This window comes from Vipera berus (assembly GCF_964194415.1).
Source record: "Vipera berus genome assembly, contig: HAP1_SCAFFOLD_28, whole genome shotgun sequence".
NCBI classification, from domain to species: domain Eukaryota; kingdom Metazoa; phylum Chordata; class Lepidosauria; order Squamata; family Viperidae; genus Vipera; species Vipera berus.
In genome coordinates this window covers 470455-614633 of record NW_027673655.1, presented here as the reverse complement: position 1 = coordinate 614633, position 144179 = coordinate 470455, and the positions used below count along the sequence as shown (strand labels likewise).

Genomic DNA, 144179 nt, shown 5'->3' with positions numbered 1-144179 from the left:
ATGGGTGCTGAGAGCCTCACTCACGCCAACATCACGGGTGCTCTCAGCCCCACTCCCGTGAGCAAAGGGTGCTCTTTTTTTATTGAAAAGTTTTACAATACATTTTATCTTTAACAATTCCTCCCCCCCTCCCTCCACCCAACCCTTCCTAACCCTCCCTAACCCTCCCCCCTTCCCCCCTCCCCCCTCCCCAACTTCCCAGAGCTAAATACAAGGTATAAAAGCAAAAAACAATCATAAGCAACCATATGTTAACAACAATAAATTATTAAGTCTATCGCATTCTAGCTCATATGAAATGACTACAAGCAATACTAATATCACATAAAAAAGAAAGACTTATTCAAATGCTAGGTGAAACTTTTTGGTCCCATATTTGTTCTGGATATAATCAATCCACTTTTTCCACTCCATAATATAACGTTGTTGCGAATGGTCTTTCAAATAAGCCGAATGGTCTTTCAAATAAGCCATTTCCGCCAGGTCAGAAACTTTTACAGTCCATTCTTCTATAGTCGGCAGTTCCTCCTTCTTCCAATATTGACCTACTAAAAGTCTTGCTGCTGTAATTAAGTTCAACATCAACTTGGTGTCCACAACAGTAGTGTCTGTAATTATGCCCAATAAGAACAATTGCAGACAAAACTTTATCCTTTGCTTAAAAATCTTCTGCATATTCCACCAGATTTTAATCCAAAAAGCTTTAACCTTTTTACAGGTCCACCATATATGAAAATACGTTGCATCTTCGCCACCACATCTCCAACATTTAGGTTGATAGTTCGGATACATACTTGCAAGCTTTTTAGGATCTAAATGCCACCTATAAAACATTTTGTAAAAGTTCTCTCTTAAATTTTGAGCTTGCGTAAATTTTACGTTCCTCACCCAGATCTTTTCCCAGGTGTCCATTGTGATAACTTCTTGAATATTCTGAGCCCACTTTATCATACAATCTTTAACAAGTTCTGTTTCTGAGTCAATTTCTATCAATGCAAGATATATCCGTTTGATATGTGCTGGACCCTGATTTCTAATTTGCTTTACCAAATTTTCGTCAGTCATTGAGAAACCAATTTTCTGGTCTTCTTTCCACCTGGCCCGTAATTGACCATATTGAAACCAAGTTTGAACAATCTTCTCATCTCGTAAAAGATTATACGGCTTCAAACACCATACATTCCTCTCCAAACTTAAGATCTCCTTATATGTAGTCACATCATGTTTGAACGCAACATTTATGTTTTCTATTGCGTGTTTCGGTATTGCCCATAAAGGTGTCTTATAATTTAACTTATGTCTATACTGCTCTTGCATGCCCACTCACGTGCACACAGGCATGCCCCTTCCACAAAACTACCCTTTGATGTAGGCAAACCGGGAGGAAAAAATTCTCATGTCCACGAAAACTGAGTGAGGAATATCCATGTCTGAGACACGGTGCAAAGTCCTACTAGCTTCTACTTTGAGAGGACAGCGGGGTGTAGATAGAGAACAAGGAGACAACAAGGAGCATAAGTGAGACAGAAGTGGGGAGAAAGAAGTGGGTAATCTGAAGTCCCTCTTTTTGCCTTCATTCCTAAGTGGGCTCTTGACTCCCCAGCTTTTATGTTACTCATTTATTTATTTATTTGTGGGGTCCTTGGTGCAGTCTGAGTGTCTTTTTTGTTGTTGTTGTTGCAGATGGGTGAAGATCTTCTGATGGGTCTTGTGATGGTCACGTGCTGGTTGGGGGAAGTTGCGGTGGGTTGGTTGAGGGTCGGTGTCATCACTGGTTGTGTCAGGACCCACCTCAATCCACATCTTAGGAAATAAGAACTCTTGGATGCAAGTTTAGTCCAAAAGGAAAATGTTTACTAGGATGGAATCGATTGTGGCAATACAAGACGGAATCTAACAAAGTTACATTTCAATCCTATATAAAGCATTCCCATTTCAGCCCCTCCCCTCATCCATTTGGTCAGGCTCTCATCATTTGCTTAGGTCTCAGGCCCTTCCGTGGGAAAGGGAACTCTCCTTGGTTTTATGGTTATTGCTTTCCTTTTTAGTTGTAAATGAAGATGCAATCCAGATCTGTCTCTCCCCTTCCCTCCCCCAGTTCAAATGTTCCCTGTTGTTTGAAGATCGCCTAAAGTCTATCCTCCCCCCCCTTCGGAGAGATGGCAGAATCCCCAGAATAAGCACATTGTTCTACCTATACGTTTATGAAATGTGATATAAATGGATTCTGACATTCGGCTCTCCTTTCAGAAAAAAGATGAGTCCATCTGTGGGGAAAGGAAACATATAAATGTTAGCCTGGTTTGTTCGGATATTCTGTATGAAACCTCTTAAGCAACTTAGGTGCTTTAACATGGAGTTTGTTAACCCACTTATTTTCTGAGGAGGGGAGGTGTTTCCATGCCACTAAATATTGTATCGTTCCATGGTGTTTTCTGGAATCTAAGATTTCTTTCACTTCAAAATGTTGTTCTCCTTCCACCATGATGGGGGGTGGTGGTGGGATTTTTGCTCGTAGTGGTGATTGTTGTTCTCTCTTTAATAGACTGCAGTGGAAGGTTGGGTGTATTCGTCTAAGATTTTTGGGTAGTTCTAATTCAACTGTTACTGGGTTTATGATTCTTTTAATTGGAAAGGGTCCAATATATTTTGGTCCTAGTTTTTTACAGGGTTGGAGTGATTTCAGGTATTTTGTGGATAAATATACCATCTCTCCTACCCTAAATGGTGTGGGATCGGTTCTTTTTTTGTCTGCCTGTGTCTTGTATGCTTTTCTGGCTTCTTCCAACGCTTTCCTAACGATTGGCCATGTATTTTGTAATTGAGCAATCCATTCCTTCAGATCAGGGATAACCGGTTCTTTTGGGGTTAGTTCTGGTATTGGGTTGAAACTCTGGCCTGTAGCGACTTGAAAAGGAGTGTAACCTGTGCTTGAGTGGACTGCATTATTATATGCTACTTCTGCAAAAGGCAGTAGGTCTGCCCAGTCGGACTGCTGAAAATTAATAAAGCATCTCAGATATTGTTCAAGTATATTATTAAGTCTTTCAGAAGCTCCGTCTGTCTGAGGATGGTGACTAGATGACAGTCCTTGGGTGGTTCCTAAGAGGGATAAAAATTCTTTCCAAAATGCCGACGTAAATTGCACCCCTCTGTCAGATATGATGCGTTGTGGTACCCCGTGCAATCTGTAAATATGCTGTACAAAAAGTTTTGCTAATACTTTTGCGGTCGGGATTTTTTGGCAAGGTATGAAATGTACTTGCTTAGAGAACAGATCTGTGACAGTCCAGACTACGGTGTTTCCATTACTTTCTGGCAGTTCTACGATAAAATCCATGGCTATTTCTTTCCATGGGGCTGAGGGGTTTGCCACCGGTTGTAACAGACCTGGCGGTTTCCCTTGCAGTCTTTTGGCCATCGCGCAAATTTGACAGCTACCCACATAGCTTTCTATGTCCTTTTTCATAGATGGCCACCAAAATTGCCTTTTAGTTAAGTGTAGGGTTTTTACAAAGCCAAAGTGTCCTGCTGATTTTGTATCATGGCACAGTTGCATGAAATTGATTCTCTGTGTGGCAGGTATATATAGCTTCTCCCCCACCCATGTCAGTCCGTCTTTAATTGTGCACACATGTCTATTTTTCTGGAACCATTCATCACTTTCCAAAGACTTCCTGAATCCTATTCCAGTTTGGCTATCTACCTTCGGCTTCATTTTTTCTTGTGCCCTGGTGGTGACTGGTGCTGCCAGTTGTTGTTCCGGTACAAGTGGTTTAAAGTCAGTAACTCTTGTGCTGTTATATTGGGGCATGCGGGATAATGCATCTGCCAGGAAGTGCTTCCCCCCTGGTAAGTGTTTGAGAGTGAAATTGAATTGGTGAAAATGTTGGGACCAGCGGGCTTGCTTAGGAGTAAGCTTCCTGGGTGTTTTTAGTGCTTCCAAATTTTTGTGGTCTGTCCAGACCTGGAAAGGTATTTTATTTCCTTCTAAAAATTGGTGCCATGTTAGCAATGCCCACCTCAACAAGAATACCTCGTTTTCCCATATTGGCCAGCGTTGTTCTGTTTCTGTGAGTTTTCTGGATGTGTATGCGCATGGTTGCAACGTCCCCCCATCATTTTCTTGTAATAGTACGGCTCCTACCGCTACATCACTCGCATCTGCCTGTATTACAAAAGGTTTGTCGGGATCTGGGTGTTTTAGGACAGGTTCAGCAGAAAAAAGTCTCTTTAGCCTCTCAAATGCTGCTTGACATTCCATTGACCATTTCAGAGGCTGGCTGGGTTTCATGGGTGACCCCCCCCTTCGTTTTCAACAAATTTGTGAGGGGCATGGCTATTTGGCCAAATGCGGGGTTGAATTGGCTGTAGAAATTTGCAAACCCCAGGAAACTTTGTAATTGCTTCCATGTGCGGGGGGGGGGGGTGCCCAATCTAGTACTGCCCTGACCTTCTCAGGGTCCATTTCGATGCCCTCTGGAGATATGCAATACCCCAGGTAGTCGATTTTTTCCTGATGGAATTCACACTTCGATAATTTAGCATATAAATGGGCAGCTCGTAACTTCTTCAGGACTGCTCTGACTAGTTTTATATGTTCCTCTTTGGTTTCTGTGAAGATAAGGATGTCATCGAGGTAAACCAGGACCCCCTTATATAGGTGCTCTCTCAGCACGTCATTAATTAATTGCATAAAGACTGCGGGAGCCCCTTGCAGTCCGAATGGCAATACTTTGAATTGATAGCACCCCATTGGGCAGTTGAATGCAGTCTTCCATTCATCTCCTTCCTTAATCCTAATACGGTAGTATGCTTCCCTCAGGTCTAGTTTGGTAAAAATCTTTCCTTTCGATAGGTGGGATAGCATATCCTTCATTAGGGGAAGGGTGTACAGATTACATTCACTAATTGTGTTCAAATTTCTATAGTCCACAACCAAGCGAAAAGACCCATCCTTCTTCTCCCTGAACAGAACGAGGGCGGCCACTTTGGGTTTGGCAGGCTCAATAAATCCTCTTTCTAAGTTTTTCTTTATGAATCTTTCCATTTCTGCCATTTCCCTTGGGCTCATGGCATACATCCTGGGTTTTGGGAGTTTTGCCCCAGGTTTGAATTCTATGGTGCAGTCTGTGGGGCGGTGGGGGGGAAGCTCATCTGCTCTTTCCTCACTGAAAACCTCAGCCAGGTCCCTGTATTCTTCTGGTATCTCTGGTAACCCCTTCTCTTTCCCCACCGCTGCTGTCTCCTCCCTCTGGGTTGGGGGGTGCTTTTGGAGTCTAAGTTCTTCTGCCCCCACTTTGGGAAATTGAGTTCTGCTGTCCTCCAGTTTATCCCGGGGTTCCATTTCTTCAGCCATTCCAGTCCTAGAATCATTGGGCATTCCATGCCTGGGGCCACTATAAACGTTATGTCCTCCTCGTGGGGCCCCAGTGATAGGTGGATTGGTAAAGTGGCTAAGGTGGCTGGTCCTCCCCCTGCTATTGTCCCATCTAATTGACTTAAAGAGATTGGTTGTTTTAGCTTCCTCACTGGGATGCTCAATCTCTCCACCAGCGTTGGGCTGATAAGGCAGCAGATGCACCCAGAGTCTATCAGAGCTTTTATTTTGGCTGCTTCAGGCATAGGAGAAGCTAATATAGTCACTGTCTTAAGTATGGGTGGAAGGGGTCAACTTACCAATGGTTCTCCCTCTGAGCTGTCTTCCGAGTTGTCCATCGTCCCTGCGGTGCAGGCCGGAGTCCAATCCCAGTTCCTGGCAGGAATTGTGGACTCTACAGCCTCTGTCCCCTTCATGGAAGATTCTTTTGTGTTGCCTTGGGGCTTCCCCGGCTTCTTGGAGGATGATGCCTCTGTTTTTTGTGGGGGGGCTTTTGAACGACATTCTGCAGCATGGTGGCCCTCTCTCCCGCAGTTGAAGCAACCTGTTGATTTTTTGGCTGTGGCTGGTGGTTTTTCCCCCTCGCGTGTTTGCTCGGGTGGCAGGCGGCCCCATGGTTTTCCTCTGCGGTGTCTCTTCAGTAGGTCTATTTCCACTTCCTCCGCCAGGATGTACCAGTCGTCGAGATGGGGTGGGTCTCCTCGAGGCAGGCAAGCGTCATACAGGTCATAGTTTAGACCGTCTTTGAAGTGGCTGAGGAGGATGTCTTCTGGCCAGTTCAGCTTGCTGGCAATGGCTCGGAATTCTTGGGTATAATCAGCCACTGCTCGCCTTCCCTGCCTCACCGTTTTGATTCTCTCCCGGGCCTTATGGTCAGCCAAAGGATCCTCGAACCGCCGCCTCAAAGATGACATGAATCAGTTGAAGTCGTTGAGTTCTGGGGCGTTGGAGTCATGCAAGTTCACCACCCAGTCTGCAGCCGTCCCGTCCAGGGCAGATTGCACAATTCGGATGCGTGCTTTGTCACTGGGGATGTCCCGTCCATACTCTTCTATGTAGCTGAGGACTTGGGTTAGGAAAAATCCCAGTCGTGATGGCTCCCCCTTGAATTTGACTTCCAGGCCGCGGGAGTCTTTGGCTGGAGCGTTGTCTGCGCCGGGGCCGGTATCGCTCCTCATCCTGGTCCCCGTCTGTGGTTCTGGGGTGGGTGGGTACTGCTGAGGCAGAAATTCCTGTTCCATTGGATGGCCCCGGGGTTTCAGGTGTTGGATCCCTTCCGTTACCTTTCCAGTTACGTCCCCAGGCGCTGCCTCGGTTGCGATTTTCAGCTATCTCCTCCCTCAGTGAGCTCAGGGTTGCTTTCATCAGATCAATGGCCTTTTCCAGGATCCGCTCCTCCTCACTGGCGTGCAGGGAACTCTCCATCTCTTGCCTCCATTCCGGTTGGTGGTTACTCCGCCTCAGGGTCGCTTCTCCCAAAGCCTTTTCCCACTCACTTTTCCTTCCAACGCCCATTGACCACCGGGGTTTTCGGTCGTACTGCTCCACCGCTTCTTCCCCGGGGGAATATGCTGCTTCAGCTTCCCATTGCCTCTGGGATTCCATTTGGGGGGAAGACTCCCCCTCCATGGGGCTTCCCTCCTCTCTTGCTTCGTCGCCAGACATTGTATTTGTTGCAAAGTCCCCCGGTAAGGTTTTCCCTTCCAGGTTGACTCTTAAACCAGATTCCGTCTACTGTCAAGACCCACCTCAATCCACATCTTGGGAAATAAGAACTCTTGGATGCAGGTTTAGTCCAAAAGGAAAATGTTTACTAGGATGGAATTGATTGTGGCAATACAAGACGGAATCTAACAAACTTACATTTCAATCCTATATAAAGCATTCCCATTTCAGCTCCTCCCCTCATCCATTTGGTCAGGCTCTCATCATTTGCTTAGGTGTCAGGCCCTTCCGTGGGAAAGGGAACTCTCCTTGGTTTTATGGTTATTGCTTCCTTTTGTTGTAAATGAAGATGCAATCCAGATCTGTCTCTCCCCCTCCCTCCCCCAGTTCAAATGTTCCCTGTTGTTTGAAGATGCCTAAAGTCTATCCTCTCCCCCCCCCCCCTTTGGAGAGATGGCAGAATCCCCAGAATAAGCACATTGTTCTACCTATACATTTATGAAATGTGATATAAATGGATTCTGACACATTGTATAATTCTCTGACCCAGAAAACTGAACTAATGAAACATTTCTTTGATCCAGAGAAAAGCCCTTCCTGATATCAAATGTATTGAGGGAGAATTTGAAATAAAAGCTACTTACTTTTGTCCTTTGTCTTGTAAGAGGGCTCTTCAATGTTTCAGTGCCATTGTTTATCTTGATACTTCAGTCTCTCTGGGTGAAAAGGAGGTTTCAAATTTAAGTAATAATAAATGTGGGTCTCTCTTTCCATGACAGTTGGTGTCACCTAGTTGTAGTTCTTCAAAGAAAGGACCATCTCATTTGATTACAATTCCAGAAATTAAAGAGTCCGTTTTATTCTTGTTTCATCAGTATGGCAGCCGTATGGATTCAACAAACAAATATACAACCGAAGAACATTCTCTTTGAAGTTGACAGTCCTAGTGTGAAAGGAATTTCTTCTTTCTACCTTAACTGGGAGACTGTTTTGGAGTACTTTCAAAGAGAAAATTTAATATGAATTGATCATCATACTTTAAAACCATGGGTATATGAAGAATGGAGAAATAGGGCCATGAGTGAATGAAGAATAGGGCCACGAAGAAGAATCGTCTGATTGTCACTTAATGCTTAAAACTTTTTTCAAATCCATCCCTCCAGACTTTATTATGCAGAAAAGTGTTGTTGTTTTCTTGCAATGTTACATGCCAAAAGAAAAAGGGAGGAACTAAATGAAGAATCTGCCACTAGTTATAACTTCTACATCTGTTTTGAAGGAGTCAGAGATGTCCATGTCTACCTCCATTTTCCATGAATGGTGAGTCCTAACATATTTTCTTCGTCAATCTTTGTTTCTCTGCTTAGTCCCTGCCTCAGTCCAAATGTGTGGCAAGTTGTCGTCCTGGATTTGTCAAGAGGGCTCGAGAAGGAGAGCCGGTCTGCTGCTACGACTGCATTCCTTGTCCGGACGGGACCTTCTCCACTCAGGAAGGTGGGTGACACCGAAGAAAAGGGCTGGTCTTGTGGAAATTGGATTTATCCAGAGTTTGGCTTTGGCGGGGGGAGTGGGGCCTTTTTGTCTTGAAGAATAGAAACTAACCCAGAGCTTCTGTTCAAACTCCCTTTTTCTATGTCTGAATGGAGAAATTGCCTGAGCTGATCCTAGGCTGGGAGGAAAGTGAATAATGGTGCTCAGGCAGACTCTGGTTGGAGAAAGAATCTTTCCCAAAGAAATAGATAAATCATTGTGGCCCAGGGTTTGAAGTATCTCCGATACCCTCACTGGTGCTTGAGCAGTTTTCTTTTTATGAATGAATTTGCTGTAATCTGAAGCCATGAAGGCTAATGAACTGAACAAATACCATCATGCCATTACAAATAGAACATTATTTTTTATTGATCTGCCTCCCCGTCAACTGGATCCCACACAAACCGTTCCTTTCCTCCAGCTGAGAAGTAATGAGGATGAAATCCTGTGTCTCTACAGGGTCCAAACAGAAGCAGGGAGTTGTTTCTGTTGCTTTGTTTAATGTAAAGGCATGGTGGGTTTTACTTGTTTATATGCCTATATAAAGTTGTGTGTGCATGTACACAAACCTATGCAGCTGGAAACCTGTTGACTTCTACAGAAACAGTTTGAAAACTATACATTTGTCCCCTTAAAAAGCTCAATTTCTTTTGGTGGTGAGTGCAAAGGCTGACGATGCCCACATCCACCATTTATCCTGGTCTGTGTGAGTTTTTTGTGAATGTTGTGATAAGTCAAGAAAGTGGAGATGTTTATTTTCTGTTATTTGTTTTTCATTTTTATACATATTTTTGTTTTTATTTCTCTTTTCTATTTGCTTTAGCCTTCCCCAAGCTCCAAGCCCCCTCTCTAGATTTTATAAGATTTCCTATTACAGGTAGTCCTTGCTTTACAACCATAAGTGTCCAAAATTTATGTTGCTAAGTGAAACAGTCGTTAAGCACACAGAGCCTTGGTGGAGCAGTGGGCTAATGCCTCCTTAAGTAATACCAGCTGCCTGCAATTTGTGCAGGTTCGCATCCCACCAGGCTCAAGGTTGACTCAGCCTTCCATCCTTCCGAGGTAGGTAAAATGAGGACCCAGATTGTTGAGGGCAATAAGCTGACTTTGTAATAATGCCACTTGGGGGGGGACGAAAGCCCTAATAAGCAGGCATATACATAGGCTATTGCTAAGCACATTGATTTGTGCTTTAAATTGTAAGCCGCCCTGAGTCTTCGGAGAAGGGCGGGATATAAATGGGATTAAAAAAAGTGAACTTTGCCCCATTTTATGACCCCATTTTATAAATACTTGAACATATCGAGAGTTTTAACATGTGACATGCTTCACCAAGAGAATTTATAGCAACCTCAGGATCCATGTGCATCAGATAGAAGAGCCAGAAAAACAGGCTATCAGACTGATTAGATTTATTTGTTGCTATAGAAATGGCAAGTTTATACTATTATGGAAAAGTAAGAAGTTGAGGTTTGATGTTAATGACTTATTCTACTTCAACACAGATGTGAAACTGGATGGGGGAGAGAGAGCAAGTCTCCCAACCATCCATAGCGGCTGTGTGGCAAACCGGAAGTCTTAATTGACAACCTTACTGACATTAGTTAAAGACATAAATAGGCTTGAATGTGTCCCATGAACAATTGTTTTCTTCTACCTCTTTTAGGAGCCTTTTCAGGGAGTCTTGTTCTCCCAAGGAAATTGCCTGCCTTCACCAAATAGTGACGACTGTCAGCTAGAAGACAAAGTAATAGCAGTGACATTTTATTTGAAAAACCAGAATATAGGTTTTGAGAGACAATATCCGGAACAGCACATAATGTTCTAAATGTATCTGACTTTTTTTTAATCTCAGTGATCCTTTAGGACAATTGTTGAACAGCCAGGGCAAATTATAGTTTAAAGGAATAGAGGAATAGTGACAATAATGGGGAATGCAATTGGTCAATTAATATCCAAACAACAAGGCTCAAGGTTGACTCAGCCTTCCATCCTTCCGAGGTAGGTAAAATGAGGACCCAGACTGTTGGGGGCAATAAGCTGACTTTGTAAAAATGCCGCTTGGAGTGTGTGTGAAAGCCCTAATAAGCAGGCATATACAAAGAATGAAGGCTACTGCTAAGCTTGTAAGCCGCCCTGAGTCTTCGGAGAAGGGCGAGATATAAATGGAATTAAAATAAAATAAATAAATAAAAACCTATTGCTATTCCCAGCTTTTTCCCCACAGAGTTTGGTCAGAACAGAAGTCTTTAAGGTGGGGATTGGCAACCGGAGTTTGACAGACATCCACCAAGGTCTCTGCCACCCTGTTTGGGTGTAATCAGGGAAAGTAAAAATGTAACCAAGACTTGGGGTGCTGCAAAGCAGAGGGCCAGACTCTGTCAAACTCTATTTCCATGAAGGCTTTTATGGCCTATAGGAGCATTCATTTTTAGAAAATCCAGGGCGGGTGAGGACATCTCAGAGCTTTCTCTAGGAGTGAGTCTTCTTCCTTCCCTCCATCTTTTCTCTCCCCCCCCATAAAAACAGCAAAGGGCCAAAGGTGGTGGAGGAGGAGACCTTCTGGGCAAGGAAGGAGGGACTGGGATCTCTGCTGTTGTTCCTCTTAACTTTAAATGCCTAGTAGGCGACCTGTGATCTGCTGAATGATCCTTTTAGAGGTATTTTCCTTGCCAGGATCCTCCTCAGCGCCTTCCACATGGCGGGGGCTCCCAAAAGCGGAGCAGACCCTCAGAGGGAGCCCTGATGGGCGATCCCATGGAGCCCAATCCACAAAGCTTTCCTGACATTTTGTGTTATGTCACAATCTTTGATCTGGCTGTGGGGAGGCGCTGGGGGTGCATCTCTCATAGACCCCTCAGGAATATAAATGGAGGGCCACAAGGGAAAAGGGAGATCCTGAGAGGTCTCAGGCAAAGTCTGTTGAATAAAAAGAAGGAAAAAATGGGGGAGGGGATGTGAAAGATAGAGGGAAGCCCCACCCCAAGGCTCCCAGGAGAGCTGAGCACACAGAATGTCCTCAAAGTGCTAAATGACCTGGGGAGGGGGAAGGAGGGAGGGAAGGAGAGACAGGAAGGAAGGAGGGAAAAAGGAGAAAACCAATGGAAGGGAAGGGATGCTTAACTGGCTTCCTATCCTTGAACTGTGAAGAATGCAGTAGATTCTTTCAGCACTAGAGATGATCTTTGAATATATCTCTCCACGTTTAAAAAGATTAAACAGATCACTCATCTTCCTCTCAATCCACCATCTCCCCTCCCTTTGTTCTCTATTCTTTTCTTTTAGAGAACTGACTGGCTTCACTTAATTTCCTTTGAGGTTTATTTTGTGAGGTGGGACATTGGATGCAGACGGGGCACCTGGGAAGGAGAGGCATTGTTTGGGACATAATTGAAGGAAAGATGAGAGGCCAAGTTCTTTTTGGTCCAGAGGCAGAAAAGCTCTTTTACCAAAAGTGCCCAGCTGATGGGGAGAAGGAATGAAGATGGAAAGCAAGCCATCATTTGAAAGAATAATAATGCTTAAAATCTATTTATTCACTGGTTAGGAATAGAATAGAATAGAATAGAATAGAATAGAATAGAATAGAATAGAATAGAATAGAATAGAATAGAATAGAATAGAATAGAATAGAATAGAATAGAATAGAATGGAATGGAATGGAATGGAATGGAATGGAATGGAATGGAATGGAATGGAATGGAATGGAATAGAATGAAGAGAGATGGAATGGAATGGAACGGAACAGAACAGAACAGAACAGAATAGAATGGAAGGGACCTTGGACATCTTCAAGACCAACCCCCTGCTCAAGCTGGAGACGCTAAACCATTTCAGACTAATTGTTGTCCAATCTCTTCTTGAAAACCTCCATCAATGGAGCATCCACAACTTCTGGGATGCAAGCTCTTCCACTGATTAATACTTTCACACTGTCATAAAATGTCTCCTTGCTTCTAGATTGGATCTCTCCTCACTGGGCTTCCATCCGTTGCTTCTTGTCCTGCCTTCATGTGCTTTGGAAAATGAACCAACGCCCTCTTCTCCGCGAGAGTTGCTCAAGTATTGGACAGTGCTGTCAGATCCCCCGCAGTCCTTCTCTTTCTTAGACCAGAGCTGTCCAGTCACTTAATTCAGGGGTCCCCAACCACCAGTCTGTAGACCGATACCGGCCCGCAGCATGCCAGCAACCGGTCCACACAAACAAGCAAAACCCCATCCGTGGGATGCAGGCAGCACACAAAACTCTCCTGTCCATGGAAAAACCTTTATTCATGGAACCGGTCCCTGGTGCCCAAAAGGTTGGGGACCTCTGGTTTAGCCTCTGGACCCCTCATCCCTTTTTGTTAAACTTCTCTGGCCACTGAGGGAGTCACCCTTGGTGATTGAGCCCAAAGGGTTGATGGGTTGGCGTAGCCTACAGCAGACCCCCACAAAGCTGCTTTGACAGTCCTCTAAAGCCAATTCGGAATGCCAATTTGTTCTTTCAGTGGTAAAGAAAGATTTGCCAAGCAGAGTTATGGAATGGACTCAGGTTGAATCAGAGTTCTTGGCAGATGGCCAGCTCAGGGACTGGGGCACCCCAGACTTTGGCAATTGCAAATGGACCACAGTTCACAACAGGGACACAGTGTTTAGCAGCGTCCCTTCTTTACTGCAAGGGCAGAAGCAAAGAAAGGAAAGGAGAACAGAATAAAACAAGCTTAAAAACAAGGGCAGGAGCCTCATTGTCAAAAGCTGCTATTAGGATAACAGGAAGTCCCCAGCTTACAATGATTTGCTTAGTGACTGGAGTTACAACAGCACTGAGAAACGTGACTTATGACCAGTTTTCACCCTTACGACCATCGCAGCAGCCCATGGCATTCAGGCACTTGGGAAATGGCATGTATTTATGACACTTGCAGTAGTCTGGGGTCATGGGATCACCATAAGGTTTGCTTAATGACTGCATGATGTACTTAACAACTGCACTCATTTGCTAAACTGTGGCAAAAAAGGTTGTAAAAGGAAACAGAACTCACTGAACAACTGTCTTGCATAGCAACAGAAATTGTGGTCATAAGTGGAGGACTACCGTTATTACCTCATAGTCTATTGGAATTTATCTTCAGAGATGTTCAGGGTCTCCTAATCAGAACAATCACCTTTCTTCTACTCACATCCTGGGAGCCTGGAGCAAAGTCCTTATTTCTGGGGCTTCTGGGGCTGGAACAAGCCTGAGATGACAGAGGTGAACCCACCAGGTCAAGCCTTCAAGCATTGCACTGCTGGTCTTTCCACCTTGGAGAGGGACCCTCTTTCCTCTAATGGTGTTTGCAACACACCCAATCTCCTGCTTGCAACTATTCACATGGTGCAACCACAAGTAGCCCAATCTCATCAGGATGTAGTATGACTCTCCCTTGGGGTTTCTTCACCCACATCTTCTGGACTCCAGCCACAACCTAGCCCAGGTATTTGGGGAAAAGAACCTGCTTTAATAAGGGGATGGAGACAGGATGGTGGATATCATGGGGAAGCTTCTTTCACAGAGCAGGAGCAACTATGGGAAAGGTGTGCTAACTAGGTCTCCTTGGATGAGAACCTCTAAGCAAGAGGACCTGGAGGCCCCCGCCTTCTCTGGCTTGGTGGGATGGCCAATGGTTCTCATGGAGATTATCAAACAACATAGCTGGAGCTTGGCTTCAAGAGAATCCATCTTACCACTTTTCCAATTTGTTCTCTCTCACATTTAGACACTTTAGCCACTGTCAGTAGGAATAATTGCTGAAATTATTTCTTAAAAGGTGTCAAATTCATTGCAATTGCTGAACAACAAATTCTTTGCATGATTTTCAGAGTTCTCTTTAACAAGATTTATTGAGATGAAAGGCAAGAGATAAGAATTACAATCATTCAACCATTTCACATTTGGAAATATGCAGATATGATTTTCTTTGACTCCTGACTATTATATCTCAGTAGAAATAATTAATGTTTTCTTTCAAATAAAAGGAAATTTTACCATTGATATCATGGTCTTATATCTTATATTTTTACATTTAGTCTACCTGTTAGATGCTCCTTTGTGTTCAGATCTGACCTTAGAATGATAATGTAGCACTTGGGAATGAAGATGCAGCCCAGCAGCCCAGCACTGGAGACCAGGATGGAGAAGACCTGCACAGCCACCATGTATTTCCCTTTGGTGCTCAGGTAGGCGGGCACAAATGTCACCCAGACACTGCAGAAGACCAGCATGCTGAAGGTGATCAGCTTGGCTTCGTTGAAGGCCCCGGGAAGATTCCTGGCCAGGAAAGCCACCGTGAAGCAGATGGCAGACAGGAAGCCCATGTAGCTGAGGGTGAGGTAGAACATAAAAACAGACCCTTCGTTGCATTCCAGGATGATCTCTCCAGGCTGGGAGTGGAGGTCAGAGTCAGGGAATGGGGGAGAAACTCCCAGCCAGATGGAACAGATGATCATTTGGAAAGCAGAACAAGAAAGGATGATGGAGTTCGCCAAGCTCTTCCCCAACCATCTCTTTGCTCCGTTTCCTGGTTTTACGGCCAGGAAAGCCAGCACCACTGTAATGGTTTTGGCCAAGAGAGAAGAAATGGCAACTGAGAAGATGAGGCTGAAAACTGTTTGTCGGAGAAGGCAGGTAGATTTTCTTGGTTGACCAATGAAGAGAGAAGAAGACAAGAAGCAAAGCAGGAGGGAGACCAGGAGGATGTAGGAGAGGTCCCGGTTGTTGGCTTTGACAAGGGGAGTTTCTCGGTATTTAATGAAGATGATTAAAACAAGGACTGTTTTTAGGAACAAGAGTAGAGCAAAAGAGACCAGGATGATGCTCAGATGTTCTTCATAAGAGAGGAAGGTTATAGCTTTGGGGATACATTGAACTCTATGCACATTTGGATATTTATCATTTGGACACTGGGTGCATTTTTCTGTATCTGAAAAAGGAAAAAACAATATTCCTTTATCATTCTGCCCTTTAAATATATTCTAAGGGACGTGGTGGCTCAGTGGGTTAGGACGCTGAGCTTGTCGATCAGAAGGTCGGCAGTTTGGCGGGTCAAATCCCAAGTGCCGTGTAACAGAGTGAGCGCCTGTTACTCGTCCCAGCTTCTGCCAACCTAGCAGTTCGAAAGCACGTAAAAATGCAAGTAGAAAAATAGGGACCACTACGGTGGGAAGGTAACAGCGTTCCGTGCGCCTTTGGCGTCTAGTCATGCCGGCCACATGACCACGGAGACATCCTCGGACAAGCGCTGGCTCTTCGGCTTTGAAATGGAGATGAGCACTGGCCCCTAGAGTTGGAAACGACTAGCACGCATGTGCGGGGGAACCTTTACCTTTTATATAGCTAAGTCTATGAATTTGATGGAAGTCCTAGGATGATAATTATTTCCTCTCTAATGTGAAGAATCTTCATAGGAACCTATATTTTTAGAGGTAAATAACCAGATCATCTTTCTAGGCAAACATCCTGAGTCCTGCCACATGACACTTCTTAACATGCTGGATTTGGGAAAAATACTATCTTTTGATATCCACCTTATTTTCCGGTGTATAAGATGACTTTTTAACCCATGAAAATCTTCTCAAAAGTCGGGGGTCATCTTATACGCCCAGTCGTCTTATAAGCTGGTATACGGCGTGCTGAAACTTTAGGGACAGGTGCCCTCTAGCTGAGCCACCGTGCGCTGCATCCCGGCCAGCTTTTAAAGGGAAACTGTCACACCAGCAAATCCTGTAAAAATAGCTTGGAGTTATGATGGGCATTGCTGACTCGCCAGGGACTTGCCCAGCAGTTGCTCTCTCTATATATTGTTTGTTATCTTCCTACTATCATCATCAGTTCCAGTTTGGTTGACAGCTTAGAAAACAAACAGCATGGCAGCTCCCATGGGTTTATTGTCTTGTGTCAGCTTTAGAGTGAATTAGGAAAAGTTTAATCCACTTGCACTATTTACATGTTTGATGACAAACAGCCTTATGTTTATAAGTGACAGTTTTCCTACTAAGTACCTGCATGTCATAAGCATTTGAATTAACATTACCATATTAAAATCAAATCTGATGTTTTTTAATTTTTATTTGGTGTGCATTGGAAGAGGGGTAGTCTTATATGGTGAGTATAGCGCAAACCCTATAATTTAACAGGAAAAGTAGGAGGTCGTCTTATACACCCAGTCGTCTTATATGCCAGAAAATATGGTAGTTGGCTGGCAGAAAAAGTTTGTCCCACAGAAAATCCAAAATGGGTACTGAAAACGTAACATGGGTATAATGAGTTCCACTCATAACAATCCACACCATCTCATTCTGGACCAGCAACACCATCTCGGTGATCCTCAGGGAAAGGTCCATGTAGAACCCCTTGCAATAAGCCTTTCAGGAGGTAAACCTAAGACAATTCATCAAGTTTCAAAGAACTTAGATGTTCCTAGAAAGGTAAACTTAGTAGAAACAGAAGAAAAATATTTTCTCTGCTATTAGTAAAGCTTGCCCAATCTGCCAGACCCTCCTCCCATCTCTTTACAGCCCTTCATGCAAAGTATTTTTGCTCTTCTTTCCTTTAGATAAGAAATTGTGCAGGTTGAAAATGAACAACCTTTCCTTCAACTTGCACTTTCATGAAATTCTCTGTATGGATCCACCTCCACAAAGCCTTCCCTTAATCCAGTGTCACCCACCTTCCTGAGTGGAGATGGTCCCCTTTGGACAAGGAACGCAGTCGTAGCAGCAAACTGGCTCTCCTTCTCGAGCCCTCTTGACAAATCCAGGATGACAACTTTCCACACATTTGGACTGAGGCAGGGACTGAGAAGAAAAAATAAGGAATGCAAAAGAAAATGGGTTAGGATTCACCATCCATGGAAAATGGAGGTAGAAATTGACATGGTCTCTGGTCTTCACTTAGGTAAATATGAAATCTCTGATCATTCCAAACAGATGTAGAAGATAGAACTACTGGCAGATTCTTCATTTAATTTCTCCCTTTCACCTTTGGCATGTAACTTTTCAATAAAGGTTTTTTCTACTTAATAAAATCTGGAGAGATGGAACTGACAAAAGATTTAAGAATTCAGTGACAACCAGTGCTTTTTTTGTAAAAGAAAAAGGTGCCGGAACTCACACATGTCATACAACCTGCCTTGCCTACCCTACAAGGTTCCATCCAAAAAAGGTGCCGGAACTCCGTTCTGAGCGTTCTATGAGGAAAAAAGCCCTGGTGACAACCATACCTTCATAAACACACATTCCTCCACTTCTCATATAGCCTCCCAAGCAGTCTAAGAAAACAATTCTGTTTCTACTCGCTAGAGCCTTGGTGGAGCAGTGGGCTAATGCCTCCTTAAGTAACACCAGCTGCCTGCAATTAGTGCAGGTTCGCATCCCACCAGGCTCAAGGTTGACTCAGCCTTCCATCCTTCCGAGGTAGGTAAAATGAGGACCCAGATTGTTGGGGGCAATTAAGCTGACTTTGTAATAATGCCGCTTTGGGTGTGTTTGAAAGCCCTAAGCAGGCATATACATAGAATGAAAGCTACTGCTAAGCTTGTAAGCCGCCCTGAATCTTCAGAGAAGGGTGGGATATAAATGGAATTAAAATAAAATAAAAATAAAATAAAATAGATTCAATGCTCGGTGAAGGTCAAACACCTTGGGGACTAGGCTGAGCCCACTTGAAATGGGTCTGCAGGCTTTGGAAAATAGAGAAAAGACACCAAATTTTCTGTCACCTTGTTGAGCAACTTTAGCTGTGAAAGAGCATTTTGAATGATAATTAGTCTCTGTCTCTTAAAAAGTCCCAAAAGCATTCTCCTGGGATCCTTCTTGGGGAGAATCAATGATAATTTGATGCCCAGATCTCCTGCTACCTCTCCAGTTGCATCCAAGTACAATTTATTGTCAGAAATATTGAAAAATTCATTCTTCTCCAGAAAGGGATGAAACTAGTATTGAAACATTCAAAAATTTTAAAAGCACAAAACTTCATTACTTATCACACATTTGAATCTTTCTTCTACAATTATCTAACTTGCACATATGCTTGATTGGGGGAACAGATGCTACCAATTGAACAAAAGAGATTTTAAAAATTGTCATTCATATATTGACAAAATTTTGTATATATTGAGAAAATATAATAGACACAATGTGTCAATTATTGGTAACATTTAGAGCAGGTGACAAATAAACTGAAGAAAAGGAAAAAAAATTAAAGTCTTTGCAGCCAACAATTTCATTACCAAAAAGCATGGATTTATCCAGAACAAAGTTGCCAAGCTGATCTTCTCCTTGCTAATCCAGATGGGAAAGACAACCAGATGTGCTAATCCTACTTTATTGTAATGCTACATTAATAGAATTTTGTAAGTCTGAAAGTACAAATCTCCCAACAACTCTTTTCTTACCCTGAAAAGTTATGGTGGGTTTTTCTGAGTTTCAGTTTCTGCCCTTTTATGCAGCTGCGGGATCCCCCCCCTCTTGTCTGACCCCCCCCCCCCCGGGCAGCCTCTCCTCTCCCAAATTTATCCTCACAAATCAGTAGACTTCCTAAATAGATTATAGCAATACTGTTGATATAACTTTTCAATTTTGTCAACACACTTGAGTTAATACATCTCTGTGATACAAGATTTGATGAAAGATTTATAGCAATTCTCACACAAATATAATTTGATCTGATTTAAACATTACCATAATATTTATGATTTCCTCATAGAAACAACTGCATGACTGAAATGCAGTAGAAAAATATCTGAGTTTTAGAACTTGATAAACTGCAGTATCTCATATAAGAACCTTAATGATGCACTGAATGAAAGTAGATGCCAAGCTTGATAAGCATATAAGGGAGCCAGTTTGGTCTAGTGGTTAAAACACCAGGCTAGAAAGCAAGAGGCTGTGAGTTCAAGACTCGCTTTGGTCATGGAAGCCAGCTGGGTGATTTTCTCTCTCAACCAAACTCACCTGACAGGACTGTTGTTGTGGGGAAAATGAACACAACTACTCCTGGGTGCACAGCTGCTCCCCTTTTACTCCTCTGGAAAGAATACAATCCAAATTCCTAAGAGCCATATTTCAGCTAGCTCACTGCATTGCAAATTGAGTACTATCCAAAAATGAAAACAAGTGCATAAATTTACATTTTTGCCCCTTAGTTAAAAAATACATATTTATGTAAATGATCACAAAATCATACTTGACTGCAAACTGAAAGTGGGTCTTGAGAAAAGACAAGGAGAAGATTATGAGAGCAGCTTCTCCAACTTACAAAATCTCTCATTCAGACAAGGGAGGATATAACACTCTTCCAATAACTGAAAGAGGTTAGACAGAAATGTAAGATCTGCTCACTGTTATTCCAGAGTGTCAGACTGGAGCAATTAGAGGGTCCAAATCTGTTGACCTTTTGCAGCATAAGAAGGTTGAGATGGTTCCCCTCCTTCTCCTCTGGATTCCTTCTGCTAAAGAACTAAGATTAATGGACTTCCGGTTTGCCGCACAGCCGCCATGGACACTCGGAAGACAAGTCTCGTCTTCCCCGTCCAGTTTCACATCACTGGGGGATCCTGAAAAGGGTTGAAAGTCACTCCGTAGAGGTGGCCAGCAAGGAGAGACCCTCCTGGATCACAGGAGAGTGGCAACTCTCCCACTAGAGCTGGCAAATCCCTCCAAACCGGCGGATGAAAGACCGACCATAGAGATATGGTCCATCACAAGGCTGCAAACAGCCAAAGTCACATCTACCATCTGGCAACTCTAAAGCAGTGTGGATGAATCTGGGTTAGATCTACCTCTCTTACATCCTAATTACTTACCTGCATAAGCTGCTAAAGTACTTTCCCCCCTGTGGTGAGGGAAAGCAGATTTTAGCCCTCCCTCCAGAAACAATGACGATTGACTACCCAGGGGAGCTTAAAACATTGAAAAAATACTGGAATCCTAATTGGAACTCTACTTCTTAAAATTGGTGGATTACAAGATTACAAGAAAACCAAGATCATGGCATCCGGCCCTCTCAATTCCTGGCAAATAGATGGGGAAGAAATGAAGGTAGTGTCAGATTTTATTTTCCTGGGCTCCAAGATCACTGCAGATGGGGACTGCAACCAAGAAATTAAAAGACGCTTGCTCCTCGGGAGGAAAACCATGGCAAATCTAGACAGCACACTAAAAAGCAGAGACATCACCCTGTCAACAAAAGTGCGTATAGTCAAGGCTATGGTCTTCCCAGTTGCAATGTATGGCAGTGAAAGTTGGACTGAGCGCCAAAGAAATGAGGCCTTTGAACTCTGGTGCTGGAGAAGACTCCTGCGAGTCCCTTGGACTGCAAGGCGATCAAACCGGTCAGTCCTAGAGGAGATCAACCCTGACTGCTCTTTAGAAGGCCAGATCCTGAAGTTGAAACTCAAATACTTTGGCCACCTAATGAGAAGGAAGGACTCACTGGAGAAGAGCCTAATGCTGGGAAAGATTGAGGGCAATAGAAGAAGGGGACGACAGAGAATGAGGTGGCTGGATGGAGTCACTGAAGCAGTAGGCGTGAGCTTAAATGGACTCTAGAAGATGGTAGAGGACAGGAAGGCCTGGAGGAACGTTGTCCATAGGATCGCGATGGGTCGGACACGACTTCGCAGCTAACAAGAACAAAATTTGAAAATGATAAAGACTAAATGTTACATTTAAAATATTAATGGAAAATTAGAATTAAGAAAAAATTATTAAGTCATTGACTGTCTAAAAGATGGAATGTTAAATTAAGTAAGATATGAAGATTATTGATGAATGTTAGAAAGTTATTTTTTCTTTGATTTATACAATAATAATTGTGTTGGTTTGAATATGAGACAGTATATATATTAAGGGGGAAAGAGAGGGAATTAGTTGTTGTTGTAATACTTTGAGATTTGTATTGATGATATTTAAATGTAATGGAATTTTTTTAACTCAGCCTCCACGTTGCTTTTCAAATATGTAAATGTAATATTAGAAAATTAATAAAAAACTTAAATACCAAAAAAAGAACTAAGATTAATGGATCCATATCTGAATCCCATACCTGCCAGGGCTGCAGCCTTGGAGCCCCCGAGATCTTTTTGCCCTCCTTCCGTCTCCTCCTCATTCTGGAGGAATATGCAGCATTCAAGGCCCGGGCCAAGGTCTTCATGATACTGTGGAAAGGGCGGGAATTAGCCCTCCGGATCCTGTTCCTTTTCTCCTGGGTCTCCAGTGGGGCTATTTGGGTGCATCTTCTCCGGCCTTTGACAGAAAAGACGTGCTTTGAAAGAGAACAGCGAAAATAATGATCTTGAAACTGATATTCCACAAAGAAATAGGGTTCAAAGGTTTCATCCCTTGGAATATCTTTTGTCAGAAAACCAAAGTTCCAAATACTATGGATGTATTTGAGAGGTGTGTGCTTGTTTATTGCATACAGTACAAAACTTGTGTGGATCCAGATTTTCCCCTCAATGGGTCCTGGCAAATCTTCCAGAATTAAATGTAGTGAACGGAGCCTGTTATTAAAGTAAACATGTTCTATGAAGTTAACAAAGACGTTGACCTGTCTCCACTTGGAGAAGGCAACCCTGAGGGCTGCCGTATGTCCAGTTTTTGAAAATTGTTCTGATATAACAACACAAATCCCATTCCTGACAAGCATATGAGTGAAAGTCCTCATGAAATTGTCTCCCTCCTCTGTGTCTGAAGCAAAGAGGCCAATCAGGGTCCATCCGAAATGGACCAGCAGTTGGACAATTGCTGGGTAGTGGAATCCTTCTTTGGGGAGCATCCAGTAGAAAAAGGGGAATCGACTTTTATCATTCAGGGCCTTTGATCCAGTTCTATAACTGATCTAAAAAAGTAATGAAGAATGCTGTGTTTTAATGTCGCTCAGATCAACTCCAAAATATTAGTCATTGACAAATCCAACATTGTTCGGATGGACATATTGGAATATTTTGTTCCTTAATCATTGTTTAAAACATTAAAGACAGAATATTAAAAAGACTGTATATAAAAATGGAAAGCAAAAAACTAACTAATCAAAAAACAAAAAAACCAATAAAAATGCAAAGCAAATTTCTTGAGGACTGCACCATCTTTCTCTGCTTCTGTATCCCGGATTCTTTGTGGAGCAATCTTTTTAGCTTCTTTTCCAATTGTACAAGAGACAGAGAGACCACAACTCCTAACAGAAATTGTCAGTTGTACAACCCAAGAAATCTGTAATTAAAATGTTGTCTCTTTTAAGAGACACAATTTTGGGAATATGCCAGTTTCAATAGCCTTAATTTTAAACAAATAATTATATACACTGAATTTATACAAAGCAAAAATTGTATAAATTCACAATTCATCTCCAAGGGAAGCAACTGAAGTCCTTTTATCCTCCCCAAAGATACTCCTCAGATTCTGTGTTTTTCCAGTAGTGGCATTTATTAAATGCAAAATATCAGCTTGATATAGGAATACATGGGGTACTTTGGCCTTATATTCTTTTATAAACTGGGGATAACTGGGGAGAGCTGTGATTTTTTATTTTTTAGCACTAGATAAACTCTTGTCTGTGCTCTGAATGGGCTCCTTTGATGATGAGGGATCCAAGATTCAGCCTCAGAGAAAACTAACCCAGGTAAGGAAAGGTGTTACGTGCTCTGGATTACCATCAAATAGGTATTTATGGCTAAGATGTTGTATTCCAAAGACTTTTGAATTTTATTTACTAATAATCAGACAATTACTATGACAGTAGGCTCCACATTTTCTTAACAATTTACAGAATCCAAATCATGAGTATGATCATAATATCGTATGGATGTTTCCATATGTATTTATTACTATAGACATGTGTACTTCAGGCTCCTTCACTAGTGCAGGCAAGTCATTAATATCTAGCCTGAATATCAAGGGTTCAGATATGCCCCCTTCCCTTCCCCCTTGGTAACTTTCGATCCTTCTTCTCGTGGCCCCAGTGAGAAGCCCAGACCTCCCTCTCAAACCCTTGGGGAAAGGGCTTGGATCGGGACCAACAGGCAGAGCTCCATTTTCAGGGCAATCAATTTCTCCCAAAATATTTCTCCTTTCAACGTGCCAGATGCTGCACTAACTAACATCTATAAAGCCAACAAACCGTGGTTTACCCAATTGACCTATTTTGTGATTAGATATTTCAAGCCAAATTGTATTGGAGTATTAATTTATGCATTATTTATTATAAAAATGGACATAACTTTTCACTCTAGGTAAGATCTCCTTGTTCCTCTGCAAGTGATGCACTTTTCTTCTACCCTAACTCAAATTTACCTAAGAGGAAGATGAGATATATTTTAGCCAAAGGATCTATTAGAAAAAATGGCCTGTAATTCCTAGAGACCTTTTTATTCCGTTTTTTAAATATACATAGAGAGTACTATTGCCAACTTGAATTCAGTTGGTTAAGGCAGATATTATTGATATGTGAAAATGAACATGCTAACGGAGGACCTTAAAACCTGGATATTTTTTAAATAGTTGAAAATTCAGTAGAATATCCTCTACAGCAGGGCTGTCAAACTGCCAGTCCGTGGGCCGGATGCATCATAGCAAAATCACGCCCACCCCATTGGCAGCAATGACAAAAAAAGTCACGTTACGTCACGACACATCATATGACATTGCGAGTTTGACACCCCTGCTCTACATGGACCTTATGGCTCTTCAGGCCTTTAATGGCGAATTTGAAGATGAACATAATAGAATAAAACATAGTTGACATGTTAACTAATACTCTGAAAAACAGCACTTGAATTCCATGGAGTAGATATTAGTTCTGTTGCTCATCCCCCACCACCTTGCTGACATTACCAGATAGAGAATGAGACACACAAACCTGGGGGACTTTGTAGGTGTCTGCTAATGTTGACATCTGGATGGAGACGTCCCTTCTAGCAAAATCGAGAAGAGCCAGGAGGTTCTCCTTCCTTCCACAGCTGTAGTTGGGGACGTTGGCTTCTCCAGTGGAGAGAATGTCCAGCAAGACGTCTGAAGTGTGTAAAGGGCTCAAATAGTTGTCCTGGATGTTGTAGCCAAGTGTGAGGTTGTGCAAGAGTTGGGAATTCGTGTTGACCATTTGAATGGTGAAAATTAATTCTAGGACATTTCTTAAATCATAAGTACTCCTATTGTAAAAACAATGTTCACATTATTATAGTCAACAGCAATAACAAATACTTTTTTACAGTATTTTAGAGTGTTCAAGTAATGAACTCAGGATTGAACTGAGAAAGGAAAAAAATTTCCTTCAGGTTTTTTTCAACCCCATTTTTCGATTTCAGTCTCTTCCACAAAATAAGACAAAAGAGGGAAGCCATGGAAATCAAAATCCTTCAGGAAATTAGCCAGGTCCTGCGGTGTAAAAGTAGGTAAAGAAAAGAAGGAGAGTGTTAGAATTAGAAAATGGAGGGAATGCAACTCCATCCCTCTGAATGACTTACGAAGGAGACGGAATAGGAGGAGCCATGTTGAAAGGCAACTTTATATGCGATATTTCCTTTACTGTTGTGACTGCAATAATGAGATGGTCTCCTGGCCTGTAATAGCTCCATGGATTGTTTCCATCCTGGTGCTCCAAACTCAGCGGGCATTTCATTCCAGGCTTCCCAGAGACAGGCTGGGGCACCAGCAGCATCAGAAGCAGAATCAGGAGGTCCATAATTCTTGGGGTGAATCAATCCCCTTCCTGTTTCTAACACAAAGAAGAGGAACAGTCGGAAAAATTCAGAGACCCTCAGAAGTGCCAGTGGCTTTCCTGATATAAACAGAGAACCACTCAGCTTCATCTGGAAAGGAGAGAAAGGTACAATCAAGAGTAGAGCGCCTACCTGTCCCAAATCTTGTTCCCAGAGAGCTTGACCCAAAGAATTTATCCTTTCCTGATACCAGATCCTTTGCATGTGGCTTCAAACCGATGTCTACGTCAAAGTCAAAAATTGTAGAAAGAGCATCATAGGTCTCAAAGGCCCAAATAGTCATAATTACAAAGGAGAAGCAGCTTCTCCTCTTGGGATCCTAAACTTTTTCTTGGGTCCATGTGCAGAGGAGAGGCTGGAGAAAAGCATGTTAGTGAAAAATCACAGATATACCCCTGGGGGCCCTGTTCTCTTGTGGTTGTGGGTCCTTCCTGTCGGGACATGTCCAGAAAGTGATGCTGGAGAAGATAGTTAGTTCAACACCCAGGGAATTGTCTTCTGCTGTCCTTCAACATGGCCTCTTGTCTCTGGAGACTGCTGGGAAGGTCACCCAGAGCGATGGAGTTTGGTGCCACTTTAACTTAATGCCATTTAACTCTGGTTGCCTGTTTTCTAATGGCAAGGAGGCCATCAGGCAAGCCTTGAACTCTGCCCAATGTTAAGAGGAGGCCCTGTTTGGAATTTTGTGTTATGTCAAAATCCCACATATTAATCCTAATTGCAGATGATTTTAAAATTCTTTGTGCCTGAAGAGAAATTTCATTTCCCATCTTTTCTAGCAATATTAATCTTTGGATAACAGCTCATTAAGAAGCAGGAAAGTGACAATTTGTGGACTATATAGTTGGGTAAATAGGGAGAAAGTTGTAGAGTGGGTGGAAGTTTTTATTTTTTTTCTTCCTTGTCATTTCTATGTTGTCTTTCCATGTTCACATAATACACTAAAATTCTTTATATTTTGACATTTCTTAGTTTATTGAAAGAAAAATGGACTGTAAGATCTGCAGCTGAGTTCTATCCCTCCATCCTTCCATCCCTCTATCTTTCGAATCATTAAATTTATTGCCCACCCATCTTATCACAGTGTAACTCTACAAAGATGGTGGTGGTGATGCCCAGAGATGTGGTGGATGGTGTGGCCTGATTTCTAACATGATTTCTGGAGATCTGGTGGTCCTTCCTCTGGTTGTGTGGATGTAGGCTACTGCTAAGCTTGTAAGCCGCCCTGAGTATTCGGATTAGGGCGGGATATAAATGTAATAAAAATAAAAAAAATGTACTTGGGGGGGGGACCCCTTTGACCTTCCCGTCTGAGGCTGAGACTTTCTATACCAAAAAACCTCCAAGGGCTCCTTTGTTCCTGGTTTATTTGGATCGATTTTGGGGGGATTATGTGTCTTCACTGGAGGGGGGGGACATTAATACAGACTTGTATTTTAAAACTTTTCAATAAAAAAAAGACTTCTTGGCCTGGAAGGGAGAACTGGGGGGGGCTGAGTGAGGGGGGGAACTGAAGGGACTGGAAGGTCCATCCGGGCAGTGAGGAACAGAGGGCGGCCCATATCCCAGGTCCACGACTGGAAAGTTCTCCCACTGAACGTCCCTCAGATTCTGCTCTCAGGGCCTGGAGACCTGATCCTGGGTGGCTCTGGGTTCAAGCTGGTTTTTTTTATTCCCATTGATATCCCGCCCTTCTCCGAAGACTCAGGGCGGCTTACAATCTAAGAAGCACAAATCAATGTGCTTAGCACATGTGTTGCTTTTCCATGCCAGTTAGACTCTCTCTCTCCTCCAGGATGCTCACAGCCAAGTCTCACCGAAGCCGGGTTATGCCCAGAGAGGAGGAGGAAGCCCCTCCTTGGTCGGAAATGGGCCCACCCCAATTTCTGAGTTTGTCCCAGGTGGGAGCCCAGAGGAGAGGAGGAGGGGAGGCTGTTGTCATCCCTGGTTTGCTACAGGCTCTTAGCAGGCTCCACGTGGACCTCTGCGAGGACCCCAGCCTGGTCAAGTAGGTTGTGTGAAGGTGGTCCTTGCGAGAAGAAAAGTCTCCCCAATGCAGGTAGTCCTCGACTTATGACCACAATTCAGCCCAAAATTTCTGTTGTTAAGTGGAACATCTTTCACACTTGAAAGTTTTGCCCCGTTTTGCCCCGTTTTACTACCTTTATTACCAGTCATTAAGTTAATTACTAGGAACTAGAGATCAAATTGCCAACATACGCTGGATCATGGAGAAAGCTAGAGAGTTCCAGAAAAACATCTACTTCTACTTCATTGACTATGCTAAAGCCTGTGATTGTGTGGATCATAACAAAGTGTGGCAAATTCTTAAAGAGATGGGCGTACCAGACCATCTTATTTGTCTCTTGAGAAAACTATATGCGGGCCAAGAAGCAACAGTGAGAACTGGACACGGAACCACTGATTGGTTCAAAATTGGGAAAGGAGTCCGGCAAGGCTGTATACTGTCACCCTGCCTATTTAACTTATATTCAGAGCACATCATGAGAAAGGCAGGGCTAGATGAATCAAAAGTTGGAATTAAGATTGCCGGAAGAAACATCAACAACCTAAGATATGCAGATGATACCACTCTAATGGCAGAAAGTGAAGAAGAACTAAAGAGCCTCTTGTTGTGGCTGAAGAAGGAGAGTGCAAAACCTGGATTGAAATTTAACATTAAGAAAACCAAGATCATGGCATCCGGCCCTCTCAATTGCTGGCAAATAGATGGGGAAGAAATGGAGGTAGTGACAGATTTTATTTTCCTGGGCTCCAAGATCACCGCAGATGGGGACTGTAGCCAAGAAATTAAAAGACGCTTGCTCCTGGGGAGGAAAGCCATGGCAAATCTAGATGGCACACTAAAAAGCAAAGACATCACCCTGTCAACAAAAGTGCGTATAGTCAAGGCTATGGTCTTCCCAGTTGCAATGTATGGCAGTGAAAGCTGGACCATAAGAAAGGCTGAGCACCAAAGAATTGAGGCCTTTGAACTCTGGTGCTGGAGAAGACTCCTGCGAGTTCCTTGGACTGCAAGGCGATCAAACCGGTCAGTCCTAGAGGAGATCAACCCTGACTGCTCTTTAGAAGGCCAGATCCTGAAGCTAAAACTCAAATACTTTGGCCACCTAATGAGAAGGAAGGACTCATTGGAGAAGAGCCTAATGCTGGGAAAGATTGAGGGCAATAGAAGAAGGGGACGACAGAGAATGAGGTGGATGGATGGAGTCACTGAAGCAGTAGGTGTGAGCTTAAATGGACTCCAGAAGATGGTAGAGGACAGGAAGGCCTGGAGGAACATTGTCCATAGGGTCGCGATGGGTCGGACATGACTTCGCAGCTAACAACAACAAGTTAATTACTGCAGTTGATAAGTTAGTAACCTGGTTGTTAAGTGAATCCGGCTTCCCCATTGACTTTGCTTGTCAGAAGGTCGCAAAAGGGGATCGTGTGACACACACACCCTGGGACACAGCAACCGTCATAAACATGAGTCAGTTGCCAGGCATCTGAACGTTGGTCACATGACCATGGGGATACTGCAAAGGTCGTAACTGTGAAAAATGGTCATAAGTCACAGTTTTCAATGCTGTTGTAACTTTGAACGGTCATTAAATGAACTGTTGTTGTCAAAGACTGCCTATACATACTATTGTTCAGCATCTCTCCAATGAATTAATGTACTTCAAAGTTCCCATAATTCACGGATTCATCGGCCAACAGATTCAATCTCGGAAAACAAACAATGTTTAAAAGCTGCAAATGTGAATGCAGCCATTAGGGAAGTGGTGTGTGGATATCCCCAGAGTCAGTTTAGTGCAGTGGTTATTGAATATTTATATTTATTTGATTTATATACCGCCCTTCTCCCGAAGGACTCAGGGCGGTGTACAGGGCAATAAAATACCAAAAATACAATACAAAAATTAAAAACAGATTAAACAATTGCGCCCGAATATAATAAATTAGTTAAAATCAGTAATTAAAACCCAAAACCCATCACCCATCAGACCAGGCCAGCTTGTTCAAATAAGTGAGTTTTTAGATCACATCAGAAGGAGCGAATAACAGAGGACCCTGAGTTCTAGTCCTGCCTCGGGCACCAAGCCAGCCAGGAGACTCTGGGCCAGCCGCTCTCTCAGAGCCCTGGGAAAGAGGCAATGGCAACCACTTCTGAGCAACCTGGCCAGGATCTCTGGGTCAGCTTCACCTTGTGGCCTTTCAGACAACCTTCACACCCAGCTGGCCAAGGCTGCCGGCCTCACTGCGCCTGGCTTCATCCTTGCCGGCCAAGCGGCCTCCAAGGGGCTGAATTTGGACAGAGTTTGGCAGGTGGTTGTGCTGTGTGTGGGGGGGCACAAAGGCATCCTGCAGGGCCAGGGGGGCTGCAGGGGGTCCCCCCTTCCTGGTGAGGGCAGGGAGGGAGGGGTGCTGGGGAGAGGGAGGGAGGGGGAGCCCCTCACCCCATCCGGTCTGGGCAGCTCAGGTGATGTCAGAAAGCCCATCTCTGAGGGAGGGGCCCTGCTTGTGATTGGCTGAGATGTCACAGGTGGGGGCGGGGCTTGCCTGGGACCCAGAGGGTGGGGGTTGTTTACCCAGGTGTGTCGGGGGTTGTGTGAAGCCGACCAGCTCCTGGCCCTGGCCAGGATGAAGGGCCGAGGCAGGAGCAGAGATTCTCAGTTTGTTTCAAAAGTTAGGACACCATTTTCTGGATAGCAGGAGGCTCTGACCTCCAGGAGGGCCGGTTTCCCCTGGATGGATCAGGCCGAGTGCGATTCAGGCGTATCCTTTCCACACACACCCAGCTCTGAATCAATCCCGGAATTTTCCCCAGAATCCCAAAGGGGTTTTGAGGCGATTTCTTTCCCAGGGAGGCAGAGGGACGGAGGGAGAAGAGGGGAAAGGGGGGTGTTGTGTTGTGGGTTCTGAAGAGCAGGAAAGACGCCAGGCAGATGAGTACAGAAGAATCATAGCTTTATTGTAACTGAGACTATACTGTACTGGGGCTTTGGGGTAACGTTGCACACTATATATACTCCACATGCTCTGAACAACCAATCAGATTGAACCCATTATTCCCGCCACGTTAACTGCTGCCAGGACTGGAGACATCCTGTCTGGGTTGCTGGAGAACTGTTAGTTCTCCAGCAGCATACGTGATTAAACCCCCAAAAGCTCAGTACATAACAGGGGAATTTGGCCTGTTCCTGCTGGGTGTTTCCAGGTCAGGAGGATGAAGAGGCCTGTTGTGATTCAGGGTCAGCCTGTGGGTTCGGCAGTTGGGTCGGACGACTCAGAGGAGGAGGGGGGTGTTGAAGACCTTGCTGAGGGGGTTGAAGATCTTGCTGATGAGAGCCAGCTGTGTGAGCCTGACAGTGTGGATGAAGATGACCCACAGCTGGCCCTGTTCAAGGATGCCCGACGCAGGAGGCAGTCAATTAGGAGTAAACAGAGGAAGGCAATGGGGCTCCTCGGAAGGAGGCAGAGAGAAGCCACACCCTGAACTCTATATAAGGGGAATGTGTGGGAGGGCTGGTTTGCTGAAGGCAACCGCTTGGATAGTTCATGTTTCTTAAAGCTCCTGTTTCTTGGTTTGTCTTGTTCCGTTTGTTTTTGTGGTAAAAATTTGGCAGGCGTAATTCCAGCCTCTTGCCTTCTTGTAAAAGGGGTTGTCCCTGCCTTTTCTGCAGGGCCGGTAGCAGGCTGGTACAGAACAGTTTGCCTTCAGCCTCCCACCCCTTACTAATATTATGGAGCAGCTACGTGCTGAGAATGCCCAGCTCACCCAGCAACTCACTTTGCTGGCAGCTCAGGTGGCTCAACTGCAAGCTCAGGTTCATGCTGCACCCCCACCATCACCCCCACCCAGGAGAAAATGCCAAGTTGCGATGCCGGATAAATTTACAGGCAATCCAGAACTGTTTCCTGCTTTCCTGGGACAATGCCAGCTCTTTATCAGTGTGAGAGCAGCTGATTTCCCCACTGACCGGGATAAGGTGGGGTTTGTGTTAAGCCTTCTTTTGGGTGATGCAGCTCGTTGGGGCACGCCTCTGCTGGCTCAACCTAGCCCATTGTTGGACAACTTTGTGGGGTTTTGTGATCATATGTGTCTGATGTATGAGGACCCTATTAAGACGCAGACTGCTACTCGACGCCTGAAAGCTCTGAGGCAGGGTCAACGCCCCCTACAGGGCTATATCAGCGATTTACGGCTGCTTAGCCAGGATTCCAACTGGAATGAGGCTGCGCTTGTGGATGCCTTCCAGGATGGATTGTCGGAGGAGATGTTGGATGAGCTGGCCCGTGTGGATATTCCCTCAGACCTGAATGGGCTGATCCATCTCTGCCTGCGGATCGATGCTCGGTTGCAGCAGCGAAGGAGTCGCCGTGCCACCCCACAGACCCCTGCAGCCCCTGTTGTGTGTGAGCCCCCAGTTCAAAGGGAGGAGCCAATGGAGCTGGGTGCCGCCAGGTCTCATCTATCGGTGACTGAAATGAACAGACGACGATCGGGGGGGTTGTGTTTTTACTGTGGGGACCCTGGGCATTTGGCTGCTTTTTGCCCAAAGAAGCGACAGCGGGCATCAGTGACCGAGTCTGCCCCGAGAAAGTCCCCTACTTTTCTGTCGGGAAACGCCCTGAGCCCAATCTAGACGGTGTGATAGATCGGGCGTCCCACAACAACACTGAGCGACGTCTTTCCGATGCTGCCTGTGGACCTCCACAGCATCTGATATTGGAGGCACGTCTGATCCTTCCTGGAAAGCCAGAGGGGATTCCAGTCCATGCCCTAATTGACTCTGGGGCCACCACAAATTTTATGGACTCAGCATTTGTGGCCAAATGGGCTGTTCCCCAGTGCCCGGTGGATCCGCCCATGTTAGTGGAGACTATCGATCGTCGAGTGCTCCTGTCTGGGCCAATTACGGCCGCCACGCAACCATTATGTATGGCCATCAGTTCCCATGTGGAAGCCATCCAGTTCTATATCACCTCAGATCTGCACTTCCCCGTGGTCTTGGGACTGGCGTGGCTCCGGGCGCATGACCCACAGATCTATTGGTCACAGAACTTGGTCACCTTCCCAAGCTTGCAGTGCGTGGACCACTCCCGCCATATCTGTGCCGGCCAGGTGGACGGTTCCCCAGGGGTTTCCTTGCCTCCCGAACTGTCCGACTTTGCTGATGTGTTCAGCGAGACAGAGGCGGATCAATTACCCCCGCACAGGCCCTATGACTGCCCCATTGATTTAGTCCCTGATGCACCTCTCCCAGTGGGGCGTTTGTACTCCATGTCGGACCCCGAGTTGGCTGCATTGCGGGACTTTCTGGAGAAGAATTTGGCTCGTGGTTTCATCCGGCCCTCGTCCTCGCCAGTGTCTGCACCCATGCTGTTCGTCAAAAAGAAGTCAGGAGAATTGTGGCTTTGCTGCGATTATAGGAAACTCAACGCCAGCACGGTGCGCAATCGTTACCCGCTGCCCCTCATCCCCGAACTCTTGGACCGACTCCGGGAGGCTAAGATCTTCACGAAACTGGACCTGCGTGGAGCTTACAACCTTGTCAGGGTTCGGCCGGGTGATGAGTGGAAGACGGCGTTTGGTACTCGCTATGGACATTTTGAGTACACGGTGATGCCGTTTGGCCTGACCAACGCCCCCGCTGTGTTTCAGCATTTCATGAACGACATTTTCCGGGATTTGTTGGATCAGTTTGTCGTGATCTACTTGGATGACATCCTGATCTACTCCCCGTCGCGTGAGGTGCGCCATCAGCATCTCCATCAGGTCCTGCAGTGACTGCGAGAACATCGGCTGTTTGCCAAGTTGGAGAAGTGCCAGTTCTACCGGGTGACCATCAATTTCCTGGGTCACCGCATTTCTCCTGAGGGCATCGCCATGGAGCCGAGTAAGGTTGAGTCTTTGCAGAGTTGGCAACCCCCGCGTCGCGTGAAGGATGTTCAGCGACTTCTTGGGTTCGCCAACTATTACCAAACTTTCATCCCTGGGTTTGCTGCCTTGACAGCCCCCCTCACCCGGCTCCTGCAGAAGAAGACTCGGTTCCAGTGGAACGCTCCAGAACAACAGGCTTTCCAGACTTTGAAGGAAGCCTTCATGAAGGAGCCCATCTTGAAGCATCCTGACCCGCAACGGCCGTTTGTTGTGGAGGCGGACGCCTCCGACATTGCCATTGGGGCGGTGTTACTCCAGGCAACGACGCCCAGCAGTACCCTCTTCCCTTGCGCGTACCATTCACGAAAACTGAACCCTTCAGAGCGCAATTATACAATCTGGGAGAAGGAGCTGCTGGCCATCAAAGTGGCGTTCGAGGCCTGGAGGCATCATCTGGAGGGAGCGCGGCATCAAATCAAAGTCCGGACGGACCATAAGAATTTGGAAAGCCTGCAGACCGCTCGGAATTTGAACCAACGCCAGATCCGGTGGTCTCTTTTCTTTGCGAGGTTTGACTTCCGGGTTCGGTACATACCTAGCGGGCACAATCAAAGAGCGGATGCTCTGTCCAGGAAGCCCGAATATTCCCGAGTGGAAGACAAGCTTCTGCCCAGGACAGTGATCCCCGTCGAGTCTTTTGCTGCGGTGCGGTAGCCGGTTGATATACGGGCTCGGATCCGGGAGGCACAGCAGCAGGAGGTGTGGGTGGCTCAGCGGAAGGAGGAGGTGGGGCCAGATTCTCCTTGGACGGTCACGGATGGACTCTTGTATTATCGTGACCGGCTCTACGTTCCGGGAGGGCCACTCAGGGGACTCATCCTCAGCCAGTGTCACGATAACCCGGCGGCGGGGCATTTTGGCCTGTTCAAGACCCTGAACCTGGTCTCCCGTACCTTCTGGTGGCCCCGAGTCCGACACGACGTCCAGTCCTATGTTACCTCCTGCATCCCATGCAGGCAGGCCAAGTCAGCGACAGGGGCCCCGCCTGGATTACTGCAGCCTTTGCCGACACCCAAAAGACCCTGGGGGGCTGTGTCCATGGACTTTCTGATGGATTTACCCCCATCCTCTGGTTTTACGACAGTGTATGTGGTGGTGGACATGCTGACCAAGATGGCGCACTTCATCCCCTGTCGCGGCTTACCGTCAGCCCGCGCTACTAGTCGTATGTTTATTCAGCAGGTGTTTCGGCTGCACGGCCTCCCTGATAGAGTCGTCTCTGATAGGGGGGCCCAGTTTACAGCCCGCTTCTGGCAGGAGTTGATGCATGTGTTGGATATCAAGATTTGCCTCTCGTCCACGCATCATCCTCAAACTGACGGGGGAACCGAGAAGGTCATTGGTATACTGGAACAATATCTGCGCTGCTACGTCAATCTGCAGCAAAACAATTGGGTGGACTATCTGGCCATAGCTGAATTTGCATTTAACAATTTGCAGCACACCTCCACACAGATGACACCGTTCTTGGCCAATGTGGGATATCACCCCCGGTTTTTCCCCCTTTCTCCCGTGGACTCACCGGAGCCGGCAGCGAACGACTTCATGGCAGAGTTACAGGCGATCCATCGATTGGTGCAACATCAGTTAGAGAAGGCCAAGGCCGATTACAAAAGGTTTGTTGATCGGTCAAGATGGGATACGCCTCCACTATCGGTGGGAGATCGGGTCTGGTTGTCCACCAGGAACCTACCGTCAACACGGCCGGTGAGAAAGTTAGATCACCGATATTTAGGACCGTTCCCAGTCGAGGCTGTCATCAATCCGGTCACCTATCGCTTAACTCTGCCATGTTCCCTGCGCGTGCACCCAGTCTTTCATCGGTCTCTGTTAGTCCCCGAGCAACCGGCCTGTCCACTCCGCCGAGCGGAACCTCCCCCATCAGGACCTCGTGATGGAGGCAGCACCCCCGAGTACGAGGTCGCCAGCATCAGGGATTCCCGTTGGCTGAAAGGTCGTTTCCAGTACCTGATTGAATGGAAAGGTTACGGACCAGAGGACTTCACCTGGGAAGACGCGACCGCCGTTCATGCCCCTGCGTTGGTGACCGCTTTTCATGAACAATTTCCATCCCGACCGCATCCGGATCGGCAGACCAGGGGGAAGGGCCCTGCAGTGCGGGATAGTGTTGTGATTCAGGGTCAGCCTGTGGGTTCGGCAGTTGGGTCGGACGACTCAGGGGAGGAGGGGGGTGTTGAAGACCTTGCTGAGGGGGTTGAAGATCTTGCTGATGAGAGCCCTCAGCCAGGCCCCTCTCATCTGGTCACGACGCAGACCCAGCTGTGTGAGCCTGACAGCGTGGATGAAGATGACCCACAGCTGGCCCTGTTCAAGGACGCCCGATGCAGGAGGCAGTCAATCAGGAGTAAACAGAGGAAGGCAATGGGGCACCTCGGAAGGAGGCAGAGAGAGGCCACGCCCTGAACTGTATTTAAGGGGAATGTGTGGGAGGGCTGGTTTGCTGAAGGCAACCGCTTGGATAGTTCCTGTTTCTTAGCTCCTGTTTCATGGTTGGTGTCTTGTCTTGCTCTGTTTTATGTGAATAAATTTGGCAGGCTTCATTCCAGCCTCTTGCCGTTTGTAAAGGGGTTATCCCTGGTTTTGCTGCAGGGCCGGTAGCAGGCTGGTACAGAACACTGGGGGACCTGGTCTGGGCAAGGAACTATGGGGCTGGACATCCCTGGGTTCCAGGGACAGTGGTCGAGAAAACAGGACCCCTTTTGTACATTGTAGGGGTGGAGGGGGACAGACGCATAAGGCGACACATCGATCAGCTCAGAGGAAGAGTCCCTGAGCACATCACACACGCCCCTGAGCATGTCACACACGTCCCTGAACTCAACGCACACAATCAACAGGAGGACCACACTCCAGGAGGGGTCAACCCAGCCGTGGACGTCACAGAGCAGGGACCAGAGGAGGAGGACTTCCTGATTCCGGCTCCTTGCCACCCTGCACAAAGGCCTCAGGAACCCACGGTCCAAGCCCAGGGGCCAAGCACACCCAGACGATCCACCCATCCACACAGGACACCAGCCTACCTGTCGGACTATGTGTGCAAGTGACCCTCACACAAGGACACCACTGTTTTTTTTAATATATAATCATAGTTATAGTAGTTGCAAGTTGTTGTTGTTATGTGGTTCTTCTCTAAGGGGGGAGGGGTGTTATGTATGCAGGCACCTGCATACCAACAGCCACCAGGGGGCGTTGGCCTGGACGGTTTCGGCGGGAAACCCAGTTTCGGCGGGAAACCTAGGGCCAACCCCATTGGCTGTTAGCTTACCTGGCCAGGTATATAAGGAGGCCAGGTAGCCCTCATTCCCCAGTTCACTACCCCCTTCAATAAAGAGCTGAACTCACACACCGGCTGGCGTCTCTTCCTTGCGTCGGACCCACTACACAATATTCCAGTCAGGTCATTTTCTTAGGATGGGTGGAGGCTCTAATAGGTAATAAAAGTTTAATGGAGGAAGCCCAATATCTTTATTAGCAAGTGTGGGAGGAAGGGCAATATGCACTAGTGGTTATCAAGCTGGCTGAGAAAATGGCCCCAGGAGGAATTCGATCAGGCTGTTCTACTCTGGGTGTTGGATTCACCAACGTTTCCATGAAGGACTTTGGTGAAAGGAGGGAATGAATCTTCTAACACCAGAGAAGACAGAAGGGTCCGTCGTGGCCTTGGATTGTGGGGGTGTCCTTGCGGCTGCCTGAGTCGAGGTGGGTTAAAATAAGGATTTTTTAAACTGTCCATCTGGAAATGGACTGAAATGAATCTTGCAGGACTGATTTGTCCCATTCTGAAATAAACCTCTCAAGTGGGACAGGGGCCACGAGAGCAGGAAGGCCGGAGTCTGAAATTAGGCAGGGACAATCAAGGCCTAAATTTTAGGCCAAGACAGGAATTCTCCATATTCAGGGCTTTCTGGCTCAGGACAGGCCATAATTCTGAATTATTCCTTGTATTTTTCCATTCAGAAGACTAGTTTCAAAGGAAGCAGCTGGAAAACTCCCTGAGGGGACAAGAGGGAGGAATCCCCAGCCCTTCCCTAATTATAGGGGGGAGGACACCTGCCAGGGCTCCTCTGCAGAGCCAGACATGAGCCTGTAAACAAGAACTCGGCTCCAGCTTTTGGAATTAATTGGGGGGGGGGGGATATGCTTTTCTTGCTGAAAGGAAACATGGCTGAGATGTGGTGATGAAAGAACAAGCAACATTGGCTGGTTAATGCCCAGGTTTGCTGCAGTCCTGAAAAAAATCCCTGCAGATTGAGACCCTAAACAGGGTCAAGGGCTCTTCCCTGAGAGACAATCCAACCCTGGGTCTCCTCTGCACTATTCTGGCTCTAGGGCACGTTTGGCCCTTGGGGGGAGGTCAAAGGCCCACCACGAAATGGGGGAGGCAGCAGAGTGGCCGGTCCCAAAGCAGCAGCCAGATCAGACTTGAAAACAAATTCCCAAAATTGGTTATCGGGAAGTTGCAGCATGTGCATTAAAAAAATCCCTTTCCTGATATCAACACATGGATCCACGAAGATCCTGCAGTTAATGAGTGACACAAGCAGTGGAAGCTCAATTCTTAGGATGCTTCTGAGGTTCTCCTTGCAGGCTTTTCCATCTTTCTTTCTGCCCTGGACCTTCCCCTCGTCCGCTCAGAGTTCCCACTGAAACAAGCCTAAGTAAACATACTGAGTTGCAACTGAAACATTCTTGCCAATGTTCAAGGAGGTTAATTCCTCTAACCCTGCAACTGTGTGAGGCTGAGGGGGCTCCTCTCTGCTCCCCCCCCCAATTCTGCTGTTGTCCTGGTCAGGGGCTGGTGAAGGGTCCAGGTGCCTCTGGCAACAAACCGAGGCTTCTTTGAGCCAATCCAGGATTTTCAGCTTGTTGCCAAGGTTGCTTTGCCCCCTCCGATCCAATCCCCGATGGTTCTGAGGACATTGGGAAAGGATGCTGGGGGTTTCTCTTGGGAGGAAGCCAGGAGGAAGGGAGGAGTGGCTGGGGAGGAGGCAGCATTTTCAGGTTGGGCATGTTGCATCTCCTCCTTTGGGTTGCTGCTCAGGGGCTGTGTTCTGTTCCAGCCTACTACCGGCCCTGCAGAAAAGCCAGGGACAACCCCTTTACAAAAGGCAACAGGCTGGAAGTACGGCTGCCAAATTTATTTACACCAAACAGATCCAAAACAGAGCAAACTGAGCAAAACAAAATACGAACCATGAAACAGGAGCTATCCAAACAGTTGCCTTCAGCAAACCAGCCCTCCCACACATTCCCCTTTTAAACAGTTCAGGGCGTGGCTTCTCTCTGCCTCCTTTCGAGGTGCCCCATTGCCTTCCTTTGTTTACTCCTGATTGACTGCCTCCTGCTTCGGACGTTCTTGAACAGGGCCAGCTGTGGGTCATTTTCATCCACGCTGTCAGGCTCACACAGCTGGGTCTGAGTAGTAACCAGGTGGGAGGGGCCTGGCTGAGAGCTCTGTGATGCCTCAGAACTGTCCTCTGCAGGCTCTCCAAACCCCTCCTTCTCCTCCTCCTCTGAATCGTCTGACCCAGCTGCCGAACCCACAGGCTGACCCTGAATCACAACAGGCTGCGAGAAAGGCCTGGGGTCCTGGCAGTGCTCTCTAAGAGAGCTGAACTGAGAATGTCAGCTTTTTCTCAGCAGCTGCACATTTTTATTGAGGGATAGGGTGGTTTAAGAGATAAACTTAAGGCATCCCTTTGCTGCTTAAGCCGCCTTCTCTAGAGCAGTCCAGAAGGTGTAACGTCACCCATTAATCCCTTGTTAATCAGGGGAACAGGCTGCCTTCAGATGTTGTGGGTGCTCCATCACAGGAGGATTTCAAGAAATGACTGGATAGTCCTTGGTATGGGATGGCCTAGGGTCTCCTCTTGAGCAGGGGGTTGGACTAGAAGACCCCCGAGGTCCCTTCCACCTCTACTCTGATTGAACCTTAAGGGCAGGAACCTCATTGTCAAAAGCTGCTATGTGGGCAACAGATAGTCCTTGACTTACAATGTTTTGTTTAGTGACCGAAGTTACGAAGGAAGTGAGAAAAGTGACTCATGACCAGTTTTCGCACTAATGACCATTGCAGTTCCCCATTATCATGTGATCAACATTCAGGCATTTGGGAACTGACATGTATTTATGACACTTGCAATACCCTGGGGTCATGGAATCACCATAAGATTTGCTTAACGACCACATGATTTACTTAACAACTGCACTCATTTCCTTAATAACTGTGGCAAAAAACTGTAAAATAAGACAGAACTCACTTAATAATTGCCTTGCTTAGCAAAAGAAATTGTGGTTATAAGGGGAAGACTACCTTTATTGCCTCATAGTCCATCGGAATTTAGCATCACAGATGTTATATATTATCCCATTATATAATCCCATTTATATCCCGCCCTTCTTCGAAGACTCAGGGCGGCTTACACTCTAAGCACAAACCAATGTGCTTAGCAATAGCCTTCATTCTATGTATATGCCTGCTTATTAGGGCTTTCGCCCCCCCCAAGCGGCATTATTACAAAGTCAGCTTATTGTCCCCAACAATCTGGGTCCTCATTTTACCTACCTTGGAAGGATGGAAGGCTGAGTCAACCTTGAGCCTGGTGGCATGCGAACCTGCACTAATTGCAGACAGCTGGTGTTACTTAAGGAGGCATTAGCCCACTGCTCCACCAAGGCAGTTCAGGATCTCCTAATCAGAACATTCACCTTTCTTTTCCATTCTGCTTGCTTTGTGGGAGCCTGGAGCAAAGTCCTTAGTAGGGCTTATTTCTGGGGCTTCTGGGGCTGGAACCAGCCTGAGATGACTTAGGCGAACCCACTAGGTCAGGCCTTCAAGTATTCCCACCTTGGAGAGGGATCCTCTTTCCTCTGGTGGACTTTGCAACACACCTAATCTCCTGCTTTCAACTGTTCACATGGTGCAGCCACAAATAGTTCAACCTTGTCAGGATGTAGTCTAATTCTCCCTTGGAGTTTCTCCACCTACATCTTCTGGACTCCAGTCACAACCTAGCCCAGGTATTGGGGGGAAGGAACCGCTTTAATAAGGAGAGGGAGACAGGATGGTGGATGTCATGGAGAAGCTTCTTTCACAGACCAGGAGCAACTATGCGAAAGGAATGCTAATTAGGTGTCATTGTATGAGAACCTCTAAGTAAGAGGACCTGGAGGCCCCTCCCTATCTGCCTTGATGGGATAGCCCATGGTTCTTATGGAGATTATCAAACAACATAGTTGGAGCTTGGCTCCCAGAGAATCCATCTTACCACTCTTTTTATTCATTCTCTCACACATAGACACTTTTAGCCACTGTCAGTAGGAATAATTGCTGAAATCATTTCTTAAAAGATGTTAAATTCATTGGCAATTGCTGAACAACAAATTCCTGTGATTGATTTTCACAGAGTTCTCTTTCAGATTTATTGAGATGAAAGGGAAGACAATTACAAGACTTATAATCATTCAATCATTTTCATTTGGAAATATGTAGATATTGATTTTCTTTGACTCCTGAATACTATATCTAAGTGGAAATAATTTATGTGTTCTTTCAAATACATTTTACTATTCTTTAAATATCTGGTGTTATGTCTCATGTTTTTACATTTATTCTGGCTGTAAGATGTTCCTTTGTGTTCAGGTCTGGCCTCAGAAGGATAATGTAGCACTTGGGGAGGAACATGCAGCCTAGCAGACCAGCACTGGAGGCCAGGATGGAGAAGACCTGCACAGCTATTTTCCTTTGATGCTCAGGTAGGTGGGCACAAAAGTCACCCAGACACTGCAGAAGACCAGCATGCTGAAGATGATCAACTGGGTTCATTGAAGGCCCCAGGCAGATTCCTGGCCAGGAAAGCCACTGTGAAACAGATAGCAGCCAGGAAGCCCATGTAGCTGAGGGTGAGATAGAACATGACAATAGCCCCTTCATTGCTTTGCAGGATGATCTCTCCAGGCTGGGAATGGAGGTCAGAATTTGGGAATGGGGGAGAAACTCCAAGCCAGATGGAGCAGATTATAATTTGAACAGCAGAAGAAGAAAGGATGATGGAGTTAGCCAAACTCTTCCCCAACCATCTCTTTGCTCGGTTTCCTGTTTTTGCAGCCAGAAAAGCCAGCACCACCGTAATGGTTTTGGCCAAGAGAGAAGAAATGGCAACTGAGAAGATGAGGCTGAAAACCGTTTGTCGGAGAAGGCATGTGGATTTCCTTGGTTGACCAACAAAGAGAGAAGTCAAGAAGCAAAGCAGGAAGGAGACCAGGAGGATTTAGGAGAGGTGCCGGTTGTTGGCTTTGACAATGGGAGTTTCTCGGTATTTATTTATTTATTTATTTATTTATTTATTTATTTATTTATTTATTATTTATTATATTTTTATACCGCCCTTCTCCCGAAGGACTCAGGGCGGTGTACAGGGCAATAAATATAAAAACAGAATACAAAAGTTAAAAAACGATTAAATATAATTCCCCAAATTTAAAACAATTAAAAACATATTAAAACCCCTGCCCTAACCCATCAAACCAGGTCAGATTGCTCAAATAAATACGTTTTTAGATCGCGCCGGAAGGAGCGAAGGTCGGGGGCCATCCGGAGCTCAACCGGCAAGCAGTTCCACAGGTCTGGCGTGCCCACAGAGAACGCCCTCCCCCTGGGGGCCACCAATTGGCATTCTTTGATCAGAGGCACCCTGAGGAGGCCCTCTCTGTGGGAGCGCACTGGGCGGAGGGAAGTTGACGCCGGCCGCAGGTGTTGCCGTAGGTATTCCGGACCCATGCCATGTAGGGCTTTGTAAGTCATTACCAACACCTTGAATCTCACCCGGAGGACAACCGGCAGCCAATGCAGCTCGCGGAGCAAAGGTGTAACATGGGAGTATCGGGAAACTCCCAGTACAACTCGCGCGGCTGCATTCTGCACCAGTTGGAGCCTCTGAGTGGACTTCAAGGGCAGCCCCATGTAGAGAGCATTACAGTAGTCTAGACGAGAGGTCACGAGCGCATGAGTGACTGTATGCAAGGCATCCCGGTCCAGATAGGGTTGCAACTGGCGCACCAGGCGAACCTGGGCAAAGGCCCCCCTAGTCACAGCTCCAATATGCTCTTCTAAAGAGAGCTGTGAGTCTAGAAGGACCCCCAAGTTGCTTGCCCTATCTACGGGGGTAATATCTCACCCCCCATGGCAAGAGATGGAATAATCGGAATTTCCCGGGATGCCGGCACGAACAGCCACTCAGTCTTGTCAGGGTTGAGCCGAAGCCTGTTCCTCCCCATCCAGACCCGGACCGCCTCCAGGCAATGGGACATCACGTCGAGGGCATCACTGGGGTGGTTTGGGGTCGAAATAAAAAGCTGGGTATCATCCCTGAGGGACTCCACAAATGAGAGGCCTCAAGGTCGACCTCTGCCCCCCTGCCAACACCGACTGCGAACGTCCCAGAAGGTAGGAGGAGAACCACTGAAGAACTGTGCCTCCCACTCCCAACCCCCTGAGATGCCACAGTAAGATACCATGGTTGATGGTATCAAAAGTCACTGAGAGGTCTAAAAGGACTAGGACAGAGGAGCAACCCCTGTCCCGAGCCCGCCAGAGATCATTCACCAGCGCGACCAATGCCGTCTCCGTGCTGTACCCGGGCCTGAAGCCCGATTGGTACGGGTCTAGATAATCAGCTTCATCCAAGAACAAAGGGAGCTGTTGCACCACCACACTCTCAACAACCTTCGCCAGAAAGCGAAGGTTGGAGACCGGACGAAAGTTGTTTAATATTGCTGGGTCCAAGGCAGGCTTCTTGAGGAGGGGTCTCACCACCGCTTCCTTCAAGGCGGCGGGAAAGCTACCCTCACTCAAAGAGGCAGTAATCACTGCCTGGAGCCAGCCTCGTGTCCCATTCCGGGCCGCATAAGTCAGCCAGGAGGGACACAGGTCCAACAAAGACGTGGTGGAGCTCAGCTTCCCCATGATCTTGTCCACTTCTTCAGGAGTCACAGGATCGAACTCTTCCCAGATAACATCGACAAGGCTGCCCGTATCCTCATCGTCAGACTCTGCCCAGTCGGAGTCCAGACCGGTCCGGATCTGAGCAATTTTGTCCGACAGAAATTGACTAAACTCCTCGGCTCGACCCTGCAAGGGTTCCTCCCTCGCCTCCTGATTAAGGAGAGAGCGAGTTACTCTAAACAGGGCGGCCGGGCGATTATCTGCGGACGCGATGAGGGTGGCAAAGTGGTTAGACCTTGCCACCCTCATCACCACGAGATAAGTTCTCGTGAACGACCTTAGTCGTAACCAGTCGGATTCGGATCGGCTGGATCTCCAACAGCTCTCTAGGCCCCATCTCCGACGCTTCATCTCCCGGAGCTCCATGGAGAACCATGGACCCCATTGGGATCTGTGCCGGGTCAAGGGCCGCATGGGTACAACTTGGTCGAGTGCCTCTGTGGCCGCCCTTTCCCAGGCTTCCACTAGAGCATCAACCGAGCTGTGGGCAAAGGAGGCAGGTGGGGGCCCAAGCGCCGCCTGGAACCGCTCAGGGTCCATCAGGCGCCTAGGACGGAACCATCTCATTGGCTCAGCAATTTAATGAAGATGATTAAAACAAGGCCTGATTTTAGGAACAAGAGTAGGGCAAAAGAGACCAGGATAATACCAAGATGTTCTTTATAAGACAGGAAAGTTATGACTTTGAGGATACATTGAACTCTATGCATATTTGGATATTTATCATTCGGACACTGGGTGCATTTTTCTGTATCTGAGAAAACAAAAAAGCACTGTTACTTTAACATTCTATCCATGACATTTCAAACTAGTTTTTTGGGGACAACAACTGTTAAGAAGGACATTTCTCAAGATACATTGCTTAATAATTCCACTGAAAAAATGAATACATCATTTTATAGAAACTATATAGCTAAGGTATTTGGAATTACACCTAAAGCATTTCCTGTGTAACCAGAAAGCAGTATTTCCTTAATATTCTGTCCTTTTACCTTTCAAAAAAATACTTCCTTGGGACAACAGCTGATAACAGGAGCATTTTCCAAGATGTATTTCTTAACATCTCTACAGAAAGAAGGTAAGAAGAAAATCATTATCTAAGCAATGTAAAGCTATGGTATATGGAATTGTGAGAAGTCCTGAATGATTTCCTGTGTAATGTGCAGAGTCATCATAGTAACTTAATTATTAGAGATAAATAATGAATCTTTTTTTTTTCTACGCACGTTTCCTAGGTCCTTTCAAATAGCACTTCTTAATATATTGAATCCAGAAGATGCCTCTCTTGTGAAACCTAGTTGGCTGGAAGTTTCTAGTCCTGCAATCTGGAATGCTTACTTGTGCAAAGAGGTACACCCATAACTGTCCACACCACCTCACTGTGGATCAGTGACACCTTCCAGTGATGCACAATTGGAAGCCCATGTAGAGTGCATTACAATAATCCTTCCAGGAGGATTATTGGCACAGTGGTTAGAATGCAGCATCACAGGTTAATTCTGGAGTTCAATCCTGACTAGTTCATAGTCAACTCAATCTTTCATCCATCTGAGGTGGGTAAAATGAGGATCCAGATTGTTGAGGGCCATAAGCTGACTCTGTAAACTGCTTATAGAAGGCACTAAACCATTATAGAGCGATATATAAAACTAATTGGTATTCTTCTTTTTCCCCTTCCTTCCTTCTGCTGACTGCCAGGAGTTCAATCATGACTGGCTCAAGGGTGACTCAGCCTTCTGTCCTTCGAAGGTGGGTAAAATGAGGACCCAGATTCTTGGGGGCAATAGGCAATCAATGCTGACATTGTAAACAGGCCAGAGAGTGCTGTAAAACAAATTCCTCAAGTTCCAAAGACTTCAAATGTTCCTAAAAGATTAATGTGTGGAAGGACATATCCAAACTAAAAGGCAAAAAGAGATATTTTCTCTGTTTCAGAATCCATTTATATTTCATTTCTAACTCTCTTTCTGTGCAAACCCAAAACTCAACCTCCCTTGGATTTTGCCATTCCCCAAGTGAAATAAACATGGGAGTTTATTACCTCAATAGAAGAAGGCGATGACAAAGAATGAGATGGCTGGATGGAGTCACTGAAGCAGTAGGTGTGCGCTTAAATGGACTCCAGAAGATGGTAGAGGACAGGAAGTCCTGGAGGAATGTTGTCCATAGGGTCGCGATGGGTCGGACACGACTTCACAGCTAATAACAACAACAAACGATGAGGCAGGGAAGGAGGGAAGCCCCTTGAAAAGAGAACTTTCTCCCCGATCCACATCCCACCAACTATCAGAAGCTGAAGCAGCATAGTCCTCCGGGGAAGAGGTGGTAGAGATGCACGACTGCAAACCGTGGTGGTCAATGGGCATTGGAAGGAAAAGCGAGTGGGAAAAGGCATCAAGGAAAGTGACCCTGAGGCAGGGCAGCCACCAACCCGAATGGAAGCAACAGATGGCAAGCTCCCTACATGTCAGCGAAGAGGACGGGAGTTATGCACCACATAACTGGATCCTAGAGAAAGCTACTGACCTGATGAAAAATACACTTGGCTCTCTAAGAGAGGAGAAATCTGAATCCCATAGCCACAACAGCGCCTGGAGCTGCAGCTGGAGAGATAGTGGTGGGGATCCTGAACCTGTATCACCGGAGGCATCGCTGAACCTGGAGCTACACCTCAGTAGCCTCTACCTTCCGCTGACGCACAGACAGGGATCAGGGTAGGGGGCAGTACCGCTCGTGGCGTAGGCACCAATCCATTCAGAAACTCCCACTCTTGGAAGTGAAATTCAAGGGGGAGCCGCCACGCTTGGGGTTTTTCCTAACTCAAGCCCTCAATTATATGGAAGAATACAGACGGGACAGCCCCAGTGACAAAGCCGTCATCCATATCATGCAATCTGCTCTGGATAGACCAGCTGCAGGGTGGTGAACCTGCATGACTCCAACGCCCCAGAACTCAACAACTTCAACCGGTTCATGTCATCCTTTTTATTGAAAAGTTTTTCAATACATTTTATCTTTAACAAAACAACCCCTCCCCCACCCCACCCCCCCTTCCCAGCCCAACCCAACCCTCCCCCCCTCCCCTTCCCCCCTCCCCGACTTCCCAGAGCTAAATACAAGGTATAAAAGTAAAAAACAATCATAAACTACCATATGCTAACAACAATAAACTATTAGGTCTATCGCACTTTAGCTCTTATAAAATGATTACAAGCAATATAAATGTCACATCAATACTTATTCAAATGCTAAATGAAACTTTTTAGTCCCATATTTATTCTGGATGTAATCAATCCATTTTTTCCACTCTACGATATATCGTTGTTGCGAATGGTATTTCAAATACGCCAAAATCTTTGCCATTTCCGCCAGGTTAGAAACTTTTAAAGTCCATTCCTCTATAGTCGGCAGTTCTTCCTTCTTCCAATACTGCCCTATTAAAAGTCTTGCTGCCGTAATCAAGTTCAACATCAGCTTAGTGTCCACAACAGTGGTATCCGTAATAATGCCCAGTAAAAACAATTGCGGACAAAACTTTATCCTTTTCTTAAATATCTTCTGCATATTCCACCAGATTTTAATCCAAAATGCTTTAACCTTTTTACAGGTCCACCATATGTGAAAATACATTGCATCTTCGCCACCACACCTCCAACATTTAGGCTGATAATTCGGATACATACTTGCTAACTTTTTGGGATCTAAATGCCACCTATAAAACATTTTATAAAAATTCTCTCTTAAATTTTGAGCTTGCGTAAATTTTACATTTCACACCCAGATCTTTTCCCAAGTATCCATTGTGATAACTTCTTGAATGTTCTGAGCCCACTTTATCATGCAATCTTTAACAAGTTCTGTTTCTGAATCAATTTCTATCAATGCAAGATATATCCGTTTGATATGTGCTGGACCCTGATTTCTAATTTGCTTTACCAGCTTTTCATCAGTCATTGAAAAACCAATTTTCTGGTCCTCTTTCCACCTGGCCTGTAGTTGCCCATACTGAAACCAAGTTTGAACAATCTTTTCTCCTCGTAAAAAGTTATACGGCTTCAAACACCATACATTCCTCTCCAAACTTAAAATTTCCCTATATGTAGTCACATCATGTTTAAACCCAACATTTATATTTTCTATTGCATGTTTCGGTATTGCCCATAAAGGTATCTTATAATTTAACTTATATCTGTAGTTTTTTCCAAACTCACAACAAAGCATGTCTTAAAATATGCACCTTAAATACATTATCTACCTTCTTATCATACAATAAATATGCATGCCAACCAAATAACAAATCATGACCTTCAAGATTTAATAATCTCCCTTGTGTTAAGTTAATCCAATCACTTATCACTGACAACGCAGCAGCTTCATAGTATAATTTAAAGTTGGGCATTTTAAGACCACCTCTTTCACGCGTATCCTGCATAATCTTAAATTTAACTCGTGGCCTTTTCCCTGCCCATACAATTTATTGATACCCTTTTGCCATTCCTCCAAGTTTGAATCCTTTTTAAGAATGGGTATCATTTGAAATAAAAATAGAAATTTCGGCAAAACATTCATTTTCACTGCTGCAATTCTTCCCAATAATGATAGTTGTAACTTTTTCCAGCTGTCCAATTCTTTTTGAACTTTACCCCATAGCTTTTCATAATTATTTTTATATAACTTTGCATTTGAGGGTGACAAATATACCCCCAAATATTTAACCCTTTTGACAATTTCAAATCCAGTTAACCCTTCTAAAACAGCCTTTTGTATTACTGTCATGTTTTTAGCCAGTATTTCAGTTTTTTGTATATTAACCTTGAATCCAGAAACTTTCCCATATTGCATTATTATCTCCATCAGGTCCACAACAGAATTTTCTGGCTGGGTCACCGTAACAACCAGATCGTCTGCAAACGCCCTCAATCTATAATCCTGATCTCTTATTTGAATTCCCTTATTTTTTTCCAAATTCCGTATTTTAATCAATAATATCTCCAATGTTAAAACAAATAATAAAGGTGATAACGGACACCCTTGGCTTGTGCCCTTTTCAATATTGCATACTTCGGTCAGACTGTTATTTACTATTATACGGGCTGTTTGCTTTTGATATAATGCCCTAATTGGTTGTAAAAATTTATCCCCAAAATTCATTTTATCTAATACTTTCATCAAAAATTGCCAGTCCAATTGATCAAAGGCTTTTTCCGCATCCAAAAAAATCAGCGCTGCAGGGATCTGGTTGTTCCTTTCCAGAAATTCCAACAAGTCAACTACATGCCTCACGTTATTTTTCATTTGTCTACCACTTATAAACCCAGTTTGATCACCATGAATTACCTGTTGCAGTACCCTCATCAATCTGTTAGCTAAAACCTTAGCAAATATCTTGTAATCCGTATTCAAAAGTGATATTGGTCTATAATTTCTTGCTTGAGTGACATCCTGATCTTCCTTCAGAATCAAAGAAATGAAAGCAGTTTTCCAAGACGGAGGCACCCCTCCTCCCCTTTGAATTGTCTGAAACAAATCCCTTAATGGCTTTATCATCTCAGACTGTAAATTTTTATAATATACAGCAGTCAATCCGTCCATGCCTGGCGCTTTACCCACTTTCAATTGTTTAATTGCTAAAAGAATTTCTTCCTCAGTTATCAATTGATTCATCTCTTCCTTTTGTTCTTGTGTAAGAACCGGAATACTAGCATTCCTCAAATATGCATCAATGTCTGCTTCATTAATCTTATCTCTAGCATATAATTTAGAATAAAAATCAACAAAAGTTTCCTTAATAAGATTCTGTGGATACACAACCTTACCCTTATGTTCTATTTTATCTATATTAGAAGCTCTTTGCTTCTTCCTTAACATATAAGCTAACCATCTACCTGGTTTATTGGCATTACAAAAAGTATTATGTCTAGCAAACCGTAAGTTAGTTGCTACCTGATCAGCCATTAACTTATCAAACTGTCCCCTTAGTAAATTAATAACCTCTTTAATCTTCATATCTGATAGATTCAAAATTAGAGCCTTTTCTTTTTCCCTAATTTCATTCTCTAATTCTTTCCTCCTAAATTCCAGATTACGTCTGTACTTATTATTCATATATATTAACACACCTCTCATATAAGCCTTACTAGCATCTCAAACCATTTCCATAGAAGTACCCTTATTCATATTAATTTCAAAAAAGACTTTCATCTGTTTTTTACATTCTTCAACATTTTCCTGATTTCTAAACAAGTTCTTATTTAGACGCCAAGAGCGCCTATCTCTGTTAACCTTATCAATCTCTAGCCAGACTGGACTATGGTCAGACATAGTTCTTGGACAAATCTTTATCTTCTTAATCCTAGAAAAAAAATCATTAGTAATTAATATAAAATCAATCCTAGAAAAAGATTGATGTCTATCAGGAAAAAAAGTATAATCCTTTTCTTGTAAGTATCTTTCTCTCCAAATATCTCACAGCTCCAAATCATCCATCATCTCAAAAGAAGATTTAGGCTGACTTCCGGTGGCGACGCGATGCTGAAGACAGCCATTTATAGGCTGTCCGCTCCGCGGCTTTGTAGAACCGCTGAAAACAGCGCCGATCAGCTGTTTTGGTGGTTCGGAAGCCCCCTCCTTGGGAGAAGAGGAGGGGGTGAGTACCCAGGTAGGGGTTGAGCTCTCCGGGGCCGCCTGAGCTTTAAGTTCGGGCGGCTAAAAGATCAAGCCCCCCCGAAGCCTGGGTTTGCTCCGGGCTGTGCAGCGTTTCTGCTCCGTGCTTTTGGGAGCAGAACAAAGCGTTAGCAACCACCCCTGCCAGCAGAAAGGACTCTGGTGTGCGAAGACGCAGGCAGAGCGATACAGGAGATCAAGGTGAAAGTGGATTTTTGTTCTTTAGCTCAATGGATTTTATAGACTCTGAAAGTGAAAGTGCGTAGCAAGTAAAAGTGGGGGAAGATGGCGGCTAAATCTTCCAAAGTTCTCAGGAGTGCGGGGGCTTCCCCGGTGCAACAGTCCTCGTTGCAAGCTTTATTGCCTCCTGCACCTGCTCCACCACTGACAGTTAAAGACTTGCAGGATGCTTTGGAAAAGCATTCACAACAAATAGCAGATATTATAGATGAAAAGCTGGATGACAAGTTGCCAGAAAAGTTATCTGAAGTTATGGATGAAAAGCTGGAGGAGAAGTTCACAGAAATGAGGGCAGACATCTTGCCTGCACTTCAAGGTATGGCTTTATGTATTGAACGCTTGGACGAAAGAGTGGAAGATCTTAGCCAAAATAATTCCAGATTAGAAGCAAAAATGTTAGAGACTGAAAATGTGGTGGACAAAATTGACAGCGACTTGACCTTGGTCCAGTACCATGAGATGGAGTTTGCTATCAGAATCAGAGGCTTAAAAGAGAATCCTAAAGAAGATTTGAAGCAAATAGTCTCTGAAGCTTTGGAAGGGGTACTGGGACAGTCAGCAGCTGAAATCGTGGGAAATATAGACAAAATCTTTCGTGTGAATTCATGGATTGCAAGGCAAAGGAAGTTACCTAGAGATGTGGTTGTTTACTTTACAAAGAGAGCAATTAGGAATGAAGTCATCCAAGTTTCTTATAATACTAAGCTTGTGGTTGCTGAACAAGAAGTCTTGGTTCTAAAAGAGATCCCTCCAAGAATTTTAAGGAGAAGGAAAGATTTTGCTTTTTTTGGCACAGGAACTTAGGAGACGTGATATCAAGTTTAGATGGGAGATACCAGTGATGCATGAAGGCATGAGGCATCGTCTTATCACAGTGATGCAGGCACGTGATTTTTATAGCAATGTTTTAAAAGCAATCCCTTTACCACTTTTGGAATCTACAAAGAAGAATGGCGAGGGAAAGCCTCAAGATGCTGAAGGAACAACGCAGGCAGATGAGAAAGCTACAGAAGTGGATCAAATTACAGTTTCATCGGAAGATGCCAGAGACCAGAGGATGACGCGTGCTGCTTTGAGACAAGCGAGACGAGAGCAAGAACAAAACCAGCAGAAAGTTATGGAACCCCCAAAGCGTACCTATAGCGAAGCTGTGGGAGGGGTGCGGCCTAAGGAAGTTAAGGGACTCCTGGAAGACGTGCTCCAGAAGCTTTGGGTCGCTAAGGATGGAGATTAAGTTTCTAACTTGGAATGTTAATGGCTTAAACTCACCACAGAAGAGAAAGAAAATTTTTCAATATTTAAAACAATTTAAGACTGGTGTTATTTGCTTGCAAGAAACACATATTAGGGCTATGGACCAAAAGTACTTATTGAACTCTAGATTGGGTATACAATTTATTGCTTCTGCAATGAATAAGAAGAATGGAGTGGTTATCTATGTCAAGAATACTATGACAGCGGAGTTAATAGAAGCAGACAAACAAGGAAGATATGTTATAATAGATTTGTTGCTAGAAGGCAAAAAAATGCTTTTGGTTGGACTGTATGCTCCTAATCAACAACAAGCTGATTTTTATAGTTCATTACACAGCAAGATCACTCAGTTGGATTATAAATCTTTTATTTTTATGGGAGATTGGAATGGCGTCTTGGATGTACAACTGGACAAGTGTAGTTCTTTTAGGCGTACTCCAAGCCACGCTAGATTGCCTAAATCTTTTTTTGAGATGAAGGATGATTTCGAGTTGCGAGACATTTGGAGAGAAAGACACTTACAAGAAAAGGATTATACTTTTTTTTCTGATAGACATCAATCTTTTTCCAGGATTGACTTTATATTAACGACCAATGATTTTTTTTCCAGGATCAAGAAGATAAAGATTTGTCCAAGAACTATGTCTGATCATAGTCCAGTCTGGTTAGAGATTGACAAGGACAATAGAGATAGGCGCTCTTGGCGTCTAAATGAGAACCTGTTTAGAAATCAGGGAAACGTGGAAGAATGTAAAAAACAGATGAAGATCTTTTTTGAAACTAACATGAATAAGGGTACCTCTATGGACATGGTTTGGGATGCTAGCAAAGCTTATATGAGAGGGGTGTTAATATATATGAACAACAAATACAGACTTAATTTGGAATGTAGGAGGAAAGAACTAGAGAATGAAATTAGGGAAAAAGAAAAGGCCCTAATTTTGAATCCATCGGATGTGAAGATCAAAGAGGTTATTAATTTGTTAAGAGGACAGTTTGAAAAGTTGATGGCTGATCAGGTGGCAACTAACTTACGGTTTGCTAGGCATAATACTTTTTGTAATGCCAATAAACCAGGTAGATAGTTAGCTTACATGTTAAGGAAGAAGCAAAAGGCTTCTAATATAGATAAAATACAACATAAGGGTAAGGTTGGGTATCAACAGGATCTTATTAAGGAAGCTTTTGTGGACTTTTATTCTAAATTATATGCTAAAGATAAGATTAATGAAGCAGATATTGATGCATATTTGAGGAATGCTAATATCCCAGTTCTTACACAAGAACAAAAGGAAGAGATTAATCAATTTATAACAGAGGAAGAAATTCTTTTAGCAATTAAACAATTGAAGGTGGATAAAGCGCCAGACACGGATGGACTGACTGCGGTGTATTATAAAAACTTACAATTGGAGATGATAAAGCCATTAAGGGAATTGTTTCAGACAATTCAAAGGGGAGGAGGGGTGCCTCCGTCTTGGAGAACTGCTTTTATTTCTCTGATTCCCAAGGAAGATCAGGATGTCACTCAAGTAAGAAATTACAGACCAATATCACTTTTGAATATGGATTACAAGATATTTGCTAAGGTTTTAGCTAACAGATTGATGAGGGTATTGCAACAGATAATTCATGGTGATCAAACTGGGTTTATTAGTGGCAGACAAATGAAAAATAATGTGAGGCATATAGTAGACTTGTTGGAATTTTTGGAAAGGAACAACCAGATCCCTGCGGCGCTGATCTTTCTAGACGCCGAAAAAGCCTTTGATCAACTGGATTGGCAATTCTTGATGAAAGTATTAGATAAAATGAATTTTGGGGATAAATTCTTACAACCAATTAGGGCATTATATCAAAAACAAACAGCCCGAATAATAGTAAATAATAGTTTGACTGAAGTATGTAATATTGAAAAGGGCACAAGACAAGGGTGTCCGTTATCACCTTTATTATTTGTTTTAACATTGGAGATATTATTGATTAAAATACCGAATTCGGAAAAAATTAAGGGAATTCAAATAAGAGATCAGGATTATAGATTGAGGGCGTTTGCAGACGATCTGGTTGTTACGGTGACCCAGCCAGAAAATTCTGTTGTGGACCTGATGGAGATAATAATGCAATATGGGAAGGTTTCTGGATTCAAGGTTAATATACAAAAAACTCCCCTTCATGGATTACTGCCTTGTCGTGGCGAAGGGGCTTGCGTAATTCAATGAAGCTATGAGCTATGCCGTGCAGGGCCACCCAAGACGGACAGGTCATAGCCGAGAGTTCTGAGAAAACGTGATCCACTGGAGAAGGAAATGGCAACCCACTCCAGTATCTTTGCCATGAAAACCCTATGGACAGTACCAAAAGGCAAAACGATATGACGCTGGAAGATGAGCCCCTCAGGTCGGAAGGCGTCCAATATGCTACTGGGGAAGAGCAGAGGGCTAGTACTAGTAGCGCCAGAAAGAATGAAGCGACTGGGCCAAAGCCGAAAGGACGCTCAGCTGTGGATGTGTCTGGTGGTGAAAGGAAAGTCCGATGCTGTAAAGATTTTTTCTCCATAGGAACCTGGAATGTAAGATCCATGAATGAAGGAAAGCTGGACGTGGTCAAACAAGAGATGACAAGACTGAACATCGACATCTTAGGTATCAGCGAACTAAAATGGACAGGAATGGGTGAATTTAATTCAGATGACCATCAGGTATACTACTGCGGACAAGAATCCCTCAGAAGAAATGGAGTAGCCTTCATAGTCAATAAAAGAGTAGGAAAAGCAATACTGGGATACAATCCTCAAAATGACAGAATGATCTCAGTTCGAATCCAAGGCAAACCATTCAATATCACAGTAGTCCAAGTCTATGCCCCAACCACCGGTGCTGAAGAGAATGAAATTGACCGGTTCTACGAAGCCCTACAGCACCTTATAGAACTAACACCAAAAAATGATGTCCTTATCATCATGGGGGATTGGAATGCTAAATTAGGAAGCCAAAAGATAACCGGAATAACAGGCAACTTTGGCCTTGGAGTACAAAATGAAGCAGGGCACAGGATGATAGAATTTTGTCAAGAGAATACGATGGTCATAGCAAACACTCTTTTCCAACAACCCAAGAGACGGTCCAACAACACATGGACATCACCAGACGGTCATCACAGAAATCAGATTGACTATATGCTCTGCAGCCAAAGATGGAGAAGCTCTATACAGTCAGTAAAAACAAGACCAGGAGCTGACTGTGGCTCAGACCATGAGCTTCTCCTTGCAAAGTTTAGGCTTAAACTGAAGAAAGTAGGGAAAAGCACTAGGCCACTCAGGTATGAATTAAATCATATCCCTGTTGAATATACAGTAGAGGTGACAAATAGATTTAAGGAATTAGATCTGATAGACAGAGTGCCTGAAGAACTATGGACAGAGGTTCGTGACATTGTACAACAGGTAGCAACCAAAAACATCCCAAAGAAAAAGAAATGCAAGAAAGCAAAATGGCTGTCTGAGGAAGCTTTGCAAATAGCTGAGGAAAGGAGGGAAGCGAAAGGCAAGGGAGAAAAACATAGATATGCCCAATTGAATGCAGAATTCCAGAGAATAGCTAGAAGAGATAAGAATGCCTTCTTAAATGAACAGTGCAAAGAAATAGAAGAAAACAATAGAATAGGGAGGACCAGAGATCTTTTCAAGAAAATTGGAGAGATGAAGGGAACGTTTAATGCAAAAATGGGCATGATAAAGGACCAAAATGGCAGGGACCTAACAGAGGCAGAAGAGATTAAGAAGAGGTGGCAAAATTACACAGAAGAACTATACAAGAATGAGCTTAACGTCCCTGATAATCACAATGAGGTGGTCACTGACCTCGAGCCAGACATCCTAGAATGTGAAGTGAAGTGGGCCTTAGAAAAGCTGAGCAACAACAAAGCTAGTGGAGGTGACAGTATTCCAGCTGAGCTATTCAAAATCATAAAGACGATGCAGTAAAAGTGCTACACTCAATTTGCCAGCAAATTTGGAAAACTCAACAGTGGCCACAGGATTGGAAAAGATCAGTTTACATTCCAATTCCAAAGAAAGGCAGTGCCAAAGAATGTTCAAACTATCGCACCATTGCACTCATTTCTCATGCTAGTAAAGTCATGCTTAAAATCCTACAAGCTAGACTTCAGCAGTATGTAGATCGAGAACTACCAGAAGTACAGGCAGGATTTCGAAGAGGCAGAGGAACTAGAGGTCAAATTGCCAACATACGCTGGATCATGGAGAAAGCTAGGGAGTTCCAGAAAAACATCTACTTCTGCTTCATTGACTATGCTAAAGCCTTTAATTGTGTGGATCATAACAAACTGTGGCAAGTTCTTAAAGAGATGGGAGTACCAGACCATCTTATTTGTCTCTTGAGAAACCTATATGCGGGTCAAGAAGCAACAGTGAGAACTGGACACGGAGAGCTTGAAAAAATTACATTTGTCTCTACTGGGAAGAATTGCAGCAGTGAAAATGAATGTTTTGCCAAAATTTTTAATCTTATTTCAAATGATACCTATTCTTAAAAAGGACTCAAATTTGGAGGAATGGCAAAAGGGTATCAATAAATTTGTATGGGTAGGGAAAAGGCCATGAGTTAAATTTAAGATTATGCAGGATACGTGTGAAAGAGGTGGTCTTAAAATGCCCAATTTTAAATTATATTATGAGGCTGCTGCGTTGTCAGCGATAAGTGACTGGATTAATTTAACACAAGGGAGATTATTAAATCTTGAAGGCCACGACTTGTTATTTGGCTGGCATGCATATTTATTGTATGATAAGAAGGTAGATAATGTGTTTAAGGTGCATATTTTAAGACATGCTTTGTTGAGAGTTTGGAAAAAGTATAGACATAAGTTAAATTACAAGATTCCTTTATGGGCAATACCGAAACATGCAATAGAAAACATAAATGTTGGGTTCAAACATGATGTGACTACATATAAGGAAATCCTAAGTTTGGAGAGGAACGTATGGTGTTTGAAGCCGTATAATTTTCTACGAGAAGAGAAGATTGTTCAAACCTGGTTTCAATATGGGCAATTACGGGCCAGGTGGAAAGAAGATCAGAAAATTGGTTTTTCAATGACTGATGAAAATCTGGTAAAGCAAATTAGAAATCAGGGTCCAGCACATATCAAACAGATATATCTTGCATTGATAGAAATTGACTCAGAAACAGAACTTGTTAAAGATTGTATGATAAAGTGGGCTCAGAATATTCAAGAAGTTATCACAATGGATACTTGGGAAAAGATCTGGGTGAGGAACGTAAAATTTACACAAGCTCAAAATTTAAGAGAGAACTTTTATAAAATGTTTTATAGGTGGCATTTAGATCCTAAAAAGCTTGCAAGTATGTATCCGAACTATCAACCTAAATGTTGGAGATGTGATGGCGAAGGTGCAACGTACTTTCATGTATGGTGGACCTGTAAAAAGGTTAAAGCTTTTTGGATTAAAATTTGGTGGAATATGCAGAAGATATTTAAGCAAAGGATAAAGTTTTGTCCGCAATTGTTTTTATTGGGCATAATTACGGATACTACTGTTGTGGACACTAAGTTGATGTTGAACTTAATTACGGCAGCAAGACTTTTAGTAGGTCAATATTGGAAGAAGGAGGAACTGCCGACTATAGAAGAATGGACTTTAAAAGTTTCTGACCTGGCGGAAATGGCAAAGATATCGGCTTATTTGAAAGACCATTCGCAACAACGTTATAGTATGGAGTGGGAAAAGTGGATTGATTACATCCAGAACAAATATGGGACCAAAAAGTTTCATTTAGCATTTGCATAAATTTTGATGTGATATTAGTATTGCTTGTAGTCATTTTATATGAGCTAGAGTGCGATAGACTTAATAGCTTATTGTTGTTAGCATATGGTTGTTTATGATTGCTTTTATTTTTATACCTTGTATTTAGCTCTGGGAAGTCGGGGAGGGGGAGGGGGGAAGGGGAGGGGGGAGGGTTAGGAAGGGTTGGGTAGGGGGTGGAGGGGAGGGGTTGTTAAAGATAAAATGTATTGAAAAACTTTTCAATTAAAAAAAGAAGAAGAAGATTTAGGCAGTTTAGCATGACTTGGAGTAGTTCTAAAAGAGCCACTCTTGTCCATTTGTACATTCAAGACACCATTCCAATCTCCCATAAAAATAAAAGATTTGTAATCCAATTGAGAAATCTTGCTGTGTAATAAACTATAAAAATCTGCTTGTTGTTGATTAGGAGCATATAATCCAACCAAAAGCGTTTTTTTGCCTTCTATTAACAAATCTACTATAACATATCTTCCTTGTTTATCTGCTTCAATTAACTCCGCTGTAATAGTACTCTTGACATAAATAACCACTCCATTTTTCTTATTCATTGCAGAAGCAATAAATTGTGTGCCCAATCTTGAATTTAATAAGTACTTTTGGTCCATAACTCTAATATGTGTTTCTTGTAAGCAAATAACATCAGTCTTGAATTGTTTTAAATATTGAAAGATTGGTGAATTTAAGCCATTGACATTCCAAATTAAAAACTTAGTCGCCATCCTTGGCGCCCCGAAGCTTTTGGAGCGCGTCTTCCAGAATCCCTTTAACATTCTTAGGCCGCGCCCCTCCCACAGCTTCGCTATAGGTACGCTTTGGAGGTTCCATAACTTTCTGCTGGTCGGTTCATGTCATCCTTGAGGAGGCGATTTGAGGACCCTTTGGTATTCTTTTTCTTATTCTTCTTATTTTTTCTCATTTTAGTCTTATTTATTCCTTAAGAAAGGTAAAAGTATTGGGTTGGTTTACATGAGAAAAAATTGATTTAATTATTTAAATGTAATTAACTCTGAGAAAATTTTAACCAGTAAAAATGTTTAGAACATTGTGGGAAAAACAAATGTAAACCAAAACTGTAAACAGGATATATGATGAGACAACCAGCATGACTAGATAGAAAAGGAATAATATGTTGATGTGATTATTATTTGTAGAAATATTAGAAAACTTTTATACTTAATTATCATTTATTAAAACAATAAGAATTGTATTAACTTAAGCTTGGTAAAAGAGAACACTATGGGGAAAAGAGAAAATCGAGTAGATTGGATTATAGATTATAGAATCTAATTGTTAGTGAATGTTTGTTAAATGTAAACCCAGACAACGCACTGTCTACCAAATATTAAGGTGATTGTGTTAAAAAAAATTAATAAAACATACCTTAAAAAAAGAACATTTCTCTCAGAGCAGAAAAGTTTTTTCCCATGGAAGGAACCTGGCAAAGATGGAAGCTGAAGTTTCAAGTGTAGCTAGAATTGTGTTAGGGTTTTTTATCCTTTTCTTAAAACTGTGTTCTGTGGGTGGAAACCTTATCGCTTGGGGGGCATCTTGAATAAAGTCTATCGCGGTTTAAACCCTGGAGTTGCCCCAGGGCCTCCTTGCGCCCCCCTCAGGCTGGCTTAGCTCCTGACTCCTAAAGCCAGAGCTGGATGGGGGAGGGTCTCCCCCTCGATCCTCTCCTGGGTCCCCAGTGGGCTGGTGGGGAGGAAGAAACTGGGGGGTCTTGAAGGGAGGGGGTGGCCGATGAAGACCAAATGGGCCAGTAGCTCTTCCCCCACAGACAGGGGTCCTCAGCAATGAAGAACCTTCAAGGAGGGGGAGGTTCAAACCCAACATCACCTTTCCCCTTGTTACATGGGGGCAGGAGAGGGTACCAGGGAATCATAGAGTTTTCCCTCTATTTTTATAAAAAAAGATTTCTTGTTCTTGGCAACCAGCAGAGGACATTCCAACCACAGAGCTCTAATATTATTCCTAGCAACTAGGAACAAGTAGCAGCTAGGCTAGATATTGCTAAGGCAGAAAGTCAGCTGAGAAGTCACAAACTGGCTCTGATCACATCCATATTCCATAGTTAACCTGGTCACTTCACCAATGGCTGCATTCACAACTGTAACCTTTAACCATGGTTTGTTTTCTGAGGTTGAACCTGTTGACTGATGGGTCAATTACGGGAACCCTAAAGTACATTTATTCAGTGGAAACAAGATTAATAATAGTTGGTAAATGAAATAAGCTGGGGAAACTTTTCTTCCTGAAAGGATCATATTAACACAAAATGGCCAAGGAAACGTTCCCACAGCCACTCTGAGACCAAACACAGGTCTAAGTGCAGCCTACTGAGAGTCTGTAACAAACCGAGGATGACAGCAGCCACCCCTCCTCCTCTCCCCCGGGGTCTCCACTGGGGCAAACCCAGAAATGGCGGTGGGCACATTCATAACCAAGAAGGGGCTTCCTCCCCTCTGGACACAGCCTGGCTTCAGTGAGACCCGGCAGAGATCCTCATGGAGGAGAGCAGCCATGTTACGCATCAACCTGGCACTCAAGAGGCACAGCTGAACCCAGAGCAGCTGGAGGTCTTTTGTGTGGGTTCTTACACAGCCTTAGAGTTGAGAGTGGACCCACAGCCCCATTGGTGAGAGTGTTTTATGGTCAGGGAGGGACCAAGACCCCCCATAAATACCTCTGCACGAGGGGCTGCTCTTTGTTCCAGTTCTAGTTTCTATTCTCCAGTTCTTAGTTCTATCTCTACTCCTAACCTCTAGTTTAGTCATGTAATGCTAGCTTGTTTTCTTTTATTTTATTTCTCTCTCACATGCAGGCATGAATGCTTTCATGCCAAGTATTTCTTTCTTTTTGATCTATCATGAATAAAGCTAATATGATTGCATCTCTGCGTGATGCCTTTGCTTGGAAGCACCTTTAACGATTCATTGTTAGAACACCTCACAAGTTGGTAGCAGAGGATGGTTTAAAGGAAAGCTTCCAAGCTTGCAGATAGCAGTAAGACGCCTAGATTTGAAACTGAAATGGATGGCCGGAGATCCCAGATTGTGACCAGACGTCTTCAATCAAGATCAACAGTTCCTGAAGCAACCTCAGCTGCAGATGAAAGCGCGGATGGCCTTCATCCCATCAGAGGATCCAGCAGAGCGTCTAGGACCCCTTCACATGCCTCTCTACAACTGAACGCCACAGAGGGGAGCATACAAGGTTTGCAGACTGTCCAAGACTGCTCAGATGCTGCAGAGACAAACCTGGCTGAAACCAAACGACGCGTGAGTAAGCTGACTGCACAGGAACGTGAAAAGCTGCTTAAAGAGATCTTTGCAATGCAGGGGAAAGGGGCGGCGGCCCAGGAAACCACGCAGGAAGCCTCAGAAACCCTGGTGAGTCTCTCCCTAGAGACCACGAGGCCTCCAAATATGGCGCCCACCATCCTTAGTGACCCCGGGACCCCAGGGCTTTTGGCGTGAACCCCCCCGCCCAGCTGTGAGCTACAGCTTCCTGGGGCAAGCGGAAACAAGATGGCTCCGCCCACGTGGTCTGGCACAGGAAACAAGATGGCGGCCCCCACTAAATCTAACAAAGACTTGATTTTTTTAAGTCTGGAAAGCCAGCAGTCCCTGGCATCCAGCCAAAATAGCCAGCAGTCCCTGGCATACAGCAGAAATGACATGCAATCCCTGGCTTCCGGCCACAACAGCATGCAAAATCCTGAGTTCTCCCCACCACAAAGCCTAAAGGCCTATGATGGCGATGAGATCTGCCCAGCCGATACTAATGCAAGTACAAATGCAATTAAAACGGCCATCCAAGTCCTGACTATGGCCCTGGGGGCCAAGCAGACGTCGGGGGTGCCCACCCCCCCCAAGGCCTCCCATCCTCTCCCCAGGGCCCAACTGCCAGGGGGAATCCAGCCTGCAGCCTCCCAACAATCAACCCCTGCGGCCTCCCACCTTCTCTTCAGGTCTTCAGGACCAGCCAGGCAAAACAGGCAATGATGAAAATCCATGTGGCTTTAATTCTCGGGAGGATTCATTGAAGCAACTCCGAGCTGGTAAATCTGGGCTCCGCCCCCCCAATGCCTCATGGGAGGAAGGGAGAAACCCTGAACAATGCCCTCCCCCGGGTCACATGGTTTCCGGGCACGCCCATCTGGAGTTACTAAATAGTCAAGAAAGGATTCCCTCCTCGACCACTAGAGGGACCCCTTTCACTTTAGGAACCACTTTTCCGCTTCCCTTTATGTCCATGGACATCTCAGATTTCTTTGAATATGGGTCTGAGTTTCTAGCCAAAAATTTTTCAAGCGATTTTAAAAAACTACAACTGGGAGGAGAAAATTATAGCAGTTGGAGTAAAGATATACAGCTATATCTCTTAAAGAATGGGATTCTACAAATGGTTCAGAAACCACCCCCTCCCCCATGGGGACGTCAAGAAGAGCAGCGACACTTGCAGGCTTATTCTGCTCTGCTCAGTTCTCTGGACAATAACTTGTTCCCTAGCATCCCAGCTGGTCTCAGAGCTGCTCAGGTCTGGGAACTATTATACAAATTATTCAACAGCGATACCATTGGTTCCATCACCAGATACACAACTGAGCTTTATACAACCAAACTGAAATTTGGTGCCAGCATGCCTGAACATCTTGCAAAATTAAAGGCACTCAGGGCAGAATTGATTTCCAGAGATTTTCCTGTGTCTGATGTGAACATGCTCTCCATAATTTTTACTTCTCTAGACAGGAGTTGGAGCAATTTCATTGTTTCACTCGAAGCGGTCAAGAGGGAAGACTTAAATCTGTCCTACCTCACAGGGAGACTGATCGAAGAGGATCGGAGAAGGAGAAATGCCGGAGAATACGCCAGAGACACCACTCAGCAAGCCAGAAGGGGGCGCCACAACTCAGAGCAAATTAATGCTCTGCTTAAATGTTTCATCTGTGGCTCTGAGGAGCACCTCAAGAAAGACTGCCCCCATCAACATCAAGCCCCTAAACGTGGTCCCAATCAAGTAAGAGGCAAGGGGCAAGGAAGGGGGCGTGGCAGGGGCAAGGGAAATTCACTGCATACTTGTTCCCTCACCCCCACAACAAAGGCTGATAGCTCCACTGACTTATGGTTACTAGACTCTGGAGCTTCTTCTCACATTACTAATATGAGTCAAGGTTTTAAAAGGTTAAAGAAAATTAACTCATCTGTCAAAGTGGCAAATGGTGATACTGCTTTAGTTGTTGGGGAGGGGTTTGTTTCTGTACCTGGACTTGGGAAAGTTGAAGGTGTCTTACACGCCCCTACCATAGCCAACAACCTTTTAAGCATTACCAAATTGTGTGACGATGACAAAGTGGAAGTCTTATTTCGCAAGGGGGGAGGTCATGTCACCCGGGACCAGAAGATCATATAGCCATCAATAAATGGCTTACCATATTTTTCTCCCAAGCCACCACAACCTGCCCCAAGGCTTTCCAAGGGCAGTGTGGGCAAGGAGCCTGAATCTCAGCAGGCACCTACAGCACCACTCAAAGCAACTAGAGCCAAGAGAGTGTCAATGAGGAAGCCAATTCACAATAAGTGCATCCACCTCATGCACAGAAGGCTAGGACATGCAAGCTTCCCTGTAATTAAAAAGATGGGAGAATTTGCTGAGGGAGTCCAGCTCAAGGACTGTGACGTGTTTCTGGACTGTGCCATTTGCAAGAAAACAAAGAGGAAGGCTGCTCCTATACCAAAGGTGTCATCCCGTAAGACTCAATACCCATACCAACTAGTACATGTTGATTTGGTTGGGCCTTTTACACCATCCCTAGGAAAGAAAAGATATTTTCTCACTGCCGTTGATGATTTTTCACGTTACGGTCACGTGTATACTCTCACAGAAAAATCTGAAGCCTTTGACGCCATAAAGTCACTGTACAACTTCGTAGAGACCCAGTACAAGACCAAGATCGCACAATTGCAGAGCGATCGCGGGGCTGAGTTCATGTCTCAGAAGTTCCAGGACTGGGTAAGGCGTAAGGGCATCCGCCATTTTCTAACTGCACCGTTCACCCCTTCGCAGAATGGTGTAGCTGAGAAAAGGAATGGAATCCTGCAAACCATGATGCGTAGTCTGATTGCAGACGCGGGTGTCGCAGAATCATACTGGGGAGAGGCGGTCCATTAAGCCAATTACATCTTAAACCGCACCTGGAGCAGTGTTGTGAACCAGACCCCATATTTCCTGGTTCATGGTAGGAAACCAAATCTGGCACATTTGCGTGTGTTTGGTTCCTATGCATGGGTGCACATCCCCAAGCAGCTGCGGAAGAAGGGGAGATCTGTTTCCCAGAGACTAAGGTTCTTGGGCTATGCTCCTGGCTCCAAGGCCTATCATTTCCTGGGAGAAGGGGGCAGGCCTGTGACTTCCCAATCTGCCTCTTTCGAAGAGGACTCCAATTGGACTCAGATCCACTCAAATGATCTGAGCCCATATGCCAACCGACCCAGCAAGGACACACCGACCGCGACATCACCAGAGGCGACCTCGTACCCTGCCACCGACGAAAGTGAGGAACAAGACGAAGATGCGTCCAGTCCCATGGAGGAAGACACACCGTCTTCACCCCCAGCGACACCTCAGAAACCTGCGGAAGAAAAGAGCGGTGAGTGGCAGAAGGTAAGGAGGTCAAAGCGGTCCAACAAAGGGGTCCCACCAAAGAGAATTGACATTGGCCACATCGCGTCTGTCAACAGCGTCATGGTCACCCCAAAATCCTTCTCTGACATCCAGGAGCTGCCCATCGAAGAGCAAGAGAAATGGCAGCTCGCGATGGAGAAGGAAATGCAGAGCTTAAAACAACTTAAGGTCTTCACCCCCCAGCAACCTCCAAAGGAGAGGAAAGTCATTGGCACAAGGTGGGTTTACAAGGCCAAACCACTTGCCAATGGTCTCTACCTGTATAAGACCCGTTTGGTAGCCCAGGGCTTCGCTCAGTGTTATATGGAAGACTACTCGGAGACTTACTCTCCAACCGTCCGGGCAGAGAGCGTCAAGGCCGCCCTCGTGACTGCAGCCGCTCTGGGAGAAGAAGTCTTCCAATTCGACATCCAGACGGCTTACCTCCACGCCAACTTGGACCGGCAGATCTACGTGAGGGCCCCACCTGGCTACCAGCAAGAAGGGGGAAATACATGGTTGCTTCACAAAGGGTTATATGGTCTTAAGCAGTCAGGGAAATTATGGTATGACTGTCTTAGAAGGACTTTAGAATGAGTTGGTTTCTCAGCATCTCATGCAGACCAATGTGTTTTCACACGCAATTCCAAGGGTACCACAGAACGGGTGTTAGTTTATGTGGACGACCTATTATATGTAGGGCCTAACAAGAAAGGGTGTGATGAATTTGCCAAGGCCCTGGAAGAAAAGTTTACTCTGAAGTCTTTGGGGCGGGTTGACAAGTACTTGGGTGTGCATATTTTGGCCACTAAAGGGGGGTTCGCTCTATCTCAAAAAGAAAAGATAGAGGAATTACTGGCCAAATGCAAAATGACAGAATCTAATCCTACGCATAGCCCAATGCAAACCGATTTTTACAACCACACCCATAAGGACGGTCCTGAGTTCACAGATAACACGCTTTACAGATCTGTGATTGGCTCCTTGCTATACATCAGCAATTGGAGCAGACCTGACATAGCTTTAGCTGTGAATCTATTGTCCAGGCATGTGGAACACCCAAAGGAATTCCACTGGACTGCTGTTAAAAGGGTGCTTAGATACCTTAAGGGCACAGCTGATGCCCTCCTTATGCTAGAACCAGAGAAGGGGAAGACGGCCCAGCTCTCCGCTTACTCAGACGCAGACTGGGCTGGCGACACCAAAAGTAGACGGAGCACTTCTGGTTTCCTCATATTGCTAGATGGCTGCCCAGTACATTGGAATGTCAGGCAGCAAAAATTTATTTCTTGCTCCACGGCCGAGGCTGAATATGCCAGCCTGTCAGACACGGCCAATGATTTGACCTGGTTCAATGAGCTGATAACAAGCATCTGGGCATCTCCCCCTCTGCCCATCCAAATTCTAGAGGACAATACAGCCGCCATTGCAATCTCGGAGGCTTATGCAGTAGGATCTAGATCTCGCCATATAGACATACGATATAAAAATGTCAGGCAGCTTACCAAAAAGGGTTTTATACATGTTGAGCACTGTAATACAGCTGACCAGATAGCTGATCTGTTTACCAAGCCTGTTCCCATTGACCGGCACAACCTTCTGTGTAAGCGTTTGTGTTTGGCCTTCTGAATGTTTTTATGCATGTCTATGACACCTGCTCACCCCTCACATACATTCACTGGTCTCTGTCATTGGCTGGCAAGAAGGGGAATTGTTAGATGATTAGTGCCAGCCATTGGCAGTTCCCCAAAAGGGTCATCAGATGGAGGCAAAGAGGCTTCTTTGCTTCCACTGATGAGCCAAGGGTCTCGGACCCACAGCCCCATTGGTGAGAGTGTTTTATGATCAGGGAGGGACCAAGACCCCCCATAAATACCTCTGCACGAGGGGCTGCTCTTTGTTCTAGTTTCTATTCTCCAGTTCTTAGTTCTATCTCTACTCCTAACCTCTAGTTTAGTCATGTAATGCTAGCTTGTTTTCTTTTATTTTATTTCTCTCTCACATGCAGGCATGAATGCTTTCATGCCAAGTATTTCTTTCTTTTTGATCTATCATGAATAAAGCTAATATGATTGCATCTCTGCGTGATGCCTTTGCTTGGAAGCACCTTTAACGATTCATTGTTAGAACACCTCACAGTGTCAGAGGGGTCCCACCCCACCAAGGACATCCACCTAACCAGAGGGAGGACCACCAGTCCCCCAAACAATTTTCTGGGTGGGTGTGGCAAAAAATCATTTTGCACCATCCACCACACTCTGGGCACCTCCAAGATCTCACCTGCAGACCTCACGGCACGCAGGTAGTTACACAAACATGGAAGGACAACAGAGAAAGTGGCAAAGAAAGAAAAAAATCCACCCACTCTATAACTTGCTCCCTATTTTCCCGACCATACAGTCCACAGACTGTAATTTCCATGCATCTTAGTCACCTCTCATCCAAAAATCAATATTGTTAGAAAAGCTGGGAAATGAAATTCCACTTCAGGCACGAGCAATTTTAAAATCATCTCCAATTTATGATTAAATATATAGAGTTCTGATATAAAAAAAATTCCAAAAAAGCCCAACTCTTCATATTAAGCAGGGTTCAAGGGTGCTGATTGCGTCCTTGGCATTAGAAGACGGGCAGCACCAGAGCTAAGTGACATCAACCTAGAGAGGCACCAAACTCCATCATGCTGGGTGACCTTCCCAGCAATCCCTGGAGACAGGAGGCCATGTTGAAGGACATCGGAGGTCAATTCACTTGTTCATCCAGCATCACTTTCTGGAGAAGTCCTGACAGGAAGGACCACAACCACGACAGAGCAGAACCCCCAGGAGGGCATCTGTGACTTTTCACCAACATGTTTTTTTTCCAGCTAACCCTCTTCACACGGATCCGCAAGGAAGTTCAGCGTCCCCAGTGGAAAAGTTGCTTCTCCCTGTAAAATAATCACCATCCTGGTCTTAGGTCCTCTGCTCCTTCTCCAGTGACTGCCTTGGATGTAAACATCAGGCTGAAGCAACACGGAAGACATCTTTCATCAGAAAAGGATAAAAGCTGCAGGTCACGTTCTGTGTGGCAGAAGTCTTCAGACAGGCCGGGGCTGTGCTCTTCAATGTACTTTTGTTTTTTCTCCAAGTGAATTTTGCTGCGTCTCTGTCTGAATCAGGAAACCACGAGCATTCCTCTCTTGTGAGAGCTCTTTGAATGCTTCTAACCCTCCTTGTTCTTTCTGTTAAGAATCGGGAGCAGAATGGATTCAGCCCCAAGAATCATGGGCCTTCTGGTTCTGATGCTGCTGGTGTCCCAGCCGGTCTCTGGGAAGCTCAGAATGAAGTGCCCACCCAGTTTGGAGCCCCAGGATGGAAAGCAGTCGTGGAGCTATTACAGGCCAGGAGACCATCTCATTAGTATGCTTATCACTCTAACAGAAATATCGCATATGAAATTGCCTTTCAACCGTGCTCCTTCTATTCAGTCTCGTTCGTAAGTCATTCCGGGTGATGGAGTTGCATCCCCTCCATTTCCAGTTCTAACACTCTCCTTCTTATTCCACTTTCTCCTATATTTCAGGACCTCTTTGATTTCCTGAAATATTTTGATTTCCTTGCCTCTTTAATTTTGTGGAAGAAACTCAAATCTAAAAATGGGGCAGGAGAGAACCTGAAGGAAGTTGAGATTATTTTCCTTTCCCTGTTCCCTGGGCACCTTGATTACTGAAATAAATGATCTTTGGGTTTGGATCCATTTTGCCTTAAGGCTCAGTAGGCTGGTGGAAACAAAGAGGATTAAACTTTTAAAAAATAATTTGTTGTTGCTGTTGATGATAATAACATGAACTTTTTTTTACAGTGGGCTTTCTTTTGGTTATTCAGAAACGTTACGCTTCATTTTTGCCATTCAACTTATCAACAAGAATTCCCAGCTCCTGCACAATCTCACACTTGGCTACAACATCCATGACAACTATCTGAGCCCTTTACACACTTCAGATGCCTTGCTGGACATTCTCTCCGCTGGAGAAGCCAATGTCCCCAACTATGGCTGTGGAAGGAGGGAGAAGCTCCTGGCTCTTCTTGATGGAGCTGCCAAGGACATCTCCATCCAGATGTCAACATTAGGAGGCATCTACAAAGCCCCCCAGGTTTGTCTGTTTCTTTATCTGAGCGGGGTGGTGATGGGTGAGTGATAGATCTAACCATAGTTTCTCCATGGAATTCAAGAGCTGATTTTCTTTGTATTAGAAAATATGTCAGCTATGTTTTAGCCTACTATGTTCCTGTCCACATTCATCATGAATGGATATTCAGATATGCAGAAAATATTCCCAGCTATATGGGTCTTTATTGGCATGTTCATTTCATATGTACCGTTCATATCCATTTGGACTGAAGTTGACAGTAGTAGTAAAGTCTCTCTAGATAAAATGGAATTAAGAGGAGTCTAGCAATTACAGGTCAGTAAGTCTAATATTGTGGCTAAAATATATCCCATTTTCCTCTTAGATAAATTTGACAGAGGGAAGAAGAAAAGTGCATTCTTTAGAAGAACAAGAAGGTTTTAGATAGAGTTAAAGTTTATATAAATTTCAATAAAAATACATACATTAATAATCTAATATTGACAACAGATTTACCTTGAAATATCTAATCACAAAATATGTCAGCTGGGTAAACTATGGCTTGCTGACTTTATAGATGTTAGTGCAGCATTTGACATAATAAACAGAGAAATATGATGGAGAAAATTGATTGTCCTTAAACTGGAGCTCTGACTGCTGGCTCTGATCCAAGCCCTTTCCACAAGCCATTCTTTGAGAGGGAGGTTTGGGCTCAGCGGAGCCACGAGAAGAAGGATCGAAACTTACCAAGGAGGAAGGGAAGGAGGCATATCTGAACCCCTGATATTCAGTCTGGAAATTAATGACTTTCCTGCACTAATGAAGGATCCTGAAATAAACCTGTCTAAGGTGATAAATACACATTGGAACACCCTGGTTTACACTGATCATACAATATTAATATCATTCTCATAACTTGGATTGTGTAAACCGTTGAGACAATTTGGCTTCCATTGACATAATAATGTAATGATTATTGATAAATCAAAGACTAAAGTTATGGTCTTTGGAAAACATCATAACCATTGCTGCCTTTTTGATGGCCATTCAATAGAGCAAGTAACACCTTTCCTTACTGAGGGATAGTTTTCTCTGGAACTGGATATTTGTTCATCATCAAAGCAGCTCACTTAGAGAAAGGGCACAAGTGAATTTAGTGTTTACACTTAAAAAAAATCATAGATATTAAATTTTCTTTCCATTTATTAAAGTATAAACTACCAAACTTACCCCAAGTCTTTATATTAAACCGAAGCCTGGGGCTTAGTATGTATATAGGTAAAGCTGCTAGAACACAATCACAGCATCTGAGAAGTATCTTTGGGGGTGGATAGAAAGTCTTCAGCTGCTGCCCTCAGAGCTGAATTGGGAATTTATGCAATTTATCCTTTGTCTAAAATCAGGATATATAATTATTAGTGTACAATTAAAGCTATGGAATCTGACAGACTTGTGAAAGTTCAGTTAAAGACACCTTGGACTGTACAACTGACAAATTATATTAGGAGATGTGTTATCACATTCTCTTGTACAACCATGAAACACACCTATTAATGTAATGTCAATGGTCTAAGAAAGAGAGAGATGACTATATTTGACTGAACATCACACAAATGACCTATTGGGATTCATATATTAAAATAATATATATCCTGGACAACCAGAATGAAAAAAAATTGCATATGATACAGCCCCTTATTTGAGCAAAACAGTTCAGCTGACATCAGGATATATGGGTTTCATTGTAGTAAATTGTTGTTGTTGTTGTTAGTTGCAAAGTCGTGTCCAACCCATCGCGACCCTATGGACAACGTTCCTCCAGGCCTTCCTGTCCTCTACCATCTTATGGAGTCCATTTAAGCTCACGCCTCCTGCTTCAGTGACTCCATCCAGCCACCTCATTCTCTGTCGTCCCCTTCTTCTATTGCCCTCAATCTTTCCCAGCATTAGGCTCTTCTCCAGTGAGTCCTTCCTTCTCATTAGGTGGCCAAAGGATTTGAGTTTTAGTTTCAGGATCTGGCCTTCTAAAGAGCAATCAGGGTTGATCTCCTCTAGGACTGACCAGTTTGAACGCCTTGCAGTCCAAGGGACTCGCAGGAGTCTTCTCCAGCACCAGAGTTCAAAGGATTCAATTCTTTGGCGCTCAGCCTTTCTTATGGTCCAACTTTCACTGCCATACATTGCAACTGGGAAGACCATAGCCTTAACTATACGCACTTTTGTTGACAGGGTGATGTCTCTGCTTTTTAGTGTGCTGTCTAGATTTGCCATGGCTTTCCTCCCCAGGAGCAAGCGTCTTTTAATTTCTTGGCTACAGTCCCCATCTGCAGTGATCTTGGAGCCCAGGAAAATAAAATCTGTCACTACCTCCATTTCTTCCCCATCTATTTGCCAGGAATTGAGAGGGCCGGATGCCATGATCTTGGTTTTCTTAATGTTTAGTTTCAACCCAAGTTTTGCACTCTCCTTCTTCACCCGCAACAAGAGACTCTTCAGTTCCTCTTCACTTTCTGCCATTAGAGTGCATATCTTGGGTTGTTGATATTTCTTCCGGCAATCTTAATTCCAACTTTTTTTTTAATTTTTTTATTTTAAAGTTTATTTTAAATATTTACAAACACATACACACTAAGTATATACATTTCAAATTAAGAAAGAAAAGGAAAAGGACAAACAAACACTTAACAAACATACATATAAACTGACTGGGGATTGAGATCCCCTGTGCAATTATACATAATTACATCCCGGTAAATCTTAAATCTTATTTAACGTTGTCTATTTCGACTATTAAATATTATCATAAAGATTACTATGAAGTGTCATATTAACTATTCTAGGTTTGTTCTATTTTTTAACCAATCATACCATCGTTGCCAGTTGGTGTAATACATAGATTCTTGTTTCTGTTTTAAGATGTAGGTTAGTTTATCCATTTCAGCACAATTTAGAATCTTATTAATTAACATTTGGTCCGTTGGAATATTTATATCCTTCCACTGTTGAGCGAAGGTTATTCTCGCTGCTGTTGTAACATGTACAAAGAGATACCAATCTTGTCTATTAATTAGTTTTGGCTTTATACCAAGTAGGTAAGAGTCTGGAAGCAGAGGGAAGATGACACCAGTTATTTGTTTTAACCAGTTTTGGACCTTCTCCCAATATTTCTTACTCTGAGGGCAAGTCCACCACTGGTGGAAAAAAGTACCCTTGGCCAGTCTACATTTCCAGCATTTATCAGAGGCGTCTGGAAACATTTTGGCTATTCTAGCTGGCGGCAAATACCATCTATAAATCATTTTAAAATAGTTCTCTTTGAATGCCGAAGATAATGTTATTTTCATCGTTCTGGCCCATATTGTCTGCCATTCCTCTAGTTGGATTGACCTCCCTATGTTTCTCCCCCAGGCTATCATTGTATCTTTCACAATCTCATCATCTATATATCTAGCTAGGAGGAGATTGTACATTCCAGAAATAAATTTTAGTCCGGGGCCTTCCAAACTTTTATCGAAGGGTTGACTAGTTTGGGAAATGCCATATTCCTGTTTATCCTTAGAAAACCTAGTTTGGATTTGAATGTATGACCACCAGTCTATATCTATACCTTGTGTCTGTAATTGTTCTCTAGATTTCAGATTCCCTTCTTCGTCCACCAAAGTCTTGTAGGACCAGTTTCTTTTCAGGTTGTGAACGGTCGGCTGGGTTGTTATCTCCAATGGAACCACCCATTTGGGAATCTTAGTATACATTCGTTTTTTAACTTTTTGCCAAATTCTGATCAAAATTCTCCTAATGTAGTGGTTAGTGAAATACTTAGATGGAGTTTTTTGATATGACCATAAAGTTGAGTGCCATCCTTGATTAAGGTCAAAGCCCTCAATAGTTAATATGCGTTTCCTCGACAGGGATACCCAATCTTTAATCCAGAGGAGTGCAGAGGCTTGATAGTATAACTCCCAGTTTGGAAGTCCCAAACCCCCCCTTGTTTTGTGCTCCTGGAGCATTTTTCCCTTTATACGTTGTTTTTTACCCCGCCAAACAAATTTCCCTACTGCTTGATCCAATTTCCTAAAAAATTTGTTGTCTAAATTTACGGGGGCCGTTTGAAATAAAAAAATCCAACGTGGGAGGATATGTGCCTTGATTGCAGCAATTCTGCCCAAAAAAGATAATTGAATATTTTTCCACCTGTCAAGGTCTTGTAGTGTATTGGCAAATAATTTATTATAATTAAGTTCTTTAATATTGGAACATTTATTGGTTAATTCGATTCCCAAGTACTTTACTTTTTTAGCAAATTTTAACCCCATAATTCCTTCTACCGTATATACTTGAGTATAAGCCGACTCGAGTATAAGCCGAGACCCCTAATTTTACCCCCAAAAACTGGGAAAAGTTCTTGACTCAAGTATAAGTCGAGGCTGGGATCCGCCGAGTGGCTTTCAGCACTGGAGAAAATGCAAAATCGCTCGAGACCAAACTCGAAGGAATCAGCTGCCGGTGGGAGCGAGGCGATCCGTGCGGTCCCGTGACAGCCAGTCGGGCAAGCAACGCGAAGAGCGGCAGGGCTTTATTTTTGCACCGTGGAGCTCCCCCTCCCCCTCCTCCCAAACTCCCCCTCTCTCCCCCTTCCCCCCACTTCCCAGAGCTGAATACAGGGTATTAACCGGCGGCGGAGGCTTGCAGAACGGCTGATCGAGCCTCTGTCGCCGGCGGCTGGATCCGCGCTCCGCAAGCCTCTGCCGCCGGCGGAGGCTGGAACCGCGCTCCGCAAGCCTCTGCCGCCGGCGGAGGCTGGATCCGTGCTCCACAAGCCTCTGCCGCCGGCTGGATCCGCGCCCCGCAAGCCTCTGCCTCCGGCAGAGCCTTGCGGAGAGCGGATCCACCCTCCGCCGGCGGCAGAGGCTTGCGGAGCGCGGATCCAGTGGGGGGGGAAAAGCCCTTTAGCAGGATTTGCCTGCATGCCGGTGGAGGGTGGATCCGCGCTCCGCAAGCCTCTGCCACCGGCTGGATCCGCGCCCTGCCGCCGGCAGAGGCTTGCGGAGCGCGGATCCACCCTCCGCCGGCGGCAGAGGCTTGCGGAGCGTGGATCCAGTGGGGGGGAAAAGCCCTTTAGCAGGATTTGCCTGCATGCCGGCGGAGGGTGGATCCGCGCTCCGCAAGCCTCTGCCGCCGGCTGGATCCGCGCCCTGCCGCCGGCAGAGGCTTGCGGAGCGCGGATCCACCCTCCGCCGGCGGCAGAGGCTTGCGGAGCGTGGATCCACCCTCCGCCGGCGGCAGAGGCTTGCGGAGCGCGGATCCAGTGGGGGGGAAAAGCCCTTTAGCAGGATTTGCCTGCATGTCTCAAGTGCTACCTAATGTGCTTTCAGCCTCAGTCAGCCACTCCACATTGTAATCACGAAGGTAGCTCTCTAACGGAAAGGGAAGGGAAGGGAAGGGAAGGGAAGGGAAGGAAAGAAAAGGAAAGGTAAGGAAAGGAAAGGAAAGGAAAGGAAAGGAAAGGAAAGGAAAGGAAAGGAAAGGAAAGGAAAGGAAAGGAAAGGAAAGGAAAGGAAAGGAAAGCCCACCATCTCTCCTCTGCCGCTCGCTCTCCCCGCTCCAGTCCTGGCGAGCCAAAGAGACGAAAGGCCCCGAGCGATAGGAAGGGGATCTCTGCCCTAGAGCGGGAGGGGGGAGGGAAAGGGGGGGGAGGAAAGGCCCAATCGCTTTGTGTTGAGCTGGTTCAGCTCAGCCGGACTAGGCGGGGCTGCGGCTCCCAGCTGATGCCGCTGCCGCCATCCAAGTCCGGCCGGCAAGAACTTTTTTTCTCCCCGCCCCGCAGTGACGAGTAAAGCGCGACTTACTTCCTCCTCCATGCCCACGTCGCCTTCTCACCCAACAATCCCAAGTAAGGGGCAGCCTCAGAAAGGGGCTCTAACTTTCCCCTACCGCTCGAACTTATCTTGGACAGGAAGGCAAAATCGGGAGAGGGAAGAAGAGCGAGGACTGGAGCAGCGCTTGCCCGGCTTCTCTCCCCTGCAGGGAGCGGCGGGGTCGGTTCCGCCTCCTCCATGTTCTCTCTCGAGAGCCTTGTCCCACCCGCAAAATGCCAGCGCCGCCGCCGCCCCCTTCCTAGCCAGCCCTCAGCCGCTTCACAAGCACCCGTTGCCGGCCCAGTTCTATCAGACCCGCGCGGCGCCGCACGTACTCCGTTTACACGGCCCCCGTACTTCCCCCACACGTCCCTTCTCCCGCCTCCTTCCCATAACGGCCTCTACCTACCGGACGGCGCCTCAGCTCCCCGTGTCCGCCGCCGCCGCCACCCTGACCAAACCCTCTCTGCCTGCACGCGCCCTCCCTCCCTCCCTCCCTCCTTCCTTTCTGTCTCTAGCTGGGCGAGGCTTCCAGCCGTCGCCGTGATGCTGCACGCCCAGCTTCTCTCTGATTTCCCTGGCCCAGTCCAGTGATGCTTGAGAGGAAAAAAAAAGCGAGCGGGCGGGCGAGGGGGGGAGGGAAAGGCGAGAATGACCGCTTTGTGTTACCTGCCATGAAACCAGTCCTTGCAGGCGTCGCACTCTATCATGAAGCGGGTTACATCGTAGGGCAGCCAGGCAGCGGAAAGAAGCAGGCAGGCAGGGCGCGGAGGTCCGGAGACCTGCCGACGTTTGGGGAGGTTTGGGGAGGTGCGCGTGCACCTCTCCAAACCTCCCCAAACTTCGGCAGGTCTCGCGATCCCGGAAGCATCGAAGCCTCGGCCGCGCGCAAGTCCTCGGTAAGTTCTTTTTTTTTGTTCACTGGAGTATAAGCCGAAGTGGATTTTTTCAGCCCAAAAAGTGGCCTGAAAAATTCGGCTTATACTCAAGTATATACGGTATTTCTTTTTTCTTTACATCAGTTACGTTTTTGGGCAACATTTTGGTTTTTTCTCTATTTATTTTCAGTCCTGCCACCTCACCATATTGTTCAATCCTTTTTACTAAATTTGGCCCAGAGACTAGGGGGTCCTCTTACACAAACACTAAATCGTCGGCGAAAGCCTGAAGTTTATATTCTTCTCCTCTAATTTTAAGGCCCCTAATAGTCTCATCTTGTCTAATTGTATCAAGAAGTGGTTCCAGAGCCAGAACAAACAATAATGGGGAAAGAGGGCAACCTTGTCTGGTGCCCTTAAAAATTCCAAATTCTCCAGACATCGCTCCATTAAAAAGCAGCCTAGCCGACTGTTCAGAATATATTGTTTGAATTGCATTCATAAATTTAGGGCCAAATTCCATTACTTTTAATTGATGCATAATAAATTTCCAATTAACTCTGTCAAAAGCTTTTTGTGCATCTACAAATATCATCGCCATGGGCCTATCTAAAAGTTTCTGGTAATACTCCAATACATTTAAAATTATTCGCACATTATCATTAAGATGTCTATAGGGTAAAAAACCATTTTGGTCCTGGTGAATAAAGTGGGAAAGAAATATTTTAAGTCTTCCTGCCAATATAGTCGTAAAAATTTTGTAGTCTACATTCAATAGTGAAATTGGTCTGTAATTTTGGATCAACGTCAAATCCGAATCAGGTTCAGGAATTAAAGAAATATAAGCCTCTCTCCAAGATTCGGGCATTTTTGCATCAGTTAAAATGTTATTAAATATATCCCTTAATTGAGGACCTAGCAGGTCAATGAACTCCTTATAAAGTTCACAAGGCAGGCCATCCGGGCCTGGAGTTTCCCCCCCTGTTTGTTTTTTAATAGCTTCCTCAACTTCATCCATAGTTATTTCCTTATTCAGAAGTTGTCTAAAAGAATCCGAAATCGGTTGGGGGCGATAATTCTGAAAATATTGTTCTAACTTACTTTGTGGACATTCTTCCTCACTGTAAAGTAGTCTATAAAATTCTTGTGCAGTTTTTAGTTTTTGTTCCTTATTAATCACTAGGTTACCATCCTGATCTTGTAGATAATCTATCCTTTTTGCTTTTTGTTCCTTTCTTAATCTGTAACTTAACCACTTCCCCGGTTTATTAGCGTGTTCAAAATACCTCTGCCTGCTCCTCTTAATTTTATCTGCCACCTCTTTTTGATCAATCAAAAGAATCTCATGTTTGATCAAATCTTTTTTTTCTTTATGTTGGGAATTTTGGGGATCTAATTGCAGCGCCTCCTCTATTTTTGATAATTTGGAAAATAACTCAACTCTTTTTAATCTTTCTTGTTTCCAACTGTAGGCCGAATGTTTTATAGCGAGCCCTCTCACTACTGCCTTAGCAGTGTCCCAAATAGTTTGCAGAGGGGTGTCCTCTCTTTTGTTTTCTATAAAAAAAAATTCTAACTCCTTTTTGGTACTTTTGAGAAATTCCTCATCCCTCATTAAATCTGGTCTCATAGACCACCTCGCCCTTTTTGGGGGGGTCCTGCCCATTTAACTATTAAGGGGTGGTGGTCTGCCCATACATTGGTGTTTATCTCTACCTCTATAATGGCCTCTTTAATTTCAGATGTTGACCAAAACATATCTATTCGAGACCATGAGTGGTGCCTAGGGGAGAAATAGGTGAATTGTTTTTGAGTAGGATGTAAATCTCTCCATACGTCTGAAAGTCCAATTTGGGTTACTAGCTTATCCCATATTTTAGGCAAAATTTTCCTTTGTCTTTTTATGTACCTTGGGGGGCCTGCCCCTGGTTCATAGTCTTTATTAACATCTTTAATCGCATTAAAGTCCCCCAAAATACATATATTTTCATAATCCAGATCAGTTAGTTTCTTATATAACTTTTTTAAAAAAAGTTTTCTGATCCGTATTAGGCGCATATATAACTACTAATAATACCAGTTTTAAACCTATTTTAGTTTCCAGTGCTAGTATTCTTCCCTCTTCATCAGAGTACACTTGTGTCACTAATCCTTTGCGGTCGTACACAGCAATACCTTGTTTTTTCTGACTGGCCAAGGATACATATAATTTCCCCAATTGGGGGCACTCTAATACTTTTTGATGGTTTTTACATATATGAGTTTCCTGTATACAAATCAAATCACAATTTTGTTTTTGTAAGTTAAGCCAAATTCTTTTCCTTTTAGCAGGGGCATTTAATCCGTTAATATTAACGGAAAACAAATATAATTCTTCTTCCATACTCTTACTTGCCTGCGGCCTTTTGTCTCTGTGATCTAGTTTCAACTTGTAGCCCTGTTGCATCTCCAGTCCTATTGTTGCCATTCATCCTCTTTCCTTGGTCCTCCTGCTGCTCTATACTGGGTTCTTGTGAAGTTTCTTCCATACTCTTGCTCTCTGTTTCTCCTTCACTTTCTCGATCAAATAAGGTAACTTGTGTTTCATAAAAGTCCTGTGCATCCTGAAGTGACTCCAGTTTAAGCCTTTGAGTTTGCCACGTGAATGATATTCCTTCTGGTAGTAACCAACGGTACCGAATCTTATATTTCCTTAAAAAAGTTGTAAGAAATTCAAACTGTCTTCTCATATCTCGTACTCTCTTTGGTATTTGTGGCAGTACTGCTATACGTTTTCCCTTGTATGTAAATGCTTGGAGCCTGGTTTTCTGGAGTATCTCATCTCGAATTGACTTTTTAGTAAGACGGACATGCACTTCTTTGGGTAGATTATTACGTCTGGCATAACTAGTATAAATGCGATAAACTTCGTCCACATCTCGTAATATCTCAGTTTGGTCTCTTCCCAAAATCCCAGCCATAACTTCTCCCATCACTTCTCAAAGGCATTCCTCTTTTTCTTCCATTTCTTCCATTTCTTGTTCTGGAAACGTAGGAAGTTCCCAGATTTATCCATTTCCAGCATCACCATCTCATTTTCCAATCATTTGTTGACTCTGGCAAAATGGGCATCCATCCTCCCCACTTTCTCATCTGTTTTGGCAATTTTCGTTTCTATAGTTTGCAGTTGATCTTCATGTTTAGTTAAAATATTCTGTATTTCCTCGAATCTTGTATGAAATTGTCTAGTCTCGTCTGTCAATGTTGCCACATTCAATTTTAGTTCCTTCAGTACCTTAAATGTAGATTCTTGATTATTGGCCAAGGTATCTTGGTTCTTAAGAACCGTGTCCTGTATTGATTTAAGCATGTCTTGCCATTCTTGGGGTATAGTTAAGGATTGGCTTGTAGCTGGGATATCTTCTGCAGATTTCTTCAGCATCTGTGGAATCGTTGTCACGGGGGAGGAGGAAGCTGTAAGTGTCTTCTTTTTGAAGGATGTGGTTGTGGTAGTTGTTGCCATCTTTGGGAATTCTAAAATATCCCTCCAGCCAATTGTACACCACCACGTTCTCTGGTCTATATCATTCAGTTTCACAGTAATAATATATTTCCTTTACCTTCCTAATCTCAAATTCCACTATCTTAGTATTCTAATATTAAACAACAACTTTATTGATTAGCCCTTGGGCCATATCAAAGTAAAAGTTCCAGCAACAAACCGTCACCAAAACTAGATAAAAGCAATCCGAAATGGAATTTGATAAAATACAATTTAAAATGGAATTAAAATACAATTTAAGTTAAAATAGTAATAAAATGCAAATTTAAGATATGGATAAAATATGGAAACATTATATTTCGGAGTCGCCCTTACAATCTACCCCAATCAGTCCCACATATGCAGATCTTAACTGGATCATTTTGTTCAAATACTGTGCTACGTTGGATGTTATTTTCAAGTTCTGGCCGGACATAAGGTAAGTTATTTTGATATGGGGATCCCAATGGGTCATTCGTTTGGTATATAGACCAAGATACCTGTCTCTCACCCTCTTATACAAACAACAGTCAAATAGGATGTGCCGCTCCGCAAATGCAGAGACGCTCATTGTACGGTATAGCATGAAATCTCCCATATCTGACCATTGTATCAAGCTGTTCGAATCTCGCTCTCGTAAATATCTCCCTAAGATGTTTTGGGAGTTGTAACTTCAAATAACTGTCCACTTGAAAAGTACATTTGTATTTACTCAGCCATTTCAAGTTACCCACCTTACTAAGGATAGCTATATCAGTTTGTGCTTCTATATCCTTAATTCTTTGGGCAACTCTTTTTTTAGATTGTTCTCCTGTTACGCAAGAAACAGGAAGGCCACAGCTTCTTACAAAATTTGTTAGTTTGGTGATCCAGGAGATTTGTGATTGCAGTTTTATTTGCTCTAGTAGGCATAATTTGGGGAGTCTATCAGTCTCCATTTCATTAACTTTGCACCAGTAGTTATAAACTCTAATTTTAGATAATGCCTGAATTGTATGAATTCCCAATTCAGCTCTAAATGCTGCAGCAGATGTTCTTGGATCTACACCCAAAATGCATCTCAGATGCTGGGACTGTGGTTGAATAAAGACCCCAAATTTCTGCTCCATACAAGAGCATTGTCGTAACCTTAGCCTTATAAACTTTGAGTAGTGGAGCTAGGGACCCTGGGTAACTATGGTTCTTTAGTTTGAGCAATAAATTCAAATGGGCTTTTGCTCTAAATGTACTCCGTTGATGATGGCAGGCCCAAGATCCAGTCTTGGAAAAAGTTACTCCCAAATATACAAAGGTATTAACCTGTTCAATTGGTTCACCGTCTAATTGCCACTTATGTCTCTGATGGTTTCTTCTAAACACCATTATTTTCGATTTGGATTTGCTAATAATTAGGGAGTTATCCTGGCAATAAGAGCTGAATCTTCTTAATAGCCTACGTAATCCTACTTGTGAGTATGATAATAAAATCATATCTTCAGCATAAAGCAAGCTGTTACAGTAAGTATTTAGGATCATCGGCATGTGTACCATGGTATCCTTCATTAACCCTGGCAAATCATTGATGTATAAATTAAATAATAATGGGGCCAGGATACACCCTTGCCTTATCCCTTTATTTGTGTGAATCCTGTTAGTCAGGGCCCCATTAACCCCATACCGCACCCTCAAACAGGTACTTGTGTAAAGGGCTTTAATCAAAGCCAGGAGTCTGGGTTCTATTTTAAGAGATGTCAATTTACTCCATAGTACGTCTCTATTTACCATATCAAATGCTGCTGTAAGATCTATAAAAGCAGCAAACAGGGGTCTCCTCTTATAGGCATATTTGGCAATTAGATGGTTCAAAACAAAGCAGTTATCAATAGTAGATCTGTTCTGTCTAAAACCTGCTTGTTCTTCTGTGAGGATGTTGTTTTCCTCTACCCAGATTTCAATTCTGTTCAAAAGGTACCTAGCATATATTTTTGCTACAATGTCAATCAGGCTGATGGGCCTATAATTACTAGGATCCTTTTTATTCCCTTTTTTATATATAGGGACAACTATTGCCATCTTCCACCCGTCTGGTATATGGCAGGTGTTATTTATGTGTGTAAAAAGACCTGCTAATACAGGGCCCCACCAGTTGGGAAATTTCTTAAATAATTCTGCTGGTAAAAAATCCTCGCCTGGGGCTTTATTGCTTTTTAAGCTTTTAATGATGGACTGTATCTCCTTTTCTGAGACTGGTGGCCAAGGGGGGAGAGTTCTAGGATTTACCAAATCACTGTTTAAAAATAATTTCTTTACCGGTTCGGTGGGGGCAAACAAGCACTGATAATAATTCTCCCAGTCCGCAGCAGAGATTGGTATGTCAAATGCAAATCTCCGTTCCTTCAGAATACCTGCTACTGAGTGCCAAAATAATACTGAATTATGACTTCTGGCAGCCAACTCAAGTTCTGACCAGATTGAAATGGCAAAATGTTTTTTCTTTAATGTTATAGTTTTTTTTATATTCCCTTCTTGTGTGCAGCATCTTAGCTTGTATATGGGCAGTAGGGTTCCTCTGGGCAAGCCTCATGGCTGCCTTCAATTTCTTTTTCTGTCGCTGGCAATCAGGATCAAACCAGCGAGGTCTACCCACTTGGGCTCTTTTTGTAGTAGGTTTAGCTGTTAGGTGTTTCTTCAGTATGTTACACAGATTGGAGAATGCATTGAAGGCTGACATCCAGTCAGTAGTAGATGACTGTATTGTTCTAGCCCACTTAGTAGCATTCTCTGTTTTAAGGCATTCTAATATTGCCTTAGTATCAACTTTGGCCCAAATTAACCTTTTATTTTGGGTCACCTCTACATTTTTGGTGAGCCATCTGTCAGCCATGTTATATGGTCTTAAATATGAGCGGCCTCGCAATGTCACACTTACAGGCTGATGGTCGCTATTGTCGCTAAGGTGTACTGTGACCTCTGAGAAGAGGTCAGCCTTATCTCTAGACACACAAAAGAGATCCAGTACACTAATTGAATTGGCTGAGTGGTATGTATAAGGGTATGTATAATTCTTGTCCTTACCTCCCAAAATTTGGAGATTACCCTTAAAAATTAAGGAGACTAGGAGCAGGCCAGCGGCATTACTTTTACAGTCTCTTGAGAGCCACTGAGGATGGTTATCAAAGAACTCCCCTGGGATTCCCTTCTTCTGGGCAAGCTCATACAGAGAGGGACCCAGTCTAGCGTTCAGATCTCCTAATAATACCACTATGGACTGAGGGTACAATATAGATATATCTTCTAAGATAACTTCCAAGCCCATCCAATATTCAAAATTATAGTGCTGGGATGTGCTTGGAGGAATGTACACATTTACCAATATTAACTCAAACTGGTCATATTCAAATTTGACAGCTAGAAAGTACGGATACTTATCTTCGTTATATAATTTCTCTCCCTGCCATTGCAACTCTTCCTTTATAAGAATGCATAGCCCACCAGAGGGTCTCCCTTTTTTCTTTGTTTTTAGGGCTGGGGAGGCCCATCCCTGAAAGCCTGGCAATTGTACTGGTTCATCCACTTCAGTTAGCCAGGTTTCTTGAAAGGCTATTACGTCAAATCTAGAAAGAAACCTCATTAGTCCACTATCAACCATCCTTTTCCAGCCAGCTATGTTCCAGGTCATCAACTGTATGGGGTTCTCAGAAGCAACGTGGTCTGACTTGGTTGATTGGCTAGATGGTGAAAATGCCAGATGTCAACTTGACAATGGAGCTGGGTCAATATCATCTAAGCTTCCCATATAAACACAGTTGTTGTGAGGTTCGATATTTCTCCTCGTGGGTTGCAGAACTTGTTGTTGCTCCTCTATATCTTGGTTGCCAGTGTGCCTCTGCTCTTGCTCCAAGAATGATTTTTTTTCCAAAGAGCAGGTACTCTGGCTTAAGTCTATAAATGTAAATTTATGTCCATTTTTGGAGGGGCATGGCTGAGGGTTCATCTTGTGGAGAGATGTTGTGGGAACTTCTAAATCAGATGAGGATGGAAGCTGGATTATGTCCTTAGTGTTTGTCAGCTTAGGGGGCACTGTGTGATGAAGCCCTTTGTCTTTCAGTTGTTTCTCAGAGGCTGGGTCAGTCAGTGCAGTTACTCCACTCTCAGCCTGTGTGACAACACCTTTTTTTACTGTTGAGGTAAAGGCAGATTGTTGATTAAATATCTTGTCACAAGGTTGCGTGTTTAGTGGAGCCAAATTAAATAGAGGCTTTGCTGTAGATTGGGTTGTTGTCAGTGCCTCTTTTAGGTCGTCCAATCTTTGAATGATGTTAACTTGCTCAGGTTCTGGCAATGCACTGAATAGGTCAATCAACATTTCCTCTGGCACATCCTCAGCAGTTCCTGCAGCTGTGGGTAACACAGTTCGTATATTGCTTCTTTGCTTTCTCAGGGTCAGTTCAGTTGCAGCAGCCTCAGGCTTAGTAGTGTGGGGGCTGTTGCAGCCTAGATTTAAAGCGACAGTTCCCTCTTGGTGATGCTGTTTCAGGAGTGGGCACACTTTTTCTGAGCAAAAGACCCTTATTGGAAATATAGAGAAAAAGCTCGGAAAGGGCTTCATTCTGAAGAGCATGGAGGGAATTGTGGGCTGCTTGAATGATAGGAGAATTCTCATACATTGTGTTCTTGCTGGCAACCACTCTACATGAAGTAGATCTATCAGAGTGAATTCACAGCGGAGCAGCTGGCTCAGGGACAGCCTAATAGCTTTTCTATTGTTCCAACGCCCTCTATTTACTCTCTTGTCATAAATTTGCAAAGTAACCTGGTTAGTTTGCAGACTGTAGTTATATTGGTCATCTCTTAGACCTTTGCCTGATTGAGTGTTTTCTCTGTAGGTGTTCAAATTTTTGGGAGGAGAACAAGGTCCTTCTCTACTTTCACCTTCTGAGTTAGCCATCCCATGTCTGTCCATGGTTATCCTCCCAAGTCCTTCCACAGTATTTGGGTGGCTCCTAACAAACTCTGCAAAAGACTCTTTCAGACAATCAACCTTATCCATGACAATTGACAAGAGATTATATATTGAGTTTACAGTTTGGGCTGTAAGCAAACATTGTCTAGAGAGGAAGTCTGTCACATTTTCCCCCTTCAAATTTGCTACATCTCCCTCCTGTGTAAAAGAGGCTGTTGCCAGATTCCAAGGAGGGGAGCCATTCTCCAAGAGGGAGGAGGACAACTCCACACGCTGTCTGCTCTCCAGTTCAGTTTGTAAGTCCCCTTCCAATGAGTCACATAAATTAAATTTATCTGATAAGGTGCCTGCGAATGAGTTACTTACTGGAGCAGACTGTCTGTTTGCAATATAATCCTCCATTTTCTGCTGCTTCAAAGGCTTGGATATACTTTCTGCTGCAGAGTGCTGTCTCTTCCTTCTTTTCCCCATTCAGGTTTGTTAAAACAGGTTTAAAAATAAGTTTAAAACTATGGTTTAAAAGGTTAAAATGGGTTAAAAATGGGTTTAAAAGTTTAAAAGAGGTAGGTTAAAATACAATATTAAAAGAGGTTAAAAAGTTAAAATAAAGTAAAATAAAATAAAACCTTTACTTTTGGAGGAGCTCTTTACAGCCTTTGCTGCCTCTCCGCCATCTTGGCTCCGCCCCATGTATCTCCCTTTTAGAGATCGAGTGCCTAGTATTCTAATATAATTCTAAAGTCAAAAAGGATACATAGATAGATTGGGTTAAATCATAATAATTAACCTATTATTAATTTCAATATATTTTAAATAAGGTATTTTCAGCTTCTAGTATTAATATTACTTACTTTTGTGGCTTAATATAATTAATAATAGCACTAAGAATAGTAATAATAACTAATAATTACAATCTTACACACTATTAATGATAGTAAACTTAGTCAATATAGGTTTGATTAAACAGCTGGATTAATATTTAACTATAAATAAAAGTTAATAACCAATGACCAAACTAATTCTAATAAATAATTCCTAAAAAAAAGGAACTATAGTTAATTAAAGTTAAATTGTAAGATGAGTTTGTTAGTCGTTTAGTCACTAGATGGGGGTAGAGATCACCACTTTGTTCAGAAAACAGCAAGCAGATCAAGTTTCACAGTTCATGCAAATGGTGTCTGGTCTCTGTTCCGAGAAAAAGGAGGAGAAAAGCCTAAAGTTTAAATCCGTCAGTATCCTTTCCCAACACAGGTCAAAATAATCTTGTCTTGTAAGCAGCAGCAAAGAGAATATTATTTCCAAAAGATAGATTCTAGTATTCCTTTCATAAACTTCTCCAGTCTGCTGTCAAACAGTTTGTAACAGTTCGCCTTTCATTTCCCTTGCCACTTTCTCCACTCGGGCTGGTTCACGTTAGCTAACTCCAAGCTCTTAAGAACAAGCTTCCAGTTCACTTCCTCACTTTGTTCAAAGTTAAAATAGATTGCGGTTTAGAACAGATGAGATTACCAGGATGTTCTGGCTTCCAGGTTACAGCAAGTCACGGCTCCGGGACGCCATTACAGGCATCTTCTTGACACGTCTGATCCCGGGGAGTTCTTCAGCTTCCCTTCACAGTTGCACTCTGCTTCGGAGCTGGAATGCTCTCCTCACTTTCCCCAAGCTTTTCCCGCTCGAGGATGGCTTTGATTTGCCATCAAACGCAGCAAACGGAGTTGTCGGCTTCAGGAGAGAGTCCCTAGCCTGCTCTGCTCCGTCGTGACGTCACAGGAAGTCCTCCTTAATTCCAACTTTTGATTCATCTAGCCCTGCCTTTCTCATGATGTGCTCTGCATATAAGTTAAATAGGCAGGGCGACAGTATACAGCCTTGCCGGACTCCTTTCCCAATTTTGAACCAATCAGTGGTTCCGTGTCCAGTTCTCACTGTTGCTTCTTGGACCACATATAGGTTTCTCAAGAGACAAATAAGATGGTCTGCTACGCCCATCTCTTTAAGAACTTGCCACAGTTTGTTATGATCCACACAATCAAAGGCTTTAGCATAATCAATGAAGCAGAAGTAGATGTTTTTCTGGAACTCTCTAGCTTTCTCCATGATCCAGCGTATGTTAGCAATTTGATCTCTAGTTCCTCTGCCTCTTCGAAATCCTGCCTGTACTTCTGGTAGTTCTCGATCCACATACTGCTGAAGTCTAGCCTGTAGGATTTTAAGCATAACTTTACTAGCATGAGAGATGAGTGCAATGGTGCAATAGTTTGAACATTCTTTGGCACTGCCTTTCTTTGGAATTGGAATGTAAACTGATCTTTTCCAATCCTGTGGCCACTGTTGAGTTTTCCAAATTTGCTGACAAATTGAGTGTAGCACTTTTACTGCATCGTCTTTTAAGATTTTGAATAGCTCAGCTGGAATACTGTCACCTCCACTAGCTTTGTTGTTGCTCAGCTTTTCTAAGGCCCACTTCACTTCACATTCTAGGATGTCTGGCTCGAGGTCAGTGACCACCTCATTGTGATTATCAGGGACGTTAAGCTCATTCTTGTATAATTCTTCTGTGTAATTTTGCCACCTCTTCTTAATCTCTTCTGCCTCTGTTAGGTCCCTGCCATTTTGGTCCTTTATCATGCCCATTTTTGCATGAAACGTTCCTTTCATCTCTCCAATTTTCTTGAAAAGATCTCTGGTCCTCCCTATTCTATTGTTTTCTTCTATTTCTTTGCATTGTTCATTTAAGAAGGCATTCTTATCTCTTCTAGCTATTCTCTGGAATTCTGCATTCAATAGGGCGTATCTTTCTTTTTCTCCCTTGCCTTTCACTTCCCTCCTTTCCTCAGCTATTTGCAAAGCTTCCTCAGACAGCCATTTTGCTTTCTTGCATTTCTTTTTCTTTGGGATGGTTTTGGTTGCTACCTGTTGAACAATGTTGCGAACCTCTGTCCATAATTCTTCAGGCACTCTGTCTATCAGATCTAATTCCTTAAATCTATTTGTCACCTCTACTGTATATTCAATAGGGATATGATTTAATTCATACCTGACTGGCCTAGCGCTTTTCCCTACTTTCTTTAATTTAAGCCTAAACTTTGCAACAAGAAGCTCATGGTCTGAGCCACAGTCAGCTCCTGGTCTTGTTTTTTACTGACTGCATAGAGCTTCTCCATCTTTGGCTGCAGAGCATATAGTCAATCTGATTTCTGTGTTGACCGTCTGGTGACGTCCATGTGTAAAGCTGTCTCTTGGGTTGTTGGAAAAGAGTGTTTGCTATGACCATCGTATTCCCTTGACAAAATTCTATCAGCCTGTGCCCTGCTTCATGTTGTACTCCAAGGCCAAACTTGCCTGTTATTCCAGTTATCTTTCGGCTTCCTACTTTAGCATTCCAATCCCCCGTGGTGATAAGGACATCATTTTTGGGTGTTAGTTCTACAAGGTGCTCTAGGGCTTCATAGAACTGGTCAATTTCATCCTCTTCAGCACTGGTGGTTGGGGCATAGACTTGGACTACTGTGACATCCACAGCTGAGCGTCCTTTCGGCTTTGGCACAGTCGCTTCATTCTTTCTGGCGCTACTAGTACTAGCCCTCTGCTCTTCCCCAGTAGCATATTGGATGCCTTCCGACCTGAGGGGCTCATCTTCCAGCGTCATATTGTTTTGCCTTTTGGTACTGTCCATAGGGTTTTCATGGCAAAGATACTGGAGTGGGTTGCCATTTCCTTCTCCAGTGGATCACGTTTTGTCAGAACTCTCTGCTATGACCTTTCCGTCTTGGGTGGCCCTACACGGCATAGCTCTTAGCTTCATTGAATTACGCAAGCCCCTTCGCCACGACAAGGCAGTAATCCATGAAGGGGTAGTAAATTGTAGGGGGGATAAAGAAATAATGTACATTCTTTATTCTTATTCTTTCTTATTTAGTTTATTTCTGCATTCTGTTTATATAAAGGTAAAGGTAAAGGTTCCCCCGCACATGCGTGCTATTTATTTATTTATTTATTGCATTTATATACCGCCCTTTCCCTGAGGACTCAGGGCGGTTTACAGGGAGTTAAAAATCAACCATACAAAAGTTAAAACCCAATTTAAAAAATATTAAATCAGCCCTGTACTATTAAAAACCCCAATTAAAATGAATGTCTCCTCAGCCTGGGCCCGAGAGCTCAAAGAGCCAGGTCTTCAGGCCCCGGCGGAATGATCGGAGGTCGGGAGCAGTCCTCAGCTCCACCGGCAGCTGGTTCCAGAGGGCAGGCGCCCCCACTGAGAAGGTCCTATCCCTGGGTGTCACCCGCCGGCAATCTCTTACCGGCGGGACCCTGAGCAGACCCTCCCTGTGGGAGCGCACTGGGCGAAGGGCGTTTGATGCCGGCAGCAGGTGTTCCCTCAAATACCCCGGACCCAGGCCATGTAGGGCTTTATAGGTAATAACCAGCACCTTGAATTTCACCTGGAGGGCAACCGGAAGCCAATGCAGCTCGCGGAGTAGAGGTGTTACATGGGAGTATCGGGAGACCCCCATTACAACTCGCGCGGCCGCATTCTGCACCAGTTGAAGCCTCCGAGTGGTCTTCAAGGGCAGCCCCATGTAGAGAGCGTTACAGTAGTCCAAATGGGAGGTCACAAGCGCATGAGTAACTGTGCGTAGGGCGTCTCGGTCCAGATAGGGACGCAACTGGCGCACCAGGCGAACCTGTGCAAAAGCCCCCCTGGTCATGGCTCCTATGTGATCTTCAAAATTGAGCCGTGAATCCAGGAGGACGCCCAAGTTGCGAGCCCTATCAACGGGGGGTAACACCTCACCCACCATCGTTAGAGGTGGAATAACTTGGTTAACCCGAGATGCCGATATGCACAGCCACTCAGTCTTGGCGGGATTGAGACGAAGCCTGTTTCTCCCCATCCAGACCTGAACCGCCTCCAGGCACCGGGACATCACGGAGAGGGCATCGCTGGGTTGGTTCGGGGTGGAAAGAAAAAGTTGGGTATCATCAGCACTTCGGGGTGATACCCCACCCCGAAGCCACGAATGATCTCGCCCAGCGGCTTCATATAGATGTTGAACAGGAGAGGCGAGAGAACCGACCCCTGAGGGACTCCACAAATGAGAGGCCTCGGGGCGGATCTCTGCCCTCCCGTCAACACCGACTGCGAGCGGCCCTGGAGGTAGGAGGAGAACCACCGTAAAACGGTGCCTCCCACTCCCAACCCCCTGAGACGCCGGAGCAGGATACCATGGTCGATGGTATCGAAAGCTGCTGAGAGATCTAATAGGACCAGGACAGAGGAGCAACCCCTGTCCCTTGCCCTCCAGAGATCATTCACCAGCGTGACCAATGCCGTCTCCGTGCTGTGTCCGGGCCTGAAACCCGATTGGTACGGGTCCAGATAATCAGTTTCCTCCAGGAACAGAGGGAGCTGATGTGCCACCACACTCTCAACAACCTTCGCCAGAAAGCGAAGGTTGGAGACTGGACGGTAGTTGTCTAAAGCAGCCGGGTCCAAAGCAGGCTTCTTGAGAAGGGGTCTCACCATCGCCTCCTTCAAGGCGGCACGGAAGACACCCTCCTTCAGAGAAGCAGTTATTACTGCATGGAACCAGCCTCGTGTTCCCTCCCGAGCCGCATAAGCTAGCCAGGAGGGGCACGGATCCAACAAACAGGTGGTGGTGCTCAGTCTCCCCATGATCCTGTCCACATCATCAGGGGAAACAGGGTCGAACTCAGTCCAGATAACGTGCTCAAGACCGCCTGATTCCTCCACATCAGACTCTGCCCAGTCAGAGTCCAGGCCGGTCCGGATCCGAGCGATTTTGTCCGCCAGATGATGACTAAACTCCTCGGCTCGTCCCTGCAATGGATCCTCTCTCACCTCCTGGTTAAGGAGGGAGCGAGTCACCCTAAACAGGGCGGCCGGGCGATTATCTGCGGACGCGATAAGGGCGGCAAAGTAGTTAGACTTCGCCGTCCTTATCGCCGCAAGATAAGACCTTATAAAGGTTCTTAACTGCAATCGGTCGGATTCGGATCGGCTGGATCTCCAACCGCTCTCTAGACCTCATCTCCGATGCTTCATCTCCCGGAGCTCCACAGAGAACCATGGGGCCCAACGGGATCTGCGCCGGGTCAGAGGTCGCATGGGTACAACGCAGTCAAGTGCCCTGGTGGCAGCCGTTTCCCAGGCCTCCACCAGAGCATCGACTGGGCTGTGGGTAAGGGTGATAGGTATAGGCCCAAGCGCCCTCTGGAATCGATCCGGGTCCATTAGGCACCTGGGGTGGAACCACCTGGTCGGTTCCGCCGCCCAGCGGCGGGGGGTGGCATGACGGAAAACCAGCCTCAGGAGGTGGTGATCTGACCATGACAGAGGGGTGATGGACGGGGAGCCCCCTCCCAGATCATCCAACCACTGTCCAGACAGGAATACCAGGTCGAGAGTATGATCCCCCACATGAGTCGGGCCCTCAATAACCTGGGTCAGGCCCATGGCTGTCATGGAAGCCATGAACTCCCGAGCTAACTCCGACGACCCTCCCAGTGACGGCAGGTTGAAGTCACCCAGGACTATAAGCCTGGGGAACTCCACCGCCAACCCTGAGAGGGTGTCGAGCAGCTCAGGCAGGGCTGTTGCCACACAGCTGGGCGCCAGGTATGTAAGCAACAAACCCAACTGAACCCGAGAACCACATCTCAAGAGGAGGGATTCACTCCCGGCCATCTGGACAATGGTGGCCTCCCGGGGACACAAAGTCTCCCGAATAACCACTGCCACCCCACCACCCCTACCCTGAGCCCGTGGCTGGTGCAGCACCCGGAGACCTGGCGGGCATAACTCAGTGAGAGGCACCCCTCCCTCCGAACCCAACCAAGTTTCCGTGATGCACGCTAGATCCGCACCTTCCTCCTCGATCAGATCATGGATGAGGGGAGCTTTGTTAACTACGGATCTAGCGTTAAAATAGACCAACCTGAGCTCAGGGGCCTGATCACCCTCATCCCCGGGTAAGAGGGTGCTAATCGGAGGGTCGGAGCGCCCCACCGCTCGGAGATAGCGGGGGCGCGATCCCAGGTGTTGATATGGCCCTCCGCGCAAACACCTGCTGCCATTCCCTATCGCCGTGGGGATTTGAAGCCCTACTCCCACATTCCCAAAACCAGCAGCCACCCCCCCCGACCCCGTCCCGTCAGGGCCTCTAACAGGTCCAGACTGAGTGCCGGTTAAAGATTCCCTCCCTACCCTACCCTCCCTCCCCCTCCCTAACCTTTTAAAATAACCGGCTAAAAATTTTATCAGGGGCCTCTTAGCACGTCTCCACTCGAGGCCCCTAGTTAAGCCCAGCCACCTCTCGGAACCCCGGCAATTGGGTCTGTCATCAAGGGGAATGTTAGAAAAGAAGGCTGGTCGTATCCAGGAGGGAGAAACCCCTCTGAGGGCGCACAAGTCCGATCCAGAGTATTGTACGCGAGCCATAAGATGGAACTGTCCATATGCTAGTCGTTTCCAACTGTAGGGGCCCGTGCTCATCTCTGTTTCAAAGCTGAAGAGCCAGCGCTTGTCCGAGGACATCTCCGTGGTCATGTGGCCGGCATGACTAGACACCAAAGGCGCACGGAACACTGTTACCTTCCCACTGTAGTGGTCCCTATTTTTCTACTTGCATTTTTACGTGCTTTCGAACTGCTAGGTTAGCAGAAGCTGGGACAAGTAACAGGTGGTCACTCTGTTACGCGGCACTCGGGATTCGATCCGCCAAACTGCCGACCTTCTGATCAACAAGCTCAGCGTCCTATCCCACCGCGTCTCTACTTCTGTTTATATACAGAGACTTATTAATGTTCTGTGTACTACATTATGCATTTTGATATGACTTAATGACTGGTCCACAGTAAACTATTATAATGTGGAATTATTAATAAGGAGTTATTAAAATCTAGTATTTGGGACTTGATCTGACCCCCCAATATAACACAGCATTCTTCATTGCTTTTTCAGATCAGCGTTGAGCCTGTTTCAGAGACTCTGACTGATAAAACTCAGTTCCCCTTTTTCCACCAGATGCTCCCCAAACAAGGGATCCAGTACCCAGGAATTGTCCAGCTGCTCCTCCATTTCAGATGGACCTTGATTGGCCTCTTTGCTTCAGACACAGAGGTGGGAGAGAGGTTCATGAGGACTTTCACTCCTATGCTGGTCAGGAATGGAATTTGTGTTGTTATAGCACAACAATTTTCAACAACTGGATATACAGCAGCCCTCAGAGATGCGCTCTCTAAGTGGAGTCAAGTCAATGTCTTTGTTCACTTCATAGAATATAATTCCATTTGGGACAGACTTCTTCCTTTCCATTTAGCACTTAGGCGTTTGCCAGGAGCCATTGAAGGGAAAGTCTGGATCTTGACAATCTTGGGCCAATTTGCAATTAGAAGGCACAGACTTCTCAAATACGTCCATAGTATTTGGGCATTTGCTTTTCAGGAGAAATATAGGCAAAAATATTATCCTTTTGAGCCCTCTATATTTTTGGAACCCCAGATTGAAGATAGTTATTTTCATTGTTCTCTTTCAAAGCACGTCTTTTCTGTCAAAGGCCGGAGAAGATGCACCCAGAAAGCCCCACTGGAGACACAGGAGAAAAGGAACAGGATCCAATTCCCAAATTACCCCTACATGTACAGTTTCATTAACACTCTGGCCCAGGCCTTGAACGCTGCCTATTCCTCCAGATCCAGGAGGAGAAGCAAGGAGGTGAAAGAGAGGCTGGGGGCTCCAAGGCTGCAGCCATGGCAGGTATGGGCTTCTGACAAGGATCCATCAGTTACTTTTTGGAAGGTAACCAAAGGAGATGGAGAGGACTTAATTCTCCAACTGAGAGATTGTGTTAATTAGAAAAGGTGCTCCAAGACTCTGGTAAATCAATAAATCAACCTCACAGAATAACCGAGTTGGAAGGGACCTTGGGGGTCTTCTAGTCCAACTTCTAGACCATTCACTAATTTAATGTGTGAGCAAATGCATGGCTCGTTAAGTGAACATGAGGTATCTCAGGGTGGGGAAGGCCATGGGGGGGCTGTTGTGATTCAGGGTCAGCCTGTGGGTTCGGCAGTTGGGTCAGACGACGACTCAGAGGAGGAGGGGGGTGTTGAAGATCTTGCTGATGATAGCCCTCAGGCAGGCCCCTCCCACTTGGTCACCATGGAGACCCAGCTGTGTGAGCCTGACAGTGTGGATGAAGATGACCCGCAGACTGCTACTCGACGTCTGAAAGCTCTGAGGCAGGGTCAGCGATTTTCGGCTGCTTAGCCAGGATTCCGCCTGGAATGAGGCTGCGCTTGTGGATGCCTTCCAGGATGGATTGTCGGAGGAGATATTGGATGAGCTGGCCCGCGTGGATATTCCCTCAGACCTGAATGGGCTGATCCATCTCTGCCTGCGGATCGATGCTCGGTTGCAGCAGCGAAGGAGTCGCTGTGCCACCCCACAGACCCCTGCAGCCCCTGTTGTGCGTGAGCCCCCAGTTCAAAGGGAGGACCAATGGAGCTGGGTGCCGCCAGGTCTCGTCTATCGGTGACTGAAATGAACAGACGACGATCGGGGGGGTTGTGTTTTTACTGTGGGGACCCTGGGCATTTGGCTGCTTTTTGCCCAAAGAAGCGACAGCGGACATCAGTGACCGAGCCTGACCTGAGAAAGTCACCTACTTTTCTGTCGGGAAACGCCCCGAGCCCGATCTAGACGGTGTGATAGATCGGGCGTCCCACAACAACACTGAGCGACGTCTTTCCGATGCTGCCTGTGGACCTCCACGGCATTTGATTTTGGAGGCACGTCTGATCCTTCCTGGCAAGCCAGAGGGGATTCCAGTCCATGCCTTAATTGACTCTGGGGCCACCACAAATTTTATGGACTCAGCATTTGTGGCCAAATGGGCTGTTCCCCAGTGCCCGGTGGATCCGCCCATGTTAGTGGAGACTATCGATGGTCACCTTCCCAAGCTTGCAGTGCGGGACTTTCTGGAGAAGAATTTGGCTCGCGGTTTCATCCGGCCCTCGTCCTCGCCAGTGTCTGCACCCGTGCTCTTCGCCAAAAAGAAGTCGGGCGAATTACGGCTTTGCTGCGATTACAGAAAACTCAACGCCATCACGGTGCACAACCGTTACCCGCTGCCCCTCATCCCCAAACTCTTGGACCGACTCCGGGAGGCTAAGATCTTCACGAAACTGGACTTGCGTGGAGCTTACAACCTCGTCAGGGTTCGGCCGGGTGATGAGTGGAAGACGGCGTTTGGTACTCGCTATGGACATTTTGAGTACACGGTGATGCCGTTTGGCCTGACCAACGCCCCCGCTGTGTTTCAGCATTTCATGAATGACATTTTCCAGGATTTGTTGGATCAGTTTGTCGTGATCTACTTGGACGACATCCTGATCTACTCCCCGTCGTGTGAGGTGCACCATCAGCATCTCCATCAGGTCCTGCAGTGACTCCGAGAACATCGGCTGTTTGCCAAGTTGGAGAAGTGCCAGTTCTACCGGGTGACCATCGATTTCCTGGGTCACCGCATTTCTCCTGAGGGCATCGCCATGGAGCCGAGTAAGGTTGAGTCTTTGCAGAGTTGGCAACCCCCGCGTCGCGTGAAGGATGTTCAGCGACTTCTTGGGTTCGCCAACTATTACCAAACTTTCATCCCTGGGTTTGCTGCCTTGACAGCCCCCCTCACCCGGCTCCTGCAGAAGAAGACTCGGTTCCAGTGGAACGCTCCAGAACAACAGGCTTTCCAGACTTTGAAGGAAGCCTTCATGAAGGAGCCCATCTTGAAGCATCCTGACCCGCAACGGCCGTTTGTCGTGGAGGCGGACGCCTCCGACATTGCCATTGGGGTGGTGTTACTCCAGGCAACGATGCCCAGTGGTACCCTCTTCCCTTGCGCGTACCATTCACGAAAACTGAACCCTTCGGAGCGCAATTATACAATCTGGGAGAAGGAGCTGCTGGCCATCAAAGCGGCGTTCGAGGCCTGGAGGCATCATCTGGAGGGAGCGCGGCATCAAATCGAAGTCCGGACGGACCATAAGAATCTGGAAAGCCTGCAGACCGCTCGGAATTTGAACCAACGCCAGATCCGGTGGTCTCTTTTCTTTGCGAGGTTTGACTTCCGGGTTCGGTACATACCTAGCGGGCACAATCAAAGAGCGGATGCTCTGTCCAGGAAGCCCGAATATTCCCGAGTGGAAGACAAGCTTCTGCCCAGGACAGTGATCCCCGTCGAGTATTTTGCTGTGGTGCAGGAGCCGGTTGATATACGGGCTCGGATCCGGGAAGCACAGCAGCAGGAGGTGTGGGTGGCTCAGCGGAAGGAGGAGGTGGGGCCAGATTCTCCTTGGACGGTCACGGATGGACTCTTGTATTATCGTGACCGGCTCTACATTCCGGGAGGGCCACTCAGGGGACTCATCCTCAGCCAGTGTCACGATAACCCGGCAGCGGGGCATTTTGGCCTGTTCAAGACCCTGAACCTGGTCTCCCGTACCTTCTGGTGGCCCCGAGTCCAACACGACGTCCAGTCCTATGTTACCTCCTGCATCCCATGCAGGCAGGCCAAGTCAGCGACAGGGGCCCCACCTGGATTACTGCAGCCTTTGCCGACACCCAAAAGACCCTGGGGGGCTGTGTCCATGGACTTTCTGACGGATTTACCCCCATCCTCTGGTTTTACGACAGTGTATGTGGTGGTGGACATGCTGACTAAGATGGCACACTTCATCCCCTGTCGCGGCTTACCGTCAGCCCGCGCCACTAGTCGTATGTTCATTCAGCAGGTGTTTCGGCTGCACAGCCTCCCTGATAGAGTCGTCTCTGATAGGGGGGCCCAGTTTACAGCCCGCTTCTGGCAGGAGTTGATGCATGCATTGGATATCAAGATTTGCCTCTCGTCCGCGCATCATCCTCAAACTGACGGGGGAACCGAGAAGGTCATCGGTATCCTGGAACAATATCTGCGCTGCTATGTCAATCTGCAACAAAACAATTGGGTGGACTATCTGGCCATAGCTGAGTTTGCATTTAACAATTCGCAGCACACCTCCACACAGATGACACCGTTCTTGGCCAATGTGGGATATCACCCCCGGTTTTTCCCCCTTTCTCCCGTGGACTCACCGGAGCCGGCAGCGAATGACTTCATGGCAGAGTTACAGGCGATCCATTGATTGGTGCGACGTCAGTTAGAGAAGGCCAAGGCCAATTACAAAAGGTTTGCTGATCAGTCAAGACGGGATACGCCTCCACTATCGGTGGGGGATCGGGTCTGGTTGTCCACCAGGAACCTACCGTCAACACGGCCGGTGAGAAAGTTAGATCACCGATATTTAGGACCGTTCCCAGTCGAGGCTGTCATCAATCCGGTCACCTATCGCTTAACTCTGCCACGTTCCCTGCGCGTGCACCCAGTCTTTCATCGGTCTCTGTTGGTCCCCGAGCAACCGGCTTGTCCACTCCGCCGAGCGGAACCTCCCCCATCAGGACCTCGTGATGGAGGCAGCACCCCTGAGTACGAGGTCGCCAGCATCAGGGATTCCCGTTGGCTGAAAGGTCGTTTCCAGTACCTGATTGAATGGAAAGGTTACGGACCAGAGGACTTCACCTGGGAAGACGCGACCGCCGTTCATGCCCCATCAAGCAGTTGGTGACTGCTTTTCATGAACAATTCCCATCCCGACCGCATCCGGATCGGCAGCCCCGGGGGAAGGGCCCTGCGGTGCGGGATAGTGTTGTGATTCAGGGTCAGCCTGTGGGTTCGGCAGTTGGGTCGGACGACGACTCAGAGGAGGAAGGGGGTGTTGAAGATCTTGCTGATGATAGCCCTCAGGCAGGCCCCTCCCACTTGGTCACCATGGAGACCCAGCTGTGTGAGCCTGACAGTGTGGATGAAGATGACCCACAGCTGGCCCTGTTCAAGGACGCCCGACGCAGGAGGCAGTCAAGTAGGAGCAAACAGAGGAAGGCTGTGGGGCTTCTCAGAAGGAGGCAAAGAGAGGCCACGCCCTGAACTGTTTATAAAGGGAATGTTTGGGGAGGGCTGGTTTGCTGAAAGCAACCACTCAGATAGTGTTTCAAAGCTCCTGTATCTTGGTACGTGTCTTGTTTGTTTTTGTAATAAATTTGGCAGACGTATTCCAGCCTCTTGCCGTTTATAAAGGGGTTGCCTTTTCTGCAGGGCCGGTAGCAGGCTGGTACAGAACAGGGGCAGTGATGCCACAGGCACCCAAGGCCTCCCCAACCCACAAAGATACCTCATGCTTCCCCCTCCATTCCTGCTGCTTACCTTGTAAAGGCCTGTCTTCTCTCTGCCCTGGTTTCTTTCCTTTGAGGCAAAGGACAGTCGGCTTGGAAATGCTTTTTGCACCGAGAATGGAAATTTCTGGAGTCTGTGATCTCACTCGAGTTCAGGTACCCATTCTCTGCAAAGGGGGAGGCATGAGATCCCGTTGTCCCATGGAGCCTGCTGCTGTTTGAGTGGGGGAGGCATGAAACCCCATTGTCTCTGGAGCCTGCCGTGGTTTGAGCAGGCAGGAATGACACCTCGTTGTTGCTGGAGCCGCTCTGGCACGAGCCAGGAGACTTTGTGCCTCAATGGGGAGGAACAAATCCCTGTTGTCCTGCAGAGCTTGCTGCTGCTTGAGCAGGGAGGCATGAAACTCTGTTGCCTCCCACGGCTTGAGAAGGCAGGAATGACACCTCGTTGTTGCTGGAGCTCACAACAATGGGGATTCATTCCTCCCAAGCACGGCACAAGGCCTCCCTGCTCAAGCCATGGCAGGATCCAGCGACAGTAGGCTGTCATTCCTGCCTACTCAAACAGCGGTGGGCTCCAGGGAGAGTGGGAGTTCATGCCTCCCCACTCGAGTGGCAGCAGGCTCCATGGGACAACAGGGTTTCATTCCTCCCTGGCATGGCACAAAGCCTTTCTGCTCAAGCAGCAGCAGGCTTCAGGGAGAGTGGGGAGTCATTGCTGCCTGCTCGAGCCACAGCAGGCTCCAGGGACAACAGAGTGTCACGTCTCACCTCTCAACCGGTGGCAGATTCTGCAGGACAATGGGGATTCATTTCTCCCTGGCGTGGCACAAGGCCTCCCTGCTTAAACCACAGTGGGCTCCAGGGACAGTGGGGTGTCATTCCTGCCTGCTCAAGTGGCGGCAGGCTCCACAGGACAGTAAGGTCTCATACCTCCCCCGCCACAAGGAGCTCTGGTGAGCTGGAGGCGGCTGTGAGGGACCAGGCCCCACAGTGCCTCCTTGCTCAGTTGAAGGCTTTGAGCCTGCCTCAAACAGTAAGCAGCGCACCCAGGCAATGGACGGCATTGGTTCCTGCACCAGGCCACATTCACTGCTTCCCTCCCAGCTCCAGCCACAGGGAGGGTTGACAAAGCAGCTCTGTCTGCAGAGGATTTAACAGGCAGGGAGTGGTGGTGGCAGAAAGGAGTTGAGGGGGAGGAGCAGGAGATAGGCACCACAAACACTTTTCTCACTGAGAATGGAAGTTTCTGTGGTCCGTGATTTCGTACAACTTCAAGCACCCATTCTCTTTTGCAGAGAATATGTACCTAAACTTGGGCAAGATCACGGACTCTAGAAACTTCCATTCTCAGTGCGAAAAGCATTTCCAAGCCGACTCTCCTCTCCGTCAAAGGCAAAGAAACCGCAGCGGAGAGGAGACAGACATTTGCAAGATAAAGGAATGTGGCTTGGCAGGAAGGGAGGGGGAAGCAGTTGTGGGGAGCTGGGGGGAATAGGGTGAATGTTGCAAGCATCTGCAGTCATTTGTAAGGGCAAACAACTGCCATGGTTCTGCAACATTTGTAATTTTGGGAAATACTCATAAGCACTAGTGGGTGCTTATCACGTAATTTTGAACAGATGTTAAATGAATGCTTGTAACTCAGGAATTACCTTACTGCTGTTGAACCAATTTTCATCTGTACCTGTACATTTGGTTTTTCTTGCCCAAGTACAAAACCATTTAATTAAATTTTGTTAAATAGAGCCCAGTGTTCAGAGATCCATCTGAATCTTGAGCCTATCTTGTGAGGTGCTATTCCTGCTAGTTTGATGTCATCTACAAATTTGATGAGTTTTCCTTCTATTCCCTCAATTTAAATCATTTATGAAGATATTAAAAAGTACTGGGCCTAAAACAGAACCTTGTGGCACCCCCCTGCTTCCTTCCTTCCATGTAGACATAGTTCCATTAAGGACTACTAGTTGAGTGCAATTTGAGTTATGAATCCATCTGGTGGTGATGTTGTCTAGCTCACATTTTTCTAATTTACTAATAGGTTGTGGTCTACTTTATCAAATGCCTTACTGATGTCTAGGTATATTATGTCCACTAGTTTAGTCACTTTGTCAAAGAATGAACTAAGTTTTGTTAAAGCATGATCTATTTTTGACAAATCGATGTTGGCTTTTGGTTAAAACTTTGTTTGTTTCTAGATGCTTGAAAATCTGTTGCTTGGTTATCTTTTCCAGGATCTTCCCAGGTATTAATGTCAGGCTGATTGATCTGTAGTTTCCTGGATCAGTTTCCCCCCCCCCCCACTTTTCCCACATCAGCTCTTTTCCAATCCTTAGGTAGTTCCCTGATCTCAAGGATCTTTGAAATATTTGCAACAATGGTTCTGAGAGAACATCTTCAGAACTCTGGGATGCAATCCATCACTCATCTAGATCAGACAGATGTTTTCTTATCATTTTCTTTCTTATGTTAATTTTTATTTCTAGACTATCTTTTACTGTTATGTTTTTGGTAGGTTGGGCTATATTTTCTTTTTGTGTGAAGACTGATGCAAATAGTTAAGCAACTCTGCTTTCTCTCTACTGCCTGTTACTTGCTTGCCATCATCTCCCATTAGTGGACTGATTGTTTTCATTTTTTTATATATGTTGAAAGAAACTTTTTTTGTTTAGATATTTGTTGCAAGTTTTACTTCATTCTGAGAGTTTTCATGACTTTATTTTTGCAAGTCCAGGGTATCTGCTGATACTTTGCCTTATTTATGTGTCCCTCTTTCCACTTTTTCTACTTATCTTTTTTATCTTTCAGTTTGTCAGACAGATCTTTGTACAACCATGCTGGTTTCTTCTTGGATTTCTTGTTTTTATTTTTCAGTGGTATTGTCCTGGACTGGGCTTTTATAATAATTTTCTTTAGAATTTCCCAAGCTTCTTGGGTTGTTTTCCCCTTTAAGATTCTCATCCATGGTGTGCTTCCAAAGCTCTCTTTGTTGTTGTTGTTGTTAGCTGCGAAGTCGTGTCCGACCCATCGCGACCCTATGGACAACATTCCTCCAGGCCTTCCTGTCCTCTACCATCTTCTGGAGTCCATTTAAGCTCGCGCCTACTCCATCCAGCCACCTCATTCTCTGTCGTCCCCTTCTTCTATTGCCCTCGATCTTTCCCAGCATTAGGCTCTTCTCCAGTGAGTCCTTCCTTCTCATTAGGTGGCCAAAGTACTTGAGTTTTAGCTTCAGAATCTGGCCTTCTAAAGAGCAGTCAGGATTGATCTCCTCTAGGACTGACCGGTTTGATCGCCTTGCAGTCCAAGGGACTCGCAGGAGTCTTCTCCAGCACCACAGTTCAAAGGCCTCAATTCTTTGGCGCTCAGCCTTTCTTATGGTCCAACTTTCACTGCCATACATTGCAACTGGAAAGACCATAGCCTTGACTATACGCACTTTTGTTGACAGGGTGATGTCTCTGCTTTTTAGTGTGCTGTCTAGATTTGCCATGGCTTTCCTCCCCAGGAGCAAGCGTCTTTTAATTTCTTGGCTACAGTCCCCGTCTGCAGTGATCTTGGAGCCCAGGAAAATAAAATCTGTCACTACCTCCATTTCTTCCCCATCTATTTGCCAGGAATTGAGAGGGCCAGATGCCATGATCTTGGTTTTCTTAATGTTAAGTTTCAACCCAAGTTTTGCACTCTCCTTCTTCACCTGCAACAAGAGGCTCTTTAGTTCTTCTTCACTTTCTGCCATTAGAGTGGTATCATCTGCGTATCTTAGGTTGTTGATATTTCTTCCGGCAATCTTAATTCCAACTTTTGATTCATCTAGCCCTGCCTTTCTCATGATGTGCTCTGCATATAAGTTAAATAGGCAGGGCGACAGTATACAGCCTTGCCGGACTCCTTTCCCAATTTTGAACCAATCAGTGGTTCCGTGTCCAGTTCTCACTGTTGCTTCTTGACCCGCATATAGGTTTCTCAAGAGACAAATAAGATGGTCTGGTACTCCCATCTCTTTAAGAACTTGCCACAGTTTGTTGTGATCCACACAATCAAAGGCTTTAGCATAGTCAATGAAGCAGAAGTAGATGTTTTTCTGGAACTCCCTAGCTTTCTCCATGATCCAGCGTATGTTGGCAATTTGATCTCTAGTTCCTCTGCCTCTTCGAAATCCTGCCTGTACTTCTGGTAGTTCTCGATCCACATACTGCTGAAGTCTAGCTTGTAGGATTTTAAGCATGACTTTACTAGCATGAGAAATGAGTGCAATGGTGCGATAGTTTGAACATTCTTTGGCACTGCCTTTCTTTGGAATTGGAATGTAAACTGATCTTTTCCAATCCTGTGGCCACTGTTGAGTTTTCCAAATTTGCTGGCAAATTGAGTGTAGCACTTTTACTGCATTGTCTTTTAAGATTTTGAATAGCTCAGCTGGAATACTGTCACTTCCACTAGCTTTGTTGTTGCTCAGTTTTTCTAAGGCCCACTTCACTTCACATTCTAGGATGTCTGGCTCGAGGTCAGTGACCACCTCATTGTGATTATCAGGGACGTTAAGCTCATTCTTGTATAGTTCTTCTGTGTAATTTTGCCACCTCTTCTTAATCTCTTCTGCCTCTGTTAGGTCCCTGCCATTTTGGTCCTTTATCATGCCCATTTTTGCATTAAACGTTCCCTTCATCTCTCCAATTTTCTTGAAAAGATCTCTGGTCCTCCCTATTCTATTGTTTTCTTCTATTTCTTTGCACTGTTCATTTAAGAAGGCATTCTTATCTCTTCTAGCTATGCTCTGGAATTCTGCATTCAATTGGGCGTATCTTTCTTTTTCTCCCTTGCCTTTCGCTTCCCTCCTTTCCTCAGCTATTTGCAAAGCTTCCTCAGACAGCCATTTTGCTTTCTTGCATATCTTTTTCTTTGGGATGGTTTTGGTTGCTACCTCTTGTACAATGTCGCGAACCTCTGTCCATAGTTCTTCAGGCACTCTGTCTATCAGATCTAATTCCTTAAATCTATTTGTCACCTCTACTGTATATTCAACAGGGATATGATTTAATTCATACCTGAGTGGCCTAGTGCTTTTCCCTACTTTCTTCAGTTTAAGCCTAAACTTTGCAAGGAGAAGCTCATGGTCTGAGCCACAGTCAGCTCCTGGTCTTGTTTTTACTGACTGTATAGAGCTTCTCCATCTTTGGCTGCAGAGCATATAGTCAATCTGATTTCTGTGTTGACCATCTGGTGATGTCCATGTGTAGAGCCGTCTCTTGGGTTGTTGGAAAAGAGTGTTTGCTATGACCATCGCATTCTCTTGACAGAATTCTATCAGCCTGTGCCCTGCTTCATTTTGCACTCCAAGGCCAAACTTGCCTGTTATTCCAGTTATCTTTTGGCTTCCTACTTTAGCATTCCAATCCCCCATGATGATAAGAACATCATTTTTTGGTGTTAGTTCTATAAGGTGCTGTAGTGCTTCATAGAACTGGTCAATTTCATCCTCTTCAGCACTGGTGGTTGGGGCATAGACTTGGACTACTGTGATATTGAATGGTTTGCCTTGGATTCGAACTGAGATCATTCTGTCATTTTGAGGATTGTATCCCAGTATTGCTTTTCCTACTCTTTTATTGACTATGAAGGCTACTCCATTTCTTCTGAAGGATTCTTGCCCACAGTAGTATACCTGATGGTCATCTGAATTAAATTCACCCATTCCTGTCCATTTTAGTTCGCTGATACCTAAGATGTCAATGTTCAGTCTTGTCATCTCTTGTTTGACCACGTCCAGCTTTCCTTGATTCATGGATCTTACATTCCAGGTTCCTATGGAGAAAAAATCTTTACAGCATTGGACTTTCCTTTCACCACCAGACACATCCACAGCTGAGCGTCCTTTCGGCTTTGGCCCAGTCGCTTCATTCTTTCTGGCGCTACTAGTACTAGCCCTCTGCTCTTCCCCAGTAGCATATTGGACGCCTTCCGACCTGAGGGGCTCATCTTCCAGCATCATATCGTTTTGCCTTTTGGTACTGTCCATAGGGTTTTCATGGCAAAGATACTGGAGTGGGTTGCCATTTCCTTCTCCAGTGGATCACGTTTTGTCAGAACTCTCTGCTATGACCTGTCCGTCTTGGGTGGCCCTGCACGGCATAGCTCATAGCTTCATTGAATTACGCAAGCCCCTTCGCCACGACAAGGCAGTAATCCATGAAGGGGAAAGCTCTCTAAATTTGTTGAAATCAGCTCTTTTAAAGTCTAGGACTATGTTTTGATTATTTTCTATTGTTTGTGTCTGCATTATGTTGAATTCTAGTACGACATGGTCACTCTCACCTAAACTTCCAGCCACTTTACCCCCTCTATTATTTCTTCTCTATTAGTAAGAATTAGCCCCATTATTGCAGTCCCTCTAGTTCCCTCCTCTACCTTTTGGATAACAAAGTTGTCAGCTAGGTTGCTCAGGAACCTGTTTGATCTCCCATGTGATACAGAGTTTGTTTCTCAGTTGAAGTCAGGGTAGTTAAAGTCCCCCATTACTACTGTGGTGTGCTTTCTACATATATTTGTTAACTGGCTAGCAAAAAGTTCTTCTGTTTAGTTGCTTGGCCTATAGTATAGACTTATGGCAATGTCATTCTTTTTTTCCTATTATATTGACCCATTTACCTTCAATGGGGTTGTCAGGACCCCTCAAATAGATTTGCCTACAGTTTATAGCTTATGCCTATGTATTCTTTTTTGGGGCCTACCATTCTGTTGGGAGTGGGGTTGGTTGGTTGGGGGAATGTATTTGCCTTGCTCTGCTTTGCACTCCCTCCATGTGAAAGAAATGTGGCTTGAAAACATCTGTCGTATCTCCAGATGACAGAACCTGGGACTGTAGTAGAGCTCTCCTGAACCCGAGGTGATCTAAGAAACTTTAAGAATTGGAATAAATCATGCATCAAAATATCAAGGTTCTAGGGGCTTCCAGTTTTGCACAGTAGCACAGCAGTCAAGGGATCATGGACTCCGCACCCTATGGCTGATTTCTGCCTGTTAGGGGACTCTAAATGAAGTTCCCCCGAAGAGGCGACAAAGAAGGAGGGAAGTCCCACCGATTCAGGAGAGATAGAGGTCAATCCAATCAGGCTGGGAAAAACCCTCCAGAAACCAGCAGGATAAAAGTGAGATGGAAGGGGATCTTTGCCCCACCCTCCTACAGACAGAAGCAGCAAATTAAATTTTTTAGGGCTAACATAAATATACTGAAATGAAATGAATATAAGACTTAATAATTTAATTTAATAATTTTATTTGTATACCGCCCTTCTCCCGAAGGACTCAGGGCGGTGAACAGGGCAATACATGTTAAAAACAAGAATACAAAAGTTAAAAGAGATTAAACAAGATGCCCAAAAACTATAACAATAAGTTATAAAAAGCAAAAAAAACCCAAACCCATCACCCATCAGGCCAGGCTGGCTTGTTCGAACAGGTAAGTCTTTAGATCACGCCGGAAGGAGCGAAGGTCGGGCGCCATCCGGAGCTCGACCGGAAGATGGTTCCATAAATCCGGTGCACCCACAGAGAACGCCCTCCCCCTGGGGGCCACCAGTCGGCATTCTTTGACCGGTGGCACCTTGAGGAGGCCCTCTCTGTGGGAGCATACTGGGCGGAGGGAAGTTGACGCCGGCCGCAGGTGCTCCCCAAGGTATTCCGGATCCATGCCATGTAGGGCTTTGTAGGTCATTACCAACACCTTGAATCTCACCCGGAAGACAACTGGGAGCCAATGCATCTCGCGGAGCAGGCGTGTAACATGGGAGTATCGGGAGACTCCCAACACAACTCTCGCGGCTGCATTCTGTACCAGTTGGAGCCTCCGAGTGGTCCTCAAGGGCAGCCCCATGTAGAGAGCGTTGCAGTAGTCCAAACGAGAGGTCACGAGCGCATGAGTGACCGTACGCAAGGCATCCCAGTCTAGATAGGGCCGCAACTGGCACACCAGGTGAACCTGGGCGAAGCCCCCCCTAGTCACATTTACTATATGGTCTTCTAAAGAAAGATGTGAATCTAGGAGGACTCCAAAGTTGCGAACATTATCTACGGGGGGTAATAACTTACCCACCATAGAAAGAGATGGAATATTCTGAATGATACCCAACTCCAAAACCACGAATGATCTCACCCAGCGGCTTCATATAGATGTTGAACAGGAGAGGCGAGAGGACCGACCCCTGAGGAACTCCACAAGTGAGAGGCCTCGAGGTCAACCTCTGTCCCCCTGCCAACACCGACTGCGAACATCCCAGGAGATAGGAGGAGAACCACTGAAGAACCTTGCCTCCCACTCCCAATCTCCTGAGACGCCGCAGCAGGATACCATGGTCGATGGTATCAAAAGCGGCTGAGAGGTCTAATAGGACTAGGTGTTGTGATTCAGGGTCAGCCTGTGGATTCGGCAGTTGGGTCGGACGACTCAGAGGAGGAGGGGGGTGTTGAAGACCTTGCTGAGGGGGTTGAAGATCTTGATGATGAGAGCCCTCAGCCAGGCCCCTCCCACTTGGTCACCATGGAGACCCAGCTGTGTGAGCCTGACAGTGTGGATGAAGATGACCCACAGCTGGCCCTGTTCAAGGACGCCCAACGCAGGAGGCAGTCAAGTAGGAGTAAACAGAGGAAGGCTGTGGGGCTTCTCGGAAGGAGGCAGAGAGAGGCCACGCCCTGAACTCTTTATAAAGGGAATGTTTGGGGAGGGCTGGTTTGCTGAAAGCAACTGCTCAGATAGTGTTTCAAAGCTCCTGTATCTTGGTACGTGTCTTGTTTGTTTTTTGTAGTAATAAATTTGGCAGACGTCATTCCAGCCTCTTGCCGTTTATAAAGGGGTTGCCTTTTCTGCAGGGCCGGTAGCAGGCTGGTACAGAACACTAGGACAGAGGAATATCCCCTGTCCTGAGCCCTCCAGAGATCATTCACCAGAGCGACCAATGCCGTCTCCGTGCTGTACCCGGGCCTAAAGCCCGATTGGTACGGGTCTAGATAATCCGCTTCATCCAGAACCAAAGGGAGCTGATGCGCCACCATGCTCTCAACAACCTTCGCAAGAAAGCGAAGGTTGGAGACCGGACGAAAGTTATTTAACACAGCTGGGTCCAAGGCAGGCTTCTTGAGGAGAGGTCTCACCACTGCCTCCTTCAAGACAGCGGGGAAACTACCCTCACTCAAAGATGCAGATATAACTGCCTGGAACCAGCCTCGTGTCCCCTCCCAGGGCGCATAAACCATCCAGGAAGGGCACGGGTCCAATAAACACGTGGTGGAGCTCAGCCTCCCCATAATCCTGTCCACTTCCTCCGGAGTCACAGGATCGAACTCCTCCCAGATAACATTGACAAGACCACCCATGTCCTGATCGTCAGACTCTGCCCAGTCGGAGTCCAAACCGGTCCGAATCCGAGCGATTTTGTCCGACAGATGTTGACTAAACTCCTCGGCACATCCCTGCAAGGGTTCCTCCCTCACCTCCTGATTAAGGAGGGAGTGGGTCACCCTAAACAGGGCGGCCGGGCGATTATCTGCGGACGCGATAAGGGTAGTGAAGTGATTAGACCTCGCCACCCTTATCGCCGTGAGATAAGACCTAATATAGGTTCTTTCTTGTGAATGATCCTTCAAATAAACAGAAATCTTAGACATTTCTGCAAGATTCGATACTTTAAACACCCATTCTTCTATAGTAGGCAAACTATCCTTCTTCCAATATTGTCCCACCAGTAACCGTGCTGCTGTTATCAAATTCAACATCAAATTGGTTTCTTTAACATCACAATCTACAACAATGCCCAATAAAAACAATTGCGGAGAGAACTTTATCTTTCTCTTAAAAATCTTTTGAATGTTCCACCAAATTTTAACCCAAAAAGCTTTTATATTTCTGCAAGTCCACCACATATGAAAATAGGTGGCTTCTAAACTACCACATCTCCAGCATTTAGACTGTAAGTTAGGATACATGTTAGACAACTTTTTGGGATCCAGATGCCATCTATAAAACATTTTATAAAAATTTTCTCTTAAATTTTGAGCCTGAGTAAATTTAACATTTCTAGGTGAAGTATTCTCTTATTAGTTAAATTAAGCCAATCGCTAACCCATGTCAAGACCACCGCATCATAATACAGTTTCAAATTCGGCGCCTTGAGTCCCCCTCTTTCCCTAGCATCTTGTAAAATCTTAAATTTATTTATTTATTTATTTATTATTTAAATTTATATACTGCCCTATTCCCGTAGGACTCAGGGTGGTTTACAGGGAGAATTAAAATACATAGCATACAAAAATTAAAAGCAGTTAAAAACTATAATTAAATTACAGTCCCTGAAATTAAACTAAAACCCAATTAAATTAAATTAGTTAAAACCCCTCAGTCTGGGCCAAACAGCTCGAAGAACCAGGTTTTCAAGTCCCGGTGAAATGAGCGAAGGTCGTGGGCAGTCCTGAGTTCCATGGGAAGTTGGTTCCATAGGGTCGGCACACCCACAGAGAATGCCCTTCCCCTGGGAATAACCCGCCGGCATTCCTTAACCGGCGGTACCCTGAGAAGGCCCTCCCTGTGGGAGTGCACAGGATGATGGGAAGTTGATGCCGGCAGCAGGTGTTCCCTTAGATAATCCGGACCCAAGCCATTTAGGGCTTTATAGGTCATTACCAGCACCTTGAATCTCACCCGGAGGGCAACCGGAAGCCAATGCAGCTCACGGAGAAGAGGCGTTACACGGGAGTATCGGGAAACTCCCATAACAACTTATTTCGAGACAGCCTTGAGACACATTCTTCCTCCTCCCTCCCCCAGCAATGACCGATTATAGCTCTTAAAGTAACACATAAGTTTAAATTTGAAGTAGTTGCTTCTTCATCTTTTGTCAAAGCAAGAATATTCCATGTTGGCAGCGTTGACGTCTGAATATGGTTAAAGAAATAGAAAGATTTTGGATGTAAATGAATTTTAGTTTAAGAGGGATGAACCCCTCAAGTAACATAGTATTTTTTCTTTCTTTTGTCCTTTGTGTCTTGTTTTTGACATTAGAAATATAAAAATGTTGGGAGGGTTTATATAAAGGAAATGTTTTAGATATTTAAGTGTAATTGATCTTGAAAAAATTTCAAATGGACAAAAAAGTTTTGAATAGATTTAAAAGATTAGATAACTGGATTTATTAAAGGGGACATTTAAAGATTAAACATATGGTTGAATATGGTTAAAAGAAGAGAAAAATTCTGAATATAAATATACATTAGCCTAAGAGGGACATGTTTTTTAAGTAGTATACTATTTTCTTATTTCTTTTTCTTTTTTTAAATATGAGAAATATAAAAGTGTTGGGATGGCCTGTATGAGGAAAAAGACTTAAATACTTAAGTGTAATTAATTCTGAGAAAATCTTAACCAGTAAGAACGTTTTGAATATTGTGGGGAAAACAAATTTAAATAAGAATATTGTAAACAGGGTCTATGATGAGACAATCAAGATGATCAGTTAGAAAAGAAGCTTTATATTGATGTAGTTATTATTTGAGAAACATTAGAAAAATGTCTATATTTAATTGTCATTTATCCAAATAATAAGAATTGTATTAATTCAAGGCTGGCAAAAGAGAATATTATTGGAAGAAGAGAAAATCAAGCAAGGCCATCAGGTGGACTATAGAATTATAGAAAGTAATTGTTATTGATTGTTTTTTAAATATAAACCCATACAACACTCTGTTTACCAAATATTAAGGTGATTATGTAAAAAAAATCAATAAACATATTTTAAAAAATATATCATGATTCAGTGATTCAATCTACCTGTATTAATGAATATATTGAAGAATAGATTACCAAAAACTAATTTTTACTTATATCATATCAATTCTATGAGGAACTATGAAAATTATTTGGGCTCCTCCCCACTATCAGTCACCGGCCTGGCATCCCCAGGGCCTCTCACTTTGGCCACTTGCCCAGCTCTGCTGTCCTCCAGTGCGCCTGGCATCCCCTCTGGTCACGGGCTCATCGGCTCATCAGGATCAACTCACCTTCACTGTTGGCTGGTGTGGTTGGCACCCCCTCTGGTTGCTGGTTCATTCACTGGTTTGGGTCAGTCCTCCTCTGCTGTCCCCTAGTGTGCCTGGTGCCCCCTCTGGTCATGGGCCTCTTCTCTCCCCCCCTCCCTGTTTCTCTCCTTCCCTCTCCTCCCCTCCCCCTCCCACACAGCCCCCCCCCCAAGCAGGGACCCCACGGCAAGCCTTTCCTCCCCTCTCTCCTCTCTCCTCCTTCCCAGCTCTGTGCTGAATCTCCCCCCACCTCTCGCTCTCTCCTAGCCCCCTACTTTGCTTCCTTCTCCACCGATCTGCGCTGTCTCCCCCTTCCGCGCTCTGCTTCTCTGCCTCCATCTCTCTCTTTCACTCTCTGCCTCCATTCCTTCTCTTCCTCGCCCCTCCTTTGTTCTCCCCCATTTCCTGCCAACCTTCCTCCTTTTATCCTCTTCTGTCCCATGCCGCCTCTTTCCCCCTTATTTTCGGTGGACTCCCCTTCTTGGTGGCCATCCACGAATGCCCCACCTGGCTGCCGGCTGGGTGTCACCCCTCAACATGATCATCCATGCACCTCTGCTGCTTGCTCTCTCTAACCCCCCCTTCCACAAGTAATCACCCTGTTATTTTTAATGAGTTTATGAATAACCTCTTTATTGGTTTGTTCCATTGTGTTGTGACTGCTGTAGACTGTTCTATATAATTGATAAATGTTGTCAATTTTGTTTATCAATATATAATTGACAGATTTTGCTGAATCTTTGTTTTTCACTTTTGAAGATAGCAGCAACTCTTGTTCTCTCGACTAAGGATACTTGCAAGTCAGATAATTGTAGAAGAAAGATTCAAATGTGAAAAGACTCCATGAGAGAAGAACCCAAAATTTCAGCTTTTAACATTTTTATTTTAGTTTTGTTGAAAGTCAGCACCCACTCACCTTCCTAGAGAAGGAAATATTTTGGGAGATATTAAAAAGGCAGAATATTATATTTCCCCAAAGGAATAATGGAGAAAAATCTTAGGCAGAAACCATCCCCCAGTTTCCTTCCCCCAGGCAGAGGCCAGCTTTTAGAATTGCAGATTTGGGTCCACCTATTCATAAGCAAAATGCTTTCAGCCACAGCCCCAGAGAAGGTTTGAGCTGATGGGGTTAGAAAAAGGAAGACTCTAAGGACAGGAACATGACCTTTAGGACATAATAGAATTAATCCTACACCCTCTTCAGACTAGCAAAAGACACAAAAGCCCACCTCCTGGAGCGTTCCAAACACAAAACCCCAAAGAAGGTATAAAAGCCCACCTATCCCAACTCCATTTTCTTCAGCTGTCCCAGAACCACATGCTGTTGGTTCTGTTCTTCAATAAACAGAACCTTCTTTCCAAAGAGCCTCCATTTTATTTATTCGCAGCTTGGACTAGACCTGATGTTTTTTCTTTCAACAGTTTCACCCTTTTCTTGCAAAGAATGACTTTTGTAATCTTTCCACCTTGAAACTGTACTTGGATCAAAATGGAGATGTAGCAGCAGATCTGAAGATCAGGACTTGGGTGGTTCTCACCAAGCTGGATCACATCTATCAGCACTCAGGGACATTTGAAAGACAGAGACTTATTATCAACCAAGATGATCTTTCACAGATAAAGGTGGGTGAAATATTGTTGTCCTTCTGTTTTCCAAAACCTTAGAAACTATTTCAAGTGGGCTAAGCCTAATCACCGTGGTGGCTGACCTTCACTGAGAATTACTTGAGAGGCTTCAGTATTAATGAAAAAGCTAACTTCAGATGCTATACTATGAAACAATGTCTAAGCTCATTCAGACAACCTGGAATCCAGGATGACAATTGTTTGGGACATAGATGACGGCCCTTTTGTGTCACCTCTGCTATTTATTATCTTCATAAACCTGGTGAGAGAAGCCATCAAGTGCTGGGGATTGTGGTGCTGATAGCCTCAGATTTGCTTGTTCCATGTCCTCAAATATAAGGGAAGAAGAAGGCAATTCTGTTGAGCAATGCCTGTTCAGGTATGGACTGGATCCAATGGAGTTTATTTGAGCCTGGATGGAGGTCTTTGGGGCCCCAGTGGGAAATAGGCTTTGGAATTTGAATTCAGCGTCTACAAATTTATATGCCGCCTGTCTGCCTATGCAGAGTGACTCTGAGTGGCTTACAATAGTGTGTTGTTTGTATAATATCTCATATTGTATAATTCCTTGACCCAGAAAATTGAAGCCCTGAAATATTTCTTTGATCCAAAGAAAAGCCCTTCCTGATATCAAATGTATTGAGGGACAATTTGAAAGAAATGCTGCTTGTTGTTGTTAGCTGCAAAGTCGTGTCCGACCCATCGCGACCCCATGGACAACGTTCCTCCAGTCCTTCCTGTCCTCTACCATCTTCTGGAGTCCATTTATGCTCACGCCTACTGCTTCAGTGACTCCATCCAGCCACCTCATTCTCTGTCGTCCCCTTCTTCTTTTGCCCTCAATCTTTCCCAGCATTAGGCTCTTCTCCAGTGAGTCCTTCCTTCTCATTAGGTGGCCAAAGGATTTGAGTTTTAGCTTCAGGATCTGGCCTTCTAAAGAGTAGTCAGGGTTGATCTCCTCTAGGACTGACCGGTTTGATCGCCTTGCAGTCCAAGGGACTCGCAGGAGTCTTCTCCAGCACCAGAGTTCAAAGGATTCAATTCTTTGGCACTCAGCCTTTCTTACGGTCCAACTTTCACTGCCATACATTGCAACTGGGAAGACCATAGCCTTGACTATACGCACTTTTGTTGACAGGGTGATGTCTCTGCTTTTTAGTGTGCTGTCTAGATTTGCCATGGCTTTCCTCCCGAGGAGCAAGCGTCTTTTAATTTCTTGGCTACAGTCCCCATCTGCAGTGATCTTGGAGCCCAGGAAAATAAAATCTGTCACTACCTCCATTTCTTCCCCAACTATTTGCCAGGAATTGAGAGGGCCGGATGCCATGATCTTGGTTTTCTTAATGTTTAGTTTCAACCCAACTTTTGCATTCTCCTTCTTCACCCACAACACAAGGCTCTTTAGTTCTTCACTTTCTGCCATTAGAGTGGTATCATCTGCATATCTTAGGTTGTTGATATTTCTTCCGGCAATCTTAATTCCAGCTTTGGATTCATCTAGCCCTGCCTTTCTCATGATGTGCTCTGCATCTAAGTTAAATAGGCAGGGTGATAGTATACAGCCTTGCCAGACTCCTTTCCCAATTTTGAACCAATCAGTGGTTCCGTGTCCAGTTCTCATTGTTGCTTCTTGAGCTGCATATAGGTTTCTCAAGAGACAAATAAGATGGTCTGGTACTCCCATCACGTTAAGAACTTGCCACAGTTTGTTGTGATCCACACAATCAGAGGCTTTAGCATAGTCAATGAAGCAGAAGTAGATGTTTTTCTGGAACTCTCTAGCTTTCTCCATGATCCAGCATATGTTGGCAATTTGATCCCTAGTTCCTCTGCCTCTTCAAAATCCTTCCTGTACTTCTGGTAGTTCTCTATCGACATACTACTGGCTTCCTACTTTAGCATTCCAATCCCCCATGATGATAAGAACATCATTTTTTGGTGTTAGTTCTATAAGGTGCTGTAGGGCTTGATAGAACCGGTCAATTTCATCCTCTTCAGCACTGGTGGTTGGGGCATAGACCTGGACTACTGTGATATTGAATGGTTTGTCTTGGATTCGAACTGAGATCATTCTGTCATTTTGAGGATTGTATCCCAGTATTTGTCAGAATCCATTTATAAAAAACCCACCGGCCACGGCTAAAAAATCAAAGGGATGTTTCAATTGCGGGAGAGAGGGCCACCATGCTGCAGAATGTTGTTCGAAAGCCCCTCCACGCAAAACAGAGGCACCATCTTCCAAAAAGCTGGGGAAGTCTCAAGACAACCCAAAAGAATCTTCCATGAAGGGGACAGAGGCTGTAGAGTCCACAATTCCTGCCAAAACCTGGGATTGGACTCCGGCCTACACCGCAGGGGTGGTGGACACTTCAGAAGACACCTCAGAGGGAGAACCTTTGGTAAGTGGACCTCTTCCACCCATACTTAAGACAGTGACTATATTAGCTTCCTCTGTACCAAAAGCCAATGAAATAAAAGCTCTGATAGACTCTGGCTGCATCCGCTGCCTCATCAGCACAACACTGGTGGAGGAACTGAGCATCCCAGTGAGGAGGCTAAAACAACCAATCTCTTTTAGTCAATTAGATGGGACAATAGCAGGGGGAGGACCAGCCACCCTAGCCACTTTACCAATCCACCTATCACTGGGGCCCCATGAGGAGGACATAACGTTTATAGTGGCCCCAGGCATGGAATGCCCAATGATTCTAGGACTGGAATGGCTGAAGAAATGGAACCCCGGGATAAACTGGAGGACTGCAGAACTCAACTTCCCAAAAGGGGAACAGGAAAACATAAAACCCCCAAACACCCCCCCAACCCAGAGGGAGGAGACAGCAGCAGTGGGGAAAGAGAAGGGGTTACCAGAGATACCGGAGGAATACAGGGACCTGGCTGAGGTTTTCAGTTAGGAAAGAGCAGATGAGCTTCCCCCCCCCCACCGCCCCACAGACTGCACCATAGAATTCAAACCTGGGGCAAAACTCCCAAAACCCAGGATGTATGCCATGGGCCCAAGGGAAATGGCAGAAATGGAAAGATTCATAAAGAAAAACTTAGAAAGAGGATTTATTGAGCCTGCCAAACCCAAAGTGGCCACCCCGGTTCTGTTCAGGGAGAAGAAGGATGGTTCTTTCCGCTTGTGCGTGGATTACCGGAACCTAAATACAATTAGTGAATGTAATCTGTACCCCCTTCCCCTAATGAAGGATATGCTATCCCACCTATCGAAAGGAAAGATTTTTACCAAACTAGACCTGAGGGAAGCATACTACCGTATTAGGATTAAGGAAGGAGACGAATGGAAGACTGCATTCAACTGCCCAATGGGGTGCTATCAATTCAAAGTATTGCCATTTGGACTGCAAGGGGCCCCCGCAGTCTTTATGCAATTAATTAATGACATGCTGAGAGAGCACCTATATAAGGGGGTCCTGGTTTACCTCGATGACATCCTTATCTTCACAGAAACCAAAGAGGAACATATCAAACTAGTCAGAGCAGTCCTGAAGAAGTTGCGAGCTGCCCACTTATATGCTAAATTATCGAAGTGTGAATTCCATCAGGAAAAAATCGACTACCTGGGATATCGCATATCTCCAGAGGGCATCAAAATGGACCCTGAGAAGGTCAGGGCAGTACTAGAGTGGGCACCCCCCGCACATGAAAGCAATTGCAAAGTTTCCTGGGGTTTGCAAATTTCTACCGCCAATTCATCCCCGCATTTGGGCAAATAGCCATACCCCTCACAAATTTGTTGAAAACGAAGGGGGGGGGGTCACCCGTGAAACCCAGCCAGCCTCTAAAATGGTCAATGGAATGTCAAGCAGCATTTGAGAGGCTAAAGAGACTTTTTTCTGCTGAACCTGTCCTAAAACACCCAGATCCCAACAAACCTTTTGTAATACAGGCAGATGCGAGTGATGTAGCAGTCGGAGCCGTACTATTACAAGAAAATGATGGGGGGACATTGCAACCATGCGCATACACATCCAGAAAACTCACAGAAACAGAACAACGCTGGCCAATATGGGAAAAAGAGGCATTCTCATTGAGGTGGGCATTACTAACATGGCGCCAATTTTTAGAAGGAAATAAAATACCTTTCCAGGTCTGGACAGACCACAAGAATTTGGAAGCACTAAAAACACCCAGGAAGCTCACTCCTAAGCAAGCCCGCTGGTCCCAACCTTTTCACCGATTCAATTTCACTCTCAAACACTTACCGGGGGGAAAGAACTTCCTGGCAGATGCATTATCCCGCATGCCCCAATATAACAGCACAAGAGTTACTGACTTTAAACCACTTGTACCGGAACAACAACTGGCAGCACCAGTCACCACCAGGGCACAAGTAAAAATGAAGCCGGAAGTGGATAGCCAAACCGGAATAGAATTCCGAAAGTCCGTGGAAGGGGACGAATGGTTCCAGAAAAATAGGCATGTGTGTACTATTAAAGATGGGTTACCTTGGGAAGCTATACATACCTGCCACCCAGAGGACCAATTTCTTGCAACTGTGCCATGATACAAAATGAGCAGGACATTTCGGGTTTGTAAAAACATTACACTTAACTAAAAGGCAATTTTGGTGGCCATCTATGAAAAAAGACATAGAAAGCTATGTGGGCAATTGTCAAATTTGCGCAATGGCCAAGAGGTTACAAGGGAAACCGCCAGGACTGTTACAACCATTGGCGAATCCCTCAGCCCCATGGAAAGAAATAGCCATGGATTTTATTGTAGAACTACCAGAAAGCAACGGAAACACCGTTGTCTGGACTGTCACTGATCTGTTCTCTAAACAAGTCCATTTCATACCTTGCTCAAAAATTCCAACTGCAAAAGCATTAGCAAAACTTTTTGTACAACATATTTACAGATTGCATGGGGCACCACAACGCATCATATCTGACAGGGGGGTGCAATTTACCTCAGCATTTTGGAAGGAATTTTTATCTCTGTTAGGAACTACCCAAGGACTGACATCTAGTCATCATCCTCAGGGTAACGGGCAAGCGGAAAGGGCTAACTCTGTACTTGAGCAATATTTAAGATGTTATATAAGTTTCCAACAGTCGGACTGGTCGGATCTACTGCCTTTTGCAGAAGTGGCATATAACAACGCAGTTCACTCCAGCACAGGTTACACTCCTTTTCAAGTAGCCACAGGCCAGAGCTTCAACCCCATACCTGATCCAAAAGAACCAGTAATTCCAGAACTAAAGGGATGGATTGCTCAGTTACAATACACCTGGCCTATTGTCAGAAAAGTGTTAACAGAGGCTAGATTAGCACACAAGACACAGGCAGACAAGAAAAGAGCCGATCCCACACTGTTCAAGGTGGGAGAGCTGGTATATCTGTCTACAAAATACCTCAAGTCTCTCCAACCCTGTAAAAAACTAGGACCAAAATACATTGGACCTTTTCCAATTAAAAGAATCATAAACCCAGTAACAGTTGAATTAGGACTACCTAAAAATCTTAGACGAATACACCCAATCATTCACTGCAGTCTAATAAAGAGAGAACAACAATCTCCCCTACGAACAAAAATTCCACCACCACCACCTCCCATCATGGTTGAAGGAGAACAACATTTTGAGGTGAAGAAATTCTGGATTCCAGGAAACATCAGGGAACAACCCAATATTTAGTGGCTTGGAAACACCTCCCCTCCTCAGAAAATGAATGGGTCAGCAAACACCACGTTAAAGCACCGAAAGCTGCTTAAGAGATTTCATACAGAATATCCGAACAAACCGAGTTAACATTTACATATGTTTTTTCCTCTTCTTTTCTTTTCTTCCCCTACAGATGGACACATCTTTTTTCTAAGGAGAGCGGACTGTCAGAATCCATTTACCGGTATATCATATTCATAAATGGAATGTTTCAAACATTATTCCATGGATTCTGCCATCTCCCGAAGAGAAGAGGATAGATGTGTATTGAACCGGTATTAGGCATTTCAAAGGAAAGGAGAAGCCTTTTGAACTGGGGAAACAAAAGGGGGGGCTAGCATCTGGTTTTTGTCACGGAAGACAGCAATAAACATGAAGGGTCCTAAGTTCCTTTTTCCCACGAGGTGGATGATAAGAGAGAAAGGATGGGGGACTGACCAAATGGGGTTAAGGGGGGTTAAGCCGGGAACTCTTTATAAGGGTTTACTTCATGGGATAATATTAAGTCCTGTCTCGTTTCCTACAACCAAGCATGTCATAGTAAAGATTCTTTGTGGAATAGATTTGACTCCAAGAATTTTGTCTTCCTAAGACGTGGTTTGGGGTGGGTCCTGACATTATTGCTTTTCCTACTCTTTTATTGACTATGAAGGCTACTCCATTTCTTCTGAGGGATTCTTGCCCGCAGTAGTATACCTGATGGTCATCTGAATTAAATTCACTCATTTCTGTCCATTTTAGTTCGCTGATACCTAAGATGTCGATGTTCAGTCTTGTCATCTCTTTTTGGACCACGTCCAGCTTTCCTTGATTCATGGATCTTACATTTCAGGTTCCTATGGAGAAAAAATCTTTACAGCATCAGACTTTCCTTTCACCACCAGACACATCCACAGCTGAGTGTCCTTTTGGCTTTGGCCCAGTCGCTTCATTCTTTCTGGCGCTACTAGTACTAGCCCTCTGCTCTTCCCCAATAGCATATTGGACACCTTCCGACCTGAGGGGCTCATCTTCCAGCGTCATATTGTTTTGCCATTTGGTACTGTCCATAGGGTTTCCATGGCAAAGATACTGGAGTGGGTTGCCATTTCCTTCTCCAGTGGATCACATTTTGTCAGAACTCTCTGCTTTGACCTTTCTGTCTTGGGTGGCCCTGCATGGCATAGCTCATAGCTTCATTGAATTACGCAAGCCCCTTCTCCACGACAAGGCAGTAATCTATGAAGGGGAAATGCTGCTTAGATTTGGCTTTTGGCTTGTAAGAGGGCTTCTCATCTGAAAATCTCTTGAATGCCATTGTTTTTCTCGATTCTTAGCCACCCCTAATCTCTCTGGGTGAAAAGGAAGTTCCATATTTAACTAATAATAAATGTGGATCTTTCTTTCCATGCCATCTGGTGTCAGCGAATTGCAGTTCTTCAACAGAAAGGACCTTGTCTTGGATAACTAGATGGGCTTTAGAAATATCCCTTTCTGACACGGGCCTCGTATCCACGTCCCATTGGCTGCAGCAAAAGATGCCTCACTTTTTGAGGGGCACTTTCTTAGGCCTTCACCCATCTCATCTCACCACAACTGAAGAGTCCATTTTATTCTTGTATCAGCAGAATGACAAAACCAAATTATGACAGTCATAATTTGAAAAAAAAATCCTTTCTATCTCAAATGAGAGACTGTTCTGGATTACTTTTAAAGGGGCTGGGTGGGTTTTTAATGTTTTATGTACTATCTTTTTTATTTTTTGCAGATCCTACAAGTCAGATGTTTCTGTCTTCCTCACAGTTTATCTCTATTTTGATAAATCTGACACAGTAAAAATTTAATAAATATAAAATTTAGAATGAATTTTATAAACATGCATTCCTCCATTCTTCATACACCCATTATTTTAAAGTATGATTATCTATTCATATTAAATTTAGAATTTAATATGTGTTAATAAGGCATTGAGGAGGAACTGACTGGCTGTCACTTAATGCTTAAATCTTTTTTCAGTTCCATCTCTTCAGACTTTATTAAGTAGAAAAGTCCTTTACTGAAAGGGGATATGCAAGAAGCAAAAGGCAGGAAGTAAATGAAGACTCTGCCGGTAGTTGAATCTCCTACAACCATTTGGAACTAGTCAGAGATTTCATATTTACCAAAGTGAAGCACAGAGGCTACTTGGCTAACGTCCATGTCTATCTCCATTTTCCATGGGTGGTGAGTCCTAACTCACTTTCTTTGTCATTCTTGGTTTCTCTGCTTAGTCTCTGCCTCAGTCCAAATGTGTGGAAAGTTGTCATCCTGGATTTGTCAAGAGGGCTCGAGAAGGAGAGCCAGTTTGCTGCTACGACTGCGTTCCTTGTCCGGAGGGGACCATCTCCACTCAGGAAGGTGGGTGACACGGGAGGAAAGGAAGGCCCTGTAGAAATGGAGTTAGCCAGAGCATTTTCATGAAAGTGCTAGTTAAAAGGCATTTTGAAGTTTAAGTGTTTTCTTGTTTATTTTCAAAATAGCACTTTTTTATTTAACCGGAAGAATAACCAAAAGATATTGAAGAAGAGGCTAGGAAGAGAAAGGAAGGTAAGGCACATTGGGCAAGCTTTACCATTGCCAGAGAAAATAATTATTCCACTTGTTAGTTTGAATGTGTCCTTCCATCTTTACTTCTCTAGGAAGATTTCAATCCTTTGAAGCTTCAGAAATTATCTAAAGTCCATTTCTTTCCCTCATCTGAAGCAGATTTACATTATGTCATCCTCCAAAATTGATGCATACAAAGTTATATCAAGCAATCAGTTCTAGTGTAGGAAGGAAGCACCCACCCCCAGAGAAGGAAATATTTGGGGGGATATTTAAAAGGCAGAACATTATTGTTAAGTCGTGGGCTCTGGAGAGCAGGAATGATGACACGAGGCTGAGTACAGAATAACTCATACTTTTATTCTTGCTGGAACTGTACTGAAGCTTGGGCCGCAACCAGACACAACATACAGTCTAGCCCCTAGGCGGCAGCCAATAGGTTTGAACCCACATTTGCCACCTGGGGCTGACCAATTGCAGGACCAGAGATGCCCTGTCTGGGTTGCTGGAGAGCCGTTAGCTCCTCCAGTAATGCACGTGGTATAACATCACAAGCCCAATACATAACAATTATATTTCTCCAAAGGAGTAATTGAAAAATCTTAGGCAGAAACCACCACCACCCCAGTCTCTCTGCCCTGAACAGAAATCAGCTTTTAGAAATGTAGATTTGGTGATTCATTTAGGAAGACTAGGGCCAGGAAGCTTGGAGCTGATGGGATTAGAATGACAAAGACCCCTAAAATCTACATCCCCCATCCAAAACCTAAAGGCGTGACCTTTAGGACACAATAGGATTAACCTTCCACCACTAGAATACCCAAAGGGCACACTCAAGTGCAGGTCAAAGTACATGCCACAGGAACAGGAAGAACCTCAAATACAAAGCTCAAAGAAGGTATAGAAACCCACCACTCCCACCTCCATTTTGTCAGCTACCTCAGAAACATGCTGTGTCACTGAAGTTTCTGGCAACTCAATAAACTAAACCCTCTTCCCTAAGCAGCCTCCATTTTATTTATTCCTAGCTTGGACTGGACCCTGATGAAGATTTTTCTTTCAACGCTAGTTTATAGGCTTGTTGTTGTTGTTGGTATTTGAAGTTACAACTCCCAAAACATCTTAGGGAGATATTTACGAGAGCAAGATTTGAACAGCTTGACACAATGGTCAGATATGGGAGATTTCATGCTATACCGTACAATGAGCGTCTCTGCATTTGCGGAGCGGCAGAGGTAGAGGACCTGGCTCACGTCCTATTCGACTGTTGTCTGTATAAGAGGGTGAGAGACAGGTATCTTGGTCTATATACCAAACGAATGACCCATTGGGATCCCCATATCAAAACACCTTACCTTATGTCCAGCCAGAACCTGAAAATAACATTTAACGCAGCACAGTATTTAAACAAAATGATCCGGTTAAGATCTGCATATGTGGGACTGATTGGGGTAGATTGCAAGGGCGACTCCGAAATATAATGTTATCATATTTTATCTATATCTTAAATTTGTATTTTATTACTATTTCATCTTAAATTGTATTTTATTTTAATTCCATTTTAAATTGTATTTTATCAAATTCCATTTTGGATTGCTTTTATTAAGTTTTGGTGACGGTTTGTTGCTGGAACTTTGCACTTTGATATGGCCCAAGGGCTAATCAATAAAGTTGTTGTAAATAGTGAAATGTGAATAACTACAGCTCCAATAAAAAAGAAATCTAGTTGTGGTTCAAAATGGGGGGTGGGGAAATCCCCTAATAAACCATTGTGATTCAAATGAAACAGAACTAACAAAAAGCATGGGAAATGGAGAATCAATATTAATAACAAGCTGTACATTGTTGCGATGAGCGACCGGTCAGGGTTCTGGCTTCAACTCTTAGAGCCCCTTAACAGGGGTGGGAATTTAGAGAGACCCTCGCGAGGGTGGACACCTTGAGTAAGGAAGGATCTTGCCTTTTACCACCGACCCAGTATGCCGGAAATTCCAACGGTCATACTTGGGAACTGCGATGATTAGGCAGAGTTAGAGACAGAGTAAGACAAACTGAGGCACCAATACAAGAAGGTGAGGGAGCATGGAGTGCTCGGGGTGGATGGTGTGCCCCCCCTCACAGCTCCACAAACCCTCCTTTTATTAAGCTGTTTCATTTGGGAGGGGTGAAGTACACATGAGGAATTAACACAAAGGAAAAACATATACATCTGCTAATGAACATATGTGAGGTCAAAGGAAACAATAAAACATAGTTTATGCTAACAGAGAACTGATAATGAAGAGGGTAAAGGTCATTACAGGAAACAATAAAGCATAGCTTATCATATTACAGAGAATACAAGGGTTGTCATAACTTGAAACATAACTTGAAACATAACTTGAAACATAAAAGACAAGTCTTTGTTATAAATGAAGCAAGGAGCAAAGGTTTATCACAGGAAGGCAGAGGCCCTATCTTGAAGCAAGGACAACTTCAGGAAAACTATATACTGGGCAATTTAAATGAAACAAGTCTTTGTTGTATACACATGTGAATCAGAGACAGGAATGTGGTTGCAAATAAGAAAAGAGTTTTATCACCAGAGGCAGAGATGGAATGTAGGAATGTGGCCTTACAATTGCAGATTTGGAGAGAAGGCAGAAGTGTTAAACTCTTTTAATATGGGAATCAAAAAAGGTCTTTTGCAGGCAGAGGAAAGCAGATTTTACACTTGCAGAAATATTATCACTGGAGACAGGAAGGGAGAACCTTGTAATTTTTAATATAGGAATAAAAAAGGTCTTTTGTAGGTCTGGGATATCTACAACTCCTCTTTTTCTGTTTTTTAAAGCCAATTACTGAGAAGGCCCCTCAAAATCCAGAACTTTCTCTTCTAGGATACTTACGCTGGAAAAAGAGAAATCCTCCGACAACTCTTGTGCCGGCGCCAGTATTCCTTTCAAAGAGTGCTGGTGTGAGGGTGCATCAGTCTCTGGGTCAGAAGTGAATTCTAAAAGAGGATGTTTGTATTCACTGTCAACAGTGTGTTTCATCAACAGAATGTCATCGCTAATGCTGCTCAGCCTTCGTTGTAGAAAATCTAAAAGTTTACCCATAACACATGGGCCAATTGCACATGCAAGTAATAGTAAAATTAAAGGACCAGCTATAGCTGAGAGAAGGGTGGTCAGCCAGGGAGAAAAGTTAAACATTCCTTGATACCAAGTATAATTCTGCCATGGAGTCAAGCACAATCAAAGAAATACTGTTAGTAATACTTCTGATAAAAATAGGCAAGACACAAGGTAAAATAATACATCCTAATACAATCATACTAATAAAAGCTACAATAGCGTGTAAACCAGGTACTTTGGGAAACCAGGAGCCAAGTAATTCCTGAAAGTTGAAACCATTTCAAGTTTGGACAGGAACATGAGCTACAGAGTTCACATAGATGATGATGGTAGACTCGTTGTTAACAACAGGTTGTTCCTTCTGGGTCCATGAGATGGGCAAAAACAGTGTGAAAAGAGTCATTTTTGACTGGAAGTAATGTCAAAGGTGTGAGTCATTGTAAAGAACTGGATGGGATAGCTGATGAAGTGGAGTTGACGTCTGGGGTAAGCTTTCAGATGGAATTGTGTTTTAGTGGCATCAGTCAGTGGTGTAAGAACAAAGCTGAAAAAAGTCACAAACCATGCTGTCATCTTTAATGGGTTCTGCAGTTGTGTTTGTGGAGGCATGATATGAATGAACGTGGTGACCTGGGATCCACAGCACTTTGTCTGGCAGTTGAGCAACTGCGTAGCCTCTTCCCCAAGTGAGAAGGTCTGCAGGGCCTTTCCAAGTTAGGTCTGGAAGTTGGCGATACCAAACTTGTGGTTTAGGGAGATCTGAAGAAGAAGAAGAAGAAAAATGCTGCTCTGCAGCTTTGGTTAAGAGATAGCCAGTCAAGTTAGAAAAGTTTAGAGTGTAGAGGCAAAGATTAAGACTTTCATGCATTGCTGGGAGGTTGGGGTTTCGTTTTCCCCTGTTCTGATTTTTATAATGATCTAAAGCATGTTTCAAGGTTTGGTTAGGCAGGGCCATAATCTGTTTTGAGTTCTTTTGGACATCCCAGCACTGCAAAGGTCCGAATACAATAATTAATGACATGATTAGTGGCTTCACCCCTTAGGGGGGTGGCCATGATGAATCCTGAAAAGGTATCAATTGAAACATGAAAATAAACTGCTTCTGCAAAGCTGTGGAATTTTGATGAAAATATGAATGACTTTCCCAGGGGGTGAGGGGTTGCAAGGAACAGGCTGAAGGTCCGGAGGCAGCCTGATATGCAACATTGTTTCCCACTTGCAAAAAACCTGGAAAAGGCTGATGACTAAGAATGTGAGCAAAAAAAATAAGATGTTGGCGTTCAAAAAGCAAATTTTGCAAGGTTAAAAAAAGTTGTAACAAATCTGGTTGAATGAAGGGAGATAAATAAGATAAATCACTTGAATTGTGTGATAAACATAGGTTGAAAGGAAAAAATTTGACAAGCAAAAATTGAAGCAGCCAGTTCAGCTTTTTGAGCTGACCGCTGGGGTGTTGTTTGCTTGGTTAGTGCGAACAATTTGCATTGCGAACGATAATCGGGTGGTGGGTGGCAAGAAACCTTGCCATGCCAATCAGCTAAGGAAAATTGCAATTCACTTGAGGTTTGAAAAAATGATTCCCAAATTTGCAAAGACATAAAAATCAATTGAGCTAATTGTGCTTCTCTGGTTAAAACAGAAACTTTGGGCGTATGGGATAAATGAATCCACTCCAAAATTTTCAATTGGTTAAACAATAGCAACATTCGACTCCCATCATGCAACATCTACCTCTCACTTTCTGCTACTTCCCATGTTTCTCCCTATCTATAGTACATTCTTGTTCCTTCAGCATTCTAAGGCTTGTGTTAAGGCATACAATTCATGCATGCAATTCACAAATCTGTGCAAACCAACTTAAAAACCACTTTTCTGTTTCTCCCTTCTCTTTTCCATTCATTCACTGCCCTTCTGCCATTCTGGCCTAACTTCTGTCTTTTTTGCTTCCAGCTTCTATCAACTTTTGCATGAGCCAACTGTTTCTCTTAGCTATTAATCAATCCTCTACATTTCTCTTCTCCAAAAGTATTGAAGTTTCCATAATCATATTTAGATTCAGTGTATCTTTATTAACAATCTCAGAGCCTGTTGTAAGGCATAAAATCCACAGGTTAGTGCTGATTAAGGGAGGGAAATTCTCCCAGATATCACCTTCTATCAATGTGTCCTGCACACAGACACAAAAACATCAAAAACAAGAAAACAAAAACAAAAAACAACTCCACAAAAAGATCAGAGTAATTTCTTTTAGGTGAAGTTTAACTAAAACTCAAAGAATTCCAAAAACTTCTCCAGCAAAGAATCTCTCCTCTTTCGAGTAAAAAAAATTGCAAGCTGAAACTGCAAGAGTGGGCATCAAGTTTCCACCCCCCTTTCTCAGACTGGAATTCTAAGCAGAGAAAAAAAAATGGTTAAAAGGACCAGCCACCCCCCCTCCTTCTGGCTGTCTCTCCCTTTCTCACTCTTAAAGTAACACAGCAGGGTTGGGGTGGGGGTAAAAGAAACTTTACAAAAATCTCACTACCAAAAAAAAAATAAATAAAAATAGTTTGCTCTCCTTTACATGCATTTACTCTCACACATCATCCATGGCTTTTACAACAATAAAATCTATAGTTTACTGTTCCTTTCACACACTCACATTTACATATCAGCAAATTAACTCATTCACTTCTATTCTGACTGCTTGCATAAACAATTTCACATACAAAAATTTCATTTCATACTGTCTTCAGACAAACCATACATTACAAAAATTCCATTTCATACTTTCTCTAGACAAACCATACATTATTAAATAAGGCCTTTTTGTTTGGTGTTATCAGAGAGGATTTTGACCCTCTTCCAAGTCTTGGAAATAACACAGAACAACACAGACAGACATATATACACAGATACTATTAAAACAACATTTATTTAGACATATGGCTTGTCCTACAAGAGGTGAGAAAAATCATGAGTTGATTCCAACCGAACATGGTTTCTATAGGGCCCTTTAACCATCTCCTATTTTTCTCACCATTCCAAGTCCAAGCTTAATGTTCCAAATGTCCATATATATACATATATATATATACATACACATAAAACAAAACAAAACACACATATCAATTTGGGGTTTTAGGCCAAAACAATAATCCAAAGAGCTAGATTAAAAGAAAAAGATAGAAAAAAAACTTGATTTTATTTCTTTGATTTTTCTTTTTACAACAACAACTACTTCCTATTCTTTGATTTGATAGACCAGAATGGTCAATTTAGTTTGGCTGGGAGCCTGCAATGGGAAGCTAGATCCCAGAAAACTCCAGGCAGTTGAAATCAACAGGCATGCCCCTGGATTTTACTGAGAACAGCTCGCCCCAAGAGGCTCTTTCAAGCCCCACATAAGCCAATTTTAACAGGAGTTCATTTCGGGCATATTCATTGTCTATTTGCCTTGTTATTTCTTCCTGCAGTCTATCCACAAAGTCTGAATAAGCCTGATTGGGACCTTGATAAACCTTTGCAAAACCTTCCTGTATCAAATTAAAAGCCTCCCTTGGGCTTTGAGCCTGTTGGTCATTAGTAATGAATTGTCCCGTGCCAAATAATTGATCCCTATTTACTCCTTGAGGTAATACAGCAAGAATTTTTTCTCTATTTCTTTTTTATTTATGTTCAGATTCCCAAACAAGATATTGTGATAGAGTCAAAATCATGTTAGCTTACCTATACTTATTAAAAATCCTTACACATAGTTGATGAAGTCATGATGCAAGGGTAGATTGGTTAACCTCCGGCTGCTGGTGGCGGCAAAAAATTAACAAGATAACAAGATGACAAATCTTCCTCATAAGGAGGGGGAGGTGGAGAAACTGAAAAGGCTTAATGAAAAAGAGAATCATTAAGAGGAAAAGAAATGTCCCAGAGGCATGAGCCATAAGCATAGAGTGAACAAAAGGTGCCTCTTGAGTGAGGAGAGAGATTTGGAGAAGGAGGAGGAGGGAAGGGGGGAGGGGGGGGTTTAGAAATGGCAAGAAGCTCAGAGGCTTTTTCCTCTTTGCCAAAGGGAGAGACAGGCACAGCAGGGCAAAAATAAAAGGCAGAAGAAAGATTCTCTGGAGGCAGAGCAGAGGGGGGGACATGCACAGCAATAGGAGGAAGTTTCTCTGATTTTTCATAGGGTGGGGGTGGCACGGATGAAGGCAGAAGATCAGAAGAGTGATCAAGAGGTTTAGAGATAGAAGATGTTAGATCTAAAGGAGATGGCAAGAGTTTTAATGCTGCCATCATTGCTTGCCATGCAGACAAAATATCAGCAGGCGCCCTGGGATGATTGTGAAGATATTTACGTAGCTTTTCCCAGGTTGTAACAGACAAAGTGCCTGATTCTGGATAAGCCAGACAATTTTTGTTAATATATTGTAAAAGTTTTGTTAAAAGTCTCCTTCCTACAAGATGGACCATGGTGCCATTGTGTTTTTGAACAAAATTAGCCTTCTGCATTATATTAAAAAGTTCGTCCCTATGACCTGACAAAACTTTGAAAGGTGATGAGCCCGTTTACTCACGATTTGAAGCCTTCTCCGAGGTGCGTGAGAACAGGAATGCAGGTAGCACACCCCTAGACAGGAGACGTACTATGGAGTTGAAGCTGAGCGATCCAACAGACGAGCCCCCAGTTGTTGCGATGAGCGACCGGTCAGGGTTCTGGCTTCAACTCTTAGAGCCCCTTAACAGGGGTGGGAATTTAGAGAGACCCTCGCGAGGGTGGACACCTTGAGTAAGGAAGGATCTTGCCTTTTACCACCGACCCAGTATGCCGGAAATTCCAACGGTCATACTTGGGAACTGCGATGATTAGGCAGAGTTAGAGACAGAGTAAGACAAACTGAGGCACCAATACAAGAAGGTGAGGGAGCATGGAGTGCTCGGGGTGGATGGTGTGCCCCCCCTCACAGCTCCACAAACCCTCCTTTTATTAAGCTGTTTCATTTGGGAGGGGTGAAGTACACATGAGGAATTAACACAAAGGAAAAACATATACATCTGCTAATGAACATATGTGAGGTCAAAGGAAACAATAAAACATAGTTTATGCTAACAGAGAACTGATAATGAAGAGGGTAAAGGTCATTACAGGAAACAATAAAGCATAGCTTATCATATTACAGAGAATACAAGGGTTGTCATAACTTGAAACATAACTTGAAACATAACTTGAAACATAAAAGACAAGTCTTTGTTATAAATGAAGCAAGGAGCAAAGGTTTATCACAGGAAGGCAAAGGCCCTATCTTGAAGCAAGGACAACTTCAGGAAAACTATATACTGGGCAATTTAAATGAAACAAGTCTTTGTTGTATACACATGTGAATCAGAGACAGGAATGTGGTTGCAAATAAGAAAAGAGTTTTATCACCAGAGGCAGAGATGGAATGTAGGAATGTGGCCTTACAATTGCAGATTTGGAGAGAAGGCAGAAGTGTTAAACTCTTTTAATATGGGAATCAAAAAAGGTCTTTTGCAGGCAGAGGAAAGCAGATTTTACACTTGCAGAAATATTATCACTGGAGACAGGAAGGGAGAACCTTGTAATTTTTAATATAGGAATAAAAAAGGTCTTTTGTAGGTCTGGGATATCTACAGTACATTACTGGTTTACATGGAACTGGTTCAATGCTTGAATGTATTGGTAAATCTAGACAGTAGGGGACCAAATTGCTTCATCTGCAGGTTCTTAGAAGGTGAAGACAAAGGCTACATAGCAGCTTTCTAAGATGGAAATATTTACAGAGGAGAAAACAAGTTATCTCAAAATAAACCAAAAGAATGTGAAATTCAGAAAAATTCTCATTCTACAAGAAGAAACATGTTCAAATACAAGCACAAAGGTAAATCTAAAAATTTACAAAGCAACTTTCAGTGCAATAGGACCTCCGTTCCCCCTCCCCAGACCTTTGAGGGCTTCTGCTCAGGATGACTCCCACCCTGAGGACCTTCCAGAGGCCCTGAAAGACCAGGCTGCTCTCCAGGCTCTGGAGCAGAGGGAGGTTGAGCCCCTGCTGGAGGGGATTTGGGGTTATGGGGACCATTCAGGATTCATTTTGTTCTCTGAATTTTTTTTTAATAATAAATAATCTAAAGACACTGGGAGCTAGGCAATCTTTAATTTGTGTAAAGAAAGAAAGAAAGAAATTCTTATTAGTTTGTCAGTGTAAAGTATCTAACTGGGATTAACAGGGCAATCCCTTTTAAAATATAGTATATTTATTTGTTTATAGTCTTCTTTTATTTTATCAATAATTCAAGGCAGTGTGTGTTTACAAACAGCTTTCATTTTACTTTTATTAATCCTACCTCAGACACTCTGTAACCTTTACACTACAGGCTCGATCTACTGAAATGATATCAATACATTTAGGCATATTTAATTTCACATAACCCCTTCATGGATTACTGCCTTGTCGTGGCGAAGGGGCTTGCGTAATTCAATGAAGCTATGAGCTATGCCGTGCAGGGCCACCCAAGACGGACAGGTCATAGCAGAGAGTTCTGACAAAACGTGATCCACTGGAGAAGGAAATGGCAACCCACTCCAGTATCTTTGCCATGAAAACCCTATGGACAGTACCAAAAGGCAAAACGATATGACGCTGGAAGATGAGCCCCTCAGGTCGGAAGGCGTCCAATATGCTACTGGGGAAGAGCAGAGGGCTAGTACTAGTAGCGCCAGAAAGAATGAAGCGACTGGGCCAAAGCCGAAAGGACGCTCAGCTGTGGATGTGTCTGGTGGTGAAAGGAAAGTCCGATGCTGTAAAGATTTTTTCTCCATAGGAACCTGGAATGTAAGATCCATGAATGAAGGAAAGCTGGACGTGGTCAAACAAGAGATGACAAGACTGAACATCGATATCTTAGGTATCAGCGAACTAAAATGGACAGGAATGGGTGAATTTAATTCAGATGACCATCAGGTATACTACTGCGGGCAAGAATCCCTCAGAAGAAATGGAGTAGCCTTCATAGTCAATAAAAGAGTAGGAAAAGCAATACTGGGATACAATCCTCAAAATGACAGAATGATCTCAGTTCGAATCCAAGGCAAACCATTCAATATTACAGTTGTCCAAGTCTATGCCCCAACCACCAGTGCTGAAGAGGATGAAATTGACCAGTTCTATGAAGCCCTACAGCACCTTATAGAACTAACACCAAAAAATGATGTCCTTATCATCATGGGGGATTGGAATGCTAAAGTAGGAAGCCAAAAGATAAGCGGAATAACAGGAAAGTTTGGCCTTGGAGTGCAAAATGAAGCAGGGCACAGGTTGATAGAATTTTGTCAAGAGAATACGATGGTCATAGCAAACACTCTTTTCCAACAACCCAAGAGACGGCTCTACACATGGACATCACCAGACGGTCAACACAGAAATCAGATTGACTATGTGCTCTGCAGCCAAAGATGGAGAAGCTCTATACAGTCAGTAAAAACAAGACCAGGAGCTGACTGTGGCTCAGACCATGAGCTTCTCATTGCAAAGTTTAGGCTTAAACTGAAGAAAGTAGGGAAAAGCACTAGGCCACTCAGGTATGAATTAAATCATATCCCTGTTGAATATACAATAGAGGTGACAAATAGATTTAAGGAATTAGATTTGATAGACAGAGTGCCTGAAGAACTATGGACAGAGGTTCGCAACATTGTACAACAGGTAGCATCCAAAACCATCCCAAAGAAAAAGAAATGCAAGAAAGCAAAATGGCTGTCTGAGGAAGCTTTGCAAATAGCTGAGGAAAGGAGGAAAGCGAAAGGCAAGGGAGAAAAAGAAAGATATGCCCAATTGAATGCAGAATTCCAGAGAATAGCTAGAAGAGATAAGAATGCCTTCTTAAATGAACAGTGCAAAGAAATAGAAGAAAACAATAGAATAGGGAGGACCAGAGATCTTTTCAAGAAAATTGGAGAGATGAAGGGAACGTTTCATGCAAAAATGGGCATGATAAAGGACCAAAACGGCAGGGACCTAACAGAGGCAGAAGAGATTAAGAAGAGGTGGCAAAATTACACAGAAAACTATACAAGAATGAGCTTAACATCCCTGATAATCACAATGAGGTGGTCACTGACCTCGAGCCAGACATCCTAGAATGTGAAGTGAAGTGGGCCTTAGAAAAACTGAGCAACAACAAAGCTAGTGGAGGTGACAGTATTCCAGCTGAGCTATTCAAAATCTTAAAAGATGATGCAGTAAAAGTGCTACACTCAATTTGCCAGCAAATTTGGAAAACTCAACAGTGGCCACAGGATTGGAAAAGATCAGTTTACATTCCAATTCCAAAGAAAGGCAGTGCCAAAGAATGTTCAAACTATCGCACCATTGCACTCATTTCTCATGCTAGTAAAGTTATGCTTAAAATCCTACAAGCTAGACTCCAGCAGTATGTGGATCGAGAACTACCAGAAGTACAGGCAGGATTTCGAAGAGGCAGAGGAACCAGAGATCAAATTGCCAAAATACGCTGGATCATGGAGAAAGCTAGGGAGTTCCAGAAAAACATCTACTTCTGCTTCATTGATTATGCTAAAGCCTTTGATTGTGTGGATCATAACAAACTGTGGCAAGTTCTTAAAGAGATGGGCGTACCAGACCATCTTATTTGTCTCTTGAGAAACCTATATGCAGGCCAAGAAGCAACAGTGAGAACTGGACACGGAACCACTGATTGGTTCAAAATTGGGAAAGGAGTCGGCAAGGCTGTATACTGTCGCCCTGCCTATTTAACTTATATGCAGAGCACATCATGAGAAAGGCAGGGCTAGATGAATCAAAAATTGGAATTAAGATTGCTGGAAGAAATATCAACAACCTAAGATATGCAGATGATACCACCCTAATGGCAGAAAGTGAAGAAGAACTAAAGAGCCTCTTGTTGCGGGTGAAGAAGGAGAGTGCAAAAGTTGGGTTGAAACTAAACATTAAAAAAACCAAGATCATGGCATCCGGCCCTCTCAATTCCTGGCAAATAGATGGGGAAGAAATGGAGGTAGTGACAGATTTTATTTTCCTGGGCTCCAAGATCACTGCAGATGGAGACTGTAGCCAAGAAATTAAAAGACGCTTGCTCCTCGGGAGGAAAGCCATGACAAATCTAGACAGCACACTAAAAAGCAGAGACATCACCCTGTCAACAAAAGTGTGTATAGTCAAGGCTATGGTCTTCCCAGTTGCAATGTATGGCAGTGAAAGTTGGACCATAAGAAAGGCCGAGCGCCAAAGAATTGAGGCCTTTGAGCTATGGTGCTGGAGAAGACTCCTGCGAGTCCCTTGGACTGCAAGGCGATCAAACCGGTCAGTCCTAGAGGAGATCAACCCTGACTGCTCTTTAGAAGGCCAGATCCTGAAGCTAAAACTCAAATACTTTGGCCACCTAATGAGAAGGAAGGACTCACTGGAGAAGAGCCTAATGCTGGGAAAGATTGAGGGCAAGAGAAGAAGGGGACGACAGAGAATGAGGTGGCTGGATGGAGTCACTGAAGCAGTAGGCATGAGCTTAAATGGACTCCAGAAGATGGTAGAAGACAGGAAGGCCTGGAGGAACATTGTCCATAGGGTCGCGATGGGTCGGACATGACTTCGCAGCTAACAACAACAATTTCACATAAGAAAGCCCTCTGAGTAGGGATTTCAATTGTAATGGATGTCGGATTCAGAGACCAGTCATTGCAGGGTGTCCCAAAATGTCTATCTGCCTACGCAGAGTTTATTGTATTTATACAGTATCAACAAGCAGGAAATAACACAGAGCAAAAGCATTGTTCATTGCTGTACTCCCTAGTCAATCTTAAGGAACATCCAAACATCCCAGCCAGGGCAGAGACTCTCATATCTGGCTGGTTCTTGGCAGTCCTTGGCAATGCCAATTGGAATGAGCTCATAGACATGCGGATATCAGGATACTAAGGCAGGCAGTTTTCTGCGCACGGTCCCTTCATATCCTTGACCATCTCTACATCTCACTCTTTTCTTTTTTGTTAGCCAAGGACTTCTAAAAAGGGTTAATGGAAGGGTCATAATCAGGAGAGGAATATCCTTGCAATTGCTTATACAAGGCATATACCTGACTCTGAGGCAGTGTGGGAGGAGGTTTAGGGCAAAAAGCTGTGATACGTATGTTGGAAAAGGAAGGGAGACACTGAACAAAACAGCACCCACCAATCAAAATAGCACAAATAATGACTAAATAGCGTAGGATATTTCCCAATAAATTTGTGGGTAGCCAAGCCCAAAGGCTCTCCCACCAAGATCCTAAAGTATCAATTTTCAAATCAGAGGCCAAATTAAGCAAAATATTGAGCTGGTGCTGGATGGTTCATGATTCATCTGAAAGGTTAAAAAGAACACATTCCTTCAAAACTTTCACAACCCAAATGCTGACGTAAAAGCAAATAATCAATAGCAGCACGATTTTGTAAAATACCTTTACGGAAAGGCTTGCAGCTCGTGGTTGATTGCTGAAATAGCTATAAAAGTAGCATTAATTATTTTTGCCAAATTACACGCAACAGCGTTAATGTTAAGATGAGCGCAAACAGCAAGTGCTGGCACACCCACTATAGATATAGCCAAAGCTACATATTCTGCTTTATTAAGTAAAGCTGTTTCTGAGTCACAAGTGCTATCTAGCGTGACTCCTCGTCGAGAATGGTTTGAGTGAATTTGCTGTTTGGAAAGCAAAACAGGAATCAACCGGCTGAGACAACAATGTGCTTCACTAATATTAGCAGGAATGTAATTAAAAGTTTCTTTACCACATGTAGAAAACCATCCTCGTGGAAACCAAACATGAGCAAAATTAAAGGAAGTCTCCTCAAAAGCTGTACAATTTAAAACAGGTGAACTAATACGAAAACAGTGAGGTTTTTTACTTGAAGATGTACAATTAACTATTTTAGTGCATGTTATATTCTCAGGGACTGCTACTATCGGGGTGTGCAAAGCAATTACATCAGGGGGTAGATCATAGGCAGCCAACCCCTAACTACATATAGTCTCATAGCTAAAGTTTTTATTCAATAGAAATTTGCTCAAACCAGTGAAGTTTTGAATTGCTGCTGAAGGGGTACACACAGGGATCAGACATGTAGAAAACAAATTTCCCATGTCATATGATTCAGTTTTCGTATTAGTTCACCTGTTTTAAATTGTGCAGCTTTTGAGGAGACTTCCTTTAATTTTGCTCATGTTTGGCTTCCGCAAACAGGGATCAGACATGTAGAAAACAAATTTCCCATGTCATATGATTCAGATAAACAAAAGACTTCATTTTGTGTGATGTTAGCTAGCTGCACCCATAGGTTTTGCTTCATTCGCTGCTCAAGTGAATGTTTGGGTGAGATGACAGCTGCTGTTGCTAAAGGGCAACAATTAATAATCAAGCACAAACAAATAATGGCTAAGGAATTGGCAGTTAAAACCACAAAAATGGCAGCACATAAATTCTCGGGGGTTTGCTGCACATGCTGCTGTTGCAGCACTGCCTGCGCTTTCATGGTCAGGCTTTTCATATCTGCACACGGTACTGGACGGCTGGTCTGGCAAGATATTGGCTGCTGTGCCATCTGTAGAGTCATCTTGGCCATTTCTTGAACCAGATCCGGGGACTGGTGCCACAACATCCTTAGCTGGGCGGACACAACATGCTGGAATCCACAAAGGTCCTGTAGGAGCAAACACAGCAGCGTATCCTCGTCCCCAAGTAATCAAAGGGACTGGCCCTAACCATGTTTTGTCTGGTAATGCCCGATAATATACTAGAGGGGGAGGCAAACTTGTTTTTAAAGATTTATTGTCCCTGTTCAGGCACCAGCTGTCAGATTCAGAGACCAGTCACTGCAGGGTGTCCCAAAATGTCGGTCTGCCTATGCAGAGTTTATTGTATTTATACAGTTTTAACAAGCAGGAAATAACGCACAGCAAAAGCATTGTTTATTGGTGTACTCCCTAGTCAATCTTAAGGAACATCCGAACATCCCAGCCAGGGCAGAGTCTCTCATATCTGGCTGGTTCCTGGCAGCCCTTGGCAGTGCTAATTGGAATGAGCTCATAGACATGTGGATATCAGGATACTAAGGCAGGCAGTTTTCTGCACATGGTCCCTTCATATCCTTGACCTCCATCTCTACAAATGGTGAGAAAAGTGTGGAAATCATATATTCTTACATGGCATTTCAGAAATTCCATCTGAATCTCATTAAGCATTTTTTCAACATCCAATGAGATGAAAGCAGCCAATTCATGGATGGAGAGGCCCGGTGTGGAAAGTTATGGGTGCGCCTCATTACAGCCATATTAGTGCTGCCCCAGTAACCATTTCAGATATTTGTAAGGTTCATATCTCTACCAGTCAACTAGATTCCATAGGATAGGCATCCTCTGGATCCAGTATATTGAGAAATGCCATCTGGAAAGCTCCGGAAGCATGCCTAGAATGACAATCAGTTTCATATTTTGCCTCTAATGATGTAGATTTCTGTGAATGTTTCAGGTCCTAGGGCTTTCCCCAAATTCATACACCTTAGCTGAATAGAAATTGAAAAGGAAATTTTCAATTTTTTCCCCAAGGAATTGCTACTCAGTGTATCTTGGAAAATGTCCCTGTTATCAGATGTTGTGCCAAGAATGTATTTCTTAAAGTTAAAAAATAGTAACACTTTTGCTTTCTGCCTTTCTCAGATACAGGAAAATGTACCAAATGTCCAGGTGATGAATATCCAAATGAGGACCAAGTCCAATGTATCCCCAAAGTTATAACCTTTCTGTTTTATGAAGAATATCTGGGCATCATCCTTGTCTCTTTTACTCTACTCTTGTTCGTAACCACAGGCCTTTTCTTAATTATCTTCATTAAATACCGAGAAACTCCCCTTGTCAAAGCCAACAACCGGGACCTCTCCTACATCCTCCTGGTCTCCCTTCTGCTTTGCTTCTTGTCTCCTTTCCTCTTCATTGGTCAACCAAGGAAAGCCACCTGCCTTCTCCGACAAACAGTCTTCAGCATCATCTTCTCAGTTGCCATTTCTTCTCTCTTGGCCAAAACCATCATGGTGGTGCTGGCTTTCCTGGCCACAAAACCAGGAAACCGAGCGAAGAGATGGTTGGGGAAGACCTTGGCCAACTCCATCATTCTTTCTTCTTCTGCTGTCCAAATGATCATCTGCTCCATCTGGCTGGGAGTTTCTCCCCCATTCCCAGATTCTGACCTCCACTCCCAGCCTGCAGAGATCATCCTGGAATGCAATGAAGGGGCTGTTGTCATGTTCTACATCACCCTCAGCTACATGGGCTTCCTGGCTGCCATCTGCTTCATCGTGGCTTTCCTGGCCAGGAATCTGCCTGGGGCCTTTAACGAAGCCAAGCTGATCACCTTCAGCATGCTGGTCTTCTGCAGTGTCTGGGTGACTTTTGTGCCCACCTACCTGAGCACCAAAGGGAAATACATGGTGGCTGTGCAGGTCTTCTCCATCCTGGCCTCCAGTGCTGGTCTGCTGGTCTGCATCTTCATCCCCAAGTGCTACATTATCGTTTTCAGGCCAGACCTGAACACAAAGGAACAGCTTACAGCCAGAAGAAATGTGGAAATATGAGACAGAGGAATTTCAACTCCAAGCTAGTCTCCATACATGAGGGGTGCAATAATTTTTCTTCAAATAAATAAAGGATGTCTGTAAGATTATGAGGAAACCAATTTCTTGTAGGAATAAGAATATACTAACAAGATAAAAATAAAGTGTTAATGCAGTTATTTCCTCATTTTTCAATACATTTTATTCAAACTGCTGTGACAATGCAACTGACATTTTTCTTTTTATTGAAACAGTATCTCTTTCTTTAGGATAGTAACAGTGGGTGGGCATGAAAGTACATTGATGCATGCTAATTAGGAATAGACATGGTTATATCATCTATTAGATATGCATATTGATGGTTACCATTTCATCCTCTTTTCCAGAAATGTGTAAATATGAGTGCATCCTTTTGTCTGTGGGAATCTATCCTCCAGTGTCCTGGAGTTAAATTCCAGTGGACACTGGAAAAAATAATAACTGCAGTTAGCCTTGATTATTTTTTGGGTCCTGCATTTGATTCCACAGAAATTGGTGTGAAAAGTGGGATTCAGTCTTTGATCTGCAACCAGGGACAACAACTGGGGATCTCCTACAGGATGAGTATTGTGAGATTAATCCCATGTGCCTTCCTGACCCTACATAAAGGCCCCTTTTAGGATTGTCTGTGAGGCCTGTGTCTGTGTCTAGGTGTCTGTTGTGGCTGGGGAGGTTTGTGCAGTGTATGTGGTCCCTTGTACCCCAATTCTCAGCCATCCTGGCCCTAGTGCCATCTCAGCTCAGTGATGGCCAGAGGTGTCCAGAAAGCCCGGGGGAATTTGGCTTTGGATGGGTCAGTGTAAACTTTCTATGTCAAAGAAGGTAGACTGACCTAGAGGCTCTGTTCAAACATCAAACGCCCTTCGCCCAGTGCGCTCCCACAGGGAGGGTCTGCTCAGGGTCCCGCCGGTAAGAGATTGCCGGCGGGTGACACCCAGGGATAGGGCCTTCTCAGTGGGAGCGCCTGCCCTCTGGAACCAGCTGCCGGTGGAGCTGAGGACTGCCCCCAACCTCCGATCATTCCGCCGGGGCCTGAAGACCTGGCTCTTTGAGCTCTCGGGCCAAGGCTGAGGAGAAATTTATTTTAATTGGGGTTTTTAATAGTACAGGGTTGATTTAATATTTTTTAAATTGGTTTTTAACTTTTGTACGGTTGATTTTTAACTCCCTGTAAACCGCCCTGAGTCCTCAGGGAAAGGGTGGTATATAAATGCAATAAAATAAATAAATAAAATAAATAAACTCCCTTTTTCCTTTTGTCTGAGTGGAGGAATTGCCAAAGTTGATCCTAGGCAGGGAGGGAAGTGGATAATGGTGCTCAGACAGACTCTGATTGGGGAAGGAATCTTTCCGGAAGAAATAGATAAACCCGTTGTGGCAGAGGGGTGGGAGTGGCTCTGCTGCCCTCACTGATGCCTCCACAGGCTGGGAAAGACAGGGAGGGTGTGAAATTGGAAGGGATCATAAAAAAAACTGTTCCTCCCAGGCAGGAAGAGAAACAGCCCTAGATGTGAATCCAAGGACCACAATAATCAGCACAGGGAAGATAAAGGGAAGCCTATCCAGGAACACCCTCCAATTACAGATATGGACAGAGATCAGACAGATCATGATCTGAAGGGGAAACATAAGAATCTCTGGGAGGAAAGCAAGTAGGAAATTTTTACACTCTGGGGGTCTTGCAGAGCCCCCCAAAATACTTGATCGAGCACAGGGAACATAACCAAGCAACAGTAACAGTATGAGAGAGTTGGAAGGCACCTTGGAGGTCTTCTAGTCCAACCCCTGCTCAAGCAGGCTAATAGTTTAGACTTTAGGAGAGCTGATTTTAATAAGTGAAGAGGGAGAGACTGGGAAGGATTCTACGCATGGATGTCCTAAAAGGAAAAACAAGATGCTCGAAAACCCTGAAAAAATGAAACAATGAAGGACCGGGCAAAAACAAAGTATAGGAACAAAAAGATCAAGTAGAAAAAGAGGGGCACATAAGTAAAGCAGAAAACCAGCAAGTAGACTGAGTTTGCAAGGAGGGAGTCAGGATAGCAAAGGCCCAGAATGGGCAAAGACTGGCAACTAATGCAAAAAATGATAAAAGAAACTTTGAGGAAAGTCAAGGAAACAAGAGATCCACTAATGGGAGCAGAAGGCAGAAGGAAACAGGCAGCAGGGTGAGTGCAGGAATGTTTAACTCCTTCTTTTACTCTCTTTGTATGCAAAAGGGGAAAAAACAAAATATGAAAAGCAACACCAAGGGAGATAGAATTGGTATACAATTCCAAATAGGCACAAAATTCATAAGGGAATTCCTATCCACTCTGGTCGAGCACAAATCACACAGACCTCATGCTGTGCATCCCAGGGTTTTGGAGGAGCTGGCAGACCTAATTTTGGAGTCACCTGTTGTGACTCAGGGCCAGCCTGTGGTTTCGGCAGCCGGCTCAGATGTGTCGGATGACTCAGATGAGGGGGAGGAGGACCGTGTGGGAGACGAACCGGTTGATGATGGCGTGGAGGCTTGGCAGAGTTCCCAGCCGGGGCCCTCTTCTCAGCTGCGTGAGCCCGATAGTGCGGAAGATGATGACCCACAGCTGGCCCTGTTCAAGGACGCCCGACGCAGGAGGCAGTCGAGCAGGAACAAACAAAGAAAGAATGTGGGACTCCTCGGGAGGAGGCACAGGGAGACCACGCCCTGAGCTCTCTATAAAAGGAGTGTTTGGGGAGGGGCTGGTTGCTGAAAGCAACTTTTCCGCTTGAGAAGACAAGCTCTAGTGTTTTTGTTAACTGCGTAATAAATCTAGGCGGATGCCTCTTCTTTCTAAATAGGGGTTTGCCTTTACAAGGCCAGAGGAGGGCTGGTTCAGAACAGTTTTGCTTTCAGCCACCCACCCCTTATTACTACGATGGAGCAGCTTCTTGCCGAGAATGCCCAGCTCACCCAGCAACTCACTTTGCTGGCAGCTCAGGTGGCACAACTGCAAGCTCAGGTACATGCTGCACCCCCACCCAGGAGGAAATGTCAGATAGCTATGCCGGATAAATTTGCTGGTAAACCAGAACTGTTTCCTGCCTTCCTGGGACAATGCCAGCTTTATATCAGCGTGAGAGCAGCTGATTTCCCCACTGACCGAGATAAGGTGGGATTCATGTTGAGCCTTCTGTCGGGAGATGCAGCTCGTTGGGGCACGCCTCTGTTGGCACAGCCTAGCCCTTTGTTGGATAACTTTGGGGGGTTTTGTGACCATATGCGCCTCATGTACGAGGACCCGATTAAGGCGCAGACTGCCACCCGACGCCTGAAAGCTTTGAGGCAGGGTCAGCGCCCTCTACAGGCCTATATCAGCGATTTCCGGCTGCTTAGCCAGGATTCCGCCTGGAATGAGGCTGCGCTCGTGGATGCCTTTCAGGATGGCTTGTCAGAGGAGATGTTGGATGAGCTGGCCCGCGTGGACATTCCCTCAGACCTGAATGGGCTGATCCATCTTTGTCTGCGGATCGATGCCCGGCTGCAGCAGCGTAAGAGTCGCCGTGCCACCCCACAGACCCCTGCCGCCCCTGTTGTGCATGAGCCCCCAGTCCAGAGGGAGGAGCCAATGGAGCTGGGTGCCGCCAGGTCCCGTCTATCGGTGACGGAAATGGACAGACGACGATCGGAGGGGTTGTGTTTTTACTGTGAGGACCCTGGACATTTGGCTGCTTCTTGCCTGAAGAAGCGTCAGCGGGCGTCAGTGACCAAGCCTGCCCCGAGAAAGTCCCCTGCTTTGCTATCGGGAAACGGCCCGAGCCCGATCTAGACGGTGTGAAAGATCGGGCGACCCACAACGACCACGCCGAGCGACGCCGTTCCGACGGTGCCTGTGAAACTCCACGGAATTTGATTCTGGAGGCACGACTGATCCTTCCTGGCAAGCCAGAGGGGATTCCGGTCCATGCCTTAATTGACTCTGGGGCTACCACTAACTTTATGGATTCGGCCTTTGTGGCCAAATGGGCTGTTCCCCAGTGTCCAGTGGATCCGCCCATGCTTGTGGAGACCATCGATGGTCGAGTGCTCCTGTCCGGGCCTATTACGGCCGCCACGCAACCCGTGTGTATGGCCATCAGTACCCATGTGGAGGCCATTCAGTTTTACGTCACTTCGGATCTGCACTTCCCCGTGGTCTTGGGACTGGCGTGGCTCCGGGCGCATGATCCACAGATCTATTGGTCTCAGAACTTGGTCACCTTCCCAAGTTTGCAGTGCGTGGACCACACCCGCCATATCTGTGCCGGCCAGGTGGAGGGTTCCTCAGGGGTTTCCTTGCCTCCCGAACTGTCCGACTTTGCTGATGTGTTCAGCGAGTCAGAGGCGGACCAATTACCCCCGCACAGGCCCTATGACTGTTCCATTGATCTAGTCCCTGATGCGCCTCTCCCAGTGGGGCGTTTGTACTCCATGTCGGAGCCCGAGTTGGCTGCATTGCGGGACTTCCTGACAAAGAATTTGGCTCGTGGATTCATCCGGCCCTCGTCCTCGCCAGTGTCTGCGCCCGTGCTCTTCGTCAAAAAGAAGTCGGGCGAGTTACGGCTTTGCTGTGACTACCGGAAACTCAACGCCATCACGGTGCGTAACCGCTACTCGCTGCCCCTCATCCCCGAGCTCTTGGACCGACTCCGGGAGGCTAAGATCTTCACGAAACTGGACCTGCGTGGAGCTTACAACCTCGTCAGGGTTCGGCCGGGTGATGAGTGGAAGACGGCGTTTGGTACTCGCTATGGACATTTCGAGTACACGGTGATGCCGTTTGGCCTGACCAACGCCCCCGCTGTGTTTCAGCATTTTATGAACGATATCTTTCGGGATCTGTTGGACCAGTTTGTCGTGATTTACCTGGACGACATCCTGATTTACTCCCCGTCGCGTGAAGCGCATCATCAGCATCTCCGTCAGGTCCTGCAGCGCCTCCGGGAACATCGGCTGTTTGCCAAGTTGGAGAAGTGCCAGTTCTACCAGGTGACCATCGATTTCCTGGGTCACCGCATTTCTCCTGAGGGCATCGCCATGGAGCCGAGTAAAGTCGAGTCGTTGCAGAGTTGGCAACCCCCGCGTCGCGTGAAGGACATTCAGCGACTCCTTGGATTTGCCAACTACTATCGGACATTCATCCCTGGCTTTGCTGCCTTGACAGCCCCCCTCACCCGGCTCCTGCAGAAGAAGACTCGGTTCCAGTGGAACGCCCCCGAACAACAGGCGTTCCAGGCTTTGAAGGACGCCTTCATGAAGGAGCCCATCTTGAAACATCCTGACCCGCAACGGCCGTTTGTCGTGGAGGCGGACGCCTCCGACATTGCCATTGGGGCCGTGTTACTCCAGGCAACGACGCCCAGCGGTACCCTTTTCCCTTGCGCGTATCACTCTCGGAAATTGAATCCCTCGGAGCGCAACTATACCATCTGGGAGAAGGAGCTGCTGGCCATCAAGGCGGCGTTCGAGGCTTGGAGGCATCATCTGGAGGGGGCGCGGCATCAGATTGAGGTCCGGACGGACCACAAGAATCTGGAAAGCCTGCAGACCGCTCGGAATTTGAATCAACGCCAGATCCGGTGGTCCCTCTTCTTTGCGAGGTTTGACTTCCGGGTGCGGTACATACCAAGCGGGCACAACCAGAGAGCGGATGCTCTGTCCAGAAAGCCCGAATACACCCGAGCGGAAGACAAGCTTCCGCCCAGGACAGTGATCCCCGTCGAGTCTTTTGCTGCGGTGCGGGAGCCGGTGGATATACGGGCTCGGATCCGGGAGGCGCAGCAGCAGGAGGCGTGGGTGGCTCAGCGGAAGGAAGAGGTGGGGCCAGATTCGCCTTGGTCGGTCGCGGATGGACTCCTGTATTATCGTGACCGGCTCTATGTTTTAGGAGGGCCACTCAGGGGACTCGTCCTCAGCCAGTGTCATGATAACCCGGCTGCGGGGCATTTTGGCCTATTCAAGACTCTGAACCTGGTCTCCCGTATCTTCTGGTGGCCCCGAGTCCGACACGATGTCCAGTCTTATGTCACCTCCTGCATTCCTTGCAGGCAGGCCAAGTCAGCGACAGGGGCCCCGCCTGGTTTACTGCAGCCCTTGCCAACACCCAAGAGACCCTGGGGGGCTGTGTCCATGGACTTCCTGACGGATCTACCCCCATCCTCCGGCTTCACGACAGTGTTTGTGGTGGTGGACATGTTGACCAAGATGGCGCACTTCATCCCCTGTCGCGGCTTACCGTCAGCTCGCGCCACTAGTCGCATGTTCATCCAACAGGTGTTCCGGCTGCATGGCCTTCCCGATAGAGTCGTCTCCGATAGGGGGGCCCAGTTTACAGCCCGCTTCTGGCAGGAGTTGATGCGGGCGTTGGACATTAAGGTTTGCCTCTCGTCCGCGCATCATCCTCAGACCGACGGGGGTACCGAGAAGGTCATCGGCATCTTAGAGCAGTATCTGCGCTGCTACGTTAACCTGCAGCAGGACAATTGGGTGGACTATTTGGCCATAGCCGAGTTTGCCTTTAACAACTCGCAGCACACCTCCACGCAGATGACACCGTTCTTGGCCAACGTGGGTTATCACCCCCAGTTTTTCCCCCTTTCTCCCGTGGACTCATCGGAGCCGGCAGCGAACGAATTTATGGCGGAGTTACAGGCGATCCATCGGTTGGTGCGACGGCAGCTGGAGAAGGCCAAGGCCGACTACAAGAGGTTCGCCGATCGGTCGAGAAGGGATACGCCTCCACTATCGGTGGGGGATCGGGTCTGGCTGTCCACCAGGAACCTACCATCCACTCGGCCGGCGAGGAAGCTGGACCACCGTTACCTTGGACCGTTCCCAGTCGAGGCCGTCATCAATCCGGTCGCCTATCGTTTAACTCTGCCACGTTCCCTGCGCGTGCACCCCGTCTTCCATCGGTCCTTGTTGGTCCCCGAACAACCGGCCTGTCCACTTCGCCAAGCGGAACCTCCCCCATCAGGAACTCGTGATGGAGGCAGCACCCCCGAGTACGAGGTCGCCAGCATCAGGGATTCCCGCTGGCTGAAAGGTCGCTTCCAGTACCTGATCGAGTGGAAAGGGTACGGGCCGGAGGACTTCACATGGGAAGACGCGACCGCCGTTCATGCCCCTGCGTTGGTGACTGCGTTTCACGAACAGTTCCCATCCCGACCGCATCCGGATCGGCAGACCCGGGGGAAGGGCCCTGCGGTGCGGGATAGTGTTGTGACTCAGGGCCAGCCTGTGGTTTCGGCAGCCGGCTCAGATGTGTCGGATGACTCAGATGAGGGGGAGGAGGACCGTGTGGGAGACGAACCGGTTGATGATGGCGTGGAGGCTTGGCAGAGTTCCCAGCCGGGGCCCTCTTCTCAGCTGCGTGAGCCCGATAGTGCGGAAGATGATGACCCACAGCTGGCCCTGTTCAAGGACGCCCGACGCAGGAGGCAGTCGAGCAGGAACAAACAAAGAAAGAATGTGGGACTCCTCGGGAGGAGGCACAGGGAGACCACGCCCTGAGCTCTCTATAAAAGGAGTGTTTGGGGAGGGGCTGGTTGCTGAAAGCAACTTTTCCGCTTGAGAAGACAAGCTCTAGTGTTTTTGTTAACTGCGTAATAAATCTTGGCGGATGCCTTTTAGCCTTGGACGCTCTCCAGTCTCTTCTTTCTAAATAGGGGTTTGCCTTTACAAGGCCAGAGGAGGGCTGGTTCAGAACATCACCAAATGGAAACTTCCAAGGTCCTTGTAGCTCAGGGGAACGACCAGAGACCTGGAAAAAGAGCTGGACATCAATACCTGGGAAAATCCTGGAACAGAGGATGAAGTGGGGGATTTGTGAGCACCTAGAAATGTACCTCCACCAGTATCAGCATCAGTTGGATTCTCAGGTGGCTGACCAACTGCACCCAGGGTGTAGTCCTCAATGGAGCCACATCTACATGGGGGAAAATATTTGGTGGGGTACCACAAGTGTCAGAATGCATTTATATTTCATTTCTAGCAGTGTCTATTGTGTAGTGGATCCGACGCAAGGAAGAGACGCCAGCCGGTGTGTGAGTTCAGCTCTTTATTGAAGGGGGTAGTGAACTGGGGAATGAGGGCTACCTGGCCTCCTTATATACCTGGCCAGGTAAGCTAACAGCCAATGGGGTTGGCCCTAGGTTTCCCGCCGAAACTGTCCAGGCCAACGCCCCCTGGTGGCTGTTGCTATGCAGGTGCCTGCATACATAACACCCCTCCCCCCTTAGAGAAGAACCACATAACAACAACAACTTGCAACTACTATAACTATGATTATATATAAAAAACAGTGGTGTCCTTGTGTGAGGGTCACTTACACACATAGTCCAACAGGTAGGCTGGTGTCCTGTGTGGACAGGTGGATCGTCTGGGTGTGCTTGGCCCCTGGGCTTGGACTGTGGGTTCCTGAGGCCTTTGTGCAGGGCTGCAAGGAGCCGGAATCAGGAAGTCCTCCTCCTCCTCTGGTCCCTGCTCTGTGACGTCCTTGGCTGGGTTGACCCCTCCTGGAGTGTGGTCCTCCTGTTGATCGTGTGCGTTGAGTTCAGGGACGTGTGTGACGCGCTCAGGGGCGTGTGTGATGTGCTCAGGGACTCTTCCTCTGAGCTGATCGATGTGTCGCCTTATGCGTCTGTTCCCCTCCACCCCTACAATGTACGAAAGGGGTCCTGTTTTCTCGACCACTGTCCCTGGAACCCAAGGATGTCCAGCCCCATAGTTCCTTGCCCAGACCAGGTCCCCCAGGTTGAAGACCCTGTGTGTGGGTGATGATGGCAATGGTGATGGTAGTGATGCTGGTGGTGATGGTGATGATGGTGATGTTGCCCTTCCGGTCTCGGCTGCTACACGGTCTGGGTGAAGGCGGTCCAGCTTGGTGATGAGGCGCCGTCCCCATCGCAGTTCTGCTGG

General features: G+C 45.1%; 1 protein-coding gene across 1 annotated transcript; it reads left to right on the top strand.

The window, feature by feature from the left end:
- Window positions 1–27176: 27176 nt before the first annotated feature.
- LOC308679201 (vomeronasal type-2 receptor 26-like) lies at window positions 27177–135241 on the top strand (the record flags this gene model as incomplete). Its single annotated transcript, XM_081346794.1, has 6 exons — window positions 27177–27316; window positions 67195–67364; window positions 67830–68098; window positions 91257–92051; window positions 118180–118306; window positions 134331–135241. 6 exons carry the CDS (start codon window positions 27177–27179, stop codon window positions 135239–135241), a joined length of 2412 nt encoding a protein of 803 aa, XP_081202920.1.
- Window positions 135242–144179: the final 8938 nt, after the last annotated feature.